This window comes from Vigna unguiculata, chromosome 11 (genome assembly GCF_037176805.1).
Source record: "Vigna unguiculata cultivar grain cowpea cultivar isolate G323 ecotype 2 chromosome 11, ASM3717680v1, whole genome shotgun sequence".
Taxonomy (NCBI): Eukaryota; Viridiplantae; Streptophyta; class Magnoliopsida; order Fabales; family Fabaceae; genus Vigna; species Vigna unguiculata.
The window spans coordinates 41,397,805-41,541,983 of record NC_140802.1 but is presented as its reverse complement, the minus strand read 5'-3'; the positions used below and the strand labels follow the sequence as shown (position 1 = coordinate 41,541,983).

At 30.5% G+C, this 144,179-nt stretch overlaps 9 protein-coding genes, 1 long non-coding RNA gene and 6 pseudogenes across 10 annotated transcripts; 6 read left to right on the top strand and 10 right to left on the bottom strand.

The window, feature by feature from the left end:
• Positions 1 to 28,295: 28,295 nt before the first annotated feature.
• On the top strand, positions 28,296 to 34,323 carry LOC114168445 (MLO-like protein 6). Its single transcript, XM_028053260.2, has 15 exons — positions 28,296 to 28,609; positions 28,697 to 28,754; positions 28,826 to 29,064; positions 30,960 to 31,076; positions 31,176 to 31,236; positions 31,384 to 31,472; positions 32,176 to 32,250; positions 32,458 to 32,552; positions 32,655 to 32,704; positions 32,791 to 32,831; positions 32,933 to 33,106; positions 33,204 to 33,239; positions 33,320 to 33,387; positions 33,476 to 33,536; positions 33,615 to 34,323. The coding sequence occupies exons 1-15, from the start codon at positions 28,487 to 28,489 to the stop codon at positions 34,029 to 34,031; spliced, it is 1,704 nt and encodes a 567-aa protein (XP_027909061.1). The 5' UTR covers positions 28,296 to 28,486; the 3' UTR covers positions 34,032 to 34,323.
• Positions 34,324 to 34,901: 578 nt separating this feature from the next.
• LOC114168446 (uncharacterized) lies at positions 34,902 to 35,821 on the top strand. Its single transcript, XM_028053261.2, has one exon. It carries the CDS (start codon positions 35,031 to 35,033, stop codon positions 35,349 to 35,351), a length of 321 nt encoding a protein of 106 aa, XP_027909062.1. The 5' UTR covers positions 34,902 to 35,030; the 3' UTR covers positions 35,352 to 35,821.
• Positions 35,822 to 37,540: 1,719 nt separating this feature from the next.
• LOC114168612 (uncharacterized) lies at positions 37,541 to 41,347 on the bottom strand. Its single transcript, XM_028053497.2, has 11 exons — positions 41,163 to 41,347; positions 40,617 to 40,853; positions 40,431 to 40,514; positions 40,219 to 40,349; positions 40,032 to 40,129; positions 39,445 to 39,533; positions 39,250 to 39,358; positions 38,805 to 38,959; positions 38,657 to 38,727; positions 38,053 to 38,167; positions 37,541 to 37,909 (listed from the first exon to the last, which is right to left on the bottom strand). The coding sequence occupies exons 2-11, from the start codon at positions 40,821 to 40,823 to the stop codon at positions 37,745 to 37,747; spliced, it is 1,224 nt and encodes a 407-aa protein (XP_027909298.1). The 5' UTR covers positions 40,824 to 40,853; positions 41,163 to 41,347; the 3' UTR covers positions 37,541 to 37,744.
• Positions 41,348 to 50,187: 8,840 nt separating this feature from the next.
• LOC114169476 (zinc finger protein JACKDAW-like) lies at positions 50,188 to 53,377 on the top strand. Its single transcript, XM_028054638.2, has 3 exons — positions 50,188 to 50,834; positions 50,964 to 51,363; positions 51,669 to 53,377. The coding sequence occupies exons 1-3, from the start codon at positions 50,684 to 50,686 to the stop codon at positions 52,771 to 52,773; spliced, it is 1,656 nt and encodes a 551-aa protein (XP_027910439.2). The 5' UTR covers positions 50,188 to 50,683; the 3' UTR covers positions 52,774 to 53,377.
• Positions 53,378 to 56,967: 3,590 nt separating this feature from the next.
• Positions 56,968 to 58,127, bottom strand: LOC114169055 (fasciclin-like arabinogalactan protein 11 pseudogene; annotated as a pseudogene).
• Positions 58,128 to 58,853: 726 nt separating this feature from the next.
• On the bottom strand, positions 58,854 to 64,544 carry LOC114168874 (beta-galactosidase 8-like). The gene is made up of 19 exons (XM_028053842.2): positions 64,354 to 64,544; positions 64,151 to 64,246; positions 63,803 to 63,915; positions 63,659 to 63,725; positions 63,480 to 63,572; positions 63,203 to 63,346; positions 62,945 to 63,033; positions 62,701 to 62,806; positions 62,519 to 62,606; positions 62,240 to 62,358; positions 61,637 to 61,798; positions 61,280 to 61,482; positions 61,104 to 61,192; positions 60,834 to 60,943; positions 60,343 to 60,456; positions 60,140 to 60,241; positions 59,728 to 59,939; positions 59,303 to 59,639; positions 58,854 to 59,193 (listed from the first exon to the last, which is right to left on the bottom strand). Exons 1-19 carry the CDS (start codon positions 64,516 to 64,518, stop codon positions 59,086 to 59,088), a joined length of 2,517 nt encoding a protein of 838 aa, XP_027909643.2. The 5' UTR covers positions 64,519 to 64,544; the 3' UTR covers positions 58,854 to 59,085.
• Positions 64,545 to 68,641: 4,097 nt separating this feature from the next.
• LOC114168875 (beta-galactosidase 8-like) lies at positions 68,642 to 72,919 on the bottom strand. The gene is made up of 17 exons (XM_085668855.1): positions 72,720 to 72,919; positions 72,516 to 72,611; positions 72,121 to 72,233; positions 71,979 to 72,045; positions 71,800 to 71,892; positions 71,515 to 71,658; positions 71,307 to 71,395; positions 71,063 to 71,168; positions 70,879 to 70,966; positions 70,601 to 70,719; positions 70,284 to 70,445; positions 69,950 to 70,152; positions 69,771 to 69,859; positions 69,501 to 69,610; positions 69,268 to 69,381; positions 69,067 to 69,165; positions 68,642 to 68,857 (listed from the first exon to the last, which is right to left on the bottom strand). Exons 1-17 carry the CDS (start codon positions 72,882 to 72,884, stop codon positions 68,642 to 68,644), a joined length of 2,073 nt encoding a protein of 690 aa, XP_085524981.1. The 5' UTR covers positions 72,885 to 72,919.
• A 4,348-nt stretch (positions 72,920 to 77,267) lies between these two features.
• LOC114169014 (fasciclin-like arabinogalactan protein 11 pseudogene) lies at positions 77,268 to 78,416 on the bottom strand (annotated as a pseudogene).
• Positions 78,417 to 79,556: 1,140 nt separating this feature from the next.
• Positions 79,557 to 80,565, bottom strand: LOC114170090 (fasciclin-like arabinogalactan protein 12 pseudogene; annotated as a pseudogene).
• Positions 80,566 to 83,128: 2,563 nt separating this feature from the next.
• LOC114169101 (fasciclin-like arabinogalactan protein 11 pseudogene) lies at positions 83,129 to 84,206 on the bottom strand (annotated as a pseudogene).
• Positions 84,207 to 84,632: 426 nt separating this feature from the next.
• Positions 84,633 to 91,272, bottom strand: LOC114168287 (beta-galactosidase 8-like). The gene is made up of 20 exons (XM_028053040.2): positions 91,102 to 91,272; positions 90,206 to 90,432; positions 90,005 to 90,100; positions 89,615 to 89,727; positions 89,479 to 89,545; positions 89,307 to 89,399; positions 89,042 to 89,185; positions 88,759 to 88,847; positions 88,514 to 88,619; positions 88,338 to 88,425; positions 88,059 to 88,177; positions 87,737 to 87,895; positions 87,385 to 87,587; positions 87,206 to 87,294; positions 86,478 to 86,587; positions 86,248 to 86,361; positions 86,031 to 86,132; positions 85,587 to 85,798; positions 85,162 to 85,498; positions 84,633 to 85,048 (listed from the first exon to the last, which is right to left on the bottom strand). Exons 2-20 carry the CDS (start codon positions 90,368 to 90,370, stop codon positions 84,941 to 84,943), a joined length of 2,514 nt encoding a protein of 837 aa, XP_027908841.2. The 5' UTR covers positions 90,371 to 90,432; positions 91,102 to 91,272; the 3' UTR covers positions 84,633 to 84,940.
• Positions 91,273 to 94,785: 3,513 nt separating this feature from the next.
• Positions 94,786 to 95,881, bottom strand: LOC114168981 (fasciclin-like arabinogalactan protein 11). The gene has a single exon (XM_028053986.2). It carries the CDS (start codon positions 95,808 to 95,810, stop codon positions 94,932 to 94,934), a length of 879 nt encoding a protein of 292 aa, XP_027909787.2. The 5' UTR covers positions 95,811 to 95,881; the 3' UTR covers positions 94,786 to 94,931.
• A 4,117-nt stretch (positions 95,882 to 99,998) lies between these two features.
• Positions 99,999 to 101,154, top strand: LOC114168900 (fasciclin-like arabinogalactan protein 11 pseudogene; annotated as a pseudogene).
• Positions 101,155 to 102,499: 1,345 nt separating this feature from the next.
• On the top strand, positions 102,500 to 103,606 carry LOC114168989 (fasciclin-like arabinogalactan protein 11). The gene has a single exon (XM_028053996.2). The coding sequence runs from the start codon at positions 102,533 to 102,535 to the stop codon at positions 103,406 to 103,408; it is 876 nt and encodes a 291-aa protein (XP_027909797.1). The 5' UTR covers positions 102,500 to 102,532; the 3' UTR covers positions 103,409 to 103,606.
• A 7,686-nt stretch (positions 103,607 to 111,292) lies between these two features.
• Positions 111,293 to 111,925, bottom strand: LOC114170659 (uncharacterized). The gene is made up of 2 exons (XR_014986099.1): positions 111,684 to 111,925; positions 111,293 to 111,610 (listed from the first exon to the last, which is right to left on the bottom strand). It is a non-coding gene; the product is annotated as an uncharacterized LOC114170659 (long non-coding RNA).
• Positions 111,926 to 139,513: 27,588 nt separating this feature from the next.
• LOC146881911 (uncharacterized) lies at positions 139,514 to 140,257 on the top strand (annotated as a pseudogene).
• The last annotated feature ends 3,922 nt before the right edge of the window (positions 140,258 to 144,179 follow it).

The window sequence follows — 144,179 nt, the reverse complement described above, 5'->3', positions numbered from 1 at the left end:
TTCCTAACAAGTAATGTTTATCAGGAACATTATTGTTTATATTTCAAGCATAGAATTATTATAACAAATCTCTCGAAAAATAGTATATTATGTATATCAAAACTCAAACCACTTTGGATATTCTTAATCATATATATTAAATTTGTCACATATATCATTAATGTTAAAATGTTATTGCACTTTTTTTTTTTTAAGAAAGTATATTTTAAGTCTATCTCTATAAAACATAATTTGCACTTATATCTCGAATGATAATAATACGCTACAAGAAAATACTTGATTAGTAACCAATTGTAATGACCAAAAGTTATTAGTCACTATAGTGACCGATTTAGATATCAATTTAAAAAATAAAAAATTATTGGTTATTAAAATAGTTACTATTATAAATAAAAAAATTATAATTGGTCAGTAAATTGGTCATTAATTAATTAGAAACTGATTTAGAAATTAAGTCATTTTGGTAGCTAATTTTTAGTGATCAATTTTTGTTGGTAGCCAAAACCATGGTAGTAATCAATAATTTTTTAGTGACTAATTTAAAGTGACTAATTATAATTTTTTACTTTATAAATTAATATTTAAATTGGTCACTATAGTAACTAACATTTTTTAGGTTACTAATCCAGATTTTTTTATAATGACATAATTATTTGATATTATATCCAAATGGTTTTATTTGATTTTATGTAAAACACTTTAAAATTATAATTTCAAAAAATAACGTATTGATCAGGTGGAATTATCATTTTAAAGAAGAAAAAAAATGTTAGTATTTAAGAAAATGGAGTGAATGGAATTAAAGGGTAAAAAGCTAAAAACTTGTTTGAAGAATAAAGAAAAAAGTGATGGTAGTAAAATAAATAAAATGAGAAGATGCATAATTAGAAAGTGATGGTAATGATTGTTGTTGGTTTCACGAAAATTAAGGATTTGTAAAGATGGGGTGGTGCACGTGGGAACAGAGAGGTAGTGAAGCAGTAAAATCCCCCGTGGTTTTCTCTCAACTCTTTTTGGTTTTTATAAAGAAAGAAAGAAAGAAACCAAACCACAATAACCTAACCTAACCTAACCTAAGATTGTGCTACAGACACTGACATCTTTGTTTTCCACAGTACCATCACTGTTCCTATCCTCACATAATAATAATATAATACTCCATCACTTTATTAAAGTCATGCTTTCATGCCATGCCATGTCATGCCATCCATCATCCATCCTTTGTCTCTCTGTCCCTTATCTTCATGCACACAACACAAACCTCACTCACATCTTAGGTCGAAATCAAATTTAAAATATATTTTAAAATTTTAAAATTTTAACAAATTGTAATATATTGCTTGAATACCATTATCTATTTTATTTATCTAATATAGCTAAAAAAATGAGGTAACAGAAAAAAAATATATATATTGATGGATTGGATAGGATGTTGGAGAGGCTAATGATGGTCACTTTTTTCCAGTCACTCACTGCACTGCAATACACACACAAGGAACAACCATAATAATAATGATAAATAATAAATAATTAATAATTAATAATTAATAATTAATAATAAATTATCTTGTTTCTCTTTCTCTGTAATGAATGGACAATGTCTCCTCCATTGATTTTGTCTTTTGCTTCTCAATGAGCAGCTTTTTCCATCTTTCTTTTTTAGTCTTATTAACCGCCCGCATTCATCGTACCCCTCATCATATGTCCATGTCTTCCCACACTCTTTTTTATGTTTATGTCTCAAAGGACCACTGTTACTTCAATTCTCACACTCTCTCTTCTTATTCCCAATTTAATTCAACAATTCAATTTTTATTTTTATTTTTTAACAAATATATTTATAATCCACTTTCAAACATCAAGAATATATTAATAAATGAGTCTTTTAAAAAAAAAAAAATGAAGGGTGGACAATGGTGAGTAGATGGTGCATTAGTGTGTGTCTATAAGGATGGTATGGTATGAAAAGGTGACCTAGGGTTGCTTAGTTCCAAAAAGCAAAGGTTTTTTTGTGGGTCCTTAACAGGAGACAAAGGGTATCCCATGATCACTGACCTGCGATTGGGGCATCACCTACACCTACAACCAAGTGCTTTTGAAAAAAAAATATTTATTAAACATAAATTAAAAAATAAATAAAAAGTCTTCCTAGTCATTCATTATCTTTTTTTTTTCCGATATTAAATACTGGTTTCAGGAGGCATAATTATAGATCAAAGATTTTAGTTGAGCTTTAGATTTGTTTTCAGATCTTTCATTATCACCGAATCCTGATAAGGTTATCTTAATCAGACCAACCGGACCTACTAATCTTCTCTTTCTAATCTCACCTCTTATATTAAAATACTCTTAAATCCTTCTATCAGATTCTCGAATTAACCCTAAGTACATTTGTTAATACTAAGTAATTGTACATTATCAGTATAAAATAGATTTATAGACTTGTCTTTTAAAAAAAAAAATTAAAATGAATAAAAATAATAAAGTTAAATATTATATAAAAAATTTCATAAATAAATTTTATATTTTGAGATTTTGTGTCAATATTTTTCTCTTTTGCTAATTGCATTTTTCATATATTTCATCAGATTTAATGACTTTTCTCCATCTCTTTCTCTCCTTCTTCCATGTTCTGGAACAAATCAGAGTTGGAACAAATTTTGGGTTTGTGAGATTATATTGCAGCATGAAACTTTTTGGCCAATGATGATTAAACACAAAAACACCCCAACAAGAAGACAAAAGAATATTTTTGGGATCTGAGAATAAGTAGAATTGAAATTAGGACTAAAATGTAAAGTGTACTTATAGTTGAGAATAAGAATCAAATAACCTTCTTATGATAATACTTATAAATATTGTATATTGTAGGCTGATCCTTCATTATATCTAATTTGGTTTTCAATATAAATGGGTGATTCTTAAAGGTTGATGATAAATTAATCATGAGACCTATAATATCCACTATTATGCCTAAAAGTCTAACCACATGCACTTGTCTAATTACATCTAGAGAATTTATGTACAAATTATATACTAGTAAATAAATTAATAGAGTAAAAATAAATGTTAAAAAAGTAAATACATGTTTTTAAAGTTGCACACAGAAAAAATAAAGGTTTAACATTGATATGTCTCTGATTTATCTATTTATTTTTTTCAAAAGAAATTATTCATTGAAAATACTGGATGGAAAGGCACTTATAAAATAAAAGCACAATATAACACAATATGCTAAAAAAAGTGTATTGTCTAACAAAAAAAGCCTCCACAGAGATATTAAATAATAATACTTATGATCTATATATATATATATATATAGAGAGAGAGAGAGAGAGAGAGAGAGAGAAAATAACTATTTTTATACAAAAAATTATGATAACCACTTTAATTAAACAATTATGTAACTATAATGATTATAATAATTATATAGTTGTTGTTATTATTTAATTAGTTTAATTGAAAATCTTATCTCATAATTTTTTTTTATCATAACTTGGGTTAATAATTTATTTTTTAATTTGGTGAATAAAAATTTCAAGTGTTTAATTTGTTAAGGAAGTTGTAGAAGTTTTTGTTACATATATATTTCGTGAGAATATTTTGACAAAGGTTTTTGAGATTTAACAAATGAAAAATTAAATGAATTTTGTTTATAAAATATGTTTGATAAAGTGTTGATTTATTTTTATATGTCTAGTCATATTATATTGAATTGGACTCTAAACTATCGTGTTATGTGAACTTTTGTTCTTTGAAACTCAGTTTTAATATGAACTTTTGTTCTTTGAAACTCAGTTTTAACATTGATAACCATTATAATTATTAATGAAGTTTATCGATAGCCAGTGACGGAGCTCTTTAGGAGCTGGCGGCCACGACCCCCGAATTTTTTTTCAATTTTTTTAAATTATTTGTTTAAATTTTTTTAAATTATGTATATTATTAAAAATTTTAAATTATGTCTATCTTTTTAAATTAGGTAATAATATATTAAAAAATTAATAAAAGTTAAGTTAGATATTTTTTTTAAAGTATAATATTTAATGTTAATAAATAGTAAAATATAAAATTAAATATAATAAAAAAAATTATTAAGATAATTTTCATTTTCTCTTTTCATTGTTTACTAAGTTTTTTATATGTTGTACTTATCTCTTATTTTTATCTAACTTTTTGTTACCGAAGAAAAAAAAAACAAGTTAAACAGAAACTCATTATTTTTATCCTCATTTTTAATCTTTTCTTCCATTTAAAAAAAAAAAGAAGATAACTTTATCTTGTCTAACTTGGTAATGAAATACCTGTTTAATATTTAGTACTAATTTTTATCTTATGACATTTTGTATATTATTTATTTTTTATGAATATAGAAAAGTAAGTAATGTATTATGTGATTTTTTATAGACAATTTTTAAGTAAATTTGATTATCATAATTTTTTATAGTAGTTATGTCTCTTAATGTTTGATTAGATTATGATAAAGAGAAAGTTAATATTAAATTTGTTTTTTAAATAGGTATATTGATGAAAAATAAAAGAATAAATTCATTTTTTTAAATTGATAAAAGAAAAGTGAAGATCAAAACAGGACAATATCGTTACTCATTGCATAACAATGAAATGGAATGCTTGTGATGACTTTTGAATCGATACGTGCATATTAGTAAAAGGAAAAATGAATATTTTGTAGATAATATTTATATTGGAAAAAAAATAGCTGAAAAATGTACTTATAATTGGATTATTTGATAAGTTCTAGAATATGAAAAAATGATGGATAATCTTTAGATATGTGAAATTTCTTTTATAGTTATAGTTATACTAAATTATATATTCATTTTATTGAATTAGTAGCAGTAATATTAAATATATAAATTTTAAGTATATTATTTTGGCTCCCCCATAAATTTTGATCAAGATCCGCCACTGTCGATAGAAATAAAATCATTGGTACATACATGAATTTTAAAATTTAAATTATCAACAAATATTTTTTTACATAATTAATCTATCGATAAGACTCGTCAGTAAATTAGAATTTGTATCACCAATGAATATTTTCATTGGAAATGTATTCGACGATCCATTTCGTCAATAAATTTTGTTAGTAAGTTGTGATTCCTATTATCGATGAATTGTTTGAAAGATAGATTTTTTGCCAAGTCTAATGAAATTAATATGTATATTAATAGAAAATGAGTGAGAATGAAAAAAATAAAAGAAATAGAGAAGGAGAAGAAGGAGAATTAGGAAGTGAAGGAGGAGGAAGAGGCAACTTATCACGACCAAAGTTGAAAGAGAAGGAGGAGGAGGAGGAGGATGACGAAGAAGAAGAAAAAAAGGAAAAAGAATAGAGAGATGAGAAAGAAGAAGAAGACGCAATTGCGATATTTATCAATGGTTGGAATTCGTTGGTAATTACTGATAAATATTTATCGACGAATTTGAGATTGTCGGTAATAGCTGACAAATTTCATGATTCGTCGATAAAATTTATTGACTGTCATTTAACCAACAAGTTTTTGGTCTTCGATAATTTGTTAATAAACTTGAATTATTAACAAATTGTTTCTATTATCGATGAATGGTGTTCGTCAGTAATACACGATTTTTGTAATGAATGACAATACTGTTTTTTTTAATGTGGCTAAATTATTTCCAACGAAGTGAAATAACCCAAGGTTGGGCTTTTGTCAATAGTATTTCGATATTCGTATAACCATATATGCAGGTGGTGATTTTTGTTAACATCAAGCCTTTTCTAGGTGAAGACTTCAAATATTAAAATATTTATGTTATAACTTTTATGTGATTTGTACTCAAATTATACATAATCTGATTTAGTATATTTTTACTACATAAGTTATGTTGGATAATGTATAAAATAAATAAATAAGTTTGTCAACTACCATGCAATATTTTCCTTTTACGTTGACACCTGATTAAAATTATTAAATATTTGGAGTATATATAAGCTTACCATCGGTAAGCTTACCATCTAGTAGTTCAACCTTTTATGGGAAATATATGATATATGTATATTTTTTTTAGAAAAGGATGATGTCTCATTTTGATTTGGTAATAAACCCTTAAGCAATTTTTTAGTTCTCTTAATTTCTATCTCAAATTTAGTTCTCAATTGTCTCTAATGAGTTATTTTTAGTGTGATCATATCATCTAAATATACAATTAATGTGATTATTTTGTCTTGTTGATACTTTAAGAATAGTGTGCAATCTACATTAATTTGTTGAAAGCCAAATTATTTCATTACCAAATGTAAACAAATCATTCTCTAGTGTTATGTTCGCTTATGAGTATTTACTGTTAGAAAGGATTAGAGATAATGGATGAGGATGGGCGAAACGCGTTTGCTTCCAGGAATTTTTTGCGGATGAATTTGAGGGGGAATGGAATATTCCCATCCTTACATAGATGAAGAGATGAGAAAAGAAAGACGGTTCAATACTTTCGCTACCTAAATACCCTTCACTTTTTCTTAAATTCCAATAGTAATAATATTAATTGTGAAATTAAAACTATTGAAAAAAATTAATAATAATAATAATAACATTAATGATAATTATAATAATAATAATAATGTTAATGCCACTAATAATAATAATAATAATTTATTATAGTAATACTTATAATTAAAATTCATTTTATATTAATTTTAACCTAAAATTGTATTTTAACAACTTTATCTATTAAAATAGGTTTAATTAATCATTTGATTCCTATTTTCGTCCAAATGTGTCAAGTTGGTTCTCCAATATTTTTAGTCTCAATTTGATCTCGATTTTGTGAAAATTAATGTAATTTGGTCCTTATTTGTGAAAAATGGATGCAATTTGATTTTGCTTTGTGAAAAATTGATGCAATTTGGTCATTTCTGTTAAATTTTTTTAGACAGATTACGGATTTTTCGTCAAAATTGAAGTTTTTAATAATAATGATTTGTTTTGTTTGTGTAATTCACATAATTCTAGTGTCAAATTTGATGAAAAAATTCTTGGTAAATTTAAAAAAATCAAGACTAAATTACATCAATTTTCACAAATCAAGCTCAAATTGAGACAAAAAAAAAAAACAGAATGACCAACTTAACATTTTTATACAAAATAAATGGACTAAATGAGTAGTTAAACCATTCAAATATTTTTATTTATTTATTACATCCATCGTATCATTCATAAATTTTCACAACATCTGTAATTTTTTCACATTAAATGGATTAGGTGATTTTTTTCAATTCATACAACTTGCACACCATATTAGTGTTGGACTTGTCATATATATGATAAGAATATACATACATACATAACTATATATATATATATATATATATATATATATATATATATATATATTATAGAGCTACCAAAATTGGTCACATGGTACGATCCACCACTGGTTGGTCACTTAGTAAATAAACTTAATCAATCCGACTCACTTATTATTGTGCCAAAAAAAATTTGAATATGATCTAGTCCACCACGGGTTGGCTCATTGGATCATTTAGTTAAAAAAAAAAAACTAAATTATAATTTTTGATTAAAATCTAAATAAACTTCAATATAATCCAAAATGATGTTAAACTCCAAATACAAACAAATCAATAACAACCCAACCCGACCCAAATGCAAAATCCAACATAATTAAAACACTTGTGTGATCCTTTGTTTGTGGGTTTGTGAGCGAACCTAGCTCACCACAGGTTCAATCTAGGTGAACTAGGTTTTTGGTGAGCCGGCTAAAAAATTACTCATACTAAAATTTGTAAAAAATTTCAATCCAGTCTGAATCCGTGGTGGGACAAGTTGATCCATGAGTTTTAACCCATGACAACTCTAATATATATATATATATATATATATATATATATATATATATATATATATATATATATATATATATATATATATATATATAAAGTAAGAAATTCTTAACATCTATGCAATATTTTAGTTATTTATAATATGACTATTGGATAAGTGTTGTTTGAAAAAGAATGAAAACATGATAAACAGAGAAAGTGTTTAATTTTTTCTTAACTGCGCTTAATATCCAACTTCAAGTATGTTGAGATTAAATTATTAAAGTCATTCATTATATTTAATATATTGTCAATTTTGAAGTCTAAAACTTCTTCACCGTCTGTCTTTAAGAAGCACTTCAAAGATTCTCCTTATTCCTGTTTATGTTTTATTTGATCATTTGTAATGAGTTTATTGAATAAGTATTGTTTGAAAGATAATGAAAATATTATAAATGGAGAAACTGTTATTTTTTTTCTTAAAAATGCTTAATATTCCTACTACTTTCGTTTTATTTTGGAAATTTGTAAGGAGACTATCGGATAAGTGTTGTTTGAAAAAGAATGAAAACATCATAAGTAGAAAAACTAATTAATTTTTTCTTAAAAATGTTTAATATTTCTATTTTAAGTTTTTTGAGATAACATCTCATTTATCATATCTAAGCCACTAAAGTTCTATCACGATTTTGTTTTTAAAAAACAATTTGTTTGGTTGAAATAGGAGAAATATTTAGTAGAAGAGATATTTAAATTATTATTGACCTTAACTCCTAAACGATACAAGACTATTGAATCTATTGTAATACTTAATTTTTTTACTTAATTATTTTTAAAAGCAATTTAAGATGACATAAATATTAAAGGAGATAGACCAGTGATATGAATGAAAAAAAAAAAAAAAACAGAGTTGGTAATGTGTCATTTCTTGGCAAGTTATTGTTTGGAACAGGAAGTAAGGTTGCTGAGTTGCATCTCAACCTAACCCACAAGTGATGGGTCGAGGTTGTCGGAAAGTACTTTGTCGAAGGTAAACAAACACGACCTAGACATCAAGCTGCTATCCTTAATGGCCCAAACATGCTCCTTAATCAATTTCCTTTCTGGAATCTCACCTCAACCATCAAAAATGCACCCACACATGCATCACCACTCTTTTCTGAATCTTTTCCACCAATCTCAATTATTTCACTATTAATCAACCTCATTCTTTCTTTACACATTCATTCTAAAAAAATAAATCAAAACATTTTATATCTATATCAATATAAACATTATACGTATTATATGATTTTCTTTTGCCATTAAAAACCAGTTAATACAATTAAGAAATTAATTATTATAAAGTTATAGCAATATAAACAAAGTTTAATAAGTTTTCATTGTTTTATAAATTGTTATTTGTCAGTGCTATAATTTTATCACAATAACACCTTCAGTGATCTGGTGGCTACTGTCATTGTTTACATATCTTTCTACTGGAAAATCAGAAATGACATAATTAAAGTTTAAGTTTCTCATAAATTTAAATTATTTTAATCGCGTTGCTATAAAAAAATTTAGTTATATTGAGCATCTAAATATTTATATATGTCAATTGAATTCCTACAATAAATGAAACGTAACATCACAAACTTGGACAATAAAAACAATGAAGTTTTAAAATAGTAATAATATTTAACAATCGATATTGTTTTATATTTCTACACTATTTATTTGACCACTGTTTTAATTTTAATATTACACGAGTAAAGCGATATCATTTTTATAAAGATAAATAGCGTTCTAAAAATATTATTTTTATTGTTATCCAGATTCGTGGTATTTTTTCTTTTAAACTATAAAATCAAACAATTTTATCACTTTACTTGACAACAAAATGAAATGACATACTCACTTAGAATTATAAAGATTTTTAATATATATAATGAAACTTTCTTACAAAGAATTAATCAAAAATATTTAAATTTGGACGAGAATTAAAATTTAATTATGCTTATTCTTCTTTATCTGCAAATACATAAATACAGACAAATCAAGATAATGACCATGTCATCGTATTGACAACAAATTAAACACTAAAAATCTAATTAAAAAATATAATATGTTTTTAATGTTTAATAGCAATAGTAAAGGATTTGGGTGATTATAATTTACATTATCATGTTTTTATTTTATTTATTTTTATATCTTATTTTTGGATTTTATTTGATATTTTAAGTTTTATTTAAATTGGAAAAGATAAATGTGTGAATGGTATTTTGCAAATAGATAAAAATTTTAAAGATTTTGGATGATTATCGATAAGTAAAATATTGAGTAGTCAAAAATCATCAACAATATCTGATATCTACAAAGTTGGTTACTCAAATTATAAATCAAAATAATTCAAAAATATGAACCAAAGATTAATATATATATATATATATAAATGATTATTTTTTATAATTAAGCACAAAATCAAGTCTAAATCTTATGCCCAATCCAATTATGAAAGTCTATAAATTGGGGTCACTAATAGATAAAAAAATACACACTTGGAGAAAAAGAAACTTGATATGATATCTTTATACTTGAAGATAGAAGGACATTCTAACTGAAGTTGAAGGTAGAAGTGCATTATGACGGAAGGAGACATTCAATTTCAACATCAATCTAGTATTTAGTATGCATAGGAGTAGCTAACTCCCTTATTCATGAGGGTTGGGTGTATTGTATTCTTAATTCTATGTGAATTCTTCTTTCAATATATTTTTTTTTATAATCTCTTATGTTTTATTCTTGTTTTAACTGCATAGTCTATGAATTTTGTTGAATTTTACATATACGAGTGTCCATATTGATATTAAAGATAGTTTGGAATCTCGGTTTAAATCTCACATGTGCACCATATCTAGAACATGCAATCAAAGATCATAAATTGAGTTTTCAAACTATCTTTCGGATCATTATAGACATCTGTATGTGCAAAATTCAGGAAAATTCATAGATTATGTAATTAAAACAAGAATAAAACATAAAAGATTATGAAAAAGAATTAGATTGAAGGAATAATTCACATAGAATTAAGAATACATTACACTCAATCCTTGTGAAGGAGGGAGTTAGCTACTCCTAAGCATACTGAATATTAGACTGATGTTTGATGTTGAAATTGAATGTCTCCTCCTGTCATAATGCCCTTCTTCCTTTAAGTGTAAAGATATCAAATTTCTTTCTCTCCAAGTGTGTTTCTTTTGTCTATGTCAGACCCTCAATTGATATACTTTCATAATTGGATTGGGCGATTTGGACTTGATTTTGTACTTGAATAAATGGTAAGAGATAATCCTTGATATATATATTTTTAATCGTTGGAGATTCCATTTTTGAATTATTCTCTAATTATTCTGATTTATAGTTTAAGTAACCAACTTTGTGGATATATGATATTTTGTAGGTAACGTTAGCTACAACTATTTTACCTATAGATTTTTGTCCGTAGATAATTTGTAGGTAAAACTGTTTTACTTACAGATATTTTGAGTTATATACGGATTTTGACTGTAGGTAATAGGATTTTTTTTCTTGTAGTGCTTTCACCATTGGTTATGTTTTTCTCTTTAAATATTTATGGTAGTCTATTGGTTGATATTACTTATGTGTATGACCTTACTGGTTTATTGATTTATGGATAAATATGCATGACTATAATGATGTATGAAAATGTGATGATGTTGAGCTTGTTCATGGGTGTTAATATGTATGATGATGATGTTTAAGGAATTTTAAGGAGAAATTCTTCGTGGTGGTGGCTTAGAGTATGCATTGACATAGGGCAGACAGTGAGGAGGTATCTTGATTCTCTAATAACCGTTCATACTCAAATAGAGTAGAGTAGAATGAGTTATGTAGTAAAAGTGATAGAAAGTCCTAGACTCTAGGGCACTCAACGTAAGAGCTCTCACAAAAACGGGTGCTCAACAACACCTTCTAACGCTCAATGGCACAACTTGGCGTTCAACGCCTTGATGCAGAAATGGCTCGCAGACCTGCAACAAACTGATATCGCTCATCGTTGTATGAATTGACATGTACATTTTTGTGATTGTTAGGGAACTTGGACCGGTTCAATTGGTCAAATTGGTACTCCTTAGTACATTTGTTCAAAACAGTTTTAAAACATGAAAGAGGGTACCAATTTGTTCAATTGCTCCGATTCTAAATTTTCTCAATCAACACATAGACACACAAAACAGTTAACACAAGATCAATCATCCAAAATACATTTGTCATGCAACAAAACATATTCATCATAACAACTCAATTTTATCATCATAAATACAATCAATCACAACATGCAAAACATAAAATTTATCAAACTCGCATACACAAAAAATAAGTAGCTTCCCTCCACAGATCCAAATAACTCTAAGAACTCCAATCACACATGATGCTCTCTATCTACACATCATAACATCACAAAAACCATAAGGTTCTATCATTATGATCATTGATCAACATAAACTTATACGAAAAATTAAAATGATACATGCAAGCAAACGAAAAAAACTTCACATGCAACAAAAAAAACACAAGAAAAAAATTGAGATTTAACTTACGCGAACGAGAAACTCTAAATTAAAGAACCCGCCACGAGGATTACTCATACGGTCTCAGATCTCTAATCAGACGAACAGAAAATGAGAACTCTGAAAAAGAAATCAATAAAATTATAGAAGACTTTTATTTTAAAATAAAAAACCCATTTATATAAAATTATTCATATTAAAATTTTTTAATATTAAAATAATTGAATTTCATAATTTTTAAATTATTATCACTTTTAAATTGTCATCTTTTAGGATTTTACGGTTTATTTTTTTCTATTTATAAGAAAGTAGTATGAAAAATAAAGAAATGGTAGATAATTCGCTGTAGCTCGTCGGTAGAATAATAATATCTAATAATTTAAATATAATAAATTGCTTTTAAATACCTGTACTATATATATAAGTTATAACAATTAAATTTAAGTAATAAAACATAATTCCTAAAAATACATTGAAATATAGTGTCTGAAAAGATCATCAGTTATTATAATTAAAAGTTAATAAATTAAAAGGGATTAAAAATCGAACCCAAATGCAATGATAGAATAATTTTTTAATTTGTCATGTGCTTAGTTCTTTTTTCCTGTGTTATGTAATTATTTTCTTTAACATTTTCTCTTATCTTTATTTTAGGATCTTCTCTATTTTTTGTTTGTAGTATTTGGTCTCAATTTTTTTAGTTGTCGTACTCATGTCATCTAAAATTAACAAAATAAATAAGTATCATAAAAAACTTTTAAGTGTAGATATAAGAAAAAAAATGTGAAAAAAAATCTCTAGTATAAATAAAATAATGCATCAATTCTCATGATAACTGATGCCAACCTTATGAAGGGCTCACTACTCTGTCCACCATGTGATTGCTACTGCAGTTTCAGAGTACTGCACTTGCACTGCAGGTGTTTGTGAAAATCCCACTAAAACCATGCACATGCTTAATTGGGGGCTCATAATAACCCCTTCATGGATCTGATTCAAATTTTGAAAAAGGTAACAAATTTAATGTAAAAATAGGACTATATATGTACAATTATTTAGAAGCCTCCATTAATGGTGTGGTGGAACTATTCTGAATAATTTTTTAGCATCAGAAAAACAGTGAGATCTCAAGTACTTTTTCATGTATTGGTGCAACCTTCTGCAATTAATTCTCTAAATATCAGACACAAAAATTAAAGGTCACCATTTTTTAGATATAATAATAATAATAATAATAATAATAATAATAAAATAAAATAAAATAAAATGTCAGTGGTTGTTGGAGAATCAATTCTGAGTGTTAAGAAGACATATCTCAGTTTCATACATCTCAATCTTATGTTACAACCATGTCGAAATTCAAATATTAATCATTGTTGGTTATTGGGTCATAATCTTTTTCAACCATCAATATTATAGAACCTTGAATGCATGGCTTGTTTTTTTTCACCTAATTGTTTAGGACTTTAGTTTAGGTTTCCCAACAAGATAAACTCCACATAAAAATAAAGTGTCTTTTTTCCTTTAATTAGTGTGCCGGTTTAAGATGACAAAAAGTACTGTTATATACAATTGAAGTAATTAATTTATAAAGGTATGAATAATTGTTGTATTATGAGAATCTTAATTTCTCACGATTTCAATAGAAAATCTATTCATTTTGAGCAAACTTGATAATACCTACAAGTTGTTGTTATTATTCTTAATTTTAGGAGAGATATAATTTAATGTTGGCCATATAATATTCAAGCTATGTAGTTTTATTTGTTGGGAATCCAAGTTGAATTTAAGTATAATGAAAAAATTGAACATTATATAAAGATGAAAACTCATAAATACATTGTCTTAAAATTTTGAATTGGAGGAAATCTCTTAGGTGTGAGTTGAACTCATGTATCATTAGTGTTGTATCCTTTCTTGAAAGGCTCATCGGTAGTATCATAATCTATGATTACTCTTGGTGACCGGCTCAAACGAGTTCTTGTGTTCTCACCGGAAAAGAGCGTAGGTCCTCCATAATGACGAAAGGATAATTATGAATCGAATAAGAGGTAGAGCCATTTGTTGAAGATTCTCCCATGGTGGTAATTGATTGTCAAATAATGTTAATTAAGAAATATTTGTTATTTGATTTATTATTTTCATATGTTCCTCGGTTATCGAGTTTATTTAATGAGATTAGTGACATATTATGCTCATAATTATATATTTGTTACAATGTAATATTTATTACGAGAATAATATTATATATATTGGAAGATGTTATGAGAATATTTATATTTATTTAATATTATTTTCTAGCTTAGATGGAGGGGGAGTACAACTATATTGAAAGTTTTCTTGATGGAGAGTCGAACAAGTGTGATAAGAGACTAACATTCAGGTGAAACTTGTTGAGAATCTAAGTGTGTGATTAAATTTCATAGGCTTAAATACTAATTTAGTCTTAATTTTTGTCAATTTTGTCCTGTTTTTTTTTCCAATTTAGTCATAATAGTTGTCAATTTTGTTCAAATTGATCTTAATTCACATATATTTTATTTAAATATTGGTACATTCTCTTAAAAAAAAACCATTTAAAACTACAAATACATTTTACTTATATTGTCGTTCATTGTAATAAAATAATAGTATTTTCTAAAAAGACTTTCGATATAGGAAAAGTTGTCATATTTGATCACTAAAACGAAAAATTTCTCATATCACTCAAACAAGAAAAAAAAAACACAATAACAAAAAATACTAAAGTATGAAGAAAAATAATTCCTTTTTGCTGGATCACAATGTATTTATATACGTTTTCTTAAAACTATACTTCATATATAAAACAGTTAATTATAATATAATTTATTTTTATTTTTATTCTTGTTATTGTTGAACCAATACAATAGTTTAAATTAATTTGCATTACAAATGTTTTTCAAACTAATAACTCTTCTTTTTACCACTTTTCATTCTCCATTCATCCATGCTTGTAGTTTTTTTTTCCTACGTCATTTCTCCAACCATAAAATAAATAATTCCTTAATTTGCAACGATAGTGCTCAAAACAAAATAATCTCATAAATTCCACTAGACAGAAAGTAAATTCATTCTCACCTTTTCACCACCAATGTGAAAGTTGAAGTTGAAAGAAGGAAACGTTAAACATTATTATCTTTATCAAACATTACATTAATTCTCACTACGTCATTTTGTCAATTATTATCATTTTAGCCATTTATAATAAGATTGTCCAAAAATATTATTTTCAATTTATCTAGTTTTATTTAAAAATAAAAGCCTGATTAATTTCACAAAACATGATTATTTAAATTTAGTTAAATTTCACAAAACTAATTTACACTCACTATATATATTATTAACTTATTTATATTTTAAATTAATATGAGATCTTCATTTTGTTTCTTAAAAATACTTAATATTTTTTAAAAGAGGTTAATACGATAATAATATTAAAGGTGAAATCTAAATGAGGGAAAACATTGTTGGTAATGTGTCATCTCTTTGCCAAGTTTTGGTTTGAAAGAGGAAGACGAAGGTTATTGAGTTGCATGGATGGTGTCGGAAAGTACTTTGTCGAAGGTAAACAAACACAACCTAGAAATCAAGCTTGTCTCCTTAATGGCCCAAACATGTTTTAATCAATTTCTTTTCTGGAATATATATCTTCGCAACCATCAAAATTGCACCCAAATATGCTTCACCACTCTTTTCTAAATCTTTTCTACATGTAAATTACATCTTAATTATTTCGGTGTAAAACAATCTTATTCTTTCTTAACAATATTTGTACTATCCGTACTCGATCCTATTCAGAAACACACATAGGATTGTTTGTTAGGTTTTGACTACTCTAACCTTTCATATCAAACTCTTTAAGGTTGAGGGACTGATCTATTATCCGTACCCAACCCCTATCATATTGTGCAATCCGTACCTGGTCCTATCACACCAAAATCGAGAGGATAGTATACCAATCTCCCATCCTACCATAGGTTGATTATCCTATACATATCGACCATCGAACCAACACCTCAATCAGGAAATCGACAATCGAGAACAGAAGACCAGCAAGGACTTTAGGGTAACTTCATCCACCTCAAGTAGATTTACAAATAGGAAAAAAAGGTATTTTGGGCCAAAAAGTCCATTCATGTGAGACCCACAGGTAAAAACAGTATAAATAACATGTTATTATATGCATTTAGTATGGATTAATTACTACTTAAGATTCTCTAACGTCACATCAGAATGTCTTTTGTAGACACCTTTCCTCACATTTTAGACGAGATTTGTTGGAGTAGGAGAAAAATTTCCTTAAAAACTGAGTACTAAAAGAGTTTGAGAATTTGATAGAATACAACTTTGGACCTGTAAAAACAATATTCATTCTAAAAAAATAAATCAACTTGTTAACAAATCCTTACATGTTCATGTGGGCTTATCTCTACAAAGATTTTTTTACTAAAATTAACCCGTACATTGGTTAAAACCAAGAAACTAAAGAACCGCATGAGATGATTTGTATAAAATTAATTTAAGCATAAATTAATTTTAGCTTTTGAATAAACTAATTTCAATTTTTCATTGTTTTGTCGTATAGTATGACCTTTCTGAAAAGAATCGTCCAAATATACCCGTTTTTATTGTTTCAATTTCACGAAGTTAATAAATTCAATAAAGAATTTCATAGGAAAAAAATATTATTTTGTCAAGTTAATTAACAAACTCAATATTTTTTATAACAAGTTTAATCTCCCAAATCAGACATCTTCAATGAAACGACTAATTTGTAACAAATATGATAAATTTACAATATTATGTGAATAATATTTTTTAAATTAATATTTTGAAGATAATAAATATTAAATAAATAAATAAAAATTATTACGATATTAATGCATTTCAAGCAAATTTTTAAATATAATAATTACATTGAAATTATCACAAAAGTTTCAACACAACAAGCACAACCATTTGTCAAGGTAAGGCTTCCATAAGGGCACATAATAAAAACTATACATTTTTTAATCTCGATAATAGGAGATTTGAATCTAATGTAATAACTGATATTATATCTTACAATAAAGTTTTCTTTAACGCTTCCTATAAAAGATTATTTTTCGAAAGTAGACGTTTTAAATTGTTATAATTTTGGAAAATTCTAAAATGATTTGATTCCCTTAATTTATAATAATTTCATTATGTTTAATGCTGATTATATCTTTTAAGCATTAAATAAAAACATAAAAACAAAGAATATACTAATTGGACTTTTTTAATTCTAACTTCTAACAGTTTGAATGATCTAGGGGAACAGGTTTCTTCACACAAGTTTTATATTTGTTTTCTTCCTGCACATCCTTTATATTAATTTCACTCCCAAAAGACTAAAATACCCTCCTTTACTACACTATGCCACCACTCTCTCCATCCTCATCGTTGATGCACTTTCATTTTTCACTGCAAAGGAAGAAGAAAAAAACACTTGTTTTAAAAAAAAATGCCCTACAATACGTTTTATGCAATTTTGTAGAAAGTTTAGTTTAAAAAAATATCATATATGTTCTAAAAAAAATTCTAAAAATATTATTATGGAATCATGTTCCAGAAATTCCAATAAGCTGATTCCAGAATATTAAAAAAAAATCAAAAATCACTTTTGTAAAAAGATAAAAAATTTAAAAGTTTAAGGTGCAGATAAAAATTATGGAAGTTCAGAAAGAAAAAGCTTAACTTTTTTTCCTTATTATGAGCCAGGGATACACTAAAAATAGGCCCAATGATGAAAACATCACCTGTCATTTTATCAAAAATAATGAAAAAAAAAAATTTCTAGCTTTAGGGTGAGTTTGGTTGTATTTATTTTTCAAGAAGTCCTTATTAAATAATCAGATTTACGTTTTTTTATGTGCCGTTTAATATAATTGTGTTTTAAAAGTAAGCACTTGTCTAGTTACTTTACCTGTTCTTCAAATAAATAAAAAATTATTTATTTCAAAAACTCTTATGTTATATTTAAAAAATTGTTTGAACAAAGCAATTTCCTCAACCATTCCATCCATCTCGAAATTATATCACATAAATTATCTCTATTAATCTCATTAAATGAAAATAAATAATTATAAGTTGATGCTAATGAAAGCTTACCTTCCCTAGTGGGAGGTATCACTGACCTTTAATTTCGTTGCACATGTATTGTGGACAATCTTTGATCAAAGGGTTGAAAAATATTTTTCTCATCAATAGAAATTTTTTAAGTAGTTTCATATTTTATTTTGTATTTAAATGTTATAAAGTCATATTAAACATCTTATTCCATACATGAATTGTTTATCACATAATAATAAAGTTTCATACTAAATTATAATATAATCTTAATGTACTGTTTATTGAAAAAACATGACTATTTTACATAACTTTAATATATATATATATATATATATATATATATATATAATTTATAGATGAAACATATTTTTAAAAATAATTTAAGAAAAAAAAGTACTTAACCTTTTTTTCATCTCCTATTTTTTTTCATTCTAATATATATATATATATATATATATATATATATATATATATATATATATATATATATATATATATATATATATATATATATATTAATTGACAGAAGTAAATCATGACATTGAATTTACGCAAATATACATAAACCTTTTTTATTAAAAAAATAAACTATGAAACATTATATTATGTTTGGTTTTTTAAAGCTTCACTCCTAGACATTTTGGTAGCTCATTAAATGAACTAGAAGCTAAAAGTCATTATATCAACACATGCCTAACTCTATTAATACCACTAAGTGATTAATCCTAATTTTTTCTAGTTTGTAAAATACATATTAAATGGAAATGAAACTAGAAATAACTTCTAAAGAGAAAAAAGTCCATGCAGGTATGTCCTTTATGATTTTGGATTAAGATCAACTCAAAGTGCAAATAGGTGGAGAGTGTAGCTTTTAATTATTTTAATATGTACGATTAATACAGAAATTACTGTTTAATCCTCTTCCATTTTATCTTTTTTATTTTTTTAAAACATATCCTCTTTATAAAAAGTTATTATAGTAAAGAGTAAAGATAGGAAAATTATTTTTTGAAATATAATAAGTATATTCCAGAATTTATTTTTTTATAAATATTTAAAATGTTCACATGTTTCGAAAATTATTGAAGATTCCTCTATAATTAATTACTACCATTTAAAAAAAAAAAAACTTGGCATAATGTGATCCGTTTATGTCCATACTAATCCATAAATCTGACTCTTACCTAATCTTAGGCAATTTTATAGGGACAAAGTTGATATATTGAATAGAGTGTGCAACTTTGCAAGTAAAATGTCATTAATGCATAATTGTATAGTAGAATACATAGGTAAGCTTAAAATGAGATGTGAATATATATATATATATATATAGGTTGGATTTCTATCTTTATATTAGATATTAGAAACATTTGGTAATAGTATTAGGATGGACAAAAAATCTAATTTTCTTAATTCAATCTACTTTTGTTTCGATCCAATCCATTTAAAATCTATTTTATTAAAAATCCAATTCATTTAAAATTCATTTTAAAGGATCTGGATTTCAATCTAATCTATATTTATATATTTTATGGATTGGATATCCATTCTATAAATTAAGATTTTCAAATATAGATAATCCAACAAATTCAATCCAAAATTTCAATTTCAATTTTTAGTTGGGTTAGGTTAAAGATTGAGATGGACTAGGCTAAATTCACACTCGGATGAGCCTTACTAGACAACATGTACAGACTGAGCAGGCCCAACGACCTTGAAGGGTCGGGCGAGCCCGACAACCAGAACAAGTTGGGTGAGCCTAAAGACATGAACGGGCTAGGCGGGCTCGAAAAACTGAATGAGTTGGTCGAGCCCAATGACCTGAAAAAGTTGGGTGAGCCCGATGACCTGAACGGGCCAAGTGGGCCCGAAGACCCGAATGGGCTAGGTGGACCCGATGTCTCGAATGGGCCAAGCAGATCCAACGACTCAAACGGGCTAGGTGGGCCTTAAGATCCGAACGAACAGGCAGGCCCGATTACCCGAACGTGTCAGGCGGGCCCGAAGACTCAGATGGAGTGGGATGGGTCAGCCAGATGACTCGGATGGGTCGTGCTTGACAACCTGTATGGAGTGGGCAGGCCCAACGACCCGAACATGTTAAGTCAGCCCGACGACCCAGACAAGCTGAGTCGACTCGACGATCGCACGGACTGTGCCAGACGATCTGTACAGACCGGGCAGGCCCGATGCCCGAACCGGCCATGCAAGCCCAAAGACCCAAATGGGCTGGGTCAGGCCGGCTCAATAATTTGGACGAGTCGTGCCCGACGACCTGTACGGATTGAGCAGGCTCGAGACCCTAATGGGCCAAGCGAGTTCGACGACCCGAACAGGTTGAGTTGTGTTGGCCTTAAGGACACAAGTTTTATAAAATTCAATTTAAATTTCTTTTATGAGAAATGGATTCTGGATCTTGAACTTGATCCAAATATTTGGACTGAATTTAACTCTTGATCCGAATATTTGGATCTGGATTTAAAAAAAAAATCCAAATTAGTTTTGCTGAAAAATGAATTTATTGTATCATTCTTACCTCTTTACTCATCAAGAATATTTTGCTTGATTTTGCTTTTGTCATGAAGATGATGATCTGACAATAAAATAAGAGATCGAGACAATCATATCTAAATGAATCTTCGTTCGATCGTAACAAATTATAACATCATACTTTATTTAAAATTTGAAGATAATAAATTTATAGTTTTTTTTTTACAAATATTACTTATTTTGTTTATTTTTATTAATATAAGGCTATAATTAACACTTGATTTCAATCATATTAAAAGAAAGTTGAGATTTGTTGGTGGCGTGTGGAAGAAGATGATGAAGATTAAATTGATAAAGGTTGAAGAGAAGATGAAGATATGTGGTTGAAGAAGGGACATGAAATGAACTAAATTGGTGGGATGCTAGTTATGGTAATTGCAGACTCGGCACCTTTGAACAAAATTCAATTTCATTTTAGGACTTTTGAAATGCACATTTTCTTGCGTTCATTAATATTCCTTACATGTGTTTCATGATAAAGATCACCTTGATGCAGGAAAATGGCGATATGAAACAGAAAAAGGTTGCGATGTGAACACAATTATTGAAGGTTGGGTTACCAACCCAATGAAGAAAAGAAATAAGATTTTGTTAACATAGAAATAAGTACTTCCAACAAAGTACTATCATTACATTGAAGGAGGAATATAGGGACCTGACCATCTTAATAACAATAATAATAATTAAATTATGAAAATTTTTAATGGGTTAAATATTTTTTTTTTTACTTCAACTATTATAAGATCTGTTTTGTCTATAAACTAAATTACAAAGTATTTAGTTTTCGCATTTTATAAAAGTTATGTAAATAAATATTACTTTTAACAGACGACATGTGAAGATTACGTTATAATCTAAAATGATATTTCATTTGTCATATCGAAAACATCTACATGTTAATTATTGGGATAATGTTTTATACGAGTTTAATAGAGTGCAGAAATTAAATCCTTTGTATCTTAGTTTAGGAATAAAACATAATATTTTGTAATATTTTGAAGGGACGAAATATGTCATTTTTAATTTATTTTATAACGTATATTATTTAATTTTAATAAATATTCAAAGTATCTTATAAAATAAGAATGGATAAGATAAAATATATAGAAAAATAAAACTAAAATATATTTTATACTCTTTTTTTTAGTTGCTCAGTTTATCTTAAGAATTGAATTTTAAGCTTAACTCAATCTTATAAAATTTAGTTTGTAAAGTTAGGTTTGCATTGATTTATATATTGAAAACTTGTTTTATCTTTAGTCGATGTGAGATATGTAACATATCCTTCTTCACACCGAGACATATACATATCGAAGTGTAAATTTTAATGAATGTTCGATAGTGACCTGATAACGGGTGACAAATAAATTTCAATAGTAGGTGACACACAACAGACCAAACAAACTATAAATCTCGTTAAGATAATCTTTAGATGTCTTTGATACCAATAATACCAAGAGAAAAATTTAAATTTAATTCAACTTTAACAAATCAACTTATAAAATAAATTTTATAGTACTTTATACACAAGAAACTCAACCTATCTTAATTGATATCAAATCTTCATATTTCATTATTTTCTTAATTGTATTCTAAAATAAATTTGTTATTTTCATTCATTCATTTCTCTTCTGTTATACTTTATTTTTGAGAAAAACAAAATTTGGAAAAACATAAATGCATTTTTCCTACTCATGTATATAACTGGTTCTCTTTTATATATTTTTTTTAAAAAAATCTTGTCTCATTTTATAATAAAATATTAGTTTTATTGCAGTATTTATGATAGAAATTTTTTATTATTTCTCAAAACATAATTATAGAAATGATTGAAATATGAATATTTAAATATTTTCTAAAACCATATTTTGATTGAACTTATTTATCATTGATTTCCCTTTAGTAATTATGTTTCTCAAAATTTTTGGTTTTGATTTAATCATTAATAAATTTAAGAATTCAAATAGAAAAATAAAAGATAATCGTTTATACATTTATATATTTTTTTATATTTATTGTTATATATATATATATATATATATATATATATATTTTTTTTTTTTGAATATATTATTTTATTTGTACCAAGGTTTCATTAGACTAATCATAAAGTAATTGCACACTAATTTAGCATAGTTAAATCGAAAAGCGAAAGTTTGGACAATTCGAAAATCTATGGTTCAAATTCATATTCATACAAACCAACTTAAAGGTGAAGAAAAATAAACGATAAAAAAAAAAAAACAAACATAATGAATCTTCCTAAAATGACAAAAAATAAAAATAACAAAAATCCTTGACGACTTGTTAAACGACTTGTGATCATGACGAGAGACTTCCCCTGTCTTCTTATCAATCACAATCTAAACTCACAACAAAACAAATAAAATAACAGCTAATATTATGATATATATATATATATATATATATATATATATATATATATATATATATATATATATATATATATATATATATATATATATATATATATATATATATATATATATATATATATATATATATATATATATATATATATATATTCTTTTTTTTTTGCAATTAAATAGATGAACAACCAATAAATCCCGGGCCATTTACCGTCGTCTTTGTAATTAGGCTTAAATGGTCTTTTGGTCCTAGTTTAGGACGACTTTTTTCAGTTTGATCCTACTTTTGAAAATGTTTTCAATTTGGTCCTACCTTTCGTGATTTGTTTCCAATCGACTCCTTCTTGTTAACTCCGTCTAAATCGTTAACGGAACAGTGCCAGCGTGGTGATTTTGTGTGACGTGGATATTGTTCAGTGATGTGTCCGTTTGCACTGTGCTGACCATTTAATTGAAATTGGGGATTGATTTTAGGGTTTAAGTTGGATTAAATTGGGTTTAGGGTTGTTTAAGTCGAATTGTGCATTTGGGGTCGAATTGAGGGATTTTGTCATGCTCTTTGAAATTCTGGAATCTGGCCTTTCAGATCAATTTTTGTCTTCTCAGTTCGTTGCTCATCTTTGGACAATCGTTGCGGAGGGGAAAACGTTTTCATCGTCGAGGTACGTCGTGCTTTAGGGTGTTATTTTTGGTCAGATTTGATTGGGTTTATTGTTAATGATTAGGGTTTTGTTTATGCATTCCATGGAATATTATGCATCCCAACACATCTTCACCACATTTCTGCAACAAAAAAAAACCATGAAGATGAAAGTGAAAGACTGAAACTAAAAGAAACACCCAAAGCCGAACACTGGGAAACAAACCTTAAAGTTCGCACAGCCCCACAATTGTTTACCCAAGTTCTTTGTAGTTCTAGTTGTGCGCACCACTGCAATGTCTCCGCAATCACAAATTGGGGGTGAGCCTGAAACCCTATAACCACCATGGCAGGAATTGCATGTTCTGTGAACCCAACTATTGCAAGAAGATGAAGATGCCCCACGAGACATTCGTTTTCAGCTGAACTTTAATGGAACCCTAAACCACAATGAACACAAACCCTAAATTTCAATTTAAAATCTGGGCTATGACAGTGTAAACGGACATGTCACTGAACAGTATCCACGTCACAAAAAATCACCATGCTGGCACTATTCCGTTAACGATTTAGACAGAGTTAACGAAAAGGAGTCGATTGAAAACAAATTACGAAAGGTAGGACCAAACTGAAAACATTTGCAAAAGTAGGATCAAACTGAAAAAAGTCGTCCTAAACTAGGACCAAAAGACCATTTAAGCCTTGTAATTATTACTATATAGATGTGGAAGTTTACACCGAGACCTGATGTAAGGAATCATCACTAATTTAAATAGGTTATAATATTTTTAATTTGTTCAATTGGATTAATTTGTTATAATAAAAATAAAATTATTATTTAAATGACTAAATTTTTCTGTATTGTATTATTTAAATGATACAAAATTATAATGATATTGTAATTTAAACTATTAATATTTATAAATATTAAATTTTAATTATTGATTATAATAAAATAATATAATATCTAAAAATAATAGTCTCTAACTTTTTCATTAAAATAATTTATTAATTAATTAAAGACTCCAAAAAAATATTTACATGATTGGGTATATTTTAAAAAAAATGTACATTTAAAATGATAAAAAAAGAAAAAAAATTATGAAAAACTAATAAAAACGAGTTAATATATCCCTACACCAATCTCTTTTAGAAGTCAACCACGAAGTAGACTAATATATCCCTAAAAATATTCATATGGAGTAAATATTTATTGCCTAGTTTGGTCCAGTGAATTGAAATAATAGAATAATTTTTTTTTGTCTAAATTTATAAACATTTAAAAAAAATAATATTAGACCAACTATCCTTGAAATAATAGAATAACTTTTTTTTTTTGTCTAGGTTGATCAACATTTAAAAAAATAATATTAGTGGATATATTTTAAACAACTATTAGTAAAGTCAAAGTATAAACTATTTTGGCCTTGTCTTTGAGCACTAAAGTTTTAGATGCTTAACTCAAACATTTGACCAAAGGGTAATTAATCGATTATTAAAAGGTTTATGTAAATGATCCATTAAATTTTACAACCAAGTACTTCAAGTCTAAGGGAATCATTGGAAGAAAGTTTCACCTTAATGAAGTCATTTATGATCCTTTACTTAATACCACAAGCTTTTAAAAAATTTCAACATTTATTGATATGATTGCAAAGTTTCCTTCACAAAGTAACTAATAATTAGAAGATAATGTAAAAGTGCATTAGATGTGACAAATTCATCTATGGTCCTTACCACATAGCTCACTTTTTGTTAGGTCAACATTAATATATTAATATATTGTTATATATCAAAGTAATTATTGGAAGTTCAATTGAGGTTTTTGCATGAGTTGGATATGTAAAGCTGACATTTTTGCTTGGAAGAATTGTCAATATTTACTGCTAAAAGTTTGATCTTGTTGCAAAAAGTAAACTACACTTTTGCCACATAAATGCTTACAACTCAAACAACATTTATAACAAGGAAAAAAAAAATTGTTACACACAATTACAACCAATTTGACAACTCATTTGATATATAAAATAATCTTAATAAATATAAATTTATTTTATATTTATAAAAAAAGAATGATAATAAAAAATAATGTCAAATAAATATAAAAATTTAGGTGTCGAAATATAACATGTTAAATGTGCAAAATTATAATAAATGTCAAACTTTTATTAAAGATTGGTTATTAATTAGCAAAGGTGGAGTTATACATACATATTTATCATCTAAATTTTGGGAGAAAAGTTTAGTAATATCAAATTATATTTTTTAAATCACTTCAATTGTTTATATAATAGTTATCACAAGTAAACAATAAGATATAGTTACGGTTAAAGTAAATAATGAATACTAGTGACATGTATATATTATAAAAAATATTTTTTGACAATTAAATTTTGATAATTTTCTTTTATAACATGAAATGACGTTTTTAAGTGATTTTTCATTTTTGATTTTCTCAATTTTTTTTTTACATTTTAAAACTACTTAAAAAATATCACTTCAAATTATAAGAAAAATTGTCAAAATTTAATTTTAAAAATAATATTGTCCATATATTATATAGATTAGACCAAACAATAAAGTATAATATGTGACAAATAAATAAATATGAACATAATATGCCTTTTCTATTTTAGTATATTAACTTTTTTATTGTCATTGTAATTTTCTTTACCCAAGAAGACATACCTAATATTGAATAATAACTTTGAAAATAAAAACGTATAACAACGAGGGATATTGGATAGAAGAGGGGTGGGGTTTCAAATAGAGAAGAACACGCTTTATGTGAGAAAATAACATTACTTGTAACATTTATTAATATTTATTAGTTATGAAAAACTAAATCTATATTTAGTTTTATCGTACATTATAAATTATATATTCATTGATTTAAGTAGTTACAATGCTAGAAGGTACGTAGTTCATGAAATAAGTAATTTAAAATAATAGTTGGAAATTCAAAAAGTGAGGATATGTGAGTAAGAATAAGAAAATTCAACACCAGCTAACAATAAATTAGGGGGTGTGTTAGAAGTCTCACATCAACTATAGATAAGGCCAATTGAGTTAGGGTTACTAGATATACTCTAACCCGGCTCTGATACTATGTTAGAAGTAAGTTTTAAACCTAACCTAATCCCACAAAACCGGCTTGTAAGGTGAGGATTGTATCTACTTATATTGTGAATTGATCTTATCTCTTGTCGGTGTGAAACTTCCAACGATTCTATAATTTTTGGATCGGAGATGCTGTAAATTTTGAGTTGAGTTATTGTTTCTGATAAACTTTTCTCTAAAAAAATCATTAAAACTAATTGAAAATTATTTCAATGATTGAAGATGTGACTAACTGTATAGGATTCGTTTTCGATAATCCATGAATAATGAGTCAATTATAAAGATTATTTTTGTGACCAATCCTAATATTTGGCAATATTTATGGTTGTCCATAATTTGTTGTTCATCCCAAATTACAACAAACTTTTTAACACTTCAAGGGCTGTTGGCCCTTTAATAGAATCCTACAATTTCAGTGAGGTGAGGGAATGGAGAGACACCAAGGGAAAAAAGACAGCAAAAGTTATTCCCTTTCACTTAAAACCCATTTTTCTTTTCTTTTTATTAATAAATTTTTAAAGCTTTTTGAAAAATATATTAATTTGTCCCCACTTCTCCATTCATAAAAGTAAAACCAAAATGTTAGTCAAATACTACCTAAATCTTTATAGAAGGAGTAATTTCTGATAAAATATGTTACTATTTATTAAACTTAAAAGTCATCATCCACATTTAATATAAAGCAATTAAGTCTGTTTTCTCTTATTATTTGATTTTAAATATGTTCTCAATATATATAGCTCACATTTTTCTATTCTTATTATTTACAATAAATTGTTTTAGTTCCAAATATCATAAAATATTTCACTTATACGAGTAAGAATTGTAAGTAATCTATATAACAATTTATATTTGAATACAATATAAATAAACATCAAGAATACAATATTTTACTAAAAGAATGGAAACATAAATTAATTTAAAATTAGAAACATTTTTGTGACTAAGTAGTTTCTTTTGAAGGGGTTGGTCTTTTCTAATATATTTAAATCCTATAAAGAATTTATACGTCAAAGTCAAGAGCAAGAGCCTTAAAGTTATTGGTGTTTGCTTAAAAAAAGAGAAGTAGAAAGCTGTTATGAATAAATTCTCTTCTTTCTCTTTTAGAAAGCATATATAACAAAGAAGCCATAACCACCATTTGTCCCAAACCACACTTCAATCATTAAAAGAAGTTAAACACAGAGTACCCTTTTCATAACTCCAATTTTTCTTTCTCTTTAAAACTCTTCTCTTCAACCTTTTTCTGCAAAAAAGAAAAAAGAAGAACTAATCATCCATGGCAGGTGGAGGTGGAGGAAGAAACTTGGAGGAAACACCCACATGGGCCGTCTCCACTGTCTGTTTTGTTTTGATCTTAATATCTATAATCATCGAACACATCATCCACCTCATCGGAAAGGTATGAACAATTTTCAACCGTTTTTTTGTTTGCACACTACATTTATATGTTAATCTGATGATTAACACAATACTGGCATGCAAGCAGTGGTTGAAGAAGAAGCACAAAAGAGCGCTGTACGAGTCACTGGAAAAGATCAAATCAGGTTTAAACTGTTAACAATGAGAAAATCTTAATGATTAGTTGATAAATGAAAACTTTGTTGGGTTGTTGCAGAGCTTATGTTATTGGGGTTCTTATCGTTGCTTTTGACGGTTGGACAAGGTCTGATATCAAGAATATGTATATCAGAGAAAGTTGCATCAACATGGCACCCTTGTAGCCACGAAAACACAGATACTGAAGAATCAGAACACGGAACCAACAGCCGCAGGTTGTTGGCGGCGTTCAATGGTTCAAACGAGGTAACTCCACGCCGTGTTTTGGCCGGAGGAGGAAGCGACAAGTGTGGCGAGGTTGGTAGGATCTTGTTATTCTTCTCAGTTCTCAAGCAATTTCTACCATATATTTTTCTTCACAATTTTTCTCTAGTTTGCAGTAATTAAGATTCAATTAAAATATACCACCTTAAATTCTAAGTAAAAATTGTTAAAATTTAGTTATTAAAAAAATATTTTTCTATAAATAATTGTGGAAGGATGAATTTTAGTCTTCAATTCTAGATCTTAAAATAATACCAAATCATTCAAGGATTTTTACTCAGTTTTGTAAGATTCACTGAAATTTAAAGTTAACTTTTTAAGATTTTTGCTACACATTAGTGTCATACACTCTTTTTTAAGTTACTAATAATGATATTTAATAAATATGTTAAGAAGATTGTTCTCTTCTAACAGACAGTTTAATAGAGAGTGATACCAGTTGTTGAGTCCTATGATCAAGTAGCATATACTTTAATGAGCATTCTTATTTTTCTGTTTTTCCAAATCAGTGAAAGAAAATAAGGAATAAGGTTCAGACTTTTTCTGAACAAAAAATAAATTATTAGTGTAGACATTAAATCTATATACTGATAGAAACGTTTTACTATGCCAACATATGTAATGATCGATAATACATGTGTTATAGCTTTATATATATATATATATATATATATATATATATATATATATATATATATATATATATATATATATATATATATATATATATATTCATAAACTTTTATTAATATATAGAGAGAGAGACTTAATGACTATATTACTTGTTCGGTAATTTTTATTTAAGAAGATGAGTGTACTGACAGATAACTAATATGCTTAAAAAAAAGTAACAATATAATAATATTTAGTATACTTTTTTTTTAAATATTAAAAATAAAGACTTGTAATATGGGACAGAGAAACAATTAAAGACAGTTATGTCAATTCAATAATGTCACGGTTTCTTAATTGTTTTTGAAGAAGTCGTTTTCTACATTAAAATGTACGACAGTGATATATACGTATCGTGGTTGTGTATTTCTTCTATGGTTGTGTCACACAAGTCAGAGATAATATAATGTCTTGGGGGGCCAATATGTTAAAAGTCTTCATGCATAGGAATATCTGATAGAACCAAATTGTGAAAACAAAAAAATCAGGCTTAGCTCCACCACATATATTATCCAAATAACAAAGAATTTTTTGCCTTTCTGAATGAATGACATTAGTGTATATAATGCAGAGGAAAATGTTGCAGCACATGTCATGCAAATCTGAATCTTTGATTTTTTTAAGAAAAAAATGCTGTCTTAATTTATTCTCATCTTCTACTGACGATTTTATTTGGAAAAAGACCGGAATATTATTATGAGTTGAAAAGTTGAAGTTTCTGCACGAAAAGAGAAGTTAAAAAAGGAAAAGGAAATGAAAGTGTGATTTAGAACGTAGTGTGTGAGACTCTAACTTGGTTCTGATACCATATTAGAAATGAGTTTTAAATCTAACTCAATCTTACAAAACCAGTTTATAAGATGAAAATTGCACCACTTATATATTATGAATTAGTCTTATCTCTAGTCAATATTGGGACTTCCAACAAGTTATGTATTGCATGACTTGTGTTTTCTTGTCTTGTAATAATAAGAATATATTTTACCACCATGAAACCTATTAAACATGGTCCATGAAAAAAGAAAAAAAACAATGTCTTGTTCCAACATGGAAAACCCTATTATTATTATTCTCAATCTAGTTTTAGTATCATTATTGGTCTACAATAGCTAGTCTTTTTTTTCTTTCATCCAAATTTCCCTTTTTTCTGAAGAAATTACTCATAAAAACTGAATATGTTTGATTAACATAACTAACATTTTGTTTGTTGATATACTAATATTGTTTATTTTATGTAATAATGCAAAATGTTTCAGGGTAAAGTCCCGTTTGTGTCATCCGATGGCATCCATCAACTCCATATATTTATCTTTGTGCTAACTGTTTTTCATGTCCTTTATTGCATTACCACCATGGCTCTAGGAAGAGCAAAGGTAATAATATCAAAAACAATTTTTTTTTTTAATAATTTTAGTTTTCTTTTGCAAAAACATAATTACCCTTTTACTTGTTTGAATTTTATTTCAATATAGATGAAGAGGTGGAAAAGATGGGAAGAGGAAACCAAGACACCAGAGTACCAATTTTCACATGGTTAGTTCTTTTCTGCATGAATATTTTTTGTATTCACAAATTAACAAAATGCATAAGAATTTATAATAATTTACTCACATTATCAATATTTTTTTTAACATGTAACATATAACACAGAATTATTGTTCTGATTGTGTGATATTTCAGATCCTGAACGATTTAGATTTGCCAGAGAAACATCGTTTGGAAGGAGACATTTGAGTTTCTGGACCAAAAACCCTGTCCTCATGTGGATTGTAAGCCAAATCTATTATATTTATTTTCATAACTTGATATAAGCTGAATTTAACCCCACCCATTTAATATAATATAATTTTTTTTCTAAACTTTATTTATGAACTCTGACTTTGTACCAAGCAATTTATTTGTTTATTTTTATTTTTTAATTCTCTTTTCATTTTGTGATGACACTAAATAAATATGAAGCTAAATGAAGATATAAAAGCCAGATACTAAAATGGGGTGGCGGATCAAGATGAGTTGGCTGTTTTAACCCGCTAAACTAGCGGGTTAGGCGAGCCAGATTATAGTAGGCTGACGAATTGAAAATTACAATCCAGCTCGTCTTTTTCTTGACGAAATGATGGACCCGCTTTGACATCTATAAATTTTAAATTTTAGAATCTTAGAAACTAATGTGAAAGATCACTGCATTTTCATATTCATATACACACACTTTCTACATATAGAGAAAATTGGAGAAGACTGATATACACTGAATATGTAATCAAATAATATGAAACTGTTCAGAAATAAAGTTCCATAAGATAATCGGAACGCGGATTTAGACTTTGCAGTGGTCCTTTGTTCATGACTTTCTGAATAGGACCTTTTCTTTATCTGAAAAATCTGAGTATTCTTGCATTAGGACCACTTTGCATTGAGTGTTTAACTTGTGTGTGATTATTCATTAATTTTGCTGAGATTGGATGATTTCAGGTTTGTTTCTTTAGGCAATTTGTGAGATCAGTACCTAAAGTGGATTACTTGACCTTAAGACATGGATTTATCATGGTAATCAAATGTCTCCTTCTTCGTAGTTTCATTTGCCATTTTCTTTCATCAGAACACCATCGATTACACGTTACTATTTTGGTTTTTCCTTCTCTGAATTTCCTAGAAAAAAAAAGTATTAGAAATTAATTATCATTTCAACAATTTCAAACCATTCTACATTTTTCGTAATAAATGACTTGGAATTTTACTTTGATTTTTTTTCAGGCACATTTGGCTCCTCAAAGTCACTCCAAATTTGATTTTCGGAAATACATTAAACGATCACTGGACGAGGATTTCAAAGTCGTTGTTGGAATCAGGTTTTGTGCATCTTGTCATCTTTCTATAAAGTTTGATAGGTCAAGAAATTAAGAAATTTTACATATATATTATGATTTAACTTATGTTTTAAAAAATTTCAGTCCTCCATTCTGGTTCTTCGCGGTGCTTTTTCTCCTCTTGAACACTCATGGTAATTAAGCAATTACGTGCTACAAACGCATTTGACTTATTATTATTATTATTATTATTTACTGTGATGTGTATCTGCATGGACAGGCTCGTACTCTTATTTGTGGCTGCCATTTATTCCTTTGATTGTGAGCACATTCAACTCAAACTTTCATTAATTATTTGGTCCAAGTGATCGATGGTGATACATATCCATAATTTGAACCCTGTAATGTGCATAAAAATGTAGATAATTCTGTTAGTTGGAACCAAGTTGCAAGTGATCATAACTGAGATGGGTCTGAGAATTCAACAAAGAGGAGAGATTCTAAAGGGAGTGCCATTGGTCCAGCCAGGGGATTATTTGTTCTGGTTTAACCGACCTGCTCTTATTCTTTACCTTATTAACTTTGTTCTCTTTCAGGTACTACTTATGTTGCTTAATTATATCACATAATCATAATTAATTTATATATATTATGAGTTGACTCTTTCTTATTTTTGTCCCCACACCCAAACAGAATGCTTTTCAGCTAGCTTTCTTCTCATGGTCTGCGGTAAGTCATCGTAGATTATTAAAACAAAAAACAATTACGTTCGATAAAAAACTAAATAATCACCATTGTTTAAATCACAGCTTCAATTTGGGATTAAATCTTGTTTCCACGCACATACCGAGGATGTTGTGATCAGAATTGCAATGGGGTTGGTATCATCGTCACCTTTCATCATGACTCTAACTAGCTATATTAATTAAAACATTGATTATAATTAAGTTAATCGGATTTGTCAGGGTACTTATTCAAATCCTGTGCAGCTACGTTACTCTTCCTCTTTATGCTCTAGTGACACAGGTAGTAATAAAACCCTGTTCCTCCTGTGCTCTCTTTTCATAATAATTAATTACAATTAATGTATATACAATACAACAGATGGGTTCAACAATGAAGCCAACGATATTCAACGAGAGAGTTGCAGAGGCACTGCGGAAGTGGCACCAGACCGCGAAGAAGCAGATAAGACAGAACCGTGTGGGACCCTTGTCCTTGTCGGGGACACCGATGTCGAGCAGACCCACCACCCCGAGCCACCACATGTCTCCGATGCACCTCCTGCGCTACTACCGTTCTGAAATGGACAGCTTCCCCACCTCTCCACGGCGTTCGAACTTCGACGGCGACCACACTCAGCCGTGGGACATGGATTCCCCTTCTCCTTCGTACTCGCAGCACGAAGTGGAAATGGGTCACACCAATGACCCCACCACCAACACAACCCTCCATGAAATTGTTACCGTTGCACACACCAAGGAATTTTCCTTTGATAATAGACCTTCCCCTGCTACGTAGCCACCAACCACCTTATTCATTCTATTGAATTCATTCAAGGTGTTGCGTCTATGTAAATGAATTATATATATATATATATATATATATATATATATATATATATATATATATATATATATATATATATATATATATATATATATATATATATAACTCTATGTTCTTTGGCATCGTCGTATATAAAAAGATGCGTGCATGACACATTGTAAATCCATGCATGATGGTGGTGATTCCACTGATCCTAATATTTGTTTTCTCAACGGTAGAGATAAATAATACAGTTTTTTTTTTTTTTTGCTTGTTATTATGTATGGTTGGTATGTGAGTTGATATGCATCTATCAGATGCATCTGGCTACATCATATTATAGTTGGCATTGACATTTTGATCGAGTTATGATTTCTATAATAACAGATTAGCATTGAAATTAGTGCCTTCATTTTTCAAAACAATCACTCGTATTAAATAATGAGAAAGTTCCTTCAAGTGATATCTTAACCAACTAATTATTTTATAGTTTTAATTAAATTGGTTGTATATTTTATTAAAAATATTAATTTGGTCCTAATAATATTAGGAGAGTGACTATGTAATATTTATTAACTGCAACAACAATCTTCACGATCCCAGGAAGTTTGAAGAAAGCCAATATCACATAAAAAAAAGAACCTTATAAATAAATAACAATAATATACCTATTTAAGAAATAATCATAGTTTCAATATCTTCTGCATCTATTTATAACTTGAATGTGCAAGATTAAGATTGTAAACTTATATAGGTTCTGATCCTTAAATAAATCTCATCTTATTACTATTAATACATCAATTAACAAGTGGATAAGTGAAGCCGGTGATATTTAAATAATACTAATAATTTGTTATTTTCTTTAGCAACATAATAATTTTATGCGTTTTACGATCCTCTCGCAAATTTCCATTCTCAACTCTGTTCTTTTCCGACACCACTCCTCCCTCGTGATTTTCGCATCTTTTCGACATGGCGAGAGGCGTATCGCAATCTCAATCATCAACGTCCGCTGCCACCACGCGGCCCGGCGTGATGGCTCCCCGTGGCTCCGCTGCCGCCACCGCCGGGATGCGCCGTCGCCGTCTCGGAGCCGGGAGCAGCTCCGCTTCCGTCGGAAGCGGTTCCGGCACAGGAGGAAGCAACATGCTGCGGTTCTACACCGACGACGCTCCCGGCCTCAAGATCTCGCCGACGGTGGTGCTCGTGATGAGCCTCTGCTTCATCGGCTTCGTCACTGCTCTGCACGTGTTCGGTAAGCTCTACCGCTATCGATCCAGCGCCGGCGTATGATTCCACTTCCAGGACACGGATCTGGCGATGACCGGTTTCTGATCTGGATCACGAAATCCGGTTATTCGAAACCTTCGCTTTTTAATTTACGCGCTATTTTTTTAATTTTGTAAATCTTCCTAGGGCTTGATTAGGCTTCCTGTTTCTCTAGCTGTGAAATGATCGGATCTTCTTCTTGCTGATGAAGGAAGTCGCGTTTCGCCTTTCCGTGAAAATCAGTCTCTTCATTCATTTATTATTTTTTTATCCATTCCATTATTTTGCTTAAATTTCCAAAAAGAAAAAAAAAACGGTTGCGATTTTAGCCATTTCTGTTATCACTGTAGCTTGATTGCGTAGAAAATTTCTGTTAATTATTGCTTTACTAGCTCCACATTTATTATAAAATACTTTTTCGTTAGAATAGGAGAATGATATAATTGAACTGTAATGGTTTACCTTGCAAATACCATATTTGATTTTATTAATAAGGATTTATATGTTGCTCTGGAAAGGTTGTCTCAACACAATAAATACAAGTACAGTACCTGAATGTATCATTGTGGTTACACAATTGATTGTAGCAAAGTAGTTATGTTAGATAAATTAGCAGCAAGTATTGCCTTTGTCTTTTGTCTGTATATAAGGAAAAGGTATAAGTCTGTCTATATTTGAACCATGTAAATTATCAGTTTCCAGGTTCTTCTTAAGATGCATATTTCTAATACTTGATATTGACCTTTGAAGAAAGGGATTGATGACTATTTCATGGATTGTCACGTTTGTATCATTGGATGGACCACCTGGCCGTAAAGGTAAACAATTCTATAATAATTTTTTTTTCTATAAACTAAAATTAAGTATAAGTTAAAAAAAAGTTTATAATTTTTTTTACAATAGGGAAAAACTGATTTCCATTTTTTTTAAGTGTTTACAGAAAATCTAGTTTATAAGCATATCTTAGGCTGATTTGTTTGGTTAAATTAACTAGAATTTCCATACAAATTATCCTCATCAGATTTTTCTTTCCGGAGTGAGTGTAAGTATAACCGTCCGAAGAAGGAGTTGTTAGGTCACTTAGTTGAGAATCCATTCGACTGAAACTATTATATTCAGTCATTGAAGAGAGATTCAATAGTATAAAGTGTAAGTCCCCCATCAAGGATAGAGGCTGAATCTGATAGTCTCTTTTTGATCATGACCGATAAGCTCATGTCATGCTTTCGTGTTTGTGTTTGCTGGGTATTCTTCAGACATTGTACAATTTACCAGCAAGATAGGTTCATAATGATTCTTTCGTCATAGTCATCCATGTGTGGCAGCAAAAGTATTCAAAACCGTTGAGTGGGACTATAAATTTCACATCATATTAAATAAATTTATTTATAATTTATAATCTCTAATAAAATGAGGAAAGAGTTTTATAAATAATGTGTTAAAAATGTGTTATTATTTGTTATATTGTAGGGAAATTGCATCCATGTCGATTTAAGTTATGTTAAAAAGTGAGTTTGGACGAATTAGCTCACATAAAATTGAAAACAGGTAAACAAACGTAAGATTGAAAACTACCTTAAATAAATATGTTAAAGTTAAAATTTTTATAAATAAAGAAACATATGATATTATTGTCTAAGCTATTAAGAAACTGTACTAATTAATCATTATTTCGTCTTTGACTTCAAAACATCGTTGCTGTCTTTTGCATTTCAATAGTAACATTTGGAAGAACTTCATTTTTTTCTGTAGGAACATTTTGTGGGAATCTTAGATAAAAGAAGCATTAGAAACAACATGATTTTCTAGTAATTTAGTTTACAAAACAAAATATATATATATATATATATATATATATATATATATATATATATATATATATATATATATACCCTTTTTAGTAATTCAAAAATATAAATGGGATTGACAACATGATTGGGATCAATTATCTTGCTTCTCCATTGTTAGACGAGTTTTACCTGAGAATTTAATTGAAATGGACATGTTAAGATATTTTGCATCATTAACAAATCATGAATTATCAAATTGAAAACAAAATGACTTTTTATACAATTACTTTAGTGTTATATCTAAAGTTTAACTGAAAGAACTAGCAGTGTTTATAGCGCATCAAAATTGAACCAATTAAACGTGTTTGCCACAATGGTTAGTGAACGCGGGGAAAGAAAGCTGACGAAAAAACAGAGTATTAATTGTTGCAAAATTATTACCTTTTCAAAACAAAACATACATTCTAATTGATTGTAGCAAGGACGTAAAAAGCCTACATAAGTAAATTACATAATCAACACTCAATCCTCAAAATCGATGATTGAAGTAGGTAAAAGACCTACTTCAAACTTACGAGCCCAAAATTTTGAAAAATAATTAAAAAAAGACACTTCCCTGTTATATCCCTATAAGCCTGTGGAAGGTGAATGAATTTGAATCCAGGCAAATTCATGTTTGTAAGGCAAACTTGCATTGCAAGAGGCTTCACATGCATACACCACAATTGAAGCCCAATCCAGAGAGTCCACTTCATTGTCAACGCCGAAGTAATAAAGCAACTGTGGCAAAATCTGGCACCACCAACATTAACAACTCAGTATCCAAAGACAATATACAAACATTTGCTTGAGCAAGCAAAAAAAAAAAAAAAAAACAGCATTACTTGCAGAACTACATTCAGCTTCAAACACTGATAGACATCTAAAACAAGTACCTGAAATTCACAACACATAGGTCCACTGCAGTAACTGCATCTAGGGATATCAGCATTTGATGGCCGACCACTTGAAAGGGGCCATATTGGCTTAACATTAGTATTCCTATAATACCTGATTTACCAAAACTGTAATTAGACCCAATATATTGATAAATTCAATGCCATTAATCTGGTTATTATGCAAATTAATCATTTTGAACACACTAGTACACAATATGATTATAGGGAAATGTAGTTTTATAAGGGGCTGAGAGAAATTTGGAGTCATATTTTAAATTCTAAATTGTCTCCAAACTTATAATTTAATAAATAACTTAACAGTGTTAAGTTAACAGTTAACACTTCAGCTACTTTTGTTAAATGTAACTATGACATGTTCCAAAGGTTTGGATTGCCTAAAATGTTGTTAGGTTAATCAGAGACAAGTAGCAATGAAAATATTTCCACTATTTTCCGGCTTATTTTAGTTTTTATCTCAAAAGGCAATATATTATATTTGTCAAACATTTTCACCCATCCCGTTTAGTAATTAATCGGCCTCCGAGGGCACACAAGGAAATTCGCCATAGTTAAGCATTCTAATTTGGCGAATCTTTATCACCTTAGCACTTGTTCAGGGGCCTTGTCGATGCATTCCTGGAAGGAGGCCCAACTCTTCTTGTCAGCGTCACCCTGTTCATAAACAATATAATTAGCAAATAATATATACATAAACTACAAAAATCTTATTAAAATGATAAAATTGATACCTGAAAGCTATCAAAAATTGAATTCATTGTGTCATCAGTCCTGTTCCTCGAGATCAAGGAATTAGACACAGTATTTTCCTCAGACATGTCTCTATTATATTCACTTTCATCTTCAATGGTGATCTCAAATTCAGGCCACAGATTCTTGCTTCCACCTGAATGATAGTGAGAAGAATGACCTCAGGTGTAAACTAATAAGAACCTAAATAGTAGATGTCATAAAATTGTATACAGTGATGTATATGTTTTAGTCCGGAATGGTGGTTTTGGGTTCCATTAGAGATACAAATTTAAATATCTTATCAAAGTGGTTTTACGTATGAGCAATATTGTAATTAGTCTCAGCAGCACTTTTACATTTCATCTAAAAGTGACTAATAACTTCGCTATCAAAGAGAAGCAAATAAATATTGTAATAAAAGTACACAACTTTAAACCACTTGACCTTTATGTGACTCGAACAAGGTAGTTTCACTTTTGTTGGATCCAGAAACAGGCGAAGAAATTTGTATCTGAGGGCAAGCAATTTTATGCCCTGCGCGCCAACTCAAAGCCTGTGAGTTGGAAAAGAAAAAACAAATATCATGGGAACCAAATTTGTGGAAGAAAACAAACAGATACATTAAATTAATTCCATTACCTGGTGTTTCTCAGAGCAATACCGTGTCTGTTTGCAACTACTACAAAGCTTGTCTCCTTTCCAAGTGCCGCACCAATCACAAAGAACAGCTGAAAAGTAAGCACACATTCTATCAAAATTGAGGTAGATTCAGGACAATTTGTTTCATAGAAAGCACGCACATGTAGTACAAAACCTAAGTCATCAAAAGTGTTAATCCCCTTTAATGGGAAAGCACGACATACATTAACCTGTTCAAGTTAAAAGATTATGTTACAATGAAATCAGATAATTTTGTTTTTTTCCTGATAAAAGTGTGGTCTCACAGTGTGCAGTAACTGATCGTAGTCATGAAGTCCTTTTCACTTCATGCAGGACTTCTCAACACTAGTACTCAATACTCAGTACTCAAAAGGAGATAATCATGAATATAAATATTCAAAAATCAACATACACAAACACAAGCCAGAAGGTAAATAAGCATCTAAACAACGGAAACAACAATCTCTCTTCACCATACCGAAGGAGAGGATCTCTAAACAACTACAAAAATGAATGGGATTATTATCAACAAATGAAGTGAAACTATTATAATGGTGACTACCAACCTCCACAGCCAGCAGGTTTGTGACTCTCATCATACTGAGGGCATTCTTGAGAATAAAATGGATTAACACGTGGTAATTGACTACGGAAGACCTTCACACTTCAATTAAAACACAACACAATCAGATATAAACAATCAAAGTAACTAAAACAATGGAATAGGTTGTTTAAGAGAGGATGATCCCTGACCTTCTAGATGGCTTCTCTGGATGGTGTTTCCATTGCTCATGTTGATCCCTGAGGAGGCATTTCATAGAGGGACACATAAAGACATACAACATTCGGTGAAATGCAGTTTCCTGCTCAGTCGGTGCATAAACCTAGAAATTCAAGGGTTTTGATACAATGTCACAATCAACAGGTATAAAGTCAAAAAAAATCATGAGGCATTAACTTCATACCTGAAGTAAGAATTGTAAAGGGTCTCCACAAATGTCACACACAAATGACCCCCCTGAAGGTATATTCAAAGGGTCAAGCCAAGCCTGTTATTCACATCACCTGTCAGAAACTGGCACTTTCTTTGTACATCCAATAAAGCAAGATAGAGGTAAATTGTAAACGAATTCAATGAAAAGGTAAAGTACAGGGACTCCTCCAGCTTTGCTTGGGAAATATTGACGTTGAAGAGACCATTTATTCTTTGGCTTGTCAACAAAGCCAAGTGTGATGGGTTCATGTTCTTCTTCTTCATCGTCGTCATCAACATCATCATATTCCTCTTGATCTTCTGCGTTATCATTCTGCATAACCTTGAGCTTGTCAACCAGATCTCCAATGGCATCAGTATCCATGCGTTTAAGAATGGAATAGAAAGTGCTAGTCTGCGAGATAGTGAAGACTGATTGTGTAAGTAGCACATAAGATTTTATCATTAAACCAGAAATATACATAGAAATGAGCCAAACATTCTCTATACCAAACTGTGTTAACTAAATGAAACTTTGGGATGAGCCTGAAACTGTGACTATTCATTATTTTGCATTGATTGGCGTAAGGACTATAATAGCAGTAGAATAATAATAGTATCGACAAATAACAGTAAAGAGAATGATACTTAATACCACAATCTAATACATGAATTTTCAATTTCAAGCCAAGCAATTCCATTTATAGAGTGTTTCGAAGCCTACTTGTTAAAGTCGGCGACACAAGTCCTAGATTTCCGGCGAAATCGGGGTGGTCGAGCGTGTGCGCGGCAGCGATTCCAAGCAGACTCAGAACTTTTCTTCACTTTTCCGGCGAGGCAGCAAGAATTAAAGTAAAAGAGATTTTGTACTATGATTCCGGTCAGATAATATATATTGCAGAGAAATAGAATAGGGAAAGAAGAAGATGGTGGGTGATAGGGTATTGGATTTTGGGTCAGATTGGGTATTGGTTACTGGGCCTGCACCCCCTTCAATTTTAAATTTGCTATTACTTGCTGCAGTTCTATGATTACTAATTGCACATCCAACAATAAAAGAAAACTCAATCGATCTCTAATCATGACCACTGTTGCATGAGAAAAGAAGAAAGGAGAAAGAATACATTAGAGAAAGAAGAGATAAAATACGAAAAATAAAAACTATTTTTGAAAATTTTTTTTCCGAAATATATTTAATGTGTTTTGAAGAGTTTTCTCTGAGCATATTTTATGTAAAAATATTTTGGAAAACTCTTCTAAAAATATTATATACATTCTCAAAAATTTGTTCCAAAATACATTTTATATGTTTCTAAAAATTTCATTTCTAAAGTCTTATTTTGAACATTATTTTTTTCAAAAAAATTATCTAATTTTTTTTTGAAACGGGTCGTTTTAAGGATTTGAGAGGGTACATGAAGAAATCGTTGAATTGCAGGAAGTAAAAGTCTTTTAAATTTCTTAGTTTGCCTTTGTTGTTTAAAGTACATTGAAACTTCCATAACTTTAATTTCTAAGCTTTTGAAATTGTTTTCTGAATGTAATCTAAAATACAATTTCAAATATAATTTGAAATTTAAAATTGTGTTTAATCTTACAAAATTATTCAGTTATTCACATCTTTCTGGTGTGGGCATATATAAATAAGTCTTACAACATTTCAGAATAATTTTTTTTAATAAATGAATATTAATTCTTATTTTATGTTTTTGGTAAAAACAAAAATTTGATCTTGGCCAAGCTAATTGTGAAAGTAAGTCATGTCCCGTGTTTTTCTAAAAATCTTTTTGAATAGATGTTGATTCTAGTGTTATAGATGTAGACATATTTTATTCGTTTTTAATAATATAAGAATAAATATTGACAATTTTTTTTTTTAATATTTTTTCAAGAAGGCTAGTTTATTTTCCTTTAATCTGCTTAAACTAAAATGCCCGATGAAGTGGTTCATGGTTCCATTTCTAGAAAAAATTAGGGTGAGAAATTAAATATATTTCACACAATAAATTAAAAAAAAAAACACGACTTTATCTAATTTAATAATATCACCGTGAAAAAGGAATATAATGGGTGCTTTATATAATTAAAAAGAGCAACATAAAAATAAATATACATTGATACATAGCCATTCTCTTTGTACAAGAGAAATCCAAAGATTTAATTAAGAATAATTCTAAGTAAAACGAATGTCTTCTACCAAGTACTATCTCATCTCAGCTTAAGTTTTTACATAATAACCACATATATACTATTTATTAAACAATTTTACTTAAATAATGTTACTTCTTTTCTAAGTGTGTCATGTTTATCTAGATAAAATAAAATAATAATTAATTTTCAAAAAATCTAATAATAAAAAATAACAGGTCATGACACTACTTGGTTAGTCTTAAATTTTCACATATATAGATTGAGAAAATATGTTATTGGTTAAAATAATTTTATATAACCTTTCTTGATAAATGTGTTATTTTCATTCGTCGCAAATATAACAAATATTAACATAATTTATTTCAAAATACGTAAAAGTAAAAAATAAAAAATAAGTAATATTGTATTAAAAATGAAAATATCAATCAATTCAAAGAACAGAAGGTAAAAACTGCAATAATCTTTAAGTAGTATATGATTTTATCACCACGAATTGAAATAAAATATATGTTTATTTAATTATATAAGAAAGACCATTAATTTCTGTGGGAAGGGAATATTTTAGCCCATAGCTTTAACCTAAGTCAAAGATTTGAATGCACATATTATCTACCTACATGCATATTCATATAGATAATTATTTTCTTTCAAATCAGACCTACGTGCAGGCAAGTTTTTAAAAGGTGTGTTAATTGGTGAAAAATTAGGTGGTGGATGCCTATATCCTACACCATTCATGCTAATTAATTAAAGTAGTTAATTAGAATATTATTATATCTTTTTATTTTATCATACGACTAACTTTCCCTCAGATTTAGAAAAGTTTTATTCCATCATCTCTGAAAACAATTTTATAGAAGACACGAAGCAAAATCATTTGCACAATATTTTCTTTTTCTTTTTTACGAGAATGATATATATTTTGGAAAGTCTCCAAATTAGGTTTCAAGGGTTTACATTATGGGTTTCAGAGGTACTTTGTCCTTAGGTCTTGAGTCACGAGGGAAGTGTTTATAAAAAATATTTTGATGCTAAAGTCAGTTCAGGATATGGTGGTCAGATGTCAGAGTAAAAACAAAAAATTATATTTCACAAAATGTGTCTTTCATACTAAGGTTTGTGGGTCTTACTCGGTTGGGCCTTGACTTAATTGGCCTAATTACCTACTAATCATGTTATACAATGCAACCTCATGTTAACCTTGTTTAGAGTAGCTTGAGGGGGTTAGCCTAGTCGGTCAGGCTGATAACATGTCGTCCTCTAAGGTCAACATGTAATCGGTTAGGCTGTGTACTAGGTTCCTCCAAGTAGGTGGTTTTCAGTGCTGTCGTAGGACTGTGTACCCTAGAGGATGAGGACGGGTAGTCCACCAACCCCTAGTCTTAAATGTTTATTTATTGAAGACTACAAGGATGTCGAGCACCTTAGGGGACGAGGATAGATAGTCCATCAGACCCCCAGTCTTAACATGCTTGCATGTTAGAGACTGCGAGGTGACGACTGCAGGTTCTTGGATATTGACTTCTTGACTTGTTGTGGATGACACGTGCTTTGCAAAGAAAATTTGTATTTCTTTAGTCGTATGGTTCTATACGTATATTATTGTTATTATTATTATTATTATTATTGCTTATTTGAGATAAGTCGTTACTTTACTGATATTGGTTTATATTATTACATATTTTGTCACATGGATTAAAGGCTCAAAAGTCCTATAAATACATCTAGTATTCTCAAGGAATACACACTCTCCTACACTCATTCTCTCTCCTAATAAAAGATCATTAGTCTCTTACTAACTTGAGCGCCAGAGAGTCTTTTGCACGTGGATCTTCCCATGTGTCTCAACCCTCAGAAGCACTCCATCAAGGTCTGTTAAAGCCATCCAGATCTTACCATTTGTCTGAAGGTTTGCCATAAGATCTCGGTAAGAGCAATATTGTTTTATATATTATAATTTTTTATTTAACATAAAAATATATAGATATGTCAACTAGAAATTTTTAATCAAGCTATCCAAGAATTTAGAAGAAGAGAAAATTTGAGACATTAATTGCATCACAAAAGGGAACTATGAATAAATTTATTTCAATAGATAAATTTATAAAAATAGATAATAAAAATGAATTAGAAAATACAAATAAGTGTTTTTTGAAAGAACAAAATAATAACAATATAGATATATGTGAAAATAAGAGAGAAATACCATATGAAAACAACAATAGAGAAACAAAAGTAATTAGTGAGAAGGATAAGTTTGATTCTCAAACTCATAATCATTATTAAAAATATATAAAAAGATTAAAAAAATTAATTTTATTATCTATTAAAATAAAAATTTAAAATGAAATTAATTTTGATAATTTAATAAATAATTTTGTATAAAAAAAATCTCAAAACATAAATTTTAAATAAAATATCTCATTTTTAAATTTGATTTAGCCTCCTAAATTTTTGAGCTGCTCTTGGTGGAAATTCTTTAAATTCCCAGGACCTTAGTTGAAGCTTGAGATGTTACACTACAAGAAAAATGTAATTTATCTACAGATCTGTACATACAGATTTAAATCTGTATGTAAAGTAGATATTACATACGGATGTTACCTATGGATCTGTAAAATTGAGTTACATACCGAAAAATCCGTATATAACAAAAAAAATTTGATGTGTTAGAACTCAATTTTTCCAACTTTTGGAAAGATGGCATCCGTAAATAATGATAAAGGATCCGTAAATAAGTTACCACCTAATTTATTATACATATTTAAAATTAATTAATTATTAAAAATTAAAACAAGTTTATTCTCGTGCTCTATCAGAGAAGAATAAGCTCCGAGAAAAGTTTAGTCACATAGAAGAAGAAGCTCACTGGAAACCCTATTCTTCCTTCATTTCGTACTCACCCTCTGTTCGTTCTCTGTCACTCGCACTGATACAAAGGATCACCGATCCAACGACTACGTTAAAACCCTAGCATCACCACTCGTGCCTCCTCTGGATTGGCCCGGCCCTAGAAGCACCTTCACTCAAGCCCTAGAAGCACCTTCATCGAGAATTACATACGAAATAATTTGTATGTAAATTTACATACAAAATATTTTTCGTATGTTAGTTTTCCGACGCCTGGTTTACATACGCATTTGTTTTCATATGTAATCTGTAGATAATATTTAATTACATACGAATTTTGTTCATTACATACAGATTTTGTCCATAGAAAAAATCATTTTTTTTTGTATAGAAAAAATCATTTTTTTTTGTAGTGTTATGTCATTAGTAGACTAATATTTATAATTGTGTGTTTGATTGTATAGTTACCATAAAATTGATTTAGGAATTGTTTTAATAGTTGAAAGTTTTAAATTTATAAGATGGTCTTTTATTAAATACTAGTTTATCATTTTATTTTGTATGCGCATGATTATAATGATCATGTGTTAACACATGAGCACATGCCCAATATAGGTTGTAGATGTTCTCGTGGACAATAATATAATGTTTCATCTTATTATAAAATTTAGAAAAATTATGAACACATCTATTTATTTGTATATACTTATATTTTGTAAATAGAAGACCTATTTTTTTGGATTTTATAGGTATTGACTTATAAAATATTCATGCATGTTATATGTGTTATATTTAAAGCAGATTGTGTGTTTGGAAGGGGATGTACACTTATGGTAACAATGTTTATTAGCAACAAAAATTTTCATTTATTCTCTGTCGGTACCCGTTTAAAAAGTACTTACGAATTTAAAAAAAATTATGGATACCAATAGATATTTAAAGAAATATATTTTATAATTTTTTAAAATAAAATAAAATAAAATAAATATAAATTAAATTTTAATTTTAATTAAATTTAATCTAATAAAATATAAACTAAAATTTTTATTCAAATTAAATTTAACTTAAAAAATGTAATTTTAATTTTAATTTTGTGCGGTTAACGGATATTTATGAGTACAAGTAGTATAATACCCACACTCGTTCCGTCTATAAACAAGTATTAAAATACATACTACCCGAGAGTTAATAAACACTCGCAACTACCAATTATCCGCCATAGATTTTATCCACAGATACTCATAGACATAGACATTTCTTTCATCCCTAGTTTTGCCTTGTATAAGAAGACTAATTGAGAAAACTATATAAAAAAATATTTATTTTTTATATGAATGAATATGACTCTTAAACCTCCTTTCCTCCCCTCTCCTTCGCCTTTAGATATAATTTATATATGATCAACAAAAATAATGATTAATATGTTTCATTAGTGTCACCATGAGATGATAACATTAGGTGACTCTCCATCAAAAGTTGAGAAAATGACAATCGATACCACACAACACGCACAAAGTCTAGAATAACTAATACATACCTTAAATTTGGCTTGATTTATGAGGTATAGTCTTCATAAATTTAGTGAAATGTTTTTACTTGAATTTCTAAATCATTGGTTAGGAAGTTGGAGAACATACTTGAGATGACTATTTGCTGAAACGAGAAGAAAGTAGTTTGGAAGTTATGGTATATGGTGTGAAAACTAAAATGGTATATGGTGTAGTAAACATTATACATGTTCATTGTTTTATTAAGTATGAAACATGTGTGTCACTTGTCGTATGTTTGTTAGAAGTTATGTAAAAAGTTGGTTGTTGTTACATCTTGTGAGAAAGCATTTATTTGATTTGAGAAAGAAAGAAAAATATTTCTATTTTAACTTCTAAATCTTTTTAATTCTATAAAGAAAAAAAAACATTTGAAAGTGAATCATGATATTTATTGATTATTATGTTAGTGTATTATGTAAAATTTGGTGGAAGTACATTACAATATATAATAGTAAATAATAATAATAATTATTATAATAATAATAACTTTAATTTTTAATATTAAACTAGCTATAGTTTAAGAAAAGGAAAAAAAGGACTAAAATGTTAAAAACTTAAAATCATTAAATCTTTTTAAATAATTAAAAACATAACAAATCATCTTTACAACTAAAATTTACTTTTGAAATATGGCGATTTGAAACAATTGTGTCCTCTAAGAGAAACATGTTGAGGCATAAAACGAGGGACGTTTTCCCATTCCCATATTCCTTTTTTTATTTATTTTTTCTTTTATTTCTAATGTAAGAAACAAACGTACCTTGAGAATTTAAATATGAAGAAAATTCACGTTAAATAATTAAATACAAGTCAAACAATGAATAGTTGCTTACATTATTAAAGGTTTGCTAACATTTCTCCGCTCAATTATTTGGATTCATAATAATAACACTTGTGGTCAACACAATGCATACCAACAAGTTAACACATACAATTATTAAGAGGAGACACATTCTTACTTGAATTGTCAACCTTTTGAAATAGTGATTTAGAGATTATATAAAAAACTAAAGCTAGAAGCAAATCATTTCATATAATTACTTTTGGTATTATTTTAAGATAACTTAAAAAATTTATATTAATTACAAACAAGTAAGATATAATATATAATTTTTTTATCAGCAATAAATAACAAAATAAAATGATACATAATATATAAATATTTATGTTAAAAGTATCATAACTAGAGATAAGACAATTTCATAATATATAAATAGGTACAAATCTTACCTTACAAGTTAATTTTATAAGATTGTATTAGATTTAAAGTCCAAGTCTTAATAATTTAAGATTTTTATTTTAAAAATAGTGTATTGATCTTTTATATAACATTATACAGCATTCATTCCATAGTTTGTTATTTGAAGGCAAATTCAATTATTTACATGTTTAATTTGCTTTCCACGTGATTTTTCATACCAAAAAGATTTAACATGAATGAGTTATAAACATTTCATATAAAAAAGTTAAGATATTATTTTCGATCCAAATCTTAAAAAGAATCAATGAGTAGATTTTATTTCTTATAATGTTTTTTGAGACTCATTTTTACTTTGATGTATCAACATACTCGTCGCACATGGCATCAAACACTTGAAATCCTAACAAATATTTTTGACTATATTAGTAAATATAAATACTTAAAAATGATTGAAAAATAAAAATAGGAAGCATGTGAGGAGTTCCCCAAAAGTGGTAACACAGAGAGTTATGGTTTTAAAATAGGCAAAGCAAAGTTGGGAATGAAAGTAGATGAATGTGAGTGAAGGACGAAAGGTACGATATTTGCGGGGGCAGATGTGGATGCATGACCGAGTCAACTCAGTGGAAAAGCGTGTTTTTTACTTGTTTCTTCCATGATTGTTGCCAATTCTCACATTTGACTCTTCAGTCAATCAATCAGTGACTCACAGACCAAGTACATCAATGCAACCACACACCTAACACTGTTCTTCATTACACTCTCACTTAATAACTTACTTTATTCTTAATTCAAACCACAAATGTTACTTTCGATAAACAAAACAAAGCGAGTGTTGGTGAGGCAAACACGTAATGTAATGTAATGTAGTGTACCTTTATTGATTGACCCAATGCTTGCATAAATTTATTATTATTAGGCATAATGAATTTGAATGATTGGGAAAATTTATTTGAACCCAGTTCCATTAAAAGTAACATTTGAATGATTATGGTACGAGAATTTCACGAGGAGTGTTGTTGCCAATGGAGCACAGTTGTCACTGTTTCCAAGCGATCAGAGATGGCCCACTGCGGCGAATTTCTGGAAAAATGTGCTGCACTGCAAACACTGTACTCACTCACTCATTCACTCACTTACTTACTCACTTACTCACTCAGAATTTTACAAGAAAAGTTTGAATTTTGTACTTTCTGACGTGATTAATCTCTAACTGGGGTAATAAAAATGGTTATAGTTTTGTGATTTAAGAAAAAACTGACTTAAAAATTGAATTTTTTTGTGTGTGAGTGATGATGGGTGGGTGGACACATGAACCAGTAGCAGTCATTTCTTGTGTTTGTTCTGTGAAACTCTTTCTCTCTCTCTCTCTCACAGTCATTCTGACAGTCATTTGGTGGGCCCCTACTCCCAACCAGTGAGGGCTCACGGACGGCACCACCCTCTTTCTCTCTCTAACTTTTTGTGAGATTACGGTCCTAATACAATTATGGCATAATCATTTTCATACCTGGCTGTAAAGTTCACTCTTTTTCCCTTTTCTTTCTCTTTTCAATCATACTGCTACTATTTCCCAACGAGCCAAACTCGCGTTTTTCTTGTCCCCTTTTTTTCTTCCTTCCCTAAAATTTGTTATCTAGTAATAGTACTAGGTAGTAGTAAAATAAAGGAATGCTCCGTCATCAAACAATGACGCATTGAAAGTTACACATTATCTTCTTCTTCGCAGAATATTATTCATTCTATTTCAAAACCTACTAGTGGAATGGAATCACCTCTGTTCAGAAACTAACTCATTACTTCTTACTTTTACATTCCATAATTAATCTCAGCTTTTTACATTATTCAAATAAACTATAACATAACGTTTTTAACCCAATACTAAGGTTCTGAACACACACGTTTGGTAACTGTAACACAGATTTATGCTTAGCTTGATTGAAACTGTTTGTTGATTGAGTAGATTTATATATAGCGCTACTTAGTATATATAGAGTGAGAAAGACAGAGAGAAAGAGAGAAAGAGAGAGAAAGAGAGAGAGAGAGAAAGTGGTCCACAGAGTCTATGGCTGTCTGACCCTCATCTCAGAAACAGCCGTGTTAGATAAGGAGAGAAAGGAAGAGAGATCGAGGGAGAAAGATTCTATAAACCATTATTCTCTTCTCTCTTCATTTAACTCTTGTTTCACAACTATGACTTTCCTTTCAGCGCGATTCACATGAAAAGCCAATTTCAATTTCTTCCCACACGTATATTCCTTTTCTTTTTCTGTGTCTCAAACCGCAAAATCAACTCAGTGAAAATGATCAATTGTATCTATGAAGTTTTCCTTTCAACATGTCTGCATATTATGCTATCTTTTCCCAGCATCAGCAGCACTGGTAGCTGCTAGCAACAAGCTGTTTTTTGGTTTTATATTTGTTTTGGCAGTACCTTTCTCAAACTACTAGGGTAGCTAGTTTAGGACACACAATTTTTCTTCACTTCAAAAAATGATGTCTGAAGAACCCTTTTCTGTTCCTCCCAACACCGTCAGAGACTCCTTGGTTCATGTTCAACCCCCCAGCTCAAACCCTAATAATAACAATCCTAACCCTAGTTCAAATCCAGCTAAGAGAAGGAGAAGCCTACCCGGAACACCAGGCAAGTGATTATGACTGTTAATCCACTTCTTATCTCTCAATCTCTTTTATTTCTTCATCATTTCCAACCAGGAAATTCTAGTTTACATTGATTAATTGTGAGTAATATATATGAATTGTGCATAAGCAGATCCAGATGCAGAAGTGGTGGCTCTGTCACCCAAGTCCCTGATGGCCACCAACCGTTTCATATGTGAAATTTGCAGCAAGGGTTTTCAGAGAGACCAGAATTTGCAGCTGCATAGACGCGGGCACAACCTTCCGTGGAAGCTGAAGCAGAGAACAAACAAAGATCAAGTGAGGAAGAAGGTGTATGTGTGCCCTGAGAAGAGTTGTGTGCATAACGATCCCTCTAGAGCCTTGGGAGACTTGACAGGCATAAAGAAGCACTACAGCAGAAAGCATGGGGAGAAGAAGTGGAAGTGTGAGAAGTGCTCCAAGAAATATGCTGTTCAATCTGATTGGAAGGCCCATAGCAAGATTTGTGGGACTAGAGAGTACAAATGTGACTGTGGCACACTTTTCTCCAGGTTATAGCATTTCCACACAAATAATTAATACTATTTAATGCCTCATATTCTCATAATTAATTTGTTCCTTTAGTTCATCCATAGGCATGGTTACATATACACGGTTGCAATTTAATATTCAGTTAATTCATTACATCAAATGGATGCCAGATAAGATAAGCATGGAAACAGACGCCATATATAAATATATATGTATGCAGTAGCAGTAGTAGCAGTAGCAGTATTAACTGAGAGAATATTTGTTTGGAATAATAAATGAGGGTTCTTAATTGATGTTTTTGTGCATATTCTAACAAATCAATCAGGAAGGACAGCTTCATAACACATAGAGCTTTTTGCGACGCTTTGGCTGAAGAAAGTGTGAGGATAACAACAACAACGACAACAGTTCCCCCAGCTTTAAGCAACTTGAGAAATGATCATCCCTTGACCAATGCTCAAGCTTCGAGGATCCCTCAGATTTTTTCAGGGTTTCACTCAGATCAATTCGGTGGTGGTTCAGGAACATCAGAAACACTGGTGAATTATGCTGAGGCAAACCATCATCATCATCATCATCATCAACAACAACAAGAACAACAACTGCAGCAGCAAAAGCTGAGGTTACCACTCTGGCTAGACCACCAGGTGAATTCACAAGTACTTCACCACCCTCTTATGAACTTCCCAACCAAACCAGGTGCTTTCAGTTCTCCGGGGCCAAACCCTGTGCCTGATATGGTGCAAACTATGGACATGTTTGGGCCACAGTTTGTGAATTACCGTTACCCAGAAGCGTCATTTGGAGGTGCCAACCTGTCTGTGCTGCCGCCACATGGACTGAAGCAGGAACAAGAAGAAAACAAAGGGGAGTTGTCGCATAGCGCGAGCTCGAATTTGTACTTGAGTAGTAACCAGAACCCACCTCATTACATGTCAGCCACTACAGTGTTGCAGAAAACTGTTCAAATGGGATCTACAAGGGTGAACGACAACGCGTTTTGCTCGAATAGGAACAGCAACCACAACAATGTTGTCAACAACAACAGCAACGTTGTTGTTGAGGTTCAGAAACTGGACGAGTTGGTGAGTGTGGAAGGGTGCACCAACCTTGGAGGTGGTGGTGGTGGGTATTTATTGAATGATGACTCAAACAATAACTCGTTTGTGGTTGTGAATGGCACGAAGGGTTTTGAGCACATGATGATGCCGGTGGATGAAGAGACAAGAGCAGCATCAATTATGGGAAAGCAATTACACTCCATAAGCAAAAATCAACTTGGTTTAACCCGAGATTTTTTGGGTGTCGGAGATAACAACATTGAATCAATAAGGAGACCTTTTTTCGAGCAAGATCTTGTTGAATTTAATGCAATGGGGTCAGCCTCAGGCATTAACCTGCAGAGGCAGTACGGTGGACACTATGTGTAGAGTCTCAACTTTCAAACTTCCATTTTAAAGAAACATAGCTTAGAGCTAAAGAAGCTGATGAAGTTATGGCATAGTGATATATATAGCTAGCTACTGTTATTAGTTGGAGCACATAAACTGAACAACGTTACCAATGGAGTGGACTCAGTGATGCACAGTGAAACGTGAAGATTTCACGTGTGATATATATAATATATATTCGATATATATCATAGAGGGTCTCGTGAGGGAGGTGGGGGCCAATGCATGTGAGACGGGACAAAAGTGATAGATATATATATTCATGTGTATGTGAATATATATCTATATATCTATGAGATGAGTCCAAAACTGAGAGGGTGATTTGATTCTCCGTTATGGAAGGTCCCTACCCTCCCTCTCCATGGCCATGCATGTCCATGGATGAAGCAGAAAAACACTGTCTTTTCTCTTAGCAATTGAACCAGACTTTTTTTCTCTGACGTGTAAGGTTGATACAACTTTACATTGTCGTACGTTTTACCTGGTGTCTGTGACCTAGTTTTTCTTTCTTTTTCAGTGGCCTCTTAACTGTGCAGGGCGTGAAATGCTTTTCATAGAGGTAAATAAACACTTCTTTATTTTATTTTCTACCCATTTTAAATATGCTTTCATAATTTCATAAGCTATGTCGTTTACCATATATACACATGTATGTTTCTTCTGTAAAAAAATAAAAATAAAATGTGCATGTCAGCTTTTAACATGCACTCGAATGAAGAATAATAATATTAAAGTTTAATTTATAATACGTATATAGTATAGATTAAAGAATTACAAGTTAAATGAAACATATTGTGGTAGCTTTACACAATCACTGTTATCATAAAATTGATACTAGTTTCATGTAAAATATATTTTATAAGCTAGCTCCACTTTATGACATATCATATAGTTGTTTGGTGTATAAAATGCCTTGACACAATTGTTAGTTTTGTGTAAAAAATAATTTGAACTAATTAAATAGCTGTTATTTTATCGGCTACAAACACTAGTGTGAAAATAAGTTTACAAACGCGCATATTACGTAATTTACGAATACTTGAGATTTAGACAAATGCAGTGATAGTTTTGTTATTACAAAAAAATCAATTATATCACTTACCATTCTAATTTATGTAAAACCATTTAACATTTGATTGGTTACTAATGTAACTAATTAATATAAATAGTATTGTTATAACAGTAAATTTTATATTAAATAATACAATAAAACTGATATTTATTATAAGTAAAGATTAAAAATATAAACTCATTTATTAATATAATATCGGAGCATAAAATTTAGGAGTCCAGACTCTCTACTGGCTTTTTTGATGTTGTTAGAATACGTTGTGTTGATATTTTAAATATCTTTTTATATATTTTAAAATGTCAAAATTAGTGGTAATCAGTATGTTATGAAGATATAGTAAAAGAGCAACACAAAAAACTCTGCAGAAAATCCAAATTCAAAATTTACACCACATTGTAGTCTCCAATAGTCACCACCCATAATCAACTGTACTAATGACATCTTCTCATATATGGTTAGAGGGTGGAGGATGCTTTGTTTGGCTAGTTTAGTTGTTTTTTTTTTTGGTTGATCATAAAGATAAAAGACATTTTCTTTATTGTTTAGATAGATGATACTATTAGTTCTTGAAAACCTGATATATACCTTGAGAGAGAACAAAATTCTATATAGATTTATAAGATATATGATTTGACAAAATGAGAGAGATAGAAAAACAATATTTAGAATAAAATTATAAAAAAAAATTATTTAAAATTTCTTTTAATCAACATATTTTTTAAATTTAACAATATTTAATATTTTAATACTTGTGACAACGTTTAATTGCTATGTTTTATTATCATAATAAAAAAGTACATATGCGTAACCACGTTTTTTCACTGCTGTAAACAAAAACTATAAATAAATAAAAAAATATTTGATTTAATCTTGAGGGAAATGAAACCAATGAAAATTATTTTTAATGTAATTTAGTTTAGTTTTTCAATTTTCTTTCGTTAATTTAAGCTAGACTAACACGATCGGAAACACAATAGATTTAATTTTGTTCAATTTGAGAATTTTTTATTTTAAAAAATATAGATAATAAATTTGAGGAAGTGAAAAAAAGAGAGATGAAAATGAGAAAAAAGAGAGTTATGATATACTTTTATTATGTGTCTTTATGCTGATGATTTAATATTTGTTTTCAATAATAATGACAATTTTAAACTTAATGTCTTATTTTTTATGGCTTGAGGTTATTCAGTAAGATAACGAATAATCATGTCACATGAAAGATATGTTAATGATATTTTCAAGAAGTTTAAGATAGAATATTAAAATATTCAAAGTTAGTTTATACACCAAGTGAAGAAAAAATAAAAATGATGACAAAAGGTAGATGAAACCCATTATATAAAAGTTTGATTCGTAATTAGTTTGATATCAAGATCATAGATTGTATTTGAAGTAGGATTGCTTAGCAAATTCATGATATAGCTACTCATGTGTCTTTAAAATATATTAATCATTCTAATTTTTATATTTTAAAATAATTAAAAAAATCAATATACTAATAATATAAGTGTATTTGAAAGGCTTAATAAAGAGACAACATAAAAAACTCATTAAAGCCATTCAAAATTGAGTTATTTTATAAATTGAAGAAAATGTTTGTTCTGAAAAAGTTTAAGCTGAACTAAAAGAATACAAGATTAATCAAGTTTTACCAAGCCACCTTATTTTAAGTTTCCTTTCAATTTAAGAAGTAGACGTAATTTCTATCTTTATTTTAATTACTTAATATATTTTGTGAATCTTATGTAAATTGTATTTACATAAATACGTAAATGATAAGTTATTGGATAATGAATTACGAAGTTAATTCTTTTTTCTTACATACTTATGTGAGTGTAAACTTCATTGAATATAATAATATCCCACTAATATCAATAACAATTAAATTTAAGTCACCACATAATTTAAGCATTTGTCTGAAATAATAAATACAAAGATATATCTAACCAAATAACCCATTAAAGTAAATAATAAAAGAAATTAGAAAAATTATAAATTCATTAATAATAGTGGTGTGGTTTAAAATAAGTTAGATATTAAAAATACTAATTTAAAAGGTTTAAAATAATTTGGTTTATTTCAACTTATTTAAATGGTTATTATTCTGTTAAATTTATTTAAGTAATTGTATAATTTAATTAAATTTTATAAATGCATTTTCAGAGTGTAGTTACGTTAGTTATGAGAATAAGCATCTTACCTACCCAGGAAATTAAAGTGCTACATCCATCTATGGCTACTAGTTTGGTGAGATTCCAAAGATTTAGCAGTGAAAGGGATTGGGATTGGGAAATCACATATTAAATTAATTCATCAATTATATTTATATTTAGTTTTTTCCCAAGATGGTGAGAGAAAAAGATTAAAAAAGTTCTCACGGAATTCGTTATTGTTTTATTTATGTAAGTTTAATTTATTTATTTTCCTTTATGTCATTTTCTCACCTAAGCTTACATCTCCATGTTTTACACTAACTAATACAAAAATGTTTTATTCCATTTTTCGCTATTTAATTTGCGATAGTGTTTTCCATAACCGACAACGATACACTGTACAAGTACGTGTTAACAAGGAAACTTGATGTCTTGTTCTCATACGACTAACTTAGTCATAAAGTAAGCGATGTTCAGAAAAAAACAAAATGTTTTAATTTAAATGTAAAACGGAAACTTATTTCTTCTTTAAATTATATATTTTTATTTTAAAACTTTTAAAAAAATAAAATAAATATAATTATCTTAACTTAATATTATTATTTTTTTTACATGTTAAATGATATTTAGAATGATATTCAAATTGTGTAAATAATTTAAAAATGAATTAAAATATCGTTTGAAACGTTATATATATAAATAAAAGTGTGGGATCACGGCACCTGAACCTCAAATTACAGGGTATTCATCACTTAGTCGAATGCCAAATTAGATTGAAGCAGTAGTTTAAACTAATTAGACCATTACCTAGAATTAATCTAAGTGGAGGAGTTCAAATGATATGCAGTGTGCTTAAAATTAGAGGTTTAAATTCGTAAAACCAAAGTTTCTATTAATTTCTCTTAAGAAGACATAATAAAGCTTGTAAACTATATTGAAGATACCATAAGTCAAAACACAACACTTGAATTAATTTATAGAGGAAAACAACAGTCACTCTGATTAATTCACCGCTACAATGTTCGAATTTCGCTCTGGACTCACAATATTCACTCCTTTCTCGCAATCACGCAACACAATTCATTCTTGAACATCGAATGTATACTAGCTTGAACGTTGGTAAATTCAGTGAAACCAATTTCGGTTTATGATGGCAATATCATAAGGAGAATTGGTCCAAGGACAAGAGACAACCACATTCCATGACTGATTTTCACAGTGCCAGAGGTACCGTTGGTGGAATTAATCTCAGATGATTCTGAGGAATCTGGAGACAGAGACTTTTCTTTATCTGCTTTAGGCGCCTTTGCCGAAGATTCTGGTGCCAGAGAGGGTGCCTTTGCAGGTGCCTTAGCAACAACAAAGAAGTCCATAGGAAGAAGAACCTTCCCCACCTTGTAAATAGCAAGATGCTTATCTGTGTATACAATGCCAGTGATGGTGGTGTTAACCTCACCTGTTGAGATGTTCACACTCCCTCCGTAACTTATCACATTCAGTTCCACCTTTCCAGGTTTATCCCCTGCAAGTGTTCTCACAGGGTTGGTCAGAGTATCAAAGTTGGAGCTAGACACATACTCTGAAAGAACATGGAACTGTAAGAGCTCGAGCTTTTGGCCATCAGAAAGAGAGTTGAGGAAGCCTGGTTTGAGTTCGGAGAAGGAACTGTCATCAGGTGCTAGAATGGTGATGCCACCTGATTTAGTAGTGAGGAGTTGTGCATTGAGTTGGTTGATCAATTGGGTGGTTTTCATGAGTCTGATAAGAATGTTGAATGACTTGGCCTGCCTCAGGATTCCAACAATGTCAACTGCTGAAGTGTCAGGAGTGGAATCACTTGGTGACTGTGGCAATGAGGGAACCAATGGTTGTTTAGGAGCTTCAGCTGGTGGGGTAGGTGTAGGTTGTGATGGTTTGAGGGGGGCAGAAGCTGGTGATAATTGGGCTAAAGTGGTGGTGAAATACAAAAATGAAACTAGCAGTGGTAGTGAGAAGGAAAAGAGACAATGCTTTTTCATCATTTTGGTTTTGTTAAATGATGGTTTAGAAAGTAGAGATGATACTGGAAAAGAGTGCTAATGATAGGAATTGTAATTGTAATGAGTAGTTGATGCATTGTTGATATGGTGGGGATGGGTTTTATAGAGAAAGTTTGGAAGTTGGAGACAATGATAGGTAGGTGAAGGGCTTTGTTTTTAGAACCTTAAATTGTGATTTCTGAGCATACACTCCGTTGTAAGCTGCAAAGGCCATTGAGGTGTTGCATCAATATATGAAGCATGGAGCAATGCACTTTAATGATTGATAGCCATATCAATCTGCCATTGCAATCAATTAAGTTTGTGAATGGTATTGTTTTTTTGCTGAGACCATGTAATCAAACAGTTTGAGTTTTTCTTTTTTTTCGGGTAAAGATAGGGCGAAAGAAAGAGTGGTTGATTAAACAGTAAAATCAATGTCAGTTAGTTTCCATGTCTCTGGATCATCATGAGCAGGTCGAACAATTTGCATAATATTAGGTGTATATGATGCATTTCCAATCATAATTCTAGTACACAATCTATTAGATCCATTTCCTGTTTCTTATATTTTACATAGGTCGAACAATAGTTATTATAAATAATTATGATAAAAGTTCCCTGAACGAATTATTGACATTCCATAACCCGGGTTTATAACTAGGTGATGATGTATCGAGACAAACAATGGCATAATATGTTGCCCCGCGTTTTCGTAAATCTAATGAATTTTATTTTAGAGAAGTTGTTCACTGTTTGTGTTTCTCAATCTTATATGTATGACAACAATTTCTTGTCCAGTGTGCAAGAAACCTTCCTTTAGAGTAAAAAACGACAATTATCACTTAACACATCATTTATAAGTGAAGAGTTTCCTCTTTCATAAAGTATAAATACACTGTTTTGTTTGACATTTTTTTCTTAGTTTAGTACCAGAATGCCATTTAACATTAAATAATGAGGAATCATTTGAGTCTAAGAGGCTTGTGAGAATGCAGAGTGTTATTCAGCCAAGTACAGACTAATAAGTGGGCTTGAAGCAGCATGTCTATGCACAAGAAGCTTCAACAGCTAAATTCTTTGCTACTCCTTCACATGGATCTCCGAATGTATTAATTGATACCTCAATTCTACAACTGCTTGATCCAATGCAGCCCTGTTAAAAAATGCACCTTAGAGTAAGTATAATCCAAATGAAAAAATAAAAAAAATTAGCCACACAAGAGACATGTATGAACTTATTGAAAGAGAAAGCAAGATAACACCTTCTGCACAACGGATAGAGCCTTATTGCTGCTGCAGTTTCCATGTTTGAAGTTCCCACAAGTCCCCTGAGGTGTTCCAAAACTCGCAAATTTAATGGAAGAGATCACCAGATTAGGATAAGGGCATTCCAGAAACAGTACAGGCTCTACTTTTCTTCCTGATTCTGCATCTGAATTCCATAAGTCTACATGTAGAGGGTGAGATTCAGATGCATAAGAACACACACTTGCTATCTGTTTTGTAGCAAAAGTGATTTTCTCAGGGTTGCCTCCGGTTTCCTCAAACAAAACAAGTGTGTTGCCTTCAGGTCGTAACCATGATCGTGGTACATGGTATCTGCAGGAATAGTTACTATATAAGTATCTAGCATGATTTCAACTTACTTTCAAGTTTCAACTTCTCATGCAGAATATGTAGCACTTACAATGCCTGTGATGGCTTTCCACAGTTCCTGAGACATTTGGATGCATGATAGGACCCTCTATAATTGCAGGAATCAGTACAACCATCACTTGGAGCAACATTCGTAGGCCAGTACCTCCCAATGCTCTGTCCATTCACCCAAGCCTCACCTTTTCCCATCCCCGTCATGTTAATTGCAACTGGATCACTACCAGAGGGCGCAGTGAAGTTTTTCTGATACAAAGTTTGTTTCCATTAGTTAACAGCAAAAACCATTTGCCCTAAAGTAGCATTCCCTTAATCTTATATGAGGTGTGTGATTGCTAAGATATCAGGTGCACACAGTTTAGTAATAGTGACTTTGTCTTGTTATGCAGTTATAACGATAAGAGGGTAATTAATTTCAGTAGATTCCATATTCTGATAAAGATTACCTTGTACCAAATCAATGGTTGGTTTATAGGTAAAGTAGATTGTGAATTCCACTGGCCAAAACTTCCACTGGATGGACCCAAATCTTCACCTTTAAGACCAATCTGAGTTCACAAAATTATAAACAGTGTATTTTATCTTCATCAGAACCTCAAAATGAGAAATAAAATCTGGATTTGGTTACGCCAGAAAGTCTGAGACTAACCTGATATGTCCAGTTATGGGAGGACAGATCAAGAGAGCTACCATTGTTCAAACTTTTCAGTATCACAGGGCCAGTGATTCCTGCACCCCTTAAGTCAAAAAAAGCTCCGTAGTTCTGATGCACATAAGGAATGCATTAGTTGATTTGGTGATGAGAACCGGTTTGTGTCAGGAATAATCCAAGTATGAGTCAAAGTTTCACGTTATCAAAGTTCGACGTTAGATAAAAAAGGCAAAGTTAAATGTGGTGTCAAATGCCTATATGTGTAAGACTAATGTTGTGGTGTCAAATGCCTATATGTGTAAGACTAATGTCGTATATATTGAACCAAAATTTCTTAATGACTATATCCTATAACCCATATGATGAAAAATATATATAATTCCAACAGTGGTAAGTGGTATCAAAGCCGATAGGTAGAAAAGACAAAATTAAACACTATATACCATGAATGATAAAATATAAACAAATTAGAAGAAGAAAAGCCAAACCTGGAGCCCAACAGTTAAACTCAGTAGATCAATTGTGTTCTTCCCAGCCACTAGTGTGACGGGGATGTCTACTTTGACTGCAGCTTTGTCTTTGGTTCCCGTTCCACTGCCTGAAAAAGTTCTCGATAGTGTCAGAAATAAGTATCTTTATTGATAAATGATGAGTTATTCCATATAAAGAACAGGACATTTTGGCAAGAAACAATCTATGAACGATTGATCTTAATCGACCATGAATATCATCATGTCATTGCTTTAAATTTTATATACCTGCAAGCTTCCCATTTATGAAAGCATGAAGAGCATGACCAAGGGATTCAATGTGAAGAACAGTTTGAGTACCAGCATCAAGATCGATGCTGCAGAAAGAAACCATGAAAAGTGTCACCATGGGGCATAGAATTTGAAATCAGAAGAAAGCTTTATCAACTAGAAGGTGCACTTACCTTAATGAATACCACAAGTAATCACTTCTATCACCAGTTGTATTTATTTGCTCCACTAGCCCAAATTTTGAGAATGAATCAGCCTTTGAAATGCCAACAGGTTCACTAATCCAACTCCATCTCGAGCTAGAATCATCCGAAGAACCAATCTTTTCTTTTAAAGATTCAGTTGTGAAGCTTGAAATTGTTGATACAGAACTAATCTATCATATCATAAACAACTGTAGGTTATGACATTTCTTGTCATAGGAAACAAAAGAAAAGATCTAAACTACAGATAGATTAACCACATGTATCATGAAAGTAGCTTCATTCAGTTGAACTATCTATTTAGATCTCAAAGCTGATGAGCCAAACCTTTGCAGTATTAAGCACTACATTCCTGCAGTCTGGTAAGATGCTGACAGACCACGCGGGTAGGTGATATGAATTTCCATTGAAGGTCACATTTGCATCAGATGTTTCATTGTTGTTGGCAATGAAGGCAGCACAGGTAGATCCTGTCTTGTAAACTGCAGCCTGTGTTTTAATAGTAAATGTTAAGATATGTAATTATACCGTTCATGTCACTGAAGTTTCTACTCCATTGGGATAATTGATTCTAAATCTTAGTTTGACATTCACGATCCTTCTTTAACCAACATTTATGCCAAGTGATGCTTGATTAAATGGTATACATTATTTAAAGAGAAGAGACTGACTCTTGATAAAGCTAGTAAAACAAGTATTCACCCAGAAGAGAAAGAATAGAACCTTCACTGACCAGACTGCAATATTTTTCCACAATCAATAAAAGGCAACACAAAATTGGGAAGGAGGGAGGAACTAGCAGACTATGACAAATTGACAAAATCTGGTAGACCTCTAAAGTTTTGTGGGATTTTGGTAAAATTTGAGACATATAGGCCACTAAGATAATGCGGAAACTGTGGCCTAAATTTGAAAGGACCACTTTATTACCTCTATATTTGGTCCAATAGATGTGATTGTTGGATCAGTAGCTGTCAGTGCTTCTTCACAAAGTTTTATGGCCTTATGCAAGTCTTTAAGGTGGCCCCACTTAGGTTGTCTAATAGTTCCTGCATCATGCAGTTCAGATATATTTAGAAGAATATACATCAAATTTTGAGCTTTGACATTACATATAAAATGAGAATATGATGTCAAGTTAAAGTTTGTTTTTATAATTCTGCAGAATCGACAATTAATATGAGATACAAAGGTTTAAAGAATCCATACCATACTCATCAATTGGAGAATCATAGTCATAACTAGTAGAAATGAAAGGTCCACCGGTAGTTCGGCCAAAATTAGTCCCTCCATGATACTTTTTCCAAGCAAGGAACAGAAAAAAGTAGAAAGCATCAGCTCTTTTCCTATCTTGAATATCTTAAATCCTTAAACATGTAACATTGTATTACCATGTAGTAATTATTAAAAGTTCCACCTAGTTGGTAAAAGCGTGCCACAGCAAAAGCAAGATCTTCCACTGGTCTATAAGGCACAGCACCACCAAACGCAAGAAACCTACAGTTTCACAGAGTTCAAAAGGTTACAACAAAAAGAAAAGTACAGTTGAATGAGAAAGTGATACACAATCAATCAGATCATCTTTGAGTATGACATTCAAATAACTAAAGGATTTATATAGAAAAGGACACTAACCATCCACTCCAGTTCTCAGTCCACATTTTTGGCTTTGAGTTAGAGTTTGGATTGAATTGGTCGCAGTAAAATCCATTGCATGTGTTAATCTGAGTGCAGTTAAGATTACAAATTATGGAGTAAACAATCAAGTAGGATAAGTGTATACAGCAAAATAGTAAGATTGGTCTATTCAGGAATCAGGAAAATAGCCAATGCAGTAAAATATGAATTACATAACAGTTTAAGTTGATGGCTGGCTAAAAGGAGAAAACTTACAATTGGGTCAGGAGCATCTGCCTGTTGGCACATTACCCAAGGAACCCCTGTATCAAGAGAAGTTGCCATCGATGCAGCCCATTTGATGTAGGATTTAGCAGCAGGACCATAGGCCGCATCAATGTTTCCATATTCATTTTCGACCTGCCATTACATACTAAGTATTACATAACTTTTTCATATTTAAAAAGTATGCAGTAGGCCATTTAGAATTCGAGAATGTCTGTCTATACTACTCTTCCACCAGTGGATGCATTTATTGAAGTTTAAGAAAAACCTGAGACAAAATAATTGGTCTTCCCTGTGATGCATAGAGGTTCTCTTTCTTCATCATATCCACAATCATAGCGGTGAACCGCTTCATTTCATCCTGAAGACAATTAAATTTCACATGATAAAAGGAAGCAGAGGCAGCAGAATGAGCCATGCAGGAAGAGAAAAAAGGGATATAATTACCTTAAATGGTTTGTTATCAGTTCGGAACTGAATTCCCGGAATAAAATGTAGCCAAAGAGGGAAACCACTGCTCAGAAAAGTTTAAGGCCACGATCAGATTTGAACTTCTTTGTGAAAAAAATGCATATAAAGATCATATTTTACCCGTAGTTCCATTCAGCACATGCGTATGGACCAATCCGCAGATGCACATACAGACCTGCTGCTGCCACTGTCTTCACGAATTTAACCAAATCTGCACTACCTTCAAAATTATACTGCCAAGCCAAAGCACACACTCCATCATTTATTTATTCACAAATTTAAGCTTTTGATTGACATTAAGAAATACCCTCTATCTCATTGTTCTTATTAACTCAGAAAAAATATGTGAAGCAGTGAAAAATCACACACTTGGTTCGATTACTGAGCAAGTTTGAAAAAACAACTCTATGCAATGCAAGTAACAGTGAACAACAGAAACTATAGAAGAATGGTAATAGTAATAATAACCTGGCCTTGAACTGGTTCGTGTAAGTTCCAGAAAACATAAGTCTCAATCACATCAAGTCCTCCATATTTGGACTTTTGAATGATGTCTGGCCACATCTGCAACAACAAATACCACCCCTTTTAATCCAAAGTTCATAAACATAGGAAAAAAATAGTTTACATGTAACATTACACAGACATAGAAAGAGGGTAATGAAGAGAACCTCTGGAGTGCTACGAGGGTAATGGATAGAACCAGAGACCAAGACTCTCCGCTTGCCATCAATGATCAATGCTCTGTGATCATACGTGACATTTGCACAAAACGAAGTAGGGGCATAAATGCAGAAGAACCAAAGCAAAACCAAGAGAATATGTGTCACTTTCATTGCCTTTTTCGAGTTGTGAGTGCAAAACAAACAAACACAAGCAACTGAGGAATGAGTCACTCTTTCATTTCCTGTATTTATAGGCACCAATGATTTTTCTGAAGTTAAGACACACTTGAACAGAGCAACTGCTAGAACTGCACTGTTACTCAAGGAAGAGTGCATTGCACAATAATCTTCTTTTTTTTTTTTTCTGTTTATGTATTTATTTCCTATTATGTCATTACTTTTTTACAAATTTATCATTTATTTTATCTCATATTTCCTTATTTGATAAAAAGTTGGGATGTTTAAGCTTGTACAAGAGTCTATTCAAGCAGGTTTCATGCACAAGATCTTCCACTATTAAAGATCTTCAGATTTTCAAAAAAGGGCCGGAAAGGAAACTATTTAGTAGAAAAGTGTTTCAATTATTATTTTATTTGGATGTTGTTATTATTATTATTAGTATAATTTACACATTTTTAAATATATATGATATCATATTAATACTATATGATGTCATATTAATAGATAATGATATTATAATATTATTAAATTAATATATAAAATAAATTTATATTTATTAAGTAGAGTGAAATAAATGAAAGAAAGAAAATAAAAAAATATTAATAAATAAAGGAATGAAAAAAAATTATTAGGATAGTTTTATAGAAAAGTGTAAAATTAAGTATTATGTTTTAAAAAATAAATAAATAATTATGTTGTAAAAGATAAATTAAAAAGAAGGTAATTGTGGAAATAAGAAAGTTTTATTTTTGCATATAGTTATAAATTTATATAATAATGTAATTTAAAGATTTTAAAATGTAATAATATTTTAAAATAAAATTATGCCTTCATATTTAGATCACATGGTGTATCCGAAATTTAAAGACATGCTATGAGTATTCATCAAACCTTATCTTAAAAAAAAAAATCTCTTTTAGAAAAATCGTTTTCAGATAATATGATACTGTTACATTAGTTTTTTTTTTTCTTTTTTTAAATACTATTAATTAATTATGTTTTTCTATTTTGTGGAAGTTTGCATAGCTTTTTTAATGATGCATCTTTACCTTCTTTTGATTATCTAATTATTTATGATTATTTACTAAAGCAAATTTCCACTCATTATTTATTTTCTGAACTTACTAGGATGGAATTTTTTTCTTTCCCCCCCCCCCCCCAAAAAAAAAATTACTTTCTTTGGTGGATTTGTATCTTTTTGCAAATATTAAACTTCCAACTAAGGTCACATTAGGCTTTGCAAATATTAAACTTCACCAATGATATCATTTTGTTTAATAAAGGGGTTTTCACTCCCTTATCTATTTTCTAAATTCACCTCAATGTAATATTTTTCATCCCAAAGAAAATATAATTAATATTGTTCACGAGCCTTTCTATGTTGTCCATATTATTAACTATCAACTTTTATTTAATTTTGATTAGTTGTAGTCAGTTATGTAGTGAAACACCTTTATCACTCTTATACTTATTTCTAAACTAATATTTTTTCTTCCAACAAAAATATAAAATTTATTCTTCTTTATTTTAAATAATAAATTCATAAATGTGATAAAAATAATCATGTTTTAAAGAATATAATTAATATTCATTTAAGAAAAGCGGAAAGAATATTTTGGATAAATTTTACATATATAATAATTAATTAAACTTACTGTTTTAAACAAGTAGATAAAAATTTCATTTCAGATTAAGATTGTAATTAATTAATGACGTAATTTATATAGAAATTGGTAAACCATGTTTGTTTGGATTTCAATTGACAACTTTAAATCATCTTTATTTTTATTAAACACATTTTACATTCTTTTTCTTTATATCTAATGGGAATACAAATTAGTATATTCTTTTTTTAACTCTAATTAAGCTAAACCACTAATCTTTCTAAGTAGGGTTAAATATGTTTTTGTTTCCTCAAGTTTTAGTGAATTTTGGAATTAGTCCCTCTTCGAAACTTGATACCAATTTAATCATTCATCTTTAGAAATGTGTGGATTTAGTCCTTCTTATCAAATTTTGTTAAGTTTATTTGACATTGTAAATGCATTTTATGATAATATTTAAGTTAACATTGAAGCGAAAGTGTGTCAAATGGTATAAACAATTCAAATACTATCATGAAATGCACTTGAAACATCAAATAAACTTAATAAAAATTGATAATAAGGACTAAATCCACACATTTCTAAAGATGAAGGACTAAATTGGTATCAAGTTTCGAAGAGGGACTAATTCCAAAATTCATTAAAATTTGAGGGACCAAAAACATATTTAACCCTTCTAAGTAAAATCTAAACATATACTATAATCTTAATCACAATGAAATATTTTTAAATTATTATATGTACTACCAATAAAATACCCAATAAAATACATTTTGAAGTTAATAGTTATGTCCAATACTATATATAATTTTTTAAGTGTTAATGATAACATACTACGCAAGCAACATCACTAATATAATTATCATAATGACATTAGTAATATAAGATAATCATTTTGTGAGACAAAAAAATTAATTTATTATTATTAAATGTCAAATTTAATCAAAATTTTATTTCTTCATTATCAAATGATATTAATCACACTTTTTTAAAAATAATTACTTTCTCTTACAATTTTTATAAATTTATTCCTTTAAAAAGAACTGATTAATTTAACTTTTTGGCGGGAAGAAAGATTCTACATTAAAACGAGTTAAAAAAAAAGATAGGAGAGAGGGAGTTGCTTTAAAGGATAATAAATAATTAGATAATCAAAATTAGTAAAAAATTGAATATTTTATAAAGCTTGATATTCAAACTTGCACCTGATAGACAAATTTTTAATTAATAAATTTTTATCAAAACTTAACAGATACTAAAAGTTAATTAAATAGATTAGCTGTATCTTGTGGATTGAAGACACAAATTATGTAATCATTATTATCCTTATAAATATGAGATTAATTAGGTAAAAAAACAAGTGAAAAAGGAGAAGGAAATAAATGATTAGATGCGGATAGTATTCTGCATCTATAGTAATTACATAATCAAAATTATTAAAAAAATGGATAATTAATAAAGCTTAATGTATCAAAATTTCACATAATAGACAAATTTTTAATTATTATTTTTTTAATCAAAACTTAATAGATGCTAAAGTTAATGGAATAGTTTAGCTCTCTTGTTAGATTGAAGACACAAATTACGTAATCATTATTATCCTTTTAAATAAATTAATCAGGTAAAAAAATCAAGTGAGAAATAATCAATTAAATACACAAATTATATTATTGAAAAAAGTATAATGATAAATTTAATGTTAGCAATTAAATTAGTTAATTTTCTTAAAATAAATTAAATGAAAAAATTCTTATAAATAATTTCTTAGGAGAGAGAGTCCAAAAAGAAATAAAACATACTATAGGGTAATAACTTCCTTAAAACATGCGACTACACTGTTTTTGTTTGACATTTTTTTCCTTAGTACCAGAATGCCATTTAACATTAAATAACGAGGAATCATTTCTAACTATGAGTCTCAGAGACTTGTGAGACTGCAGAGTGTTATTCAACCAAATACAAACTAATAAGTTGGCTTGAAGCAACATGTCTATGCACAAGAAGCTTCAACAGCTAAACTCTTTGTTACTCCTTCACATGGATCTCCTTGATAGTCCAATTCTACAATTGCTTCATCCAATGCAGCTCTGTTAGAAGATGCTCCTTGAAAGCAAGATAACACCTTCTGCACAACGGATAGAGCCTTATTGCTACTGCAGTTTCCATGTTTGAAGATTAGGTGTTCCAAAACCAGCAAATTTAATGGAAGAGATCACCTTATTAGAAGTACACGCCATACTTTTCTTCATGATTCTGCATCTGAAATTCATAACTCTACATGTGGAAGGGGAGATGCAGATTTATGAGAAGACGCACTTTCTATCTGTCTTATAGCAAAACTGATTTGCTTAGGGTTGCCTCCGGTTTCCTCAAACAAAACAAGTGTGTTGCCTTCAGGGCGTAACCATGATCGTGGTACATGGTATCTGCAGGAATAGTTACTATATAAGTATCTAGCATGATTTCAACTTACTTTCAAGTTTCAACTTCTCATGCAGAATATGTAGCACTTACAATAACTGTGATGGCTTTCCACAGTTCCTGAGACATTTGGATGCATGATAGGACCCTCTATAATTGCAGGGATCAGTACAACCCTCATTTGGAGCAATATTCGTAGGCCAGTACCTCCCAATGCTCTGTCCATTCACCCAAGCCTCACCTTTTCCCATCCCCGTCATGTTAAATGCAACTGGTTCCTTACCAGAGGGCGCAATGAAGTTTGTCTGATACAAAGTGTATTTCCATTAGTTAACAGCAAAAACAGCAAAAACCATTTGCCCTAAAGTAGCATTCTCTTAATTTCATACGAAGTGTGTGATTGCCAAGATATCAGATACACACAGTTTAGTAATAATGACTTTGTCTACTTATGCTGTTATAACGATAAGAGGGTAATTAATTTCAGTAGACTCCATATTCTGATCAAGATTACCTTGTACCAAATCAATGGTTGGTTTGTAGGTAAATTAGATTGTGAATTCCACTGGCCAGAACTGCCACTAGATGGACCGAAATCACCTTTAAGACCTATCTGCATTCACAAAAATTATAAACAGTGTATTTTATCTTCATTAGAACCTCAAAATGAGAAATAAAAGCTGGATTTGGTTACACCAGAGAGCCTGAGACTAACCTGATATGTCCAAGTCTTGGAGGACAGATCAAGAGAGCTACCATTGTTCAAACTTTTCAGTGTCACAGGGCCAGTGATTCCTGCACCCCTTAAGTCATAAAAAGCTCCGTAGTTCTGATGCGCATAAGAATTGCATTAGTTTATGTGGTGATGAGAATTGGTTTGATTATAAAGTGAAATACTGTGGAGATGAATTAAGACGGCAATGTATATTTCAAGAAGAAAAGCCAAACCTTGAGCCCAACAGTTAAACTCAATAGGTCAATTGTGTTCTTCCCAGCCACTAGTGTGACGGGGATGTCTACTTTGATCGCAGCTTTGTTTTTGGTTCCCGTTCCACTGCCTGAAAAAGTTCTCTATAGTGTCAGAGATAAGTATCGTTATTGATAAATGATGAGTTATTCCATATAAAGAACTGGACATTTTGGCAAGAAACAATCTATGAACAATTGATCTTAATCGACCATGAATATCATCATGTCATTGCTTCAAATTTTATATACCTGCAAACTTCCCATTTATGAAAGCATGAAGAGCATGACCAAGGGATTCAATTTGAAGGTCAGTTTTAGTACCAGCATCAAGATCGATGCTGCAGAAAAAAAAACCATGAAAAGTATCAGTATGGGGCAGAGAATTGCAAATCAGAAGAAAGCTTTACCAACTAGAAGGTGTACTTTACCTTAATGAGTACCACAAGTAATCACTTCTATCACCAGTTGTATTTAATTGCTCCACTAGCCCAAATTTTGTGAATGAATCAGTCTTTGAAATGCCAACAGGTTCAGTAATCCAACTCCATCCTGTGCTAGAATCACCCGAAGAACCAGTCTTTTCTTTTAAAGATTCAGTTGTGAAACTTGAAGTTGTAGATGCAACATTAATCTATCATATCATAAACAACTATAGGTTATAACACTTCTTGTGATGGGAAAGAAAGAAAAGATCTAAACTGTAGATAAAGTAGCTTCATTCAATTGAACTATCTATTTAGATCTAAAGCTGATGAGCCAAACCTTTGCAGTATTATGCACTACATTCTTGCAGTCTGGTAAGATGCTAACAGACCATGCTGGCACGTGATATGAATTTCCATTGAAGGTCACATTTTCATCAGATTTGTCATTATTGTTGGCAAGGAAGGCAGCACAAGCAGATCCTGTCTTGTAAACTGCAGCCTGTGTTGGAATAGTAAATGTTGAGATATGTAATTATACAGTTCATGTCAATGAAGTGTCTACGCCATTGGGATAATTGATTCTAAATCTTAGTCTGACATTCATGATCTATAATCCGAAAATTGTTGCCTAAATTTGAAAAGACAACTTATTACCTCTATATTTGATCCAAGAGATGAAATTGTTGGATCAGTAGCTATCATTGCTTCTTCACAAAGTTTTATGGCCTTATGCAAATCTTTCAGGTGGCCCCACTTAGGCTGCCTAACAATTCCTGCATCATACATACAGTTCAGACATTTTAAAAATATATTTCCATTGTAATACTATTTTCTCATCTTCTTGACTTCATATAGAATCAAACTTGACCAGTTTATATATTTCTACAGAATCGAAAATTAATATGAGATACAAAGGTTGAAAGACTCCATACCATACTCATCAATTGGAGCATCATAATCATAACTAGTAGAAATGAAAGGTCCACCGGAAGTTCGGCCAAAATTAGTCCCTCCATGGTACTTTTTCCAAGCAAGGAACAGAAAAAGTAGAAAGCATCAGCTCTTTTCCTATCTTGAATAGCTTAAATCCTTAAACAACATGTAACATTGTATTACCATGTAGTAATTATTAAAAGTTCCACCTAGTTGGTAAAAGCGTGCCACAGAAAAAGCAAGATCTTCCACTGGTCTATAAGGCACAGGACCACCAAACCCAAGAAACCTACAGTTTCACAGAGTTCAAAAGGTTATAACAAAAAGAGAAGTACAGTTGATGAGAAAGTGATACACAATCAATCAGATCATATTTTGAGTATGACATTCAAATACTTAAATGATTTATATAGAAAAGGACACTAACCATCCACTCCAGTTCTCAGTAAACATTTTTGGTTTTGAGTTAGAGTTTGGTTTGAATTGATGACAGTAAAATCCATTGCATGCGTTGATCTGAGAGTTGTCACAATTACAAATTATGGAATAAGTGTAGACTGCAGCATAGTAAGACTTCTCTATGCAGGAATCAGGAAAATAGACAATATAGTAAAATGTAAAAGGAGAAAACTTACAATTGGGTCGGGAGCATCAGCCTGTTGGCACATTACCCAAGGAACCCCTGTATCAAGAGATGTTGCCATTGATCCTGCCCATTTGATGTAGGATTTACCAGCTGGACCATAATGTTCATCAACGTTCCCGTACTCATTTTCAATCTGGCATTAAAAGGTATACATACTAGTATTACTTAATTTTTTCATATTGGAAAGGTATGAAATATTAGGTCCTTCACAAGTGGATGTCACAAATTTTTATAAAGTAAAATTTACATGTATTTAATAAAGTTTAAGAACAACCTGAGACAAAATAATAGGTCCTCCCTGTGGTGCATAGAGGTTCTCTTTCTTCATCATATCCACAATCTTAGCTGTGAACCGCTTCATTTCATCCTGGAGACAATTCAATTTCACATGATAAAAGGAAGCAGAGGCAGCAGAATGAGACATGCAGGAAGAGAAAAAAGGGATATAATTACCTTAAATGGTTTGTTATCGGTTCGGAACTGAATTCCCGGAATAAAATGTAGCCAAACAGGGAAACCACTGCTCAGAAAAGTTAAAGGCCATGATCAGATATGAACTTCTTTGTCAAAAATACATAAAAAGATCATATTTTACCCGTAGTTCCATTCAGCACATGCGTATGGACCAATCCGCAGATGCAAATAGAGACCTGCTGCTGCTACTGCCTTCACAAATTTAACCAAATCTGCCCTGCCTTCAAAATTAAACTGCCAAGCCAAAGCACACACTCCATCATTGAGTTATTCACAAGTTTAAGCTTCTGATTGACATTAAGAAATACCCTCTATCTCATTGTTCTTACTAACTCATAAAAATATGTGAACCAGTGATCATTTACTTTCCTAAGCTGCATATACTTATTTTCTGTTTGATTACTGAGCTCGTTTTAAAAATGAACACAATGCAAGTAGCAGTGAACAACAGAAACTATACAAGAATGGTGATAGTATTAGTAATAATAACGTTAACAGAAGTAGAAAGAAGAGGACCTGGCCTTGAACTGGTTCGTGTAAGTCCCAGAAAACATAAGTTTCAATCACATCAATTCCTCCATCTTTGGACTTTTGAATGAGGTCTGGCCACATCTGCAACAATAAATACCACCCCTTTTAACTCCAAAGTTCATAAACATGGGAAAAAAATAGTGTACATGTAACATTTGAAAGACACAGAAAGAGGGTAATGAAGAGAACCTCTGGAGTGCTACGAGGGTAATGAATAGAACCAGAAACCAAGACTCGGCGCTTGCCATCAATGACCAATGCTCTGTGGTCATACGTGACATTTGTACAAAACGAAGTAGGGGCATAAATGCAGAAGAACCAAACCAGAACCAAGAGAATATGTGTCACTTTCATTGCCTTTTTTGGATTGTGAGTGCAAAACAAACAAATACAAGCAACTGAGGAATGAGTTACTCTTCGTTTTCGTTTCCTGTATTTATAGGAAACAAGGATTTTTCTGAAGTTAAGACAAGCTCCGACACGCCTTGCGACCCGCGCTTCCCTGTTCCGAAAGCTCATCCGACACTGACACGAAAGACAAAACTGCACTGTTACTCGGAAGAGTGCATGGCACAATAATTTTTTTTTTTTTTCTGGTTATGTATTCATTTCCTATTATGTCATTACTTTTCTACAAATTTATCATTTCTTTCATTTTTGATTTGATAAAAAGTTTGAATATTATTATTATTATTTTGGAAGGCTATTATTTGTATAAATAATGTAGATAGAAGATTTTAAAATATAATAACATTTTAAAAAAATTAAAATTCTGCCTTTATTTTTAAATTACATGGTGTGTCGGAAATTTGCAGACATGTTCCGAGACATGATATATCAAAATTTTTAAATTGGATGACATATACACGTGGATACTTTGTGGATTTTTATCACTCAAGTATTTAATATATATAATACAGTAATATTTTTATGCTAATAGTAATGTATAATCTTTTGTTTTGGTAATATTTATATATAATTTTAATTTAGATTCATATAATAATAATTATATATTTATTGTGTTTTTAAATATGTATATATTACGTATCATATTTTATTATTTAAAAAATTAAATATATTAATAAATAATATAAATGTTCTACGTGTGTACATCATAGACCATGAGTATTCATGAAACCTTATTTAAAAAAAATACACTCTTTTAAGGAAAATCGTTTTTTGATAATATGATACTTTGTCACGTTGTTGTTTTTTAATACTCTTAATTAATTAAGTTTTTCTATTTTGTGGAAGTTTGCACAGTTTTGTTAATCATTCATCTTTACCTTCTTTTTATTATCTAATTATTTATGATTCTTTACTAAAGCAAATTCCACTCATTATTTATTTTCTGAACTTACTAGGATGCAATATTTTTCATCCAAAAAAAATTACTTTCTTTTGTGGATTTGTATATTTTTTATTGAAAATATTTACTTAATATTTTTTAATTTAAATTAAATTTTAAGAAATATTTCAATTTTAAAAATTAATTATTATTTTAGATTAAGATTGAGATATTATAAATATTTAATATTTGATATTATGATACATTTTATTATGTATATAAGAGAGTACATTAATATGATACAATAAATTTTTTCGTTCAATATATATTTTATATCTCTCATATATCTTTTACCTTTCGTATTACTTATGCTATTTAGATCTATTCTCAATGAAACACTAATTTTTTAATTTAAAAAATAGCAAACGAAAAAATAATTGAATCCTAAAATCTAGTATTAAAAAAGAAAGACTTTGTCCGTTATTTTTCACAATTACATGTATTGTGCCCTTGTAAACTTTGAAAGAAAGAAAGTTAAGGCATCATATTCTTATTATCATGTAAATCAGTCAACAACTGTATCTTAAACAAATCATAATTTGGTGCGGTTCTTTTTAGCTTGTTAATGACATCACTATTATTTTCAACCAACTTCAGGCAACGGCTAACAGATGATAGAGCCTAATCTAAAGCTTACCAAGAAAACAAAAATATCAATTTCTTTGGGAAAAAGGTGCATTTTTTTTTCTGCAATGCAACCACTGTTTTCTTATATATATTAGACACAGAATATTCTTTTCCCACCTCCTTTAGTTATCAAACATTAAAACTAGTCCTTGTGTAACATAATATAGGCTGCAAATGTTTTGAAGAAATCATAGGTCAAGAAGAACCCTTAAATATATAGAGGGATACAACAATCAGTCAAATTACACACTCTGATAAATTCACCACTATAGTACTCTTTCTCGCAATCAAACACTCTTAATCATTAACTGCATGGTAAGTAATGGTTTGGATTTTGGTAATCATCACACCCATTTCTTGTCTACAAAGAGAACGCAGGCACAACTTATGATGCTCCGACACGTCTCATAAATGGCGTGTCCCGTGTATGATACATCGGATACTGACACTCGTACAATATTTGTACGACACATTATGTCTAATTTGAAAGATATATTTTTTATTTTTGACATGATTTTGACGATTAAAATAAAGAAAAAATCTTATACTATCACTACTTTTGACATTTTGGATATTAGATAAATAAATTAGATTTATTTTTGTATTAGTTGACAATGTATTAATTGACAATTTCAAATTTAACATGTATATACACATTGTGTTCCGTATCTTATATTTTATCAATTTAACCGTATCTTTGTGTTCGTATTCATGTCATATCCGTACCCGTTTCTGTATCCGGGCAACATAACAAGAACTAGTCCAAGAACAAGGAAAACCCACTTTCCATGCATATGGATTTTCATAGCACCAGAGTTCTCTATAGAGAATGTTTGGGAGTGGGAGACAATGATAGGTAGGTGATAGGATTTTGTTTTAAAACCTTAAATTGTGATATTTGAGCACACACTCCTGCTAGCTGGTAATGATATATGGATGTTGCATCAACAATGATATATGGATGGAGCATTGTTTTTTCACGATTGAAGGCCACACTGGTCTTTCATCACAATCAATTTTAGTTTTTTTGCTGTTATCAAACAGAGCAGTTTTTTTGCAATGAAAATAGGGTGAAAGAAATAGCTATTGTGATGCACAAGTTATGGCATCTTTTGTAAAACCAATGTAGTTGGAGAAAGGGAATGCATTATGCAAAGGAACCCTGAAAAAAGCAAGGAGATGTTGCAATTTTACTGTCTTCCACTTAAATCCTTTGGAAGAAGATAGATTTTTCTTTTTACCATATTACCTTCCAAGCATCTCTCTTGTTGATTAACAACTAAGTCTCGAGTTTGAACCTTGTGGAGAAATCTTTTATGTTCTTGTATACCTCAAGAAGGTTTTAATTTTGTTTTCTTTACTTAGAACTTTTCAAGATTCAGTTCATACTTCAAAGATAAAATCAAGCTGGTCTTGGACAAAATTTGGAAGTATTCGGTTGAGTTTACCCCGACCCAAATTTGACTGCATTGGGCTAAGTCGACCTAGACAAAATTTGACGGTATTCGGTCGAGACAACCGCGACCAAAATTTGGTTGTATTTAGCCTAGTTAGCTCCGGTCAAAATTCGATTGAATTCAATCGAGTTGGTCCCGATTGAGATTTTGCCGAGTCGGCCCTATTCCAAATTTGGTCGTATTCGGCTGAGACGGCCTAGGATGAAATTTGGCCGTATTCAACTGAGTCGGCCATGACTGAAATTCGGCCGAATTCAGTCGAGTCGGCTCTGGTCAAAATTTGGTTGTGTTGGTCTCAACCAAAATTTGACTGAGTTGGTCCTGGCTTGAATTTGGTCGTATTCGGCAAAGTCGATCGCGACCGAAATTTGGTCATATTTAGGCGAATCGGTCATGACCTAAATTTGGCCAAATTCAGTCGAGTTGGTCATGACCAAAATTTGGTCGAGTTGACACTAGCCCAAATTTAGCCGTATTCGGTCGAGTAAGTCCCGAACGAAATTTGACTATATTCAACTTAGTCGACTGTGATCGAAAATTTGTCATATTTAGTCAAGTCGGTCCCGACCGACGAATTTAGTGGAGTCAATTCTGATCAAAATTTGACTGATCAGGCCCTGGCCCAAATGTGGTCATATTTGGCCAAGTCGGCTCTAGCCAAAATTTGGTCATATTAGGCAAAATCGGCCCTGGCCCGAAATTCAGTCGAATCCAGTCAAGTCGATCTCGATTGAAATTTTGTCAAGTCGACCTTGGCCAAAATTTGGTCACGTCGTCCCTGACCGAAATTCGTTCGAAAGTCATCCAAGTTCATCCCATGCTGAAATTTGGCCTCGTTGGCCCCGACAAAAAATCTGTCAAATTCTATGGTGTCAGCCCTATGGACACAAGTATTAAAAAATTTAATTTGAATTTATTTTATGAAAAATGAATTTTGGATTTTGAACTTGATCCAAATATTTAGATCTGGATTTAAACTTGATCTAAATATTTGGATCTAAATTTTTAAAAAATTCAATCTACTTTTTTTGAAAAAATAGATTTGGATTGAAAATCTAATCCAATTATTTGGATCCAAAATGGATGTTGATTGGATCATTAAAAATTCAAACCATGATCACCCCTAACCATCTTCGATGACTTTCTAATATGAAAAACTCGCAATTCATTTGTTTGAAAAAACAAATTAGTAAATAAAAGTTAGAATGATTATTCTCCATTATATTCTTTATTCACCTACACATTTGCACAAAGATAAAGAGTAGTCCTTGTGCTCTTCATTCTTCTCTTAATCTAAACAAGGTATGAGTGTAGTAAATTGATGCATAACGAAAATTTTAGGAATGGTTGTGGTTTATCAGCAACAGAACAATTGAAGGATTCTTTCCCTTTCCATTACACCAATACACGAGATACCAGAAAAAGACAGCAAAATTTGAACGAAGGAAGCAAAGAGAAAAACTTTAACACCGTGTTTGACATAGAAAACAGGAACACCAGCAGCTAAATGGATCATCAACACCACATGGTTGCCACTGCCATCAAAGCTATGCCAAGTGCCATAAACTTTGTTCCACCAATGCTCATCAAATTCACTGCTCCCGATTTATTATGATCCTGATTTGTTTCATCCTGATCGTCCTCAGAAGAGTTTTCCTTAGCGGCTTTGGGAGCCTTTGCAAGAGTTGTTGGAGCCAACGCTGGAGCCTTATTGGTTGCAAAGAAATCAAGAGGAAGAAGCACCTTGTCGACGTGATAAATCCCAAGTTTGTTATCGGAGTAGACTACACCCAAAACGGTGGCATTGACGACCCCAGTTGAAATGTTGACACTGTTACCTAATGCATTCACGTTCAGTGGAAGCCTTACAGGGTCTTTGCCAGCCACTGTCTGCACAGGGTTGCTCAGAGAATCAAAGTTTGAGCTTGACACAAACTCTGGCAATATGTGGAACTGCACAAGTTCGATTTTCTGGCCTTCGTTGAGGGAGTTGAGGAAGCCAGCTTTGAGGTTGGAAAAGGCAGAATCATCCGGTGCAAGAATGGTTATGCCCCCACTCTTTGCTGTTATGAGCTGTGAGTTGATGTTGTTCATGATTTCTGTGGTTTTGAGGAGGCGAATCAGGGTTGAGAACATTTTGGCCTTTTTAAGGATTCTGGTGATGTCATCAGGGACAGAGTCAGGGGAATCTGGGGACTGAGGTAATGTTGGGACTAATGGTTTTGGTGACGGTGCTGAAGCCTTTGGGGTATGGGGAGTTTTTGCTGCAGGTGCTTTTGGTGCTGCTGCAGGTGCAGGTGAAATGGCCAAACTGGTAGAGCATAAGAGTAGGAAGAGAGATAAGGTGAAAAGGGTTGCTTGTTTCATCTTCCAGTTGCTAATTGGAGCCTGTTGATGGCTTTGATGATTGTGTCTGTGGAAGAATGTGAATGATTTGTGTTAATGATTGTTCAAGTTTTTGTCTGATATGTTGGATTTGTGAAGGAGAGGGTTTATATAGAGATTAGAGGGCAAGGAAATGATAGGTTGGTGAAATTTGATAGCTGTGGAGTGACATCCCAACAGTCATGGAGTATGTTTGTTTAGTGGGAAAGTAACAAGAAGCTTGCTGAGATTGTATGTATGCCCTACATACAAATTATTTGTTGTTGAAAGTGTGAAAGTGCGAGGAAAGATACTTTTTACCACCAATTGATGAATATTGAGAGTTTTTTTTTTTTTAATTAATTATGATAATATTCTCTTCATTTAGATTACTTTTTCTCCCTTTTTCATATCTCCCTCCACTTCATTTGTTCTTAAATTAAATGACTTATATTTGTATTTATATGTTTCTCTCTTTACACTTTTCATCTGTTTATCTTTTCTCATTCTATGCATTTTCCTCCCACCAAATGTGTTCTATTAGATCCTCCAACAATTCGAAAATCTGCTGGAGAGGAAAAATCTAGCACTAACAGAGATAATCAGGCTATCATTTTTTATTTATTAGAGATATTTCAAAATCCGTCTGTGAGGTCTAAAGTTAGATGAAATATTCCTCACCAAGATCCTTGTGTTAATAAATAAGTCTAACTTTTTTTTTCAATTATGATTGAAGTGTATATGTAATTGCCATAGTATGCAGTAATTGACTTTGAGCAGTTGAATTGATTGATGTTATTGGACAAAAACTTAGTAACTTTGTCACACACATATCAGTTAATCTTTTGTATTCAAGTTTATATCAGTTAAGTGTTGATTCTTTTAAAATAATAGGAAACCCAGTAGAACCTCAATGAAATTTTGAGTTTTTAATAAAAAGAAATTATTCATAACAAATCTAGATAGACCTAAGTATATAAATCATACTACATTAAATATTCAAATAAAAAAGCTACTCAATATAGAATTTAATAATAAGTTTGCTTAAGCACCTGTTAAGAAAATTAAAAAAAAAAAAAATAGAATGTGTAAAAAGTGTCCTCTTCATAATACTTTTTAATGTGTTCTCTAGTGATTTTCAATAATTTTTTTAATTTTTTTTAACTGGGAATACCAGTTAAAAAATGAGATGATAATAAGTTATGGTCTTAACTCTTGTGCAATAGAGTATTAAAAGAAAAAACTATTCATATATAATTGAACCAAAATGCATACAAAACCACATACACTACAACCAAGATAAATATAAGTAGATCATCATTTTCTTCTTGCCTTCAACATGCATATCATGTCATATCATGGCTCCACCCATGAAAGCAACCCCAACAACAAAAGACATCCACTTTACAAGTACGCTGTTGAAGTTCATGCAACCACCAGAAGCCTCCACCGGAACACCGCTGTCATCATCCATATTTTTGTTAGTATCACCACTTTTGTCTGCAGATGATTTCGGTGCCGGAGCCTTATTAGGTTTAGGAAGAAGCACGTCAAGTGGAAGAAGCACCTTGTCCACCTCATAAATAGCAAGCTTGTTGTCTGCATACACGGTGCCTGTAATGGTGGCATTGACGGCACCGGTGCTCATGCTCACGTGGCTGCCACCGTAAGTGGTGATGTTAAGTTGCAGCCTCTGGGGGTCATCACCGGCTTGGGTCTGAACGGGGTTGGTGAGAGTGTCGAAGTTGGAGATTGAGATGAAGGAAGAAAGAGTGTGGAATTGTAAAAGTTCCACCTTTTGCCTATCGTTGAGTGAGTTCAAGAACCCTCCTTTTAGCTTTGAAAAGGCACTGTCAGGTGGGGACAAAATGGTCAATCCCCCGGAACCCGATGTGAGGAGTTGAGAGTTGAGTTGGTTGATCAACTGGGTCGTCTTCAAAAGCCGAATCAGAACGGAAAATCTTTTGGCCTTACTCAGTATTTGAGCAATGTCAATGGTAGAAGCTTTTGGGGTGGCGGGTGAAGGAGCAGCGTTGGGAGACACTGGTACCAATGGAACAGTATTCATTCCCGATGGAGATGCCAATGGTGATTGTGGTCCTGTTGCGGGTGATGGTTGAGCTGATGTGGTGACTATCACAAGTACAAGTGAGGCACATAAGAAGAGAGAATGTTGCATCATGTTTTTGTGTTATAGTGATTGTTTTGAACACTACAGACTGTAATGTGTTACTTCTGTTGTCTGTTTTTGATGTGAGGAAAATGGAAGAAGTCGCTTCCGTTATATAATGTGGCAGAGGAAGAATGATGTGTACAAGGTGTGTGTGTCAGAAAGATTAAACATCGCTCTGTAAACAATTTTCAGTTACCTATCATGGAAAGTTGGTGCATCAAGGTGAGAGATGGAGAAGTTGTTCTGAGTTGGAATTGAGAAGTGGAAGAAAGGAAGTATTTGCTGGTATGTGAACATCTGCAACTATTTTACTTTCACGTCATAATTCATAGGTTGTCACCATACATGAGTTGGATTTGGATGCATGGCGACACTGTGTACTAGTTGAGTATTTACATCAATAAAAATGGATAGTCATTGTCTTGATCACTGACAGGGGTTTGATTGTGCATGGAACTTGTATTAGGTGTGAGATAGTGAGATCTGGCATACTCTTTAACTGTATGATATAAAAAACTAAAAACGTAAATCCTGTACTTTGGTCCACATTGCTTATTATGTTGTATTGGAACAGAGCTTGAAGCCTCGTCAAAATAGAAAAAAATGTCCCAAGCACTCATATGTTTCGGTTTAATGTTTAATTTTCCTTGTTGTATTGTAGGTTAACTTTATGTTGGGATTCTAAATTAAGTTCTCTAACCAATGTCACGTACAAGTATAATATTATTATTCTAGTATACTCGATAGTCTTACTTGCTAAAAAGTAAAAGTTAAAGACAATTTAAATTAATAATTAATGTTATTGAACTTACTTCTCCATGGTGCAAATAAATTATCCTTCGAATTTGTGTAAAGCTTACATTGTTAATTTTTTTTTAGAATACTGATATTTTGACCTACTATTTTTATTCACTTTTAGTCCATCACTTTACTATAAAAAATCAAAATATTATTATCTTTTAAGAGGGTGCATAAATCCTTCCCCGTAAAGAAACAAAATTAAACTAGTGAGGGATCCTAAATCATGGATCAAAACCATTTTACTGCATGCTTAACAAATCACAATTTGGTGTGAATCAAGTTACCCTGTTAAATGTAAAATTTAATCAAGAGTATCGGAAGATAAAAATTCAATATTCTTGGGAAAAATGGGCAATGAGGCATATCTTCTTTCCCCACCTCCTTTAGGGTGTCTTCCTTTGATAGGATGGATATGGAGGAGAGTGTAAAGATGAATTTGTGTAGATTTAGGTGGATGAATTTTTGTGTTTTTTTGAGTGGATTTAGAGGGTAAAGTGAGTAGATTTGGAGATAAATTTTATGAAAATTAGTGAAAGATTTGATTGATGTGATAAATAAAATAAATTGTAAAAATAGATAGAATTAGAAAATTACCAAAATACCCTTGATGAAAAAAAAAGAATGATTTTGTAATTTGATGTTATAAAAATAATTATAATTAATTAATACGAATTAAAAAAAATATTAAATTTATATAAAATTTTAAAATAAAAAAATTAAATTTTTATGAATGTAAAAAAAATTATACAATTAAATTTTAAAAAAAATATATAATTAAATTTTAAACTAAAGTTAAATAAAGTTAAAAAAATTAAAAAAAAAAAGTCAAAAAAGTCAAAAAAAAGTTCAAAAAAAAAATATAACCATGACACCGGTGTCGTAACCGGTGTCGTCCCCTTTAAAAACAAAGCACCGATTACGTAACCGGTGTCATCCCTTTCTCTGAAATTCACAACACCGGTGCCACATCGGTGCCATCCCAGTCACCCTCACCACCCCTGCAAGACCTGCCACACCGGTGCCATCCGAGTTCCCTCACCACCCCTAACACCTATCACACCGGTGCCATCCCACTCCCCATCACCACCCTTGCAATACCTGTCACACCGGTGCCATCCCATTCCCCCTTCACCACCCCTGCAACACCTCCAACACCACTCATGCCACCACCGCAACACCTCTCACGACCACCACCACACCCCAAAGAACCTCATCTTCCTTCCCCTCCGCACTCAACAATCACAGTAACTCACCTCACGGATGACCTTTTGCTTCAAAAAACCAAACAACCAAAGAAACGAGAGCAAGATAGTAAAGTCTTTAATAATACTCGCTAATCTTCTGCTTCTATCGTGGATGAAAAAATTTGTGCATCCCTCAAATTAACCCTCGTTTATCGGTCCTAATCAGTGCAATGAAACACAATTTCAAAATGAATATGCGCTTCCTTATTCCGTTGAACACTGACATTCACTCCAGAGAACAAACCCTTAGTTACCAAACTTTACAACTACTCATTCTCTAACCTTTTAAATAAATATTGGATAAGTAGTTAGTTCGGTACGATAAGTATTAAATATTTGGTTTATAGTACAATAAAAAAAACAATAACATAACATCTTCATACAAATTTTTTAATTCCATTAGTTTTATTCGAATTCTGTTAATGGTTGAAGTTATTGAGTATGAGTTTGGTCTTTAGTAATTAACATGTGTCTTTATTGAAAGGAAAATTAACTTTAAATGCGAATCTATGTTTAACAAAAATTAGAGGCTTATGGGACAAAGTTTCTGTTAGGAAAGCTTGTAAGCATTATTTAAGAAACCATAAATTAAAAGCACAACACTTAAATTAATAGAGGAAAAAATCACTCTGATAAATTCTCACATTCACTCCTTTCTCGCAATCACAAAACATTACATTCTTCAACATGAAAGACATACTACAATGAAATCTGGTAAATTCTGCAAAAGCTATTTGGTTTATGATAACAATGCAATCAGGAGAACAAGTCCAAGGACAAGGGACAAAAATTTTCCATGGCTGATTTTCACAGTGCCAGAGGTACCGTTGGTGGAATTAATCTCAGATGATTCTGAGGAATCTGGGGACAGAGACTTCTCCTTATCTGCTTTAGGCGCCTTTGCCGAAGATTCTGGTGCCAAAGAGGGCGCCTTTGCAGGTGCCTTAGCAACAACAAAGAAGTCCATAGGAAGAAGAACCTTCCCTACCTTATAAATAGCAAGATGCTTATCTGTGTATACAATGCCAGTGATGGTGGTGTTAACCTCACCCGTTGAGATGTTCACACTCCCTCCGTAACTTATCACATTCAGTTCCACCTTTCCAGGTTTAGCCCCTGCAAGTGTTCTCACAGGGTTGGTCAGGGTATCAAAGTTGGAGCTAGACACATACTCCGAAAGAACATGGAACTGTAAGAGCTCGAGCTTTTGGCCATCAGAGAGAGAGTTGAGGAAGCCTGGTTTGAGTTCGGAGAAGGAACTGTCATCAGGTGCTAGAATGGTGATGCCACCTGATTTAGTAGTGAGGAGTTGTGCATTGAGTTGGTTGATCAATTGGGTGGTTTTCATGAGTCTGATAAGGATGTTGAATGACTTAGCCTGCCTCAGGATTCCAACAATGTCAACTGCTGAAGTGTCAGGAGTGGAATCACTTGGTGAGTCTGGCAATGAGGGAACCAATGGTTGTTTAGGAGCTTCAGCTGGTGGGGTAGGTGTAGGTTGTGCTGGTTTGAGAGGGGCAGAAGCTGGTGATAATTGGGCTAAAGTGGTGCTGGAATACAAAAATGAAATTAAGAGTGCTACTGAGAAAGACAAAACACATTGCTTTTTCATCATGGTTTTAGTTTTGAGGATTGAAGGGTACGATGCTAGACCAGAGGAAAGAATGCAAGTGGTAGGATTTTTATTGGGAATGAGAACTTGATGCATTGATGATATGGTGGAGATGGCTTTTATAGAGCGAGTGTGGGAGTGAGAGACCATGATAGGTAGGTGGAAGGTTTTGTTTCAAACTTAAATTGTGATTTGTGAGCATACACACAGTTGTTAGCTAGAAAAGGATATTTAGATTTTGCATCAACTATCTACTGATGTATTAAGCATAATGCATTTTAAGGATTGAATGCTACACCATTCTGCCATCGAAATCAATTGATTTCGTCAATAGTATTTTGTTTTTGTGTTTTTTTGTTTTTTGCTGAGAGCATTGTAATTAAACAGTGTTTTTTTTTTTTTTTCTGAGGATTTATAGGGTGAAAGAAAGAGTGCTTGATCAAACGGTTCAACCAATAGAGACAGACACACGCAAATGTTTTATTTTGGGAAACTTTTCATTCAAACTTAATCAATCCAACTTCTTTTACGAGAAATAGCCTTATTGCCCCTCACAAGTAAAAAATAAGACTATACAGATCATTCTTAAGTTAAGAGTTTCCTCTTTCATAAAACTATGAATACACTGTTTTTGTTTGACACGTTTTTCCTAGTTTACTAGCAGAAGGCCTTTTTACATTGGCCAATGAGGAATCATCTTCAACGAGTGTCTGAGACTTGGGAAAGTGCAGCAGAGTGCTATTCAGCAAAGTCCAAGATAATAAATGGGCTTGAAGCAATAAGTTTATGCACAAGAAGCTTCAACAGCTAAACTCTTTGCTACTCCTTTACATGGATCTCCGAATGTATTAATTGATAGTTCAATTCTACAACTGCTTGATCCAATGCAGCCCTGTTAACAGAAGCTCCTTAGAGTAAGTATAATCCAATTGAAAAGATAAAATAAAATTAGCCACAAAAAAGACATATATGAACTTCTTGTTTAACGACAAAGCATGATAACACCTTCTGCACAATGGATAGAGCCTTATTGCTGCTGCAGCGTCCATGTTTGAAGTTCCCACAAGTCCCCTGAGGTGTTCCAAAACTAGCAAATTTAATGGAAGAGATCACCTGATTAGGATAAGGGCATTCCAGTGACAGTACAGGCCCTACTTTCCTTCCTGATTCTGCATCTGAACTCCATAAGTCTACAGGTGGAGGGTGAGACTCAGATACATGAGAACACACGCTTCCTATCTGTTTTGTAGCAAAAGTGATTTGCTTAGGGTTGCCTCCACTTTCCTCAAACAAAACAAGTGTGTTGCCTTCAGGTCGTAACCATGATCGAGGTACATGGTATCTGCAGGATTAGTTACTAAATAAGTATCTAGCATGATTTCAACTTACTTTCAAGTTTCAACTTCTCATGCAGAATATGTAGCACTTACAATGTCTGTGATGGCTTTCCACAGTTCTGGAGACATTTGGATGCTTGATAGGACCCTCTATAATTGCAGGAATCAGTACAACCACCACTTGGAGAGGCATACGTAGGCCAGTATCGCCCAATGCTCTGTCCATTCACCCAAGCCTCACCTTTTCCCATCCCCGTGAAGTCAATTGCAACTGGATTGCTACCAGAGGGAGCAACAAAGTTTGTCTAATAGAATCCATTAATACATTAGCTAGCAGCAAAATCATTTGTCCTATAGTAGCATTGCCTTAATTTTCTATAAGTGTGTGACTGTGAAGATATCAGATGCAAAAGTAAACATGAAATTAGACAATCCATAACAAAGGGAAACAAATTGGAGCAAAGTAAAGAGACTTTGTCTTCTTATGCAGTTATAAGGATAATTAACTTCTTGATTATATATTCTGTTAAAGATTACCTTGTACCAAATCAAGGGTTGGTGTACAGGTAGGGTAGACTGTGAATTCCACTGTCCAGAACTGCCACCAGATGGACCTAAATCTTCACCTTTAAGACCAATCTGAATTCACAAAATTATGGACAGTCTATTCTATATATGGGTCCAACCAAAACCTCAAAATGAGAAAAAAAAAAAAAAAAAACTGGCTTTAGTTAGGCTGGGGCATGAGACTAACCTGATATTTCCACATATGGGAGGAAAGATCAAGGGAGCTTCCATTTTTCAAACCTTTCAATATCACAGGACCAGTGATCCCTGCACCCCATGTGTCAAAAAAAGCTCCATAGTTCTGATGCGCATAAGGTTTGCATTAGTTAATGTGGCGATGAAAATTGGTTTAGTGATAAAGTGAAATAATACGGGGAGGATTAACAGATCAATATATTACAAGAAGAAAAGACGAACCTGAAGTCCCACAGTTAAACTCAGGAGATCAATTGTGTTCTTCCCAGCCACTAGAGTGATGGGCATGTCTACTTTGAAGTTGGCTTTCTCATGGTTTCCCTTTCCACTCCCTGAAAAAGTTCTCCATAATGTCACAGATGAGTGTCATCATTGATAGATAATGAAATATTCCATAATGTCCACAGATGAGTGAACATCAATGTTGAAGGTAGTCCAGAGGAAGCAAAATTGTGCAGTTAAAAATCAGAACAAAAGGAAGATAATTTGGCGATTGAAATGGCCTATATGTTTTAATTGTATTTCTTTCTATATTCTTTCTTCTTCCTTTTTTCTTTTTTCCTTTGCTTACATTTTTTAATACATTAAGTGTATTTTATAGACTGAAATAACTCTTAGAATTCCGTAACAATACTCTCTAACAGTTAAACATATAAAGAGTGACATAAATACCACTAAATACTCTTAATAGACTCTTTAATAAGCATAAATTTCCATTAAACACTTGTAACAACACATTACTCAACAGAACATGAGTTATTACATCTACTCAGTATACATTTAAATGTTTAAGAATGCGAACTTGTGTGAAGTTTTTGGATCTGCAACCACACATACTCGGAAGATAGAGATACCAGAATACATAAGTTTACCTCATTTTAAAGCATTTTCTAAAGGAGAAGCTTTGACTTCAAGAAGGGTGGGTGGAACAAGATTTAAATTTAATATACCTGCAAGTTTCCCATTTATGAAAGCGCGAAGAGCATGACCAAGGGATTTAATGTGAAGGACAGCTTGAGTACCAGTATCAAGATCAATGCTGCAGAAAAAAACCATGAAAAGCATTACTATGGGACAGAAAATTTCAAGTCAGAAGACAGCTTCTCCACCTAGAAGATATATTATATACCTTAATGAGTACCACAAGTAATCACTTCTATCAGCAGTTGTATTTATTTGCTCCAGTAACCCAAATTTTGAGAATGAATCAGCCTTTGAAATGCCAATTGGTTCACCAATCCAACTCCATCCCGAGTAAGAATCATCCAACAAGCCAACCTCTTCTTTTAAAGATTCAGTTGTAAAGCTTGAAATCACAGATGCAGAATTAATCTGTAATCACAAATAACTAGTTATGCAACTTCATGCACTAGAAAATGAAAGAAAAGGTCTAAAGTGTAGATAGATCAATCACATGCATTCTGAAAGTAACTTTGTTCAATTGAACTATATATGTTGATCTTAAAGCGGATAAGGCAAACCTTTGCAGTATTGAGCACTACATTCTTGCAGTCTGGTAAGATGCTGACAGACCATGCAGGCAAGTGATATGAATTTCCATTGAATGTCACTTTTGCATCAGATGTGGCAATGTTGGCAAGGAAAGCAGAACATAGAGCTCCTTTCTTGTAAACTGCAACCTGGATTTGAATAGTATATGTTAAGAGATGTAACTAAACTATCCATTTGGGATAACTGATTCTGAATTCTGAGTTTGACATTCATTATATCCATTTACCCAACATTTAGATCACTAGGATAATCCAGAAATTGTGGCCTAATTCTGAAAGGACTACTTATTACCTCTATATTTGGTCCAAGAGATGTAATTGTTGGATCATTAGCTGTCAGTGCTTCTTCACAAAGTTTTATGGCCTTATGCAAATCTTTAAGGTGGCCCCACTTAGGCTGTCTAATAATTCCTGAATCATGCAGTTCAGATATAAAATGTGAATTTCTTGTCATGATACAAGTTTGATTATTTTTCTTGTTGACTGCATATGGAAGCAATGTTGACTAGTTTATATAATTCTACAGAGTAGACAATAAATATGAAATATAAAGGTTGCAAAAATTCCATACCATACTCATCAATTGGTGCATCATAATCATAACTACTAGCAACAAAAGGCCCACCAGAAGCCCGGCCAAAGTTTGTCCCTCCATGGTACTGTTTCGGAAGCAACCAAAAAAGTTCCTAATTATCTACAATAGCTTAAAGTTAAAAAAGCCTTCAACATCATTTAAGGTTGCATTACCATATAGTAATTGTTGAAAGTTCCCCCTCGTTGGAAAAAGCGTGCCACAGCAAATGCAAGATCTTCCACAGGTCTGTGAGGTAAAGCATCACCAAATGCAAGAAACCTACAGTTTTTTGTAAATTTCGATAGGTTAGAAGAAAAACAAAATTAGAGTTGAATGTGAATGGAGATACTATCAGTCAGATCATATTTTGAGTATTATTTTCAAGTGACTAATGATGTATACAGAAAAGGACACTAACCATCCAGTATAACCCTCAGTCCATATTTTTGGTTTTGCCTTAGAATTCGGTTTGAATTGATCACAGTAAAATCCATTGCACGTGTTAATCTGAGAGTAGTTGATATGACAAAATGTGAGGTTAATAATGGTTTTGGATAATAGTTGACAGCAACATAGTACGATTGCTCAATTCAGGAATCAAGAAAACAGATAATGGTGTAATACAACTATATAACACTAGAAGAAAGCTAAAACATAGACTGTTCTGCATAATTGTAGATGGCTTAAAGAAGAAAACTTACAATTGGATCAGGAGCATCTAGCTGTTGGCACATTACCCAAGGAACCCCTGTATCAAGAGATGTTGCCATTGATGCTGCCCATTTGATGTAGGATTTACCAGCTGGACCATAATGATCATCAATGTTCCCATACTCATTTTCAATCTGTTCATAGCATTTTCACATTTAAAAGTTGGCACTATGCTAATAGAAATTCAGAACTGTCTGTTTATCATGCTTCGACATTTGGATAAGAAAAATGTTTTCAGTAAAATTTAAGAAAAACCTGAGACAAAATAATAGGTCCTCCCTGTGACATATAGAGATTCTCCTGCTTCATCATATCTACAATCTTAGCTGTGAATCGCTTCATTTCTTCCTGAAAACAATTCAATTTCACATGATAGCAGAAGAAGATTTAGCAAGATAAGACACGGAGAAAGGAAAGGAATTATAACCTCAAATGGTTTGTTATCAGTTCGGAACTGAATTCCCGGAATAAAATGTAGCCAAAGAGGGAAACCACTGCTCAGAAAAGTTAAAGGCCATGATCAGATTCTTTGTGAAAAAATACATACAAAGATCATATTTTACCCGTAGTTCCATTCAGCACATGCGTATGGACCAATCCGGAGATGCACATATAGGCCTGCTGCTGCTACTGTCTTCACAAATTTAACCAAATCTGCCCTACCTTCAAAATTATACTGCCAAGCCAAAGCACACATTCTTTCATTGATTTATTCACAAATTTAAGCTTCTGATTGATATTAAGAAATACCCTCTATCTCATTGTTCTTATTAACTCAGAAAAATATGAGAAGCAGTGATCATTTACTTTCCAAAGCTGCATATACTTATTTTCAGGTTTGATTACTGAGAAAGTTTGAAAAATGAACACAATGCAAGTAGCAATGAACAACAGAAACTATAGAAGAATGGTAATAGTAATAATAACTTTAACAGAACTAGAAAGAAGAGGACCTGGCCTCGAACTGGTTCGTGTAAGTTCCAGAAAACATAAGTCTCAATCACATCAAGTCCTCCATCTTTGGACTTTTGAATGATGTCTGGCCACATCTGCAACAAACAAACACCACCCCTTTTAACTCCAACTTCAAAAACAAAGGAAAAAATGGTCACATGTAACAAACACAGACAGAGAAAGAGGGTAATGAAGAGAACCTCTGGAGTGCTACGAGGGTAATGAATAGAACCAGAAACCAAGACTCGGCGCTTGCCATCAATGACCAATGCTCTATGGTCGTAAGTGACATTTGTGGAAAACGAAGTAGGAGCATAAATGCAGAAGAACCAAAGTAAAAGAAACAGAGTCTGTGATGCTCTCATTGCCTTCTGGAATTGTTAGAGCAAAAAGAACAAACAAAAGCAACAGATGAATGATACCCTCTGATAGGTTATATTTTTTCATATATGGTTTATGGGCATGGTCATGGCATATGGTTATTGGGAGATTATGGTTCTGTATGGTTATATGACATTAGTCTTACACATATAAGACCTTAGACACCACTTTTACACCAAAACCTTAAGGCAATGTTGTTATGGGTCTTTATTCTTATATAGTGTTTAACTTTGTCTTTTCTATCCAATGTGGGACTTTTTGACTCACACTTGGACTATTCCCAACATCTCCCCTCAAGGGTGAGTCCCTTGTTGTTTTTTTTTCCTTTTTCATATGGTATATTTTCCCTTCAGGTGTATGAGTGACCCCTTTGGTTATGGTTATGCGGTCAGTCACATCGGTGACCCCTTTTTGTTTATGGTGGTGGTTATGCGGTCAGTCACTCCGAACCATCGGCTCTGATACCACTGATAGGTTATATTTTTTCATATATGGTTTATGGGCATGGTCATGGCATATGGTTATTGGGAGATTATGGTTCTGTATGGTTATATGACATTAGTCTTACACATATAAGACCTTAGACACCACTTTTACACCAAAACCTTAAGGCAATGTTGTTATGGGTCTTTATTCTTATATAGTGTTTAACTTTGTCTTTTCTATCCAATGTGGGACTTTTTGACTCACACTTGGACTATTCCCAACACCCTCTTTGCGTTATGCTCTAGTACTTGAAGAAAAACAAGTGCTAAAACAAAACGGGCTTAAGAATCAACACAGATTATACTCATTCCACTGTCATTTATAGCACTTCTTTCCAGAAAGAGAAGCGAGACTCAAACTCAATAACCTTTTTCTTTCCTCATGAACACCTTATACATCTTTTTCTACAATTTATTTCCTTATGATATGGATCACTTCTTTTTAATTTTCTTTTTCTGCAAATGTAAATGGAAATTACGGATATTCTTCCAGCATTATCCTCAGTAAATTTTCTGTCTTTGAAATGTTCCCTTTTTAGCGGTCTCATACTTTGTTACATTAACTATTTTTCAAGTCATTTTCAATATTATAAGCTTCATTAACTTTAATACATTAAGCTTCGTTATGATTCTTTAATAAAGCAACTTTGTCTCTTATTTATATTTTCTGAACTCATCTCAACACAGTTAATTTTCTTGAAAGATAGAAATGAATTGAAAAGGTGGAAAGAAAGGAATAAAATTTAAAAGTGGACAGCTTTTCAGGACAGACAGAAAAAACAAGTTTGTGAACAACCAATGTCTTGCTGTTTGATTAGGTTCATCAATCAGTTTCTTGTGTCTTTTTTGCACATCATGTTGCTGTTTGGCCTCTTGTTTGAAAGATACTCTGTTTATTAGCTGTGGAAATAAAAGAAGTTGTAAGCTGAAATTGATAAACATGGGAAGAGAAAGGTTATTTATGGTAAGCATTAAAAGGGTACGGCACGCACGCATGCAAAATATTTAAAGCTTGTAAGTTAGTTAATAACTTCATGATCTTCTTCTACTTTTGGCTTAAACTAAGTGTCTTTTTTTGTAATGAACTTTAAATTATTAAATATTATTATAATTAATTAAAAACGTTTTTTTTATTAAAATGACTATCTTTTATTTTCAATTAGGGATGGCAAAACGGACCATTCGTCACGTTTTGACCTAGTCCGTCCGTGGCCCGCGCATAGGGGTGGCAAAACGGGTCAGACCGGCCCATTTTGGCCCGACCCGCCTGTGGCCCGTCAAAAACAGATCGGGTTCGGCTGGTCCGCTACCCAAAAACGGGCTGGATATTATAACCTGTCCCGTTTTAGGGTGGGGTGGCCTATTTAATTTTTTAATTTTTTAATTTTTTATAAACTTTTTGTTTATAAATCTATTATATATATATATATATATATAATATAAAAAAATATTATTTTTTAACTATTTTTAATTTTAAACATAAAAAAATAAAAAATAAATAAATAAACGGGTTTGCGAGCTGGCCCGTTTTGGCCCGCTAAATTGGCAGGCTAGCGGGCCAGGTTACAGTGGGCTGGCGGGCTGAAAATTTCAACCCGGCCCACTTTTTTTTTGTGGACCGGCCCGGCGAGTCTGACCCATTTTGACATCCCTACTCGTCCATTAGCAAACGGGTTAAATATTGCAACCTGTCCCGCCTCAGGATGGACCGGCGGACAAGCCCGCCATTTTTTTTTTCAGTTTTCTTAATTTTTTTAAAATTTTTCTTTAAAAAATATTTTTATATATAAATTTATTTATGTAATATAAAAAATTATTATTTTTTAATCATTTTAAACATAAAGAGAAAATGGGTTGATGGGTTAGGATGGACTGGTCCACCTTTGGCTCGTCAAACTGGCAGATTAGGTAGATCGAACTACACAGATTGGTGGATTAAAAGTTTCAACCTGATTCGTCCTTTTCTTGACTGACCAGCGGACCGGTTCGACGAATGTGCTTTAACATCCCTATTTTCAATTGTGAATCAATTCACACAAACTGATATTCCTAAGTTTGTTTTATTGGTAAAAGTTTATAAATATCGTTTGATTTCCAAACTCTTTTATAATTTAACAAAATAAATAGAAACTGAGTAAAGTAATTAATCGTCAATAAATTACTTAGTCTTTACAATTATAATAATAGAATAAGAAAGAAAAAAACTATTAGAAAAATTGGTCTAAAGAGAAAAAAAAAGACGCCGTTTATATTCACAACAAAGGTTATAAAAAAATAATAGAATATATATCTAAAAAAGAATTGTTTGGGTACTACAAAAAATAATAGGCCGAATTGAAGTTTTGGTACTTTTTATCTTATTCATACGTTTCAGTTTGATCATTAATCATTTTTATCTTCTCAATGTGTCATTTTCTGACCGATTCTTGACCTAAAATTTGTCATAATTGATAAACCTTTATAACAAACTATGAAACTCAATCGTCAAACAAAAATTACCATAAATTGAAGTGAATTTTACGAGGAAATCGAGTTCCAATAAAAAAAGTGTATACAATTCATTTTTCAATTTTTAATTAGTTCATGGTGGACCTATAGTTTGACTCTATTTTCACTATATATACGATTATTTTTAATTTGAATTCTATATTTTTCATATTAGTCACGAGTCTAATAGAAAAAGTTTTAGGTATCGCATCGAATTATGATTCCCAAAAGAATTAAAAAAAAAAACTTGGTGTACTAATATATATTAAGATTTCACTTCATACTAACGCGACCAAAAAATAAAGTTTGGTCAGGAAAAAATGATAATTATTTTAAAATAAACAAATTTATCCACATATATGAAGAATCAAATTGAATTTTCAAAAGACAAATGACTAATTGAAACTTATAAGTAAAATAGAGAATCAAAAATATCATTTAATAATCAAAATAACAGTTCTTGTTAATCAGTGTTATTAGAGAATTAGTTAATATAATGGAGTCAAAATAAGTTTTCTATTGAAATGAATATGTAAGTGGATTAAAAAATTCCTCAAAAATGCAACATTTTTAAGGGTATTTTTAGCTAATACCCTTAAAGCATGACTTAGAAATTGCTAAAAATAACAAACTATTTTACGGGGAAAAGTGATAAATAAAGCTTAAATATTATTTTCATAATCAAATTTTATTAACAAAATAATTTTAATATATATTAAAAATCGAATGGGCTTCCCACAAACTTCATTTATTATGAACATATAGAACGCAAACAAAATAAAAGAAATCAATTTTGCATTAAACCGATTCAGAAATCTGTATATTACATTGAAGTTCACTTATCCCAGAGAAATAAGTTTAGGTATACAGGAGATAATGGAGAACTCCCCAAATCATAGAGAGAAGAAATTCAATACTATCATATGCTTTATTCACCTTGTTTTTTAAGCTACTCTTCTTTTACCCTTCTTTATTCTTTGAAGTTTCAATTTCGGTATTTATTTACTTACAATTAAAACATTAAAATATTTATATAAAAAAAATGTTCTTCATTAAACTTACTATAAAATGTAAAGTAGATAAACATTCATGGATAATTTAGTACTCACTCGTAGCATACTTTGAATATCAACTTAGTAAAGTAACAGCAATATGGTATCCTTAAAAGGATTTTGGATTCGTGCAAATAGGAAACTAGTATAAGAACTTTAAAACTGAGAAAAACATTTGTTTTTTTTAGAAAAATGATATTATTACTTTCATTTTGTTTATTTTTTGACATGACTTAAAATGATATAATATTATTTTTCTTTTCAAAAATCAATAATTTATACTAAATCAAGTCATAAAATAAATGATAAGAGGAAAAAAATATAAGTGAAGGTATATTTCTTTTTTTTTTTCTTATGAAAAGCACGCTGCCAACATACAAGATAACTCATGTATATATAGGAAGAAAATAAACTGATATCAGAAACTGTTATCAGTTAAAACTGATAAAACAGTGTAACAGAAAAGTCTCTGAAAACAGAGACTCACAACAGTTTGTAAATTCATCAAATCCTGCTTTGGTTCACGATGACAATTTAAGCAACAGAAGTACTCCAAGAAGAAGGGACAGCCACTTTCCTTGTACGTTGATTTTCACTGTGCCAGAGTTGTCGTTTGTGGAATTAATCTCAGACGATTCTGAGGAATCTGGAGACAGTGGCTTCTCCTTATCCGCTTTAGGAGCCTTTGCTGAAGGTTCTGGTGCCAAAGATGGTCCCTTTGCAGGTGCCTTGGCCACTGCAAAGAAGTCCATAGGAAGAAGCACCTTTCCCACCTTGTAAATAGCAAGATGCTTATCTGTGTATACAATGCCAGTGATGGTGGTGTTAACCTCACCCGTTGAGATGTTCACACTCCCTCCGTAACTTATCACATTCAGTTCCACCTTTCCAGGTTTAGCCCCTGCAAGTGTTCTCACAGGGTTGGTTAGAGTATCAAAGTTGGAGCTTGACACATACTCTGAAATAACATGGAACTGTAAGAGCTCGAGCTTTTGGCCATCAGAAAGAGAGTTGAGGAAGCCTGGTTTGAGTTCGGAGAAGGAACCGTCATCAGGTGCTAGAATGGTGATGCCACCTGATTTAGTAGTGAGGAGTTGTGCATTGAGTTGGTTGATCAATTGGGTGGTTTTCATGAGTCTGATTAGGATGTTGAATGCTTTGGCTTGTCTCAGGATTCCAACAATGTCAACAGCTGAAGTGTCAGGGGTGGAATCACTTGGTGACTGTGGCAATGAGGGAACCAATGGTTGTTTAGGAGCTTCAGCTGGTGGGGTAGGTGTAGGTTGTGATGGTTTGAGAGGGGCAGAAGCTGGTGATAACTGGGCTAAAGTGGTGGTGGAATACAAAAATGAAACTAACAGTGCTAGTGAGAAAGATAAAAGACATTGCTTTTTCATCATGTTTTGGTTTTGTTAGATGATAATGGTTTGGAAGATATTGGAAAGGAACGGAAATGGTAGGATTTGTATATGCAATGTGCAGTTGATGAATTGATATGGTGGAGGAGATGGGTTATATATAGCATGTTTGTGAGTGGGAGAGACAGTGAAAGGTAGGTGAGAGGTTTTGTTTGAAAATCTTGAGATGTGATTTGTGATGATACAGTGAGTTAATAGGTGGCAAAGGAGATTGAGGTGTTGCATCGATGAAGATGTATGGATGGAAAGTTACAAACTAAACTGTTAAGAGGTTACTTCATCGTATGCTTAATCTTCTGCAATTTTTTATTCCTTTTCTGATTAATGAGATGGGAATTTCAAAGATGTGTATAAGAACATTCTTGATTAGGTAATTAAGGTATTCATGAATAGGGCGACAAACAAATCTGTGAGAGACCTTTTAATCTCACCGTGTTAGGTATCATAATAGTACAACTTATTAAAGAAATATAAAACAATGTTAGTTGTGGCTAGAAAATGGGAATTAATTTTGTAAATGTTATTTAAGCACGTTAGAAATATAAATTACATGTCCTTTAATGTATTACATAACTCATAGTTATTATGTATGATTTAGGTATTTAATTAAGATTAAAAAATTCACTTACGTCGACAGTGTTTAACATTCTTTTAAGAAAGCATTCTTGTAGGTGCAGGCCCAAATTTAAGGGCCCAACAGAGTGAAGAAGTGAGGTTACACATAGAGGAACTTGAGAGATGTGTACGGAGAGTTGTTGCTTTTTTATTAGGTAGAGATGTGCAGGCCCAAAGTTCTTTGGGTTCTTATTGTTTAATTTCAATTTTTCTGAAAGAATTATGTTGTAATATGTAAAGTATTTATAGTACCTATCAGGTATTTGTTAAATGAACTAATTCAAAAATGAAAAAAAAATATTATAAAAACTGAAGTATTAAAATAAATGTTTTATAGAAACTAAAATAAAATAATAAATACTACCCCAAAAGATTTTATGAATTTTTCTTTATAACGAGTGAAACATGTATTATAATGGAAACATTTAAAATAGATCATCGATTCAAATTAAACCTAAGACTCTTAACGGTAAAAGATAGTAAAAAAGAATAAAAAAAAAGTAAAATTGACAAAATAAAAATTGTTCCATAACAAGTCAATACAAATATTTAATGTAACATCTTATATTAATTATAACAATAATAATAATATATATTTTTAAGAATATTTTTCATATCAAAGAATTAAGATTTCAAAAATAATATTAGATATTTATAATTAGTCTATCGGTAATGACATAATAATATCAGAACTTTATTAAAATTGGATCTCAATCATTTTGATACAATGTTAATAAATAAGTTTATATTAATATTAATTTGGAAAATAAGTTTTTGACAATAAACTTTTTAACAAATTTGAAAAACTTTTTATAAATAGTATTAAAATAGATTTATTTTTTTTATTTTTTTAATTAAAATAAAATAATAAAGTAAGATTTTTTTATCAAAATAAATAGTTTATCAAATTTTCTTTAAAAAACTTTGTTACATTAGGTCAGATTTTCGACCAAGCAAAAGTTGCTTGATAGGATAAAAGAGTAAATCAAAATGTAATTTTATTTTTTGAGGTGAAGGGAGGGAGTCTACTCAAAATGAGAAATCATTGTATAATCTCAAAACTAATATGTGTTTATTTTTCTAATTAATTTAACATCTACCTTTCTTTTATGTTTTCTATTGAAATATGAGAAAATTCTCTTAAGAATAAACACATCACCAATTTTTTTTTATAACTAATTTTTACATGAAATATAGTTATATTTTTTAAATTATAAAATGTTCCTAAACCATAATTCTAATGGTAAGGTATATGCAATCCACAAGGTTATATTAAATGAATGTCATAAAAGAATATTGAATTCTTTTTTCTCAATTCGCTTTTTGTGAAATTTTGTCTAACAATATTTTAGTAAAATAATTTTTTAATAAATATTTTTCAATAAATTTTACTAAATTATTTGAAAATAAAGGTCCTATTATGATCTTCTAAAAATAAGTCATTTGAAAATAAACAATCATCATATTAAGTCAAAGTAATAAGAAGTTGTGCCTAAAACAAGTTGTTGAAATTAAATGACCATCATACATGATCAAAGTAATTTGAGGTTGCTTAAAAGTAAATGATTATTACATCATATCAAAGTAATAAAAAGTTGTTTAAAAATAAATAATTGTCATATAAAATCAAAGTAATACAAAGTCGTTTGAAAATAAATATCCACACCAATAATTAAGATCATATGAAATTAAACAACCATAATCATCACATTTAATCCAAGTAATACTATGTTGTTTGAAAATAAACGGCCATCACAATAATCTGACGTTTAAAATAATTGGTTATCACAATGAATCATAATAATAAGAAGTTGTTTGAAAATAAATAACTATCACTTGGAATCATAGTAATATCATCACAATGATTTGAAGTTGTTTGAAAATATACAACTATCTCATCAATCAAAAACAATCCTACAAGTTGTTTGAAATTAAATGAGTATTTCATTGAATAAAAAGCAATTTCATTATTACAACAAATTGTTTGAAAATTAAATTACCATCTTATTGTATCAAAGTAAACTCACAACAAGTCATTTGGAAATAAAATATCATTAAATCAAATATAATCCGATGAGTAATTGCAAAACACATTGTGGATCAAAATTTTGTATAGAATCCAACCAAATTAATTATACCACAAAAAGGTTGCAAAGCATCAACCTCAAAAAGAAAATGTAAAAATACAACCTCAAAACTAATTTCTCGAGATAAACAATGAAGCTCATTCAATCACTTATAACCACATATTTGACACATATATATTCAAGTTATGTGAAACAATCTATCTTCGTATATCTTGAATTTGGGTAGTTAAAGTTTACCAAGTTAGGAATTTATAGGCCCGTCCCGTTTAAGCCGACCGTTTAGGTCTGACAGGTATTTGACCCGCACGATACGGATCGACCTGCTCCGTCTTGTATTTTTAATGCAAGCTAAAATGTCTAGTCCATCTCACATAAGTGTGGACTTGCGGGTCAGTTCGTTTTTTTAATTTTTTTTAATTTTTATGATAAAATTTTTAATGTTCAAAAAATTGAGAAAATTTAAAAAGTTCACAAAATTATTAAAGTAAAAACTTTGGAAACTTAAATGATAAATTAGTAATTCAACATTTTCATCGTATTGATGTTCATATTCATATTCGTACTTTGACATACAAGATGTATTCTTCAAATTTTAATAATTAAACAATACATAATACTTGTCTTTTTCAGTCATACAAGAATTTAGAATGTTAATACAAGAGTCCAGAAAAAAGTAACTGATACACACAAGTGCAAATTTTTGTTATGTGGGTCGTGAGCCTGTCTGCGCGTGCTTCGACGAGCCAGACCACTGTGGGCTTGTGGATTCAGTGTCTTGACCCATCCCGCGTTATTTTTGCAGGCTTACGGGTCGGCCCGATGGACCAAACCCATATTGCCACCCATAGAAATTAATCAATCATATATTTTTATTTGTTTTTAACATCTTTTGATATTTCAGCAAAGCCTATAAATACAAATTGATCCTATAGGAAGTACTAAGTCATTATCTTATTCACTTATATACTCATATATTCTATCATTTTTCTTGTTCTTACAAACTTGAGTATAGGATGATTTTCTGAGTGATCTTTCCTCGATTTCTATCAACTCACTATTAATGCTCACAAATACAAGTCTCTGCCATTTGGTATATATGATGAATACTGATAATAACATTTGACATGAAGGAAGGCATAATAGTTCAGTTGATATATTCATGGTTCACATCTCAATGTTGTCCCTCCCAACTTAATAAACCTCCCTCACCAATACAATAATGTGATTATAACCTGTGCTCTAAAGCGTTTTATTTTAGGAATTAGGAACAAAGCTTCATCATTCTAACCTCAATGTGTACTCATCATTCTTCCAAATCATAATCAGATTAAAGATCCTTGTTATCTATGACAGATGTAATATATATATCCTCACCCTCCACACACAGCTAACAAATTTCACACCCAAAACATCTCACCAACCTGTCATTTTCTTGGCCTCTGATCACTATATAACCCCTCTCCTTCACAAATCCAACATATCAGACACAAACTGCAACAATCATTAACACAAATCATTCACATTCTTCCACAGACACAATCATCAAAGCCATCAACAGGCTTCAATTGGCAATTGGAAGATGAAACAAGCAACCCTTTTCTCCTTATCTCTCTTCCTACTCTTATGCTCTACCAGTTTGGCCATTTCACCTGCACCTGCAGCAGCACCAAAAGCACCTGCAGCAAAAACTCCCCATACCCCAAAGGCTGCAGCACCATCACCAAAACCATTAGTCCCCACATTACCTCAGTCCCCAGACTCCCCTGACTCTGTCCCTGATGACATCACAAGAATCCTCAAAAAGGCCAAAATGTTCTCAACCCTGATTCGCCTCCTCAAAACCACAGAAATCATGAACAACATAAACTCACAGCTCATAACAGCAAAGAGTGGGGGCATAACAATTCTTGCACCAGATGATTCTGCCTTTTCCAACCTAAAAGCTGGCTTCCTAAACTCCCTCAACGAAGGCCAGAAAATCGAACTTGTGCAGTTCCACATATTGCCAGAGTTTGTGTCAAGCTCAAACTTTGATTCTCTGAGCAACCCTGTGCAGACAGTGGCTGGCAAAGACCCTGTAAGGCTTCCACTGAACGTGAATGCATTAGGTAACAGTGTCAACATTTCAACTGGGGTCGTCAATGCCACCGTTTTGGGTGTAGTCTACTCCGATAATAAACTTGGGATTTATCACGTCGACAAGGTGCTTCTTCCTCTTGATTTCTTTGCAACCAACAAGGCTCCAGCTTTGGCTCCAACATCTCTTGCAAAGGCTCCCAAAGCTGCTAAAGAAAACTCTTCTGATGACGATCAAGAAGAAACAAACCAGGATCACAATAAATCGGGAGCAGTGAATTTGGTCATTGGTGGAACAAAGTTTGTGTCACTTGGCATAGCTTTGATGGCAGTGGCAACCATGTGGTGTTGATGATCCATTTGGCAGCTGTGCTTCCAGTTTTCTGTGCCAAACATGATTTTAGTTTCTTTCTCTTTGCTTTTTTTGTTTAAATTTTGCTCTGTTCCTGGTATCTTGTGTGTTGGGGTTATGAAAGGGCGAAAATCCTTCAATGATTCACGATTCAGTTATTAATCCATAATTGTTCCATGATGTTTTATGTTCTAAATTCTTTTTGTTGAGAATTTATATTTCTTGTGGAGACTTTACATAACGTATATTTAGAGCTAATAAGCATCTTGTTCATAAGCCAAAGTCAGTGACTTTTATTTCTGTGTTGTAAATCTCTGGCATTAGACTATTTTGCCTTAGATATGATTGAATTAACACTATTAAAAAAATCATATTTTATATTAATTTTGTCTTAAATTTATTTTTTTAAAAATACTTATAAATTTTGTTATAAAAAAAAATTACAGAAAATTACTATCAATTATTTTGTAAAATATTTTGTATAAAACAATTTTCACAACCAATTTTGTAAAAAAAACTTACAAATTTTATAATTTTGTAAAAAATAATTATTTAAAGAAAAATTACTTAGTCAATTAAAAATTTTATAAAAAATAGTTGAAAAAAGTTTATTTTACAAATTTCTTTAACAAATTTATAAGAAAAATTTCATATAAATTTTTTTAATAATGTAACCTAAATAATTATCGACAAATTTAATTCTACCCCGCTGTAAACGTTCTAAAGTTAATCATAATTCAGAGAAAAAGAAGCAAACTTTCTTGTGTAAAGACTCGGCATATGATATTCGACAGGCAATAATTATATCAGAATTATTTGTTTTAATTTTCTAACAGTAATAACATCTATTATGTTTAACATGAAGAGTGGCTGTGTGTTAAGCAAAATTGAAATACACATTGTATTATTGGTATACGTGAAAAAAGGGTTGAACTAATTGAATATTCTATGCTTGATTTTATTAAAAGGTATATTAAGTTGGAGAAAAATAAAAACTCAGAAGAAGTCTTCTTGAATCGTTTCCATAACATTCATCAAAAACATTGTTTTGGATAACCAAGTCCTCTTAAGGGTTATTCCCTGAATCTGTTATTAATCAAGAAAGATGTTAGGAAGATACTAAGGTAAAAGGAAAATGAAAAACATCTTCTCCCAACTGATATAAGTGACAAAGCAAGAACAACATGACAGTAATTGATATGTACAATTCTACTCACACATGTTGCTAAATTACATGTTATAATAAAAGTGGTGTCAGAAAAAACCAATAAAATTTACAAAATCAATTGATTGTGATGGGAGATTGGTGTGGCCTTCAATCATAAAAACACATTGCTCTGTGATGCAACATCTCAATATCCTTGCCAGCTAGAAACTTTGTGTGTATGCTCATAAATCACAATTTAAGGTTTCAAAAAATAGCCTTTCACCTATCTGTCAATTCCTCCCACTTCCAAACTTTCTCTATAAAAGCCTACTCCTTCATGCCATCAACTCATCAACTGCACACTGCAATTACAATTCCTATCATTTCAAATCACTTCCAATATCATCCAAACCTTCATTCAACAAAAATGATGAAAAAGCAACTTGTGTTGTCCTTCTCCATAGCAGTGCTGCTTTCATCTTTGTTTTTCACCACCACTTTAGCCCAGTTAGCACCAGCAGCTTCGCCTCTAAAACCACCACAACCTACCCCTACACCACCAGCTGAAGCTCCTAAACAACCATTGGTTCCCTCATTGCCACAGTCACCAAGTGATTCCACCCCTGACACTTCAGCTGTTGACATTGTTGGAATCCTGAGACAAGCCAAAGCATTCAACATCCTAATCAGACTCATGAAAACCACCCAATTGATCAACCAACTCAATGCACAACTCCTCACTACTAAATCAGGTGGCATCACCATTCTAGCACCTGATGACGGTTCCTTCTCCGAACTCAAACCAGGCTTCCTCAACTCTCTTTCTGATGGCCAAAAGCTCGAGCTCTTACAGTTCCACGTTATTTCAGAGTATGTGTCTAGCTCCAACTTTGATACTCTAACCAACCCTGTGAGAACACTTGCAGGAGCTAAACCTGGAAAGGTGGAACTGAATGTGATAAGTTACGGAGGGAGTGTGAACATCTCAACGGGTGAGGTTAACACCACCATCACTGGCATTGTATACACAGATAAGCATCTTGCTATTTACAAGGTGGGTAAGGTGCTTCTTCCTATGGACTTCTTTGCTGTGGCCAAGGCACCTGCAAAGGGACCATCTTTGGCACCAGAACCTTCAGCAAAGGCTCCTAAAGCGGATAAGGATCCATTATCCCCAGATTCCTCAGAATCATCTCAAACTAATCCCACCAGCAACAACTCTGGCTCTGAGAAAATCCATGTGCATGGAAAGTGGGTGTCCCTTGTTCTTGGACTAGTTGCTGTGACTGCATTGTCTTCGTAAACAAGAACTGGACTTGAGGAATTTACAAAAATCGATGGCATTACATACTATTCAGTTAATATTCAAGAGTGTTATATGATTGGGAGAAAGGAGTGAGCACTGCAGTGGCGAATCATCCGAGTATTACAGATTAGAGTGTCTGTGATTTGACTGATTGTTGTCTCCCTCAATAAATTTAAGTGTTTTTGGTTTGATTTATGATTTCTTCAATAACTTTTTCAAATTCATTGAGAGGATTTGAGATGGTTAAGCAATGACTAGTTGTAAGGTTTCGTAATCAAAGAAGGTTGAAAAAGAAGATTCGGCTAACATAAACAAACAATAATACAATTATCTTACTATGTTAGGAATCAAAGTGTGAAGATGACATGTTGACTAAAAATAAAAAAAGTTCAACACATAAGAATCAAGATTTATAAATTTATTATTTTAAAGTTTTAAATTAAGAGTAGTGTCAATTTTTTAAGTATGGGTTGGGCTCATCCTAAATTCTCGAAGGACTCAACACAAAGAGCTATCAAAACGGGTAACCTTGCTCGACCTAGCTTGACCCACCACGGGTTTATCACTTAGTGAGTTAATCCAAATCTGTTCACTTATTAGCGAGTCAACAAAATTTGAATCCGGCCCAACTCATCACGAATCGGTGGATTAAATAAGTTGGCTCACGGGCTCATTTAATTAAAAAAAAATACATTTTTTTTCAGTAAAAACTAAATTCTAATTCTAATTAAAATCCAAATAAACTTTAATACAATCCAAATACAAACCAAAATCACAAAAATACAAATTATCGTTGGCTAAAAAATATGATGGCTACAATTTTTCTTGCCAATTTTTTTTTTAAAAAACATATATTTTTCTTTACAAATCTAATGTTGTGTTGCTTTTATAGTTACAGTTCTTGGAAAAAATATCAGTTGTATTCTTAGCACAAGTAAGTTAAAGCTTCATTTACCTTTCCACCGTTTGAGATGATTCCTCTCGATTCTTTTTAATATAGTCTTGGATTTGGCGACAATCTTTTGGCCTTGGTCGAGGGTTCTCTCCTAGTCTAGCCCTCTCTTCTTGGTGGGCTTTGCGTGTTCCTCTGGCTTTAGAGGGTCTATCACTATCATCAATCCAAATGGTAGCTTGGAACATTGTTCGTTTTGTCTAAGTCTCAAACAGGTTGCATTTTTATCGATGAAATTTTTAAAGAATTTTCAAAAGTTCAATTACTAACAAATACTCATAAAAATTCATTAACAATATAATTATCGACAAATTTTAATGTATCAATATATTCATTATTCACAGAAATTGCATTGATAATTAGAATTATAATTTACCTACAAGTTATTAACAGAAATTCTATTTTATTTCCCACTCGGTACGATGTGTTAGCCTACCTAAAAGGTGTGCATGATTGTCTCTTTTTTCATAATGTATAGAGATACGTAGAACTGTTGCTTAACGCGCCACTTTGATCATTTTAAAATATACTTTTGAACATGGCAAAGCAAAGAAACAATTCATAAAACAAAACAGAAGAACAAAAAGAAACGATGGAAGGGAATAATTATACTCTTACACACGTTTATCCGTAACCTGTGTGAATGTATCATTTATTTGAGATCAAATGAAGTTGTGTGTGAAATTCCATATCCAATATCATATACGAAAATGAACAGGCGATAGTCAGAGAAACTAATCGTAAGGGTTGTAATAGCGACCACCACACGTGCATTTCCAGACTTGGGGGACATAGTCGCCTGGTCCACCGGAGGCTATGACGGATCGCTGGGCGGTAGGTGGCGGCAAAGCTACGAGAACTGGTGTGCAGGGTAAGCATCTCTCACACTTGCGGATGCATCTTGGTGGATGTGGCAAACCTTTTAAAACCCTTTTTACCTCACTCCTTGATGACACCAAACTTTCTCCAACTTCACTATCTACAATTATTAATGCCAAATTCTCAGTTTAAGTAATACTAAACACTTTATATCTGTGAAACAACTTTCATACCTTTGCTAAATGCAGCACCACTGCTAAACATCAGAGTGCAAAACAAGAACAAGAAGAAGACATTGCGACAAACACTACTTTCGTTCAACATGTTTCCCTTCCTCTCTACCAACATTAACAGATTCCTCCGATTTATTCAAAGGTTGTGTTATGTTCACTCTCAGAGCATGAATTTATATAACCAATATATCAAAGAAAAACTCTTCAAAATAGGAAGGAGAAGTTTTTTTCTTTTTTTTTAAGTGCTTGCACGTGATAATCCATTTTTAGAAATATTTTGGTCATTTAAACTGTTAACTTTTGAATTTGTAAACAAATGATAAATTAATGAATGTAGGTTAATTTACCAATAATTTTTTTTTATACTTTTATAGGATTTTAATTAATTTAATGAAATATAGTTATTTATAATAAAATGAATAATTGGAAAGTTTATTACAACAAGAAAAAATTAAATAAGTTTTTATTTTTTCAATATTTTAATTAATTAATTGAATAGATATTTATACTAATAGAATGAAGAATTGAAAAAATAATTAGAATAAGAATAAATTAATAATTTTTTTAATATTTTAATTAAATTAATTGAAAATAGTTATTTATATAAATAGAATGAATAATTAAAAAATTTGTTAAAATAAGACTAAATTAATTCTATAATTCATATAGAAAAATTAATAAAATGAGAAAATAAATAACAATACATTTTAAATTTTGTATTTAAATTACTTTTAATTTTCCATAAATTCTTATTAATATAAATCAGTACAAATTAATAAATTAAAATCTTAAAACTTAAATGTTATGATAAAGTCTTTATCAAATTATTCAATTAATTAAATTAAAGACCAAAACATAAATATTATTGAAACATAGAATAAAAATTTAAAAAAAAAACATAAAATTCATTTGTGTAAAGGAAGAATAAAGAAAAAAAAAATCACAATTGAAGTCCTAGCGGTAAAGACAATTTCAACATAAAAAAAAAAAAAAATTGAAGTTGTGGCACGTAATACGATTTTATTTAAAAGAGAAAAAACAAAAATACAATTTTGCTAGATAGGTAATATGACTCCACACTCCCAGGCTTGCGACTTCACCCAATTTTCGTAATATTTTAAAAATTGACCCTCATTACATAATTAAAAAGCAAATTGACTCCATTTAGTAAATTAACCATAAATGTAAAGTATGTGTAAAATTGATTGGATATCAAAAAATAATAGTACCCAATAGGGAACCATGTACAACATTAAAGGAATACAATGAAATCAAACAATATGATTTAGAAACAATTTATGAATATTAATTGTACCTTATATTACCAGTAATTTTTATTTGTAACAATTATAAATTATTGCCTGTTGGTAATTTTTTTTAATGAAGATAACATTATTCAAGTAAATTCTTCTTAGTAGTATTCTATATATTTTTATAGAAAAAGTTATTATAAATCTGTTATTCACTGTAAATGTTCTCCAACATCTAATAAATACTTTTTCAACATTTAAATGTTAATTCGAAAACAGAAAATAAAATGTTACTTACCACGTACGATAGCATAAATTATAAATTAATTGTTCCAAGCATTATATGGACCATTTACCTATAATTTTTTATCCAATAATAAATGTTTAATCCATACTTTCAAATAAAAGGAATTAGCTATAACTTATAACTTTTAAACTCTTTGATGCATGAATCAAATCATATATAATAAAATAAGAGTTTAATTAAAAAACTGATTTTTTTTAAAGATAACCACACCTACTATTATTATATTCCGGTTCTTGAGGTTAAGTTTTACATTACATTAGTACCAACGTAATACAATATACAACCTAAAAGTCTATAACTATACACTATTCCTCCATATAACACAACTTTGCATATATAACATAATTCAATAAATATAGACTCAACTTGATATCGAATTGAACTTGACTCTATACAATTCAACTAGATTCAAATCAATTCATTATTAAATGAACTTAACATGACTCGAGTTAAGCTAAACTTAATTTAACTCGACCTAGTTGTATAATTCATAACTTCATATTGTGCATTGCTACAAACAAGTTATTAGAGATGATAATAAAATTTGTAGTACGAATATTCGTCGATAAAATTTGTGACGGATACCAAATAAATATCCTTAATGGTATTTATGTGTAATATATACGAGTATTTAATTATCCATTTTGTACTGGACGGGTTCTAGAATTATGGTATTCAACCTGTGGATATCCGTTACCTACCTATAATTATTTTTTTATATTTTTTCTTGGAAACAAATTATTGATGAGTTTTATTTTAATATATATTTTTTAAGTGAAGTGATCAAAAGAAAGTCACCAGTACTTAAAATATTATTTTATTTAATTTAATATTTTAAAGATTTGATTTAAGTATTATTAAACGGACATAGTCTTAGAATGGGGAGCTTTGATACTTGGAAGTGGAAGGATAATGACAATGGTATTTTTTCGGTTAAGTCTGCTTATAATAAGTTACAAGGTTCCTTTGATGAGGAAGGGAATAAAGAGCTTAAAACATTGTGGAGTATTAGGGTGGCCCCGAAGGCACAACTATTAGGGTGGAGATTGTTCATGGATAAGTTACCTACAAAGGTTAAACTAACAGCAAAGGGAGTTCAATTACAAAATAACCTATGTGAGATGTACTTAGCATGTGAAGAGAATGTAGAACACCTATTCTTCTCATGTAATCCCATAAGGTGTGGAATATGTGTGATATATGGATTGGGGTGAGCTCAGTGCATCATGTTAAAGCAAGGGATAATTTTCAACACTTCCATCTAGTGAACCTTAATAGAAAACAAAATAAGATTTGGAAAGGAATGTAGTTAGCAATAGTAGGGGAAATATGGAAACATAGGAATGGGATAACTTTTAAACATAGGAAAGTTGATCCTGTAGAGATATTTGCTCTTGCTCAAGTAACAGCTTGGGTTTGGATGAAACATTAAAGTTCATCTGTTATGTTCTCTTATAGTGATTGGTTTCTTTCTCCTTATATATGCTTAAAATCTTTGTGATATGATTAATTGTTGCGTGTTTAAGTGTGCCAGGCAAGCTTGTACAGGTCATTAACGAAGGGACCAAGACAAATAATAAAAACAATAGTACATGTTGATCAATCTCCTTTGGGACAAAAGTGAAATTGCCAGTTTAACAAATGTAATGAGAATGAAATGTATTAAGCGTACTTTAATCTTTCTTGTTCTCTTGGAGAGCCATCTGGATACATCTATCCTCCTTCTATGAGGTGGAGTACGTGTTCAAACGTTTGAAGAATTGGTATTAGGAAGAATGTGGTCTGATTAATGTATACCATTATTATACTGTTTGGAAATTTGGTGGGGGTTTGTTTTTAGGTATGCGTATTCTTTGTTCCTTTGTTTTATGGATCACAAAGTTGTACCAAATTGTGATCATCTAGTTTTGGATGGTCTTTTGTTTTGATGGAGCCACGATACTAAGCTATTGCATCTAATTGTTCAGGTTCTGCTTCTTTGTATAAGGGTTAGAGCACCCTTTAAGTACTCTATTTAATTTATTTTACTCTTTGCTAATAAAAAAAGTATCATATACTTGATAATCAACTTTTAAGAATATTTTAATCATTTAAAAAAGTTTACTTTTAAATTTGTAAAAAATGATGAATTAATGAATGTAGGTTAATTTACCAATAAAATAATTTTATTTTTTTTACTTTTATAAGATTTTAATTAATTTAATTGAATATAGTTATTTAGATTAATAGAATGAATAATTAGAAAATTTATCAGAGTAGCACTAAATTAAATACTTTTTTATTTTTTTAAGATTGTAATTAATTGAATTAAATATAGTTATTTATATTAATAAAATGAATAATTGGAAAGTTTATTAGAACAAGAAAAAAATAAATAACGTTTTACTTTTTTAAGATTTTAATTAATTTAGTTATTTATATTAATAAAATGAATAATTGTAAAATTAATTAGAATAAGAATAAATTAATTATTTTTTATTTTTTTTAATATTTTAATTAATTTAATTGAATATAATTAGTTATATTAATAGAATGAAGAATTAAAAAATTTATTAGAATAAGACTAAATTAATTCTATAATTAATATAACTTATAACTTTTAATCTCTTTGATGCATGAATTTTAAGTTAATTCTATAATTAATATAACTTATAACTTTTAATCATATATAATAAAATAAGACTTTAATTAAAAAACTGATTTTCTTTTCAAGATAACGACCACCTATTATTTTACATTCCGGTTCTTCAGTACACCACTATTACATTACATTACATTAGTACCAACATAAACTTAATACATTTTACAACCTAAACTCTATAATTATATACACAGACCACTATTCCTCCATATAATTATACATCGACTTAACTTGAGAACGAACCAAACTCGATATCACCAAACTCGACATGAACTAATTCATTTTGGGGTGAATTTAATTTATTCGACATAAGTTAGACTCGACTTTAATTGTATAATTTATAATATTATATGTTGCATTGTGACAAAGACCAGTTATTAAGGATGACAAAAAATTTGTAGACGCAGATATTTATTGATAAAATTTGTGACAGATACTAAATAAATATTTTTGGATACTTGCGAGAAATAAATACAGCTATTTAAGTACTTGTTTGCCAATGGAACGAGTAAGAGTATTATGGTTTTCGATCCGCATATAAAAGTTACTTGCTCATAATTATTTTGTTTTATATTTTTTCTTTAAAAGTTAATTATTTGTAAATTTTATTTCATTATATTTTTTAAATGAAAATAAAGCTACTAGTGAAAGCAAATAATAATTATTGAAGAATTATTAAAATTTTCGCTTCATATATTTGTATTTTATTTAGATCTAAAAATTTGGTTATTTTAAAAAAGATTATTTTTTTAATTCTTTTTACAACTCATTTAAATTTGCATTACATTAATATTTTAGTAAATAATTTGGTTTGAATTGTACTTTTAAAATAAATTTTTATTTAATATTATATTTTTCGTGAATAAGTTTATTAAAATAAGAAAAATTAATTTTTATTTTATTTTTTTGAGATTATTATAAATTTAATTGAATATAATTATTTATATTAACAGAATGAATAATTGAAAAATTTATAACAACAAGAATAAATTGAATATTTTTTATTTTTCTTAAGATTTTAATTAATTTAATTAAATATAGTTATTTATATTAATAAATGAATAATTAGAAAGTGTATTAGAATAAGACTAAATTAATTCTATAGTTAATATAAAAAAATTAATAAAGTGGGGAAATAATAACACAAAAAGATACATTTCAGTTATTTTGTTTCAATTCCTTTTAATTTTCCTTAAGTATTTATTAATATAAATTACTACAAATTGTTAAATTAAAATCTCAAAAAATAAAAATTATAATAAAGTCTTCATCAATTTTTTTCAATTAATTAAATAAAAAACAAAAAATAAATACCATTGAAACATAGAATAAAAATTTAAAAATATAGAATTTATTTTGTGTGAAAAAAGGAATAAAAAATTCATAATTGAAGTCGTAACGATAAAAAAAATTTCAACACGAAGAAAAAAATACAACTGAAATTGTATCACATATGACAACTTTATTTAAAAAAAACTTAAACGAAGTGGTGTTATCTTATATCACTTCAACTTTAATAAAACAAAAATAATAGCACCCAATTGGAAACCATGTACAACGTGAAAGGAACATGAAATCAAACGATATGATTTAGAAACATTCAGAAACAATAAACTTATGTTTGGATCTTGAAGTTATTTTTTATCATCATGATCTACCACATGAATAATACAAGAGACTTAATGAACGTCACTTTTGAATATTAATTCCAAAACCTATATAACATGCCAAGATTGGATATTAAAATCACAATTTATTAGACACATTTATTTATTTGAGAAAATGTGAAATTCCATAGAGATAATTAAAAATCTATGGGTCGTAGACTCTGCCGCCACAGGAGCATTTCCAGATGGCAGCATCAGGTGACAAATTTACAACAATTGGTGAGCAGGGTGTGCAGTAGGCACACCTGGAATAGCATGATGGTGGTCTTGATCCGATCAGCTTCCTAGCCCCACCCGTTAATGCCACCGATCGTTCTGCAATTTCACTATCTGCAATTTCACCAATAGTCAAAATCACAGTTTAAGAGATAATAAAGACTATATGTATGGAAGAAGTTCATACCCTTGGTAGAAGCAGCACTGCTGCTGAAGATCAGTGTGCAAAACAAGAACAAGAAGAAGACGTTGCCACAAACACGACTTTGCTTCGCTGTGCTATCCATCTTTCCCTTCTTCTCTATCACAACGACAGATTCAAATCCAAGTAATTCAAAGGTTATGTTGTATTCAATCTGCGACCTTGGATTTATATAACAAAAAGTTTCAACGTGCAACTCTTTATTAAGAATAAAAACCAACCGTATAAAATGAGACGACTAAACATTAATTTATTCTTATAAAAAATATAGATTAATAATATATTGATTTTAAATAGTTATTTCCTTTCTAAAAATATTTATAATTAATTAGCTTTAATCTTAAAAAAATATGAATTAATAAGAGATGAATTAACTATATATACAATAATGTAATATGTTAAAAAATTAATTTTAATATATAAATATTAATATAACATTTAAATCTAATAAATTTTGTCTCAATTTGGAGGTAGACTATATTATTTCATTTTGAATAAAATTAAGACTAAATTGAATAAAAAAAACATATATAAGACTAGACTAAATTGAAATCAAGACAATGACGCTTATACTGATATTGATACGTGATACTACCATGTTTCGTGACACTAACAGTACTCCATGTCACAGCAAGAACCAGACATATAGACAATAAATTTTTTTGCAAATAAAATAAAATAAAATAAATTGCATATTAACATATGTCATGTCGTTAATGCAATTAGTAATTATTTTTTGAAAATGACCTAATTAAGGTACTTTTTTAAAAATTTGGATGCTTGAAACAAAAAATTAAGCGTGTACCAACTTGAAACTTTCCGAGCAAAATAATAACAAACAAATAATTAAACTTAAAATAAATTACACAAGAAAATATCACAAAATAGTGTAACTAATGATTTAATAAATTTTATACATACTAATTGTACTTTATCTTAGGAGTAAATTTTAGTATCGTTTTAACCTGATAATAATAATTACATTTATAAAAATATTACTAAATTTGTTTACTGACATTTTTTCAATATGAAATGTTACAAATGCGTTTTATAATGACTTAATATTATAAAAGTACTAATTTATTAATTATTTTAATAAATATAACCTTATAACAACGTACTAGATTTTTGTAGTAATTTTAATTTGTGGCAAAGGCTTATAAAAGAATTATCTCGATTAAATGTTTACTCTTTTTTTCTTTTGGCCATTAACTTGTTGTTGGGTTATATATATATATATATATATATATATATATATATATATATATATATATATATATATATATATATATATATATATATATATATATATGACATAAGTATTTAATTCAAGGGATTTTTTGGTTATAATTATGCAGTCAGTCATCACCGATGAGTTTTATAATTTATCATATGACATTAGTTTTTACATATATAAGACTTTTGATACCACTTAACCTCAAAACCTTAAGGCAATGGTGTTATGGGTTTTTATTCTTATATAGTATTTGACTTTGTCTATTTTATTTTATCCAATGTAAGTTTTTTTTTTTTTTTGACTCACTTGGACTATTTCAAATGTTTGTAGGAAAATAATTTTTTGACTACTAAATTTTGACAACTTTCTCTTATAACTTTAGGTGTCATCTTTTAAGTGGTTTTCCATTTTTCTATTTTTTTCATTTTTAACATTTCAAAACCACTTAAAAAATAACACATCATGTTGTAAGATAAAATTGTCAAAATTTAGTAATCAAAATATCATTGTGAATATTTGTAAATGTGATTTCAGTCGTTTATGTGGAAAGTTTTGGCCATAAGAGAGAGAAATGGAAGGACAATTGAGAGAGGCTCAAATGATTCCCTCGGTGAATTCTATTGAAATTTACTATGTTTCTAACTAGACAGAGGTTGGCAGCATTACCCAACATTCTGGTCATGTTTACGAACGAAGATGTGAAAAAAATATAATAATATTTTTGAATTATGGGTGTTTTGACATAAACGTTGTTAATGTCTTTTAGTTACTATATATGTTGGAGATACCATACATACAGCAATATGCTGTTTTTCCTGAAAAGGTGGAATCACTATTATCCCATTAAAGAGAATATTTATTGGAATTACTCTACTTTCCTGTTGAAGAGAATATATATAGAGAAATAAAATTGATTACAAGTTGTTACGCTTCATTGATTTGTAAACGGTAATCATTCAAGCATCCAAATTTCAGAATATATTACAGTAGTACAAATTTATTATCCATAATAAAAAGTTTCACACATTGAAAAACACACCAAAAAAGGAAAAAACTTGGCATCCCAAAATTGCAGAAGGTGGCTCATTGATATTAGAGAACAAGCTTTTGCTCACTTTTTTCTCCATGGGAATATTTGTAACATGATAAATGGAACACGCTTTTTCTGGTTCAAGATTTTCTTTACCTAAAAATTTTTTAATTTATGGTTTATTAAGTTAAATTTAATAAGAATTATATTTTATTATATTAAATTTAATTAAAAATAAAATTTAATTAAAATTTAATTTGATTTTATATTTTTTTTGTAACTTTATTTTAAAAATTTATAAAATATCTTTATTTAAATATTTGCGGGTATTCACGGGTATCCTGTGGGTTTTAAAATACCCACAGATATTTTTTAAGTGGGTATCTGACCTGACCCATTGTCATCCCTAGGTACAATTAGGGATATAAAAAAAATTTGTATCAACTTGTACTCAGGAATAAAACCCGCAATTATTGTAAATGGATATCAACAAATAACAAGTACAAGTATTTTTTATACTTAACGGGACGAGTATGGGTATCATAAAATATGTATCCGTCGATACCCGTACATAATATATTCTAATTTAAATTTAAAAAGAAAAACTAAAAAAAGAAATACTTAAAAAATTAACACATTGAGTTTGAATAGGCTATTTTTTACTAAATGGTTTTAAAATACAATATTTCTTTCTTTGTAAATTGTCATTTAACACTATACACTATTTAAATTAGTTTTTGAAAATTTATGAAGTATTTTATTTGGATTTATGATTAAAATATATTGTTAAATAAATTGTTTTATTTTTTGTAAATACCCACGGATATCCGTGAATATTAGAAAATATGCAAATATTTGTACAACGGATACATGCAAAAATATGAATACGATGCGATAATAAGGTACGAAAAAGCTACTACTCATACCTTACTCATTTGGTCCGCTTGGCATCCCTGCCTGACAAAATTGTATTTTAATTTTTTCTCTTTTAAGTAAAATCTTATTACGTGCCATAACTTCAATTGTTTTTATGTTGAAATTGTTTTTACCTCTAGGACTTCAATTGTGATTTTCTTTTCTTTATTTTTCCTTTACACAAATGAATTTATTCTATGTTTCAATGATATTTATGTTTTGGTTTTTAATTTAATTAATCGAATAATTTGATAAAGACTTTATCATAACATATAAGTTTTAAGATTTTAATTTATTAATTTGTTAATTTGTAGTGATTTATATTAATAAGAATTTATGGAAAATTAAAATTAATTGAAATAAAATAATTAAAATGTATTGTTATTTATTTCCTCATTTTATTAAATTTTCTATATGAATTATAGAATTAATTTAGTCGTATTATAACAAATTTTTAATTATTCATTCTATTAATATAAATAACTATATTCAATTAATTTAATTAAAATATTAAAAAAATTATTAATTTATTCTTATTCTAATTAATTTTCCAATTATTCATTTTATTAATATAAATAACTATATTCATTTAAATTAATTAAAATCCTATAAAAGTAAAAAAAAATTATTGGTAAATTAACCTACATTCATTAACTTATTATTTTTTTACAAATTCAAAACTTAACGGTTTAAATGACCAACATATTTCTAAAAATGGATTATCACGTGTAAGCACTTAAAAAAAATTTCCTTCCTATTTTGAAGAGTTTCTCTTTGATATATTGGTTATATAAATTTATGCTCTGGACATAATTTACTGAACTACACTACACTATTAAAAACAAAATCACAATGAACTGAAAACTAGTTTGTTTGAACTGAACTAAAAAAACAATTCATACAAACTGAATTGTTTTCTGTTTTAAAAAATTGAACTGTACTAAACTGCATTGTAATATAAACTGAACTGGACTGCTATGAACTGAACTACACTAATCTTGAAATGAACTGTACTAATTTTGAACCGAATTGCACTAATTTTGAACCGAATAATACTATTTTTGAATTGAAGTATACTATTTTTGAATCAAATTGCATTAGTTTTGAACCGAACTATACTATTTTTGGATTGAAATATACTAATTTTGAACCAAATTACACTAATTTTGAATCGAACTATACTATTTTTGAACCAAATTACACTGATTTTGAATTTTAGAAAGATCCTACACAATATGAACAAGTTTTGTATTTATTGGAGACAAACAAAATGCATAACTTCAATACACCAAAAGGCATAATACATTTGAAAGTAATATATTTCTCAACAAAACCAGCATAATACTTCAATACACCAAAATTAAAATATTAATACATAAGTTCTCTCATAGGTTCTTCCATAAACAACATCAAAATATTAATACATCTTCAATTATATAAATTAATAACAGTTGAAGGTCACATTTTATCTTGAGAAATTATTAATCACATTTTTTTCTGAAAAATAGTAAAAACCATATGTTTCGGTTGAAAATATATAAGAATACATTAGTTTGCAAAATTATATGCTGATTAAATTGCATAAATGATTAGCTTTAGAGTACTAAGAATTAAGATTAAAATGGCGTAAAAATCATTGACGAAGAAGGTTTGAATTATAAATTTTTAAAAGTCAATAAGTGAAAATGTGGTTACGTATATTTAATTTCAGGGACTATATTATTTGTTAATTTATAATTTTAAGAATTATTCATCATTTTATTTAAATTTAGAGATCAATTTAATAGTTGATTTCAACTGTAGGTACTAAAACAACAATTTTAAGAACTATTCATATTTTTAAGAGATCAATTTAATAGTTAATTTTAAATTTAGGTACTTAATAGTATTTAATTTTATAAATTATTTATCACTCGATTGTTATTGAAAATTTTAAGAAATAAATATATAATTCATTTAACAAATATATTCGTAGTTGCTTATTAGAGACTATATTTTTATCTTAGGTTACGATTTAAAAAAAAAAAGATTAATCACTAATATACACATTATGAATTATTTTTATTATTTTTTCAATTTTGAAGTACAATTTGACTGATAATTGTAATTTTAGGAAATTAATCGATAATTTACTTTATAAATGTTTGTCGATTACAACCCACATAATATTGTTTTTGGTAGTATTTTTTGTTTTGCTTACATTCATATGAATATTAATATTCACATATTAAACTGTTATTATAAACACATTTTTATTTAAGTTAAATTTATAGAAAATAATTTAGAAATTAAATTAAAAATATGTAATTGTTGGATCAATGAGCGTGTGATGGAATGGATTGAAGAAAAAGAGAATATTAAATGTCAGTTCGGTGCACTAATTGTATAGTTAACTTTTTTAAAGTTCAGTTTTTTTAAAATTTAATTAAAATATAGTACAGTTTAATTTTACTATTAAGAATTCAGTTATTTTAAGTTTAAAATAATTTAATTACCTTAAATTTAGTACAGTTAGGATATTTTTGTCCAGCCCTACATAACACAACCTTTGAATAAATCGGAGGAATCTGTTAATGTTGGTAGAGAGGAAGGGAAACATGTTGAACGAAAGTAGTGTTTGTCGCAATGTCTTCTTCTTGTTCTTGTTTTGCAGTCTGATGTTCAGCAGTAGAGCTGCATTTAGCAAAGGTATGAAAGTTGTTTCACAGATATACAGTGTTTAGTATTACTTAAACTGAGAATTTGGCATTAATAATTGCAGATAGTGAAGTTGGAGAAAGTTTGGTGTCATCAAGGAGTGAGGTAAAAAGGGTTTTAAAAGGTTTGCCACATCCACCAAAATGCATCCGCAAGTGTGAGAGATGCTTACCCTGCACACCAGTTCTCGTAGCTTTGCCGCCACCTGCCGCCCAGCGATCCGTCATAGCCTCCGGTGGACCAGGCGACTATGTCCCCCAAGTCTGGAAATGCACGTGTGGCGGTCGCTATTACAACCCTTACGATTAGTTTCTCTACATTGCTTAACTTATCACGTTCAGTTCCACTTTTAGGTTTAGCTCCTGCAAAGTGTTATCAAACTAAGAGAATGAGAGAAAGAATAATTTCGTCGGTAAAATGAATATTATTTACAAGAATTTTATAGTTACAGATGAAAACTTTCATAAATAATAAATTTGTCGGTAAAATATATCGATAAATTAATATTTTAATTATCGATAAAAAGTTTTGATGGTAAAATTTATTGTTGAATTAAAAATTTAATTATCAACGCAAATTTCTATCTATAACGAATGTATCAGATATGTCAATAAATTAAAACTTTAATTACCATCGGATTCTTCTATTGTAAATTCCATTAGTAAAAGATTGTCAAATTCTCATTTTTGATTTTGACAATTTTATCATTAAATCTATCTATAATTTCATTGGTAATAATCTTCTTCTTTTTAAAATTTGTTAATAATTGAACTTTTGGAAATTCGTTAATAAATATGTCGATATCTTAATTTTCTTAAATTCTTCACTGTTAGAAATTGATTGAGGCAATTGGTCTATTCTATAAAAGTATGTGAAATTTTAAATTTCATATTATTACGAATCTTTATATATTTCCAAGTGAAAAAAACTACATTGTATAAATAATTCGAGAAGAAATGTGTAGAAAAAAAATGTTTAGGATGTGTTATTTTAGGAGAAATGATTAGAGAAAGGATCAATTTTTCATATTATTCTTTTTTAAGAGATTTGAAGGTGATAGTAGAATTAATTTGAGAATAAATTTTATGAAAGTTTGTAAAAAATTAAATTGATATGACTAATAAAAAATAAAATTTAATTGATGAAAAAATAAGATTATTAAATTGTTTTTGGTGTTAAAAGTAATATAAAATAATATTTAAATTAGTTATGATTAATTTTGAAATTTTATTGACGATGAATAAAATTATTAATTGAAAAAAAAAATTTGAAAACGACAATAGAATTTGATTACATTTGAATTGGAACATACTCCCTTTTTATATGGAAAAAAAATAACGAGATATTTTAGTAAAAAGTATTAAGAAATATTCTCAAATCTCATGTAACAAATGAAATACTATAATGAAAGAGATCCAGTAAATCAGTATTTTCCCTCATCATTCCATAAAAAAATCATATATCTCTCAAATCAACACTTTTAGTGATCTATAAATAGTAATTTACTTGAAAAGAACACGGTGTTAATTTCTCAGCCGGGAACAGGATTATTCTTTGACATACTACTATTTGATATTATTAAGAATTTAGGGTTAAGTATAAGAAAATTTGAACCAAAATTGGAATTCGTTTCTGGTTGAAATTTTGATAAATTTTGATTCTTGAATTTTAAAAATGAATGAATATAATCATTTTAATCCAATTTTATTAACTATTTTTTTAGGTTTCAAATACATTTCTCAGCAAGAATGTGTCAAACAACGTAAACAACTTCAATATTAACATGAAACACATTCAACATGTTAAAAAAAATCAACATAATTAAATTTAAAAAATAATATTAAATTAAAAAAATTATATTTATTATATTTTAAATTTATAAACCAAAATTTATCGAAATTTCGACTAAAAATAAATTCCAATTTTTAACCGAACTTCAAAGTTCGAATACTAAAAAGTTACTTAATCCAAAAATTTATTAATTCATGTTCGAACACTTTAAAATTTGATTACACACATTTAACCGTGTGAAGATATCATTTATTTCGGGTCAAATCAAGTTCGTGTCAAATTCCATATCCAATACGAAAATAAACGATAGTCAGAAAAGATAAATCTATGCGTCGTACAACTTGCCGCCACACGTGCATTTCCAGAAGGTGGGGTAGTAGTCGTCAGGTCGCCGGGAGGCTGTGTCGGGTTGCTCGGATGCGGCGGCGGTTTGCCGCCGAGCACTGGGTGGCGTCGCTACAAGAATCGGTGTGCAGGGTGTACAGTTCAGACACCTGGAAAAGCAGGTTGGTGGTTTTGACCAACCTCGGAGAAACCTCTTGGCCCCACCGGTTGACGACACCAAACTTTCTACGTTTTCACTATCTGCTATCACATGATGAGGTCAAAATACAAATAAAAAGGTTAACGATTATATAGACAAAATGACAGTTTAAGTAATAATAAAGACTGTCTATGAAAGAAGTTCATACCCTTGGTAGAAGCAGCACTGCTGCTGAAAATCAGTGTGCAAAACAAGCAAAAGAAGAAGACGTTGCGACAAACACGACTTTGGTTCGTTATGCTATCCATTTCCCTTCCTCAAAGGTTGTGTTGTATTCACTCTGCCACCATGGATTTATAACAAAAAATTTCAACGTACAACTCTTAATTAAAAGAAAGAAACCATATAACATATTCCAACAAAATAACTAACATTAAAAGGAATATCACGAAACCAACTAATGTAATTAATGAGATTTGATAACATTTTAGGAATATTAATAGTAGTACTTTATCTTTTATAGGGTTAAATATTTTTTTTTCCTTAATTTTTAGTAAATTTTGAAATTAGTTCATTTCAAAATTTTGAACCAATTTAAGAATTTAATCTTTTTAATCAAATTTTATTAAGTTTATTTAACATTTCAAACGCGTTTCATAATAGTATTTGACTTAACATTCAAACAAAATATGTCAAAAGTTTCGAAATAAATTAAGTCCAAGATTTACTGAAAATTAAGGGACCAAAATATTTAATCCTAATTTTTATTATCATTTTTACCTGATAATAACCTTATAATAACGTTTTTTTATAGAAAAATATTATAAAAATGTTAATAAACATAAATGTTTTGCAACATTTAATAAATGTTACGAAATTATTAATTTTGAAAAAATAAATTTTATTTTCGTGTAAATATTAGGTTCACCAATATAAATCAATATAGTTAGAGATGAAATATCATGTTATACTAAAATGACATGCTTTCAGGTTCATGAGTTAAATGTTGAGCTCGTGACTATTACTCATAATTTGGTTCAATGATAAACTCATACACCAATTCCTATAGCAGCTTTAACAGGAGTTAAGTTAGAAAATTTGAGATTTTGTTTTATTTTTTGTAAGATATGACCATCACTTTTTACTATTTTATATTTTATATTCCTAATGGAGTTTATTCACGTAAGAGTTTATTTGTTAACCGTTTCGGTACACAAAAATCAACCTAAGTTTTACGTAGTCTAGAAGTCAAGATGAAATATAATTTAAATATTATTTTCTCACTCTTCTTTTTAATGTGTCTTTTAAAAATAAAACCATAACGAGAGTGGCAGAATTTGAATCAAAATTTTTAGAGAGTCAAATTATATTTATTATATATAATTTTTTTAATTAAAAAAAATTCATTTCTTTACATCATTTTTTTTATTTAAAATAAGTACTCATAACAATAGAATTCAGACAATATGACAATAATATATATATATATATATATATATATATATATATATATATATATATATATATATATATATATATATAACAAAAGACACTTTTTCGGAAAGTATTTTCAAATTCATTATATGTAACTTTAGAATCTTTAGAGAGTTAATTTTTGTTTTCTTCAATATTTGGATTCTCATGAAGTTTCTCAATTTTAAATGACGTAGATGCATTTTTTTTCATCTTCATCACAAGTCTTTCTCTTGAAAAAAAAATCAATTATTTCACTCTTTATCATAATTTTTCTAACATAAATTTGTCACCCCTCACCTATTTACAAAAAGATAAATTATGAATACCCCAAATTAAATCTTAAAAGCAAGACTCAATATTTTAAGAAAACTAATAACTTCTAAATGATTAGCTTTCCTTAGCTTAGAGTAGATTCCTAATCTTGCTCTTTTCTTATACAATTTCAAAGCCTAAAATAGCTCTATTTATCCAAAGAAGAAGATATTGATCAACAATTAAAGCATGATTACAGATAGAGATATGCCTAGAGCGTACAAAAATCACATACAAGAAGAAAACATATTGCTTCAAAAAACAAAGGGAAAAAATGAACTTACTCAAAAGAAGAAATTGTTTGGTCCAAAATATTCCTTGACTTCTCAAGTTTGCTGTAGTGCAATTTGATTTTGAAAATAATAAAGAATTGATGGTGAAAATTGAGATGAAAATAAAACGAGAGAAAGAGATGGAGGCAGGAAAAGAGAAACCAAATAAAAGTATAAGAAATTATAATAGAGAGAAAAACATGATTTATAGATTTTAAAAAAGATTTTTCAAACTAAATTAATATAAATAAGGTAATAATATATAAATAAAGTAATAATATATAAATATATTTTTTTTAAATATAAAAAATAAAATAAAATAAAAATAAATTAATATAAATAAAGTAATAATATATAAATATTATTTTTTAAATATATAGAAAATAAAGTAAAAAAAATGATTGGGGAGCCACGACTCCTGCATAATGGATAGAATTGAATAAATTGGATGTGTGGAATTGATCTATGGAAATCTAGCTTGAAAATGTGGAGGCTTTGTATACACATCAAGGAAATTGATGTTACTGTTTGACTGTGTGGGGGAATAGGGATGTCAACGGGGCGGGTAGGGTACGGGTACTAGTTCCCACGTACCCTACTCGCTGGAAAAATATTTGTCCCGTATCCGTACCCATATCCGTCGGGTATCCGTTATGCGGGTACCCGTCTATTTTTTTCATATCCGCGGGTATCCACGGGTATTTACAAAAATATTTTAAAAAATAAATATTTAACCATAATTAGTGTTTAGATCAACAAGTCTCCTTTCTCCGATTGATTCTTGAAAAACAAACAAATAAAAAATCACTACCAATTTATATTGTAGTTTATTTTTGAATAAAATATTAAAGAAATTACTAACTTCATCAATGTCCACCTCTTGCAACATTGTATAAAGTTTCATGTTGTCCAATTTTAATCTAGAAAAGCCTTAAAACATAAGAAGTTCAGTAAAAATTTCTACCAATCACTTAATTAAAATATCTAAGTAAAAGTGTTAATTTCATTACCTTCCATGTTAGTCCATAACCAGTCTTAGAGATACATCAATACCTCCACAGTATATGGAAGTAATTTACTCATTTATGGGGTAAAAATCTGACCACTATTATTGGATGAAGACTCATAATGTTGTTTACTAATATATATATATATATATATATATATATATATATATATATATATATATATATATATAAAAGGTAAAGTTTAGCGGGTACGGGTATCCACGGGTACAGATACTATGATACCCGTACCCGCTCCGTTAACATGCGGGTATCAAAAATATCCATACCCGCGGGTAGCGGGTATCCATTTTTAATATCCATTTCCTATCCGTTGCGGGTTTTATCCGCGGATACCCGCGGGTACGGATTTTTTTAACATCTCTAGTGGGGAACTTGTGCTAGCCTATTAGGTAGTATGGTGAGATCTGGCATACTCTCTATTCACTTTATGGATTTCTTATATGGTTCTAAGGTTCTAAGGCTAGCACAAGCTCCCCACCCAATCGAACAGTAACATCAATTTTGTCGATATGAATACACAGCCTCCACATTTTGAAGCTAGATTTCCATAGATCAATTCCACACATCCAATTGATGTTAGATGATGTTCCTATGACACACTGTAGCAACATATACAGGTTCATACATTCACGTCTTAACAACAATACTGATAGGTAAGTGAAAACTGCTTTTGGAGCAAAGCTTTAATCTATACAACCTTCAACTCACGCATCAAATGCGCCTAAAGCTCATAAACATGTCTCGTTATAAAAGAGTTGCATGATTGTCTCTTTTTCCATAAAATATATAGAGATACGTACAACACGTAAAACACACTGCAACTACTCTTCTTAGGTTGTCTTTTAGAAACTTGCAAAAAGACAAAAAAGACAGAAGAAGAAACAAGCGATATCCAAGCACAAAGTAACACAATAATTATCGTATGAAGATATAATTTATTTGAGAGAAATGTCGAATATGAATAGAGATAATATAAGTTATAGTTAATTCCTTTTATTTGAAAGCATGGATTATTAGATAAAAAATTATAGCTAATGATCCATTTGACATATGCTTGGAACAATTAATGTAATTGATGTAGTAAAAATATTTAGCTTTAAATATTGATTTGATCCTAATATTCGTTGTTTAGTTTTTTTAATTCGGTCTTAATATCTTTTTTTTTTAATTTGATAATAATATTCATCATTTTTGTTTAATTTGGTCTTTTTTTTATGACACCGTTAAAATAGATAATCGATTGTGAACGGTGATTGTCACGTGTCATTTCATGATTTTTTAATTTTTAATTCTTATTTTATAAAAAATGTCTACGTGTCAAGCTAATATCATGTCACATGTCAAGATTAGTTTTCTTTATTCAATTTGGTTATGATATTCGTTATTTTGTTCAATTTGATCCCAATTCTTTTTAAAATGAGCAAATTGGTCATTCTCCAAATTGAGATCAAATTTAATTTTTATATAAATGTTATACTAATGTTCTTATTAAAATTCACATTTTTATTAAATATTTTTAATTTAAAGTTAGAGCTGGTTTAAAATTAAAATGAAAATTCAAAAAAAAATTCAAAAAAACTACGAAATGACACATGACAGTCACCGTTCACAATCCATTAACTATTTTAATGATATTAGCACAAATGATCAAATTGAACAAAATTGATGAATATTATAACCAAATTCAACAAAATAAATATTATGACTAAATTGAACAAAATTGACGAATATTATAACCAAATTGAACAAAAATAAATATTATGACTAAATTGAAAAAAATGAACGAATATTAGGACCAAACCAGTACTTAAGCCAAAGAAAATTTACAATGAGTAACAATTTTATAATAATTTTTTCTATAAAGAAAAAGAATATTACTAAAAAGAATTTAGTTGAATAATGTTATTAAAAAAAGTTACCAACAGGCAATACTTTTATAATATTCATTTTTTATTAAAAAACATTAGTAACTTTTTCTATTAAAAATGTCATTAAAAATTTTAGTAATACTTATATAAATGTTACTAATAAAAATTCCTAGTAAAATTTATAAAACAATTAAATTTTGCTTTTAAAAAATATTAGGTTCACCATAACATAAATTACTATAGAGAAGAAGTCATGTTATACTAAAATACCATGCATTTATTTTTTAAACAAAAATAAATTTTATGTTTAGCAAATATTAGGTTGCCAATATAAATTAATGTGAAATCATGTTATACTAAAAGAAATTATTATAGTTCCACGTTCTTTCAAACTGTGTCTAGCTCCAACTTTGGTACTCTAACCAACCCTGTGAGAACAGTTGCAGGAGCTATGTTGAATAAACTTATATGTTAGATATTCCGAAGAAGAGAACAAAAGTGATAACCAACACTAGTCCAAAATGCTTATTGAGAGAGTGCTTTAAGAACTCCTTCTACATGGTCTATATAAGTAGAACTTTCTTAAAATCATAATAGAAAAGTAACAACAAGAAAATTAAATGAATGGCTGGAAAATCTCTAAAACATCCTCAATGGTTAATCCATAACGAGTCGGTATTAGTATCCGACTCGACTAAAAAATTTCATCTGGTTACTTATTCATTACCTGTCCGGTATTCATGAAAAAATACTTACGAATTCTTTTATATTCACGATACCCATTAATATTTTTGTATTTTATTTTTTAAAATAAAATTACTTAAAATCAAATCTTTAAAATATAAGATTAAATAAAAAATTTATTTTTAAAGTACAATTCAAATCAAATTACTTACTAAAAAGTTAATGCAATGCAAATTTAAATGAGTTGTAAAAAAAAATTAAAAAATTAATATTTTTTGAAAATAATTTCAAATTTATGGACCTAAATAAAAAATAGAAATATATGAAGTTAAATTTTAACGATTCTTCAATAATTATTATTTGTTTTCACTAGTAGCTTTATTTTGACCACTTTATTTAAAAAAAAATACTGAAATAAAGCTTACTAATAATTATTTTCAAAGAAAGTATAAAAATAATAATTATGAGCGAGTAGTGGATATTCGCAAATCGATTACTATCATACTCGCACTCGGTTTATTAGCAAACAGATACTTAAATACTTGTATCCACTACTTGCAAGTATACAAAAAATATCCATTTAGTATTTGACACGAATTTTATTTGTGAATATTCATGTATACGACTTTTGTCATTCTTAATAACCTGTGTTTGTCACAATGCACAATATAATGTTATGGATTGTATAATTCTAATCGACTTTAACTTGAGTCGAATCAAATTAAAGTCACCTCAAATTGAATTAGTTTGGGTCGAGTTGGATTTTGTCTGGTCTGGTTCGGTGTTGAGTTGGTCTATACACATTATATATTATATTCTATTATGTTAGGTTATATATGCAAATTTATGTTATATGGACAAACAATGGTGTATACTTGTAGAGTTTTAGGTTGTATATTGTATTATGTTTATGTCGATACTAATGTAATGTAAAACTTAGCCTCAAGAACTAGAATATAAAATAGTAGGTGGTTATCTTAAAAGAAAAATCAATTTTTTAATTAAACTCTTATTTTATTATATATCATTTGATTCATGCATCAAAGAGATTGAAAGTTATACTTAATTCCTTTTATTTGAAAACATGAATTAAACATTTGTTATTAGATAAAAAATTATAGGTAATGATCCATATAACATATGCTTGGAACAATTAATGTATAATTGATGTTATCGTGCACTTAGTATAAGTAACATTTACAATGAGTAACAGTTTTATAATAATTCTTTCTATAAGAAAAAAAAATATTACCAAAAATAATTTAGTTCAATAATGTTATCATTAAAAAGAAAAACTACCAACAGGCAGTACTTTTATAATATTAATTTTTTATTAAACAACATTAGTAACGTTTTCTATTAAAAATGTCATATATCACTAAGAATTTTTAGTAATATACTTCTGTAAATGTTACTAATAAAAATTACTAGTAAATATAAGGTGCAATTAATATTTATAAAATGTTTGTTTGATTTCATGATATTCCTTTAATGTTGTAAATGGTTTTCTATGGGTACTATTATTTTGATAACTAATGAAATTTTACACACATTTTACATCGATGGTTAATTTAATAAATTGGATCAATTTGTTTTTGTACTTATGTAACGAGTTCCAATTTTTAAAATATTACAGGATTGGGTATGCCAAGGAACACAAAAATGTGAGTGTGGAGTGGTATCACATGGTACAACTTCACTTTAGGCGTCATGAGCTGGTATAACTTCAACATTTTTTTTTTCCATCTAAGTTGCCATATGTAGCACGACTTCTGTGTAAAGCAATTTTTGTTTTATTAAAGTTGAAATTGGCACGACTTTATTTTTATATTTTTTCTTTTAAGTTATGTTGAGGTCGTATTTACCACTTTGTACTTCAATTCAGTTGTGATTGTTTTTTACACAAAATGAATTCTATGTTTTTTTAGTTTTATTCTGTGTTTCAATGATATTTATGTTTTGTTTTTTTATTTAATTAATTGAATAATTTGATAAAGACTTTATTATAATTTTTATTTTTTAAGATTTTAATTTAACAATTTGTAGTAATTTGTATTAATAAATACTTAAGGAACATTAAAAACAATTAAAATAAAATAACTGAAATGTATCATTTTGTTATTTATTTCCCCACTTTATTAAATTTGTTATATTAACTATAGAATTAATTTAGTCTTATCCTAATAAATTTTATAATTACTCATTCTATTAATATAACTAACTATATTTAATTAAATTAACTAATAAAATCTTAAGGAACATAAAAAAACATTTAATTTATTCTTATTCTAATAAATTTTAATTATTGATTACGTTAATATAAATACCTATATTCAGTTAAATTTATTAAAATCATAAAAAAATAAAAAAAAATTATTTAATTTTTTATTATTTTAATAAACTATCCAATTATTCATTCTATTAAAATAAATAACTATATTCAATTAAATTAATTAAAATTAAAAGAAATATAATTTAATCTTATTCTAATAAATTTTCTTATTATTCATTCTATTAATCTAAATAACAATATTCAATTAAATTAATTAAAAACCTATAAATATTAACAAACATTTAATTACTCTATTGGTAAATTAACTTACATTCATTAAAAAAGTATTATTTAATCTCTCTTCTTTTACAAATTCAAAAGTTAACCTTTTTAAATGATTAAAATATTCTTAAAAGTTGACTATCAAGTATATGGCACTTAAAAAATACATTTTTTTTTTCTATTTTGAAGAGTTTTTCTTTGATACATTGCTTATATAAATTCATGCTCTGAGAGTGAACATAACACAACCTTTGAATTAATCAGAGGAATCTGTTAATGTTGGTAGAGAGAAAGGGAAACATGGTGAACGAAAGAAGTGTTTGTCGCAATGTCTTCTTCTTGTTCTTGTTTTGCAGTCTGATGTTCAGCAGTAGAGCTGCATTTAGCAAAGGTATGAAAGTTGTTTCAGAGATATACAGTGTTTAGTATTACTTAAACTGAGAATTTGGCATTAATAATTGCAGATAGTGAAGTTGGAGAAAGTTTGGTGTCATCAAGGAGTGAGGTAAAAAGGGTTTTAAAAGGTTTGCCACATCCACCAAGATGCATCCGCAAGTGTGAGAGATGCACACCCTGCACACCAGTTCTCATAGCTTTGCCGCCACCTTCCGCCCAGCGATCCGTCACAGCCTCCCAGCGACCAGACGATTACGTCCCCCAAGTTTGGAAATGCACGTGTGGCGGCCGCTACTACAACCCATATGATTAGTTTCTCTAACTATCGCCTATGCATTTTGGTTATGTGATATTGGATATGGAATTTCACACACAACTTCATTTCATCTCAAATAAATGATATATTCACAAAGGTTACGGATAAACTTGATTAAGAGTATAATTATTGCCTTCCATCGTTTGCTTTTGTTCTTCTGTTTTATGAATTGTTTCTTTGCTTTGCTATAGAGTTTACATAGGTTAACACATCGTACTAAGTCGGAATCAAACTAGCAACATCGTGTTTTAAAGAACGAAAAAATCCACTTGTCCCCATCAAGTTTACACGATGGTTGCCACAAGTGCAAGCCCTAGTCCAAGTGGCACTAACTTTCCGTACACGCTGATCTCTAATATTGAAAAATGATATTCATCAAGTCTCGTACATTATTGATGTGGTAGATCATGATATTGACGATGATAAAAAATAACTTAAAGATCCAAAGATAAATTTAAAAGTATTTGAATATCTTGAAAGAGTTATATAATATTAGAGATGTAATACAAAAAAAATAAAGGCTTTTATAATTTAGCAGGTGCTAGAAATTATTAGATATTCAAATTTAATAGTCTAAGATTTTTAATTGAGACAATAATAATTTTAACAGTATTCGAATATGGTTCTAAGGAGGTCTAGTAACATGTAGGGATGGCAATGCGGGCCAGTCCGGCCTATTTAGGCCTGACCCGCATAAAGTCCACACATCGCAGGCTGGTCTGTTCCGTCTTGCACAATTTATGCGGACTGTAATCATTGGTCTGTCCCGCACATTAGTTGGCTCGCTTTTTATTTATTTTTTAAATTTTTTATGATAAAACTTTCAATGTTTAAAAATTGAGAAACTTTAAGAAGTTCACAAAATTAAGTAAAGACTTTGGAGAATTGGACGATAAATTGATAATTCAACATTTTCATTATATTTATATTCATACTATGACATACATAATGTATTTTTTTACATCTTAACACATTAAAAAATACATAATACTTGTCTTTTCCAATTATACAATAATTTAGAACGTTAATGCAAGAGTCCATAAAAAAAGCAACTAATATACATAAGTGTAAGATTTTTTGTATGCGGACTTATGGGCCGACTTGTACAAGTTACGCGCTTATACGGGCTGAACCGTGACGGACTTGCGAGTTCAACTTCTAAATCATCTTCGCGTATTTTGTAGGATCGGCCCGCCGGACCAAATCCTAATTACCACTCCAAGTAACATAAAAATCTGCAATAGCAAAAGATCAATGTGAAATAACTAGGGGTGGCAATGCGGGCCGGTCCGCCCCGTTTAGGCCCGCCCCTCATAAGGCCCGCACATCGCGGGCCGGCCCGCCCCGCCCCGCACATTTTATGCGGGCCGCATACTCTGGCCCGCCCCGCATATACATTGGCCCGCGGGCCTGCGGGCCGGCCCGCTTTTTTTTTTTAATTTATTTATTTATTTATTTTTTTTATAATAAAACTTTCAATGTTTAAAAATTGGGAAACTTTAAGAAGTTCACAAAATTAAGTAAAGACTTTGGGGAATTAGATGATAAATTGATAATTCAACATTTTCATCATATTCATACTATGACATACACAATGTATTCTTTAAATTTTAGCACATTAAAAATTACACAATACTTGTCTTTTCCAATTATACAAGAATTTGAAATGTTAATGCAAGAGTCCATAAAAGAAGTAATTAATATATACAAGTACAAGTTTTTTTTTTTTTTTTAAATTTTATGCGGGTTTGCGGGCCGCAGGCTAGCCCGTGCGGGCCGCGGGCCTATGCGGGCCGAGCCCGCGCGGGCTTGCGGACTCAATATCCTGGCCCGCCCCGCATTTTTTCTGCGGGCCTGCGGGCCGGGCCCGCGGGCCAGACCCTAATTGCCACCCCTAGAAATAACAACTCAGGATCAGATTTACGTTACAAAATATAAATAAGTTATCCTTTCAAATAGTTAGTTTTTTCGAAGTAATAATTACTTTATGAAAAGAAAGAAAAGAATACATAAGTCAGACATCGTAGTCCTAAAATCAAGTAAATGGAAACAAATTGAAGTATATAGCTAAATAGTGTACTAACTTTCAATTATTAGGATAACACTATAAGAATTTTGTTAAATTACTGATCAAATTTTTTTCGACAAAAAATATTTATTGATAAAACAGGATTTACAGATAAATTTTATAATTTTATCAACTGACTAAAACTTTTGTTGACAAGAGATAAAAGTTGTTAGTAGATTAAAATTTTAATTATCTACAATTTTTTTTTGTTAATAAAGAATTCATCGATAGATTTTATTGGTAAAATAAAATTTTGATTGTTTTTGTTATCGATTTTTTTTTGTTGGTAAATTTTATTAGTAAGAGGATGTCAAATTCTTGCTTTAAACTTTGGCCACTTCATCGTTAAATTCATGATAAATCCATGATAATGGATTTTTTTTTTAAATCTCCTAATAATTAATTTTCTTTAAAGTTCTCGATAAATCTATCCGTTTCTCAATTTTCTTAAATCCATTAATAAAATGGACTCCAAATTTTCCCTCGAATTCGATAAAATATGATGCATCGGCAGCAGCAGCACGACAACAACAGTGGTACAGCGGCACATCGTCGACGGGGAGCAACGATTAAATTTTTCTCTATCAACTGTGCGCTCAATCACATGACACTTATAAAGGAAACACCTCTTGATTCAAAGGAATTTTTGGAGCGTCGACAATTTTGGGTTGGTGAATCAAGTAAGAAAACTTATAATTCTTCGAAGTGCAGGGCAAAAGGAGGTGGGAAAGCCGGGAAGAGGAAGCTCCTTAGGTCAGTGGTTCAATCCACATGCAATTCCTTATCTGATGATAATATTATAAACTGTAATAGATTATTTTGGTCGAACAAGCACTCTGCGGAAGGGCCTGAGAATATAAGTATTTGGGGTTTAGCAAAAGAACTAGGTGTTACCTTCTCGGGTGAAGAAGAAGAAATCATAAAGGAACTAGAAAGCATGGATAGTAGAGATAGAATTCAGGGGAATGCGAATGTAGGGATACGTTAGGTTGCTAATGAAAATAATTAGCATTAATATTAGAGGATTAGGACGAGGGTATAAATGGAAATATTTAAAAGGAATCTTAGACAAAGAAACTGTAGATATGATATGCATTCAAGAGACTAAGGTACATGATTTGCAACCATCTAGTTGTTATAACTTGTGGGGAGGAAACAATATAGATTGGGTGATCAAACATGCAGTGGGTAACTCAGGGGGAATTCTAACTATGTGGAATAAGGATAAATTCAAGTGTGTAAAACAAGTTGTAGGGAATATGTATATAGGAGTGTTAGGAGAGTTTTATAGTACTATTAATGCCATACCTATACCTGTTGCAATATTTAATGTGTATTCGTCTTGCGTACTTAATGAAAAAGTTAGTTTGTGAGAGGAACTAGTCAATATAAAATTGGGGGAAGAATGTAAACAATGGTGTATTTTAGGAGACTTCAATGCAGTGAGAAAAAATAGTGAAAGAAAGGGTTTAAACTATAGAGGTAGTACTGCAACAAGAGAAGTGCAAGAGTTTAATGACTTCATTGAATCTGCGGAATTGTTAGATGTCCCCTTAATTGGAGGTAAGTATACATGGTACAGGGATAATGGCTCGGCTAAGAGTAGAATTGATAGGATACTGATCTCTTCAGAATGGTTAGAGCATTGGCCTGATAGTAAACAATATATTTTGGGAAGACAAGTATCCGATCACTCCGCTTTACTGCTTAAATCGACTTCAATTGATTGGGGTCCTAAGCCTTTTAAGTCCTTAAACATCTGGATTTCTGACCCATCTTTCAAGCAGGTGGTGAGGCAATCTTGGACGTCTTATATTGGGAAAGGGAATCCAACGGTGCTCTTAAAAGAGAAGTTAAAAAAGCTCAAATATGATTTAAAGTCTTGGAACAAAGAGGTTTTTGGTATAATTGGATTAAAGAAACAAAACCTTATCTCAGAGTTAGGAGCCTTAGACAAAAAAGACGATGAAAGTTGCTTAGAAGAAGAAGACCAATGTAGGCGCATGAAACTATTAAGTGAGTTAAAATTGCTTTTGGAAAAGGAAAATTCATTGTTAAATCAAAAGGTAAGGGTTAGATGGGTAAAAGAAGGGGATACAAACTCAAAGTACTTCCATTCAAGAATAAGGTGGAGAAGGTCTAAAAATGAATTAAAAGGGGTGAATTTGAATGGGTCATGGTGTGTGGATCCAGTTAAAGTTAAAGAGGAGGTAAGGCAAGTCTTTATAAAACGTTTTTCGGCACCTAAATATTTTAGCATCAGCTTCTGTAACATTCCTTTTTTTTAATAAATTGTATTATTTATTTTAAATAAAGCAATTAGAAAATCTTATGTTTTTACTAATGTTTCATATATTATTATGATGTAGTTTAAACAGTAAAAAAAAAATATATTTTATCATGTTTTTACTTATTGAAAATAACAAAAAAAAACAACTAATAAAATATATATATAAAAAAAAATTAGGTAAAAATATATTAATTAAAATATTATTAAATAGGTGTGTGTATTAAAAAAAAATCTTCAAAAGAGATAAGTAGATAAGGAGAGAAGATAAAAAAAAAAGAAGAAGAAGAAGAAGAAGAAGATAAGATCATGAGAAAAGATAAGAAGGAAAAAAAAAAGAAAAAAAGAAAAAAAAAGAATCTAAAGAGATAAACATTATCTCCTAATTAATGAAAGCAAAGCAATGATGATTTTGGCACATGGAAATGCTTATATGTATGTAGATGGAAGAAGAAGTTACGTGAAAGATAAACAAAGTGAGAAAGAAAGGAGAAAGAGGGAGAAAGAGAAAGAAAGGAGAGAGAGAAAGAAGAGAGAGTAAGAGAAAGAGAAAGAAGAGAGAGAGAAAGTTTAGAGCAAAGATTCAAAGAGATCTTAGTCTTCTTCAAATATTATTAGTGTGCTCTTCAATCAATAAGGTAAGGGGGAGTGAGGTTAAGCTTTTATATATTAATCTTGATAAGCTCATGGGTTTTATATTAATCTTTTATTTATTTTGACTCATATATTATTCTATTTACTTTCATTTAACTTATTTTCATTTATTATCATCTTATATTTATTTTATTTCATCTCCAATTATACACTGATCCTATTTATTTATTTATTTTATTTAATCTCCAAATATGTATTGATCTTGTTTATTTATTTTATTTAATCTTTAGTTACGCACTGATCCTATTTATTTATTTATTTATTTTATTTATCTCCAGTTATGCACTGGTCCTATTTATTTATTTAATTTAATTTATCTCCAGTTACGCACGGGTCCTATTTATTTATTTTATTTTATTTATCTCCAGTTACGCATTGGTCCTATTTATTCATTTTATTTTATTTATCTCCAGTTACGCACTGGTCCTATTTATTTATTTTATTTTATTTACCTCCAGTTATGCACTGGTCCTATTTATTTATTTAATTTAATTTATCTCCAGTTACGCACTGGTCCTATTTATTTATTTTATTTTATTTATCTCCAGTTACGCACTGGTCCTATTTATTTATTTTATTTTATCTCCATTTATGCACTGGTCCCATTTATTTATTTCAATTAATATATCTCCAGTTACGCACTGGTCCCGTTTAATTTATATTTTTGTTATTTTATTTATTTATAATGTTATAATCCTTATCTAATTATTTATTTAAAGTTCTTGCTTTGATTCTTATTTTATCATTATTTTATGATTAAAAAAATGTGAAGTGAAAGTAAATATTATTTTATTCAATGAACTTGAATATAAGAAAATTACATGTACATTTTATTTTATTTTATGTTCTTTGTGTATAGTTTATACAATGACATGATTTGATAGTCATCACATTTTATGACCCTTGAAAATATCCAAGAGTATGTCAGTTGAGTGAGAGTTAAGTTTGGTTTCAATAAGTTGAGATTAAACTAGTGTCAAAGTGTTTGTATTTGGGAAGTCACAGTTTGGTACACTGCGGGATGAAAGGCAGGGACCATGGTGGGGTCTAAGGAAGTTTTACCAAGTAGGTGAATATCTGGATAGTTCAGAATAGCGCACTGGGCTAGGATATTCATAGGCCAAACTTGGGACTATCTGATACCTGCTCGGCATCGCCAAGGTTAGGTAGTGAGTATATATCTCTTTTATGAGCCGATGAATGACTAATATTCTCGAGAAAGAAATAATTATGATTGTACCATGTTTTATGAGAAATACTCAACTACCTAATCACTTCCCAAAGTAACTTTTGATGTTCAGATTGGATCATCAGAAGTGGAATATGGATCCATATGTCTGGTAAAACAAGATCAAGTTTTGTGGTTGTAGGTCCAAATCTAGGCCCCCGGTGTCTGTATTGTTTGTTGAGTTTATTAAGATTGATATTTAAGGCTTATAAAGACCTCACTCCTTTCATATTTTTCTTTCATATGTACCTGTTGCATGAACAGAAGATGAACCTGCTCAGTGAGAGTTATTCGGGATATTGTTGGTGGATCTTCTGAAGATTAACTCATGGATAATTTCTATTAATATCTTTAGGAGATATTAAAAATATAGATAAATCTTCTATTTTGATGTAAGACTCTTAATATTATACAAATATATATTTTTGTAATATTTCATGAACAATTACAGAGATGTAAACCATATATATGAATATGATGTTATGTTATTATTAATGTTCTCTCAAGAATAATCTTATAAAAAAAAATTAATTTCATATCTTTTTATCAGATAATAATTATTTAGTATAATAGTCGGGGTGTCACATTTAGTGGTATCAGAGCAGTTCCTTCTGTCAAGACCTTGGGTATGGTGTCTTCCATGTTTGTAGTCTCTACTAGTAAGTAGAGGTGCAAGTTGTTTGTTCTTACATTTTTCTTGTAAAAGATAAATGCAAGATAAGTAGATTAATAAAAGTAAGTAATAACAACAATTAATACTTGTAGTAAGGATAAGTTTTAACAATAGTTAAAAAAAAAATCTAAAGAAAACTAAGGAAATTGTTCATTCTTTCAGGAAAAGATGGATAACGGACCAAACATTACCAATGAGTTGTTGGAAAGAATGACAATTGTCCTGGAAAATATGAGCCAAAAACAAAATGTTGAACCCATGGAAAATCAAGGATTAGAAACCTTTCGCAGGAATAATCCACAAAAATTTAAAGGGGGATTTAATCCTGAAGGTGCTCAGTCATGGATAGCAGAAATTGAGAAAATTTTCATCGCAATGACGTGTGCAGATGCAAATAGAGTCACATTTGCTACATTTATGCTCGTTGAAGAAGCTGAAAACTGGTGGAGATTTACAAAACAACAATTGGAGGATGAAGGGAGACAAATTACTTGGGAAGCCTTCAAACAAAAGTTTCTGGAAAAATATTTTCCAGAGGATCTTCGGAGGAGGAAAGAAGTTGAATTCCTTAATCTTCGTCAAGGAATCATGTCTGTAGGAGAATATGCAGCAAAGTTTGACGAGTTGTCAAAGTTTTGTCCTTACTTTCATGATAGAGTTGATGAACGTTCCTGTTGTTCCAAGTTTGAAAGTGGACTGAGACCTGATATTAAACAAGCAGTTGGTTATTTTGAGATTTCTTCCTTTCCCACTCTTGTAAACCGTTGTAGGATTTATGAGGATGATACTAAGGCAAGACAAACTCAATGGAGGCAAGGAGGGCCTTTGAGGCACAAAAGAAATGATTTTAATAATAAGAAACCCTACCAACGTCCATCTCATACTTCGTGGAATTCTTCAGGACAAAGACATTCCTCTGCTGCCAATAATTCAGGCATAACCAACCTTATCAAATGTTTCCACTGTGGAGGACCTCATCTGTCAAGAAATTGCACCATAAGGACTATAACTTGCTTCAATTGTGGGAAGTTGGGTCATTATCGTAATGAATGCAAAGAGTTAATTAAGGAGCAAGGAAGTGGGGGAAGCAACAATAAAGGAAATAATCAACTTGGAAGACCAAAGACAACCGGGAGAGTCTTCATGATGAATGGTACTGAAGCTGTTCAATCTGAAGATCTAATCCAAGGTAAATGCATCATAAATGGTCACCTCGTTAATGTACTATATGATTCATGTGCTACTCATTCTTTCATATCACATGAATGTGTCAAACATTTAAAGTTACCTGTCTCTTTATTACCATATGATTTAACTGTGTCTACTCCTACCAATGTTCCAGTCACGACTTCACTTGCATGTACAAATTGTCATATTTCTATAGGGAATAGAAAATTTTATGTAAATCTTATATGTCTACCCTTGTCTCATTTGGATATTGTTCTTGGAATGGACTGGTTATCTTCCAACCATGTTCTCCTAAACTGTCACGATAAGACTTTAATTTTTGAATCACACATAGGTGAAGTTTTTGACTCAAAAGAATTAAAAGAGAGTACTACCAACCACAATGAAATCCCAAAAGGATCTCAAGTATACATGATCTTAACTTCTTTAAAAGTCAAGGAAATTCCAGACATTAATAAGTTTCCTGTTATTTGTGAGTATCTTGATGTTTTCCCTGAAGATGTTCCTGGGTTACCTCCATAAAGAGAAATAGAATTCACTATAGACTTGATACCAGGATCAAGACCTGTGTCTATAGCCCCTTATAGGATGTCACCTCTAGAGTTAGCAGAATTGAAAAAACAAATAGAAGAATTTTTGGATAAACAATTCATCAGACCTAGTGTTTCTCCCTGGGGTGCGCCAGTATTGTTAGTCAAGAAAAAGGATGGCACTATGAGGTTGTGTGTGGATTATCGTCAGCTTAACAAAATCACCATTAAGAACAAATACCCTCTACCAAGGATTGATGATTTGATGGATCAATTGAGAGGTGCTGTGGTATATTCCAAAATTGACTTAAAATCTGGTTATCATCAGATTCGAGTCAAGGCGGAAGATATTCAAAAGACAGCTTTTAGGACAAGATACGGTCATTATGAGTACTTGGTAATGCCTTTTGGTGTGACCAATGCTCCTGCCATTTTTATGGATTATATGAACCGTATTTTTCATGAATTTTTGGATAAATTTGTGGTTGTTTTCATTGACGACATTTTAATTTATTCCAAAAATCATGAAGAACATGAGAGGTATTTGAGGATTGTGTTACAAATTCTAAGAGAGAGACAATTGTATGGAAAATGGTCAAAGTGTGAATTCTGGTTGAGAGAAGTTCAATTTTTGGGTAATGTGATATCACAAAATGGCATTGCAGTTGACCCCTCAAAGGTTCAAGCGGTATTGCTTTGGGAACAACCAAAGAATATCACGGAAATACATAGTTTCTTAAGATTAGCAGGCTACTATAGAAAATTCATTGAAGGATTTTCTAAATTAGCATTGCCTTTGACTAAGTTAACACGTAAGGGACAACCTTTCGAATGGAATGAAGCATGTGAGTTTAGTTTTCAAGAGTTGAAGAAAAAATTAACATCTGCACCTGTTTTAATCCTTCCTGACCCTACAAAAAATTTTGAGGTATATTGTGATGCATGTGGACAAGGATTAGGATGTGTGTTGATGCAAGAAAGAAAAGTTGCAGCTTATGCTTCACGGCAACTCAAGCAACATGAGCTTAATTATCCTACACATGATTTGGAATTAGCTGCAGTGGTGTTTGCATTGAAAGTATGGAGACATTACTTGTATGGAGCAAGGTTTGAAGTTTTCAGTGACCATAAAAGTTTAAAATACCTTTTTGATCAAAAAGAGCTAAACATGAGACAATGTAGATGGATGAAATTTCTTAAGGATTACGACTTTGAGCTGCAATATCACCCTGGGAAAGCAAATGTTATTGCAGATGCTTTGAGTCGAAAGTCTATACATGCATCCATGATGATGGTGAAAGAATTGGATTTGATAGAATCATTCAGAGACTTGAACTTAGCTGTAAAACTTAGACCCAATAGCATATGCTTAGGAATGTTAAAAATATCAAGTGAATTCTTAGAAGAAATAAAGAGAGCTCAAGAAAGAGATCAATTTTTGCAAGAAAAGTTGATAGCAAAAGTTGAAGGAAAGGAATCTGAATTCCACAAGGATTCAAATGGAATCATCAAGTTTAGAGATAGAATTTGCATACCTGCAAAAGAAGAGTTGAGAAAGTTGATAATGGAGGAAGCTCATAAGAGTAGCTTAAGTATTCATCCGGGTACTACAAAGATGTATCAAGACTTGAAGAAAATGTTTTGGTGGTCTGGGATGAAGAAAGAAGTGGTAGAGTTTGTTGCACGTTGTCTAGTGTGTCAGAAAACAAAAGTTGAACATAGAAAGTCTTATGGGGAACTACAATCCTTAGATGTACCGGAATGGAAATGGGAAAGCATATCCATGGATTTTGTGACAGGGTTACCAAAGACTGTGTCAGGTCATGATGCAATTTGGGTCATTGTAGATAGATTAACAAAATCTGCTCACTTTCTACCTATTAACATTAGATTTTCCTTAGAAAAGTTAGCTCATTTGTACATAAAAGAAATTATCAAGCTACATGGAGTACCTTCTAGTATAATTTCTGATAGAGACCCTCGTTTCACATTTAGATTTTGGGATAGCTTACAAAAAGCCTTGGGAACAAAAGTTAGGCTTAGTTCAGCTTATCACCCCCAAACTGATGGACAATCAGAAAGGACTATCCAATCTTTAGAAGACTTGTTGAGAGCCTGTGTTTTAGAACAAACTGAAAGTTGGGAGAAATTTCTACCACTTATAGAGTTCACTTATAACAACAGTTTCCACTCAAGCATAGGAATGGCCCCATATGAGGCTTTATATGGGAGAAGATGTAGAACCCCGTTGTGTTGGTATGAGAATGGAAATTCCTTAGTTTTGGGTCCAGAGATAATTCAACAAGCAACTGAGAAGATTAAAATGATTAGGGAAAAGATGAAAACTTCTCAAGATAGGCAGAAAAGTTACTATGACAAACGAAAAAAACCCCTTGAGTTTGAAGAAGGAGATCATGTTTTCTTGAAAGTTACGCCTGTAACTGGGGTTGGTAGAGCTCTTAAATCTAGAAAACTTACACCCAAATTCATAGGTCCTTATCAAATTCTTAAAAGAATTGGTTCTGTCGCATACCAAATTGCTTTACCTCCAAACCTTTCAAAACTTCACAATGTTTTTCATGTGTCTCAACTTCGTAAATATATTCATGATCCTTTTCATGTGATAGAACCTGATGTAGTACAAATACGAGAAAACCTTACTTATGATGTACTTCCTGTGAGGATTGGAGATCGAAGGATTAAACAACTTCGGGGAAAGGACATACCTTTGGTAAAGGTATTGTGGAATCAACAAGATGAAGGTGATGCAACTTGGGAATTAGAAAGCAATATGAGAGAGATGTATCCCCATCTTTTTACAACCACGTGAATTTCGGGGACGAAATTCCTAAAAGGAGGGGAGAAATGTAACATTCCTTTTTTTTAATAAATTGTATTATTTATTTTAAATAAAGCAATTAGAAAATCTTATGTTTTTACTAATGTTTCATATATTATTATGATGTAGTTTAAACAGTACAAAAAATATATATTTTATCATGTTTTTACTTATTGAAAATAACAAAAAAAAATAACTAATAAAATATATATATAAAAAAAATATTAGGTAAAAATATATTAATTAAAATATTATTAAATAGGAGTGTGTATTAAAAAAAAATCTTCAAAAGAGATAAGTAGATAAGGAGAGAAGATAAAAAAAAAAGAAGAAGAAGAAGAAGAAGATAAGATCATGAGAAAAGATAAGAAGGAAAAAAAAAAGAAAAAAAGAAAAAAAAAGAATCTAAAGAGATAAACATTATCTCCTAATTAATGAAAGCAAAGCAATGATGATTTTGGCACATGGAAATGCTTATATATATGTAGATGGAAGAAGAAGTTACGTGAAAGATAAACAAAGTGAGAGAGAAAGTAGAAAGAGGGAGAAAGAGAAAGAAAGGAGAGAGAGAGAGAAAGAAGAGAGAGAAAGAGAAAGAGAAAGAAGAGAGAGAGAAAGTTTAGAGCAAAGATTCAAAGAGATCTTAGTCTTCTTCAACTATTATTAGTGTGCTCTTCAATCAATAAGGTAAGGGGGGTGAGGTTAATCTTTTATATATTAATCTTGATAAGCTCATGGGTTTTATATAAATCTTTTATTTATTTTGACTCATATATTATTCTATTTACTTTCATTTAACTTATTTTCATTTATTATCATCTTATATTTATTTTATTTCATCTCCAATTATACACTGATCCTATTTATTTATTTATTTTATTTAATCTCCAAATATGTATTGATCCTGTTTATTTATTTTATTTAATCTTTAGTTACGCACTGATCCTATTTATTTATTTATTTATTTTATTTATCTCCAATTACGCACTAGTCCTATTTATTTATTTAATTTAATTTATCTCCAGTTACGCACTGGTCCTATTTATTTATTTTATTTTATTTATCTCCAGTTACGCATTGGTCCTATTTATTCATTTTATTTTATTTATCTCCAGTTACGCACTGGTCCTATTTATTTATTTTATTTTATTTACCTCCAGTTATGCACTGGTCCTATTTATTTATTTAATTTAATTTATCTCCAGTTACGCACTGGTCCTATTTATTTATTTTATTTTATTTATCTCCAGTTACGCACTGGTCCTGTTTATTTATTTTATTTTATCTCCATTTATGCACTGGTCCCATTTATTTATTTCAATTAATATATCTCCAGTTACGCACTGGTCCCGTTTAATTTATATTTTTGTTATTTTATTTATTTATAATGTTATAATCCTTATCTAATTATTTATTTAAAGTTCTTGCTTTGATTCTTATTTTATCATTATTTTATGATTAAAAAAATGTGAAGTGAAAGTAAATATTATTTTATTCAATGAACTTGAATATAAGAAAATTACATGTACATTTTATTTCATTTTATGTTCTTTGTGTATAGTTTATACAATGACATGATTTGATAGTCATCACATTTTATGACCCTTGAAAATATCCAAGAGTATGTCAGTTGAGTGAGAGTTAAGTTTGGTTTCAATAAGTTGAGATTAAACTAGTGTCAAAGTGTTTGTATTTGGGAAGTCACAGTTTGGTACACTGCGGGATGAAAGGCAGGGACCATGGTGGGGTCTAAGGAAGTTTTACCAAGTAGGTGAATATCTGGATAGTTCAGAATAGCGCACTGGGCTAGGATATTCATAGGCCAAACTTGGGACTATCTGATACCTGCTCGGCATCGCCAAGGTTAGGTAGTGAGTATATATCTCTTTTATGAGCCGATGAATGACTAATATTCTCGAGAAAGAAATAATTATGATTGTACCATGTTTTATGAGAAATACTCAACTACCTAATCACTTCCCAAAGTAACTTTTGATGTTCAGATTGGATCATCAGAAGTGGAATATGGATCCATATGTCTGGTAAAACAAGATCAAGTTTTGTGGTTGTAGGTCCAAATCTAGGCCCCCGGTGTCTGTATTGTTTGTTGAGTTTATTAAGATTGATATTTAAGGCTTATAAAGACCTCACTCCTTTCATATTTTTCTTTCATATGTACCTGTTGCATGAACAGAAGATGAACCTGCTCAGTGAGAGTTATTCGGGATATTGTTGGTGGATCTTCTGAAGATTAACTCATGGATAATTTCTATTAATATCTTTAGGAGATATTAAAAATATAGATAAATCTTCTATTTTGATGTAAGACTCTTAATATTATACAAATATATATTTTTGTAATATTTCATGAACAATTACAGAGATGTAAACCATATATATGAATATGATGTTATGTTATTATTAATGTTCTCTCAAGAATAATCTTATAAAAAAAAAATTAATTTCATATCTTTTTATCAGATAATAATTATTTAGTATAATAGTCGGGGTGTCACAGCTTCCAAAACATAGAGTTCCCATCCATATCTGATGAAGAAACAGGTCCTTAACGAAATATATAGATGATCAGGAAATAAAGGAGGCGCTAAACGAATGTGGTGAGACTAAGAGTCCAGGTCCGGATGGATTTAACTTTGTCTTCTTAAAGCATAATTGGGAAACATTGAAGACTGATGTCTGTCAAGCTGTTAGATGGTTTCACAGTGAAGGGAGAATACCAAAAGGGTGTAATGCTTATTTCATAGCACTAGTGCCGAAAAAACAAAACCCTCAAGGTGTGGATGACTATAGACCTATATCTCTAGTTGGATGTATATATAAGATTATCTCTAAGATTCTTGCAACTAGACTCAAAAGCGTGCTACCCAAGATTATAGATTGCTCTCAATCAGCTTTTATAAAAGGAAGAGGACTTTTGGATAGTATCCTGGTGGCCAACGAGGTAGTGGAAGAATGTAAGCTCAAAAAGAAGAGGTTAGCAATAGTGAAGGTAGATTATGAAAAGGCCTATGATTCAGTAAGTTGGGTTTTCTTATACTACATGATGGGTAGATTGGGGTTTTGCGCGAGGTGGATTGGGTGGATTAAAGAGTGTTTGGAATCATCAACTATATCGATACTAGTAAATGGGAGTCCTACAAAGGAGTTTGTACCCACAAGGGGACTCAGGCAAGGGGATCCTATGGCACCCTTCTTATTCCTTATTGTAGCGGAAGGCCTAGCAGGTTTGGTTAGACAAGCTGTTAGGAAAAATCTATATAGTGGAATAGAAGTTGGCACAAACGGAACCAATGTAAAGTTACTACAGTTTGCAGATGATACTTTATTCATATGTGACGCAAAAGTTCAAAACGCATGGGCTATAAAAACTATTCTAAGAAGTTTTGAACTGGCGTCTGGGCTTAGAGTTAATTTCTCCAAAACTAGAATTGGGGGGTTGGGCTTGGATGCAATATTGCTAAAAGACTTTTCTAGCATTTTAAATTATCAACATATGAAAATTCCATTTGTGTATCTTGGAATTCCAATTGGAGGAAACCCTAGGAATAACCAATTTTGGCAACCTATGATTGACAAAGTTAGAAACAGGTTATCTAGTTGGAAAGGCAAACTTCTATCTATGGCTGGTCGAGTTTGTCTTATAAAATCTGTCTTATCTGCTCTACCACTATACTATCTTTCCTTCTTTAAAGCACCTAAAAGCGTGTGTAAGGAACTTATAAAAATCCAAAGAAACTTCCTCTGGGGGTGGGGATCTGAAGATAGGAAAATAGCATGGGTTAGGTGGGAAAACATCTGCAAACCAAAGGAGGTTGGGGGTTTGGGGATAAGAGATATTGGGAACTTCAATACAGCACTTTTAGCTAAATGAAAATGGAGATTGGGAGTGGAGGATTATGGTCAGTGGAAACAGGTTATGGACTCAAAGTATGG

Bases quoted from the DNA above. Each gene is read 5' to 3' on its own strand.
- LOC114169476 (XM_028054638.2), top strand. From the start codon at position 50,684: ATGATGTCTGAAGAACCCTTTTCTGTTCCTCCCAACACCGTCAGAGAC. The intron at 50,835-50,963 runs GCAAGTGATTAT...GTGCATAAGCAG, and splicing joins AAGCCTACCCGGAACACCAG to ATCCAGATGCAGAAGTGGTG. The intron at 51,364-51,668 runs GTTATAGCATTT...CAAATCAATCAG, and splicing joins TGTGGCACACTTTTCTCCAG to GAAGGACAGCTTCATAACAC.
- LOC114168445 (XM_028053260.2), top strand. From the start codon at position 28,487: ATGGCAGGTGGAGGTGGAGGAAGAAACTTGGAGGAAACACCCACATGG. The intron at 28,610-28,696 runs GTATGAACAATT...GCATGCAAGCAG, and splicing joins TCATCCACCTCATCGGAAAG to TGGTTGAAGAAGAAGCACAA. The intron at 32,832-32,932 runs GTGAGCACATTC...ATAAAAATGTAG, and splicing joins TGCCATTTATTCCTTTGATT to ATAATTCTGTTAGTTGGAAC.
- LOC114168989 (XM_028053996.2), top strand. From the start codon at position 102,533: ATGATGAAAAAGCAACTTGTGTTGTCCTTCTCCATAGCAGTGCTGCTT.
- LOC114168287 (XM_028053040.2), bottom strand. From the start codon at position 90,370: ATGAGAGCATCACAGACTCTGTTTCTTTTACTTTGGTTCTTCTGCATT. The intron at 90,101-90,205 runs GTTCTCTTCATT...TGTTTGTTGCAG, and splicing joins ACCCTCGTAGCACTCCAGAG to ATGTGGCCAGACATCATTCA. The intron at 87,295-87,384 runs GTATATAATATA...TTTTTTCTGCAG, and splicing joins TACTTGTGGTACTCATTAAG to CATTGATCTTGATACTGGTA.
- LOC114168981 (XM_028053986.2), bottom strand. From the start codon at position 95,810: ATGATGAAAAAGCAATGTCTTTTATCTTTCTCACTAGCACTGTTAGTT.
- LOC114168875 (XM_085668855.1), bottom strand. From the start codon at position 72,884: ATGAAAGTGACACATATTCTCTTGGTTCTGGTTTGGTTCTTCTGCATT. The intron at 71,893-71,978 runs GTAATTATATCC...AATTGTCTCCAG, and splicing joins CCGATAACAAACCATTTAAG to GATGAAATGAAGCGGTTCAC. The intron at 70,967-71,062 runs GTAATACAATGT...GCTTGGAAAAAG, and splicing joins CTTTTAATAATTACTACATG to TACCATGGAGGGACTAATTT.
- LOC114168446 (XM_028053261.2), top strand. From the start codon at position 35,031: ATGGCGAGAGGCGTATCGCAATCTCAATCATCAACGTCCGCTGCCACC.
- LOC114168874 (XM_028053842.2), bottom strand. From the start codon at position 64,518: ATGAAAGTGACACATATTCTCTTGGTTTTGCTTTGGTTCTTCTGCATT. The intron at 63,726-63,802 runs GTAAAATATGAT...TTTTCTGAGCAG, and splicing joins TGTGCTGAATGGAACTACGG to TGGTTTCCCTCTTTGGCTAC. The intron at 61,483-61,636 runs GTTTGGCTCATC...ATGATATGATAG, and splicing joins TAGTGCTTAATACTGCAAAG to ATTAGTTCTGTATCAACAAT.
- LOC114168612 (XM_028053497.2), bottom strand. From the start codon at position 40,823: ATGGATACTGATGCCATTGGAGATCTGGTTGACAAGCTCAAGGTTATG. The intron at 39,359-39,444 runs GTAATGGAATTA...TCCAACTCACAG, and splicing joins ATTGCTCTGAGAAACACCAG to GCTTTGAGTTGGCGCGCAGG. The intron at 37,910-38,052 runs GTACTTGTTTTA...TGGTGGTGCCAG, and splicing joins CTATGTGTTGTGAATTTCAG to ATTTTGCCACAGTTGCTTTA.